Raw genomic sequence first — 131,175 nt, 5'->3', positions numbered from 1 at the left:
TTAACAGATAGCACCGGTTCCGGAAGTGACGTCTTACGACCGAGATTACAATGTGACCAACCGACTGAACCGGTCACAGACTTCCGAGGACTTTACGTACAAAGCTCCACAAACTCGCAGGTTTAACAAGCATACTGCCTGTACTGAAAATCAGTATATTTATCCTCCTAGTCGAAGGGTAAGTAAGTGTAATTTAAAGTATAACAAGGAATGAAATGTTTCTAGACGGCCAACTAAATCTTGGCACTAAATAAATGCCGGCAAATTTGAAAAATGTGGGGCTCACCGGCCGTCTTCATCAAGCATAAAAACGTCAAGAAGAAAATTTAAGTTTCGCGCCTTTCTTTGGTGTCACTATTTGGTTGATCATATATAGCTTATTTTGTGTACCTATCTGTTTATAAGTCTTCCTAAAATGTCCTGTTTGGGTATTATTGTCAAAATTGGCTGTTTACTTTCAAGCTAACAGATCAGCCCCCTATGTGCAATGCACACGGCACGACGGAAATGCGCGATATATACAAAACACCGGAACATCCACCGAGCCTGGTTACCGATAAGAATCAACACAAGCATCCTGCATGTCTGCCTGACCCAGTAAGTAAATTTATTCTAAATTAGAAGAAAAACGACCATGTTCATAAGTATATGTTTTCCGTTTATCCTAGGATTGGCTCCCTGAGCCGCTTGCAATGTGAACTTAGAAAGCATGGTCATGGTATTCTCGGTGAAAATACTTCTTTCTTGATAAGATCAGTATTATTTATTTCCAGCCAATGATAGAACCAAGTTGGCACAAAGACTTAGAACCTTTGGACACAACGTACGAAGGATACGAGAAATACCTAGACCCTTATCTCACAACGAGCCGGCTACACCATAGGCCATACACAGCAGAGCAGCTGAGTAGAAGATCCGTAACAAAAGATATTGTGACCTATCACACCTTATCCAAGGACCCCTGGGTAAGATTTAACATAATACCACAAATACCAATAAAACTCACCAATAAATCGTATGTTAAAGCTTTATAATACTAAATTTACTAGTATAGATCTGTTCGACTGCACAAAGTGCACACTAAAGAACCGTATGCTACTTTTATTAATGCAAGACAGCTAAGTAACTAATATATATTTATGCATTATTACACATTTATATACCTACCCTTCATCCACTTACTCACACACACACATAAACACACATGACACATGAATACCTCTCACACATTCAACACACTCTCACCTTTTTGCGCGTGCTAGTTGTCAGTTTTTGGTTTTAGCTTCTCTTGCTGTTTATGGTTAAATATATTGTTATATTTACTTTTCCTTCCACCTAGTATTAAGTATTCACTATATTCTTGTGGACATCTTTCATTGGCTTACTGTATTGTATTCTAATATGTTAAGCATTTGTTTGTTTGTATCGCTGTTGATGCCCCAAATATATATAAAATAAAAAATAAAAAAATATAAAAATAATACCGAAGGGCAAAGTTCACCGAATAAAATTTTATTATCGTTAACTATAATAGCGGTATAATCAGATTTTTTTCTCAATAGGGATTATTACGGCAATGTCGGCCATCAGAGTGCAGCACTGTCACTATCACACATACTAAACCGTAAAGTGATTTTTCTTTTCATGTTGAAACTTCATACACGTGGGAAGAGAAAATTTGTAACTCGTGTCGATACATTATGGTGCTACTTTATCGCACTAGTGCGACACAGGTGCGACAAGTGGTACTTCATGTGCTTATGTCGAAACATTATTCTGCCATATTATGGGCTGAAAAATGCTCTATTTGCTCTACAATTCACGTGCGAGAAAACATTCGTAACTCGTGCTTTAACTTATCGCCACTCATATCGAACTTCCTCTTTTCCGCACTTGTATCGTAATTGCAACGTCTATAGGAACTTTAAATGTTATTTTCCGATATTGGCAGCATTGTAAATAAAAATCCAGAATTGGCTATGGTTATCGTACATCCCATGTACATCCGGTTGGTTCCTTCATTTAGTTGGTTCGTTCTTTTCATTCATTCATAGTTCTCACTCGATCCCAAAGCTCGTTCCATCAGTTCTGGGCTAACGCCATGAACCCCTAGGCCACCTCGCCACGCTCGTTCCATCAAATCACAAACACTATTCAGTTCAGTTCAGCTCAGTCAGTCAGTTGTGAAACTTGTAAAGTTGTCAATAATGTGTTGTGATATTTTACCTAAATAGAATTTATTATATTCCTCGATAAGTGGTACAACGAATAATCCCGTGTGACTGGTACGTAAATTCTTACTCTGTTTATTATTTAGTAATTTTTAAAGATATAATTTATTCATAATTAAGTTTTCATAGAACACGCTAGAAAGATTTGTTCATTGTATTGTAAAGTCCATGTTTTATTGTAATACTTGATATGCCCTAGTACATGATTGCCAAAACTGTATGCCCTAGACAGTAGTAAAAATATTACTCTACACTTGTGTGAAAGGAAAAGTCTGTCTTAAAAATCTTAAAATTGACGTTATGGTCATCCTTTATCCACTAACACAACTTATGCAAAACTGTTAATTGTATAATTTGGTTTATACACAATATACTGCTTATACAAGAAACAAGATATAACGAAATTAATAATGCAAGTTTTTTTTAGATCATGGCAGATTCAACAACAGAAAACAATGCTGGTAATGCAAATGAACCCCTCAATAATCAGGAAAATGCTCCAGCGAGGGAACCTGTAATACCACAATTAATCTTTGACTGGCCTGAGCCTAATGTGGTTGTGTCGAACCTAAGATTCTGAGTCCAGATCCAGATGTGGCCCAACAGGGTAAAGCTCTGCAAAAATTTGGCTCCCGGTGGAAAACCGTCAGATATGCAGATACAAAGCGACAGTTTGAATCCACAGCACCTTTCTGTGCTTTGCTAGTAAACCATGAGCTGGAAAGCTTGACTCCAAGTTGCAAGTCATTTGACATGCTGAAGAGGTTTGATCAAACTCTTGCAGCTGTAACACACGGGCTCTTAAAACAGAAGAAAATACTACAAAATACTTTGGGCAGTTTACCTGCAGAAGTTAGAAATACTGTTCAGAATGCTTTACAGTCAGCTGATTCACCATATAAAAAGATTTCTGATGATTTACTACAATATGTTTGTGGAAGACGGTCACAAGTTATTCAGCATAGAAGAGAAATGTTTTTGCCTCGAAAAATGGGAGTCAGAGCGGCTCTGCACTCCATACCACCAACTGATCTTGTCTTGTTTGAAACTAGACAACTGACACAACTCGTAGATGCCTTGCCTGATAAAATAGATCATTTTGTCCCTAATACGGACAAATGCAAATGCTGTCAATTTCACAAGCAACGCCGGAGGCAATCATCTGAGGAACCTCAAGAAGAACCTGTGGAAAAAAAGAGATACCGCAAACAGAGCAAGCGAAGAAATTCGTCAGATGATTACAGTTCTGAGGAGGAAGCTAGGTCTCGAGGCAGAAAGAGACAACATGAGCGACGTAAGAGAAGGCACACATCAGAGGCGCGTAATTCAGAAGAAGAATCGCGTCCAAGAAGGCGACGCCGCTAGAAGATTAAGAATATGTTTTTAGTATAAGTTTCTTTTTTGCTTAATCATTATTTAAATCTAAAATTACATTAATACATAAGTTGCTTAATGATACTGAGTTATCATATGTTTATTGTTATAATAATTATAATGTTACAAGTAAACATTTAAGTTACAATATTGCATTCTGTATTTTCTTAATGATCCTTTATTATTACTCTATCAATGTGTTTTGTAAATGGTTGTAATTTAAACCCCAACTTATTTATTATACACACTACAAGGGTCAATTACATAATAAGTTTTATTTGTTCTCGATATTCTAAGAAGTAATAACTAATTGAGGCTTGTAGTGTGCGGTGCATTTTTAAATTAAAGATCAACACCTCCAAGTTAGACAGAAGTAGGTAATAGATGGCGCTATACCTGAGCCTGTGTTGTGTTGTCGATGCAATCTCAGTATATTGTACTAGGTTCGTAAAATTTTGCTCAGATGTCGCCACTTCCACATTGCGGAGGGCCTACCGCGAACCTTCGACATGTTGTCCATTTGTTGCACTTGTAAATTCGCACGTCGTACTTGGGACAGGCAAAGAGGATCGAGTATTATAGAGAGTTACTGTCAAAGTAAAATGTGTAATCACAGTCCATAGACTGCCATCTCTCGACACAGGCTTAAAACTTTTGAACCTCAGTTTTGACATTTTGGCCCATATCGTTAGCTTGATATGTGTTAAAATGTCAAATATTAATATTAGCGCCATCTAGCCGAGCGTTCCCCAAAGGTGTAACGCCATCTAGGCCACCGTACCTTTTTCTCTATGGCTCGAGGTACGTTTTTTTCTTAGACTTTATCCGTCTATACGGAGTTACATATGTCTTTGGGACAGGGAAGCAATATGTCAAACGTGGTTCAGGTAGACATCCTTAAACGAACCGCAACTGAAAAACTATATGTTAAAGTGCTGCACTCTGGCGGCAGAACAGTGCTAAAATATTCCCTATTGCTAGATTTTGATATCCAGACAGAGCTGCTGACTTCTTATACGACTCTTCACTTTCCGGACAGACTCTTCAATGTACAAAAAAACCGCCTGCCTAATATTTGCCGTAAAATTCGGAGTATGACCTCACGCAATATATCTTTATATAAAATAAGCACTATTTCTACACAGGTGCGCACTCGCAAACCGTCAGCAGATGATTGGCATTTGCCTTTAGAAGGATGCAAAAATAAGTACGAAAGGGAAAGCATCAGAAAGAATTCCACATTTTCGCTCCCTAGAGAACATCTGTTTAGGGAAATTATCACTCACAATAAGCCGAAATGGCTGCCAAGGTAATAATATTTCTTATCAAAGCCGCCATTTACTTATTAGTAGGCATACTAAACTTACCTTTTCTACTGAAAAAAAAAAACGCCTGAAACGTTTAGTTAGGCAAATGCATCTGCGTTTGAAATGAATCAAGCCTTTGTTAATTTTTATTTATGGCACTGCGAATCGTTCACGCTCCGTGCCGTATTGTATTTTTCCCCTCACTAGCTCGGAAACACGTGTTTTGTCGTTTAATACCAGCGGGTAAAAATGCATTTTATCCACTAGTGGGTACAGTAATTTGGCCTTGAATAAAGTCAAAATAACTGCTTTAAAATTGATAAAAGTAGGTGAATCTAGTAATAAAGATGATTTACCACCTGTGGAACTACTGGAAGCAGTGATAAACGCATTTTTTGCGTTGTAGTTTCCTCGCGGTAGTGAGGGGAAAAGTTTTGTGTTACACTCGGGTGCAAATGTATTTTACTTCTCGCGTGTTAAAAAACTCGCAAGTTCAGGATTCTATTCTCGAATTCAACTATAGAATCCTTTCACTTGCTCGTTTTTTAATTCCACACTCTGCGTTAAAATACAACTTTGCCCCTTGTATAACAAATAACTATATCTCTCTCTCGCAACCTTTCGGATACTATCGCGATAGAGCCAGTTCAGTTTCGTTCGCCACAGAGCGCGAGCGTGAACGATTGTCACTTTGTCTCGGCCGGCTCTTATGCATCTGCATCAAAAGAATGGATGATTTGGTGGCGATGGGTTTCACTGCAGTAAGGCCACTTAGGACAATCTTGTTATTATTATAATTATTTATCGCATTATTATTCTCATTCCAGTTCATTTCGTACCGAAGCACGAGACAACTACGTATCGCCAGCTAGCCAGGCTGGCTCTAATATTCGCAATTTTGAAGAGCAAGTGGAGACTTATTACCAGCGAAGTATCGCGAATTTGCTGACTAATGCCCACTATGAACACTCTACCGTGAAGGAGAAGTTTGCTTCAGAGACGTCACAGATTGGTACAGGAAAACCTATTTGTTCTGTGTTGGATCAGTTCAAGGAAAAGAATAAGAGACTTCAGTGCAAAAATATGAAAATTAGTTAAGTTTTGATTAGCCTCGTAGATACCTACCTAACATTGGATTGTCCATTCAAGATGTGGAGGAAGAAGCACTGATTGTTATAAACACACGTATAGTATGAATTTTCTGAGATGGTTTTTTGGCTTTTGCCGTAATCTGTTAAACAGAAGCCTTTGTTTCTATTATTCACAGCGGCAACTTGCGTTTCCACAGCACGTGCTAAAGTCTCAGTGTAGTTAAAAAGCAACTATCATGATAACAATAAGGTTCAAATGCATAAAAAGCACTTTCGGAGATAACACGTTTTGTCATCTTCAAAAAAAGTTACCTGCATACTGTAAACTGTTTCATAAATTTGAACCTTATTGTTATCATGATAGTTACTTTTTAACTACACTGAGACTTTAGCACGTGCTGTGGAAACGGGAGCTAGCCGCTGTGATTAATAGAAACAAAGGCTTTTGTTTAACAGATTACGGCAAAAGCCAAAAAACCATCTCAGAAAATTCCTACTATTAAACTTATGGCATATCGCACATTTAGACGTCGGAACTACCTACTTAATTTTAACTATTTTAAGTACTTACTATAACTAAGATTAAATGAAGAAAAGCACTCAAAAAGGAGATAACCTAACGAATATACGAGTAAGTAATACTCGTCGTCGGTTTAGATGTCCAGTGTTACAGGTACCTACCTATTTCGTACAACCATGCAGTGCAAGCATCGGACAGGCGTAGATAGAATACCCATAATTATAGGTCATAGGGGTTATTATTAATATCTACTTAAGTGTGTCAATAGAAAAGTTCACAAGGACGGCCTTGACCTTCTCTCTAACAATATGATTTTTATATTTTTCCGATGTTGACCCATGACCAACTCGATTTTAAACCGCCTTATCAAAATATGAAGCCGTCACCACAATATGTAAGCAATATTTATTTGAGTTCTTAAATCTAAAATCATTTATAAAAAAATATGGATAAAATTGAAAACAAATGGAGATTCTTTATTTTCTATTGATATTCACGGCACTCGGATATGGTGTCTACCTGCTGGCGCCTTACAGCATTGCTGTATTCATCATTGGAATACTTTACGTGTTGTACTCATACATTGTACTAATGATAATGTAAGAAAAATTATAAAGGTACTTATGCAGAGTTTAATTTCGAGCTTTCATAATACCCTTCCTACCTACTTTAACTGTGTTTCAAGCTACCACCTGCCCCATATCATAAATGTACCTTACCACAAAATATAGGGATTGAGCTATTTGATTTGAAACATTTTGGGCTACACTCCTTATCCTAAGTCCTAGTGTACCTAGGTACAATTTTTAGGTAACTTTTGTTGAGTAGCAAAAGGGTCGAAATTCAGAAACAAAATAAACAGGTACTTCCAGGACTCAGGAGGATGTTTGATAGTAAAGCCTGACCAGTAATATATGACTAAACTAAGTACGTACGCGCCATTTCGTCACTACTTTTAAAAAATCTCGTATCTCACGCTGTTCCTCAAAGTTAAAACGCAGTAAGTCTAGATGCATTCCATACATACTTACTACAATTTTCTTTTCATTGCCAGACGAAGATACAAGTTTTTTTAAAAGTAGTGACGATTTGTACTATTATATATTCTGTGGCGCCATGATGCGGAATTTCATTAGAACTATTTTCTTCATACTATACGGTATTATCACCGCATGCATCAGAATATAACAGCGCCCTTTTGACAATCCATACTAATATTATAAATGGGAAAGTGTGTGTGTCTGTTTGTTTGTCCGTCTTTCATGTCAAAATGGAGCGACGAATTGACGTGATTTTTGAAGTGGAGATACTTGAAGTGATGGAGAGTGACATAGGCTACTTTTTGTCTCTTTCTAACGCAAGCGAAGCCGCGGGCAAAAGCTAGTAATCATATATTTCTGGTCAGGCTTTATGTACTTAGATATGCGGATGTCACCACACTTTGAACCTTGAACCTGTGGTACGAATAGGTAGGCATTAGTTCCCACCGTTCCCGAAGAGTGCATGCATACCAAGACTCAACGCCATCTATCAGGTGTTGGAGATCGGCAAATCCGGTGAATATAGCACGATAATATCGTGTAGCTATCTAGTGTCGATAGCTAGTATCTCCGCTCTCCCGTATTGGCGCGTCAGAGCTAGACTGCGTTTCCTTCGGCGTCTAGCGTCAACGATTCTCATTTCGGCTCGGCCGGCTGGACAGTTTGTGAGTGATAGTTGTCCCTCGTTAAGGGTCAAAACTGGTGCAGTTAGGTACTTTGCAACATAATCAGCTACAGCATAATACTTCACCTGATGCAACAGGTTAAGCGAGGAGTGATTATTAGGACTTACGAAAATGTTGCACCTACTAAGGCTGCCTTTATACCTACATGCGATTATGACTTCTTCTAATTAAATTAAATTTATTTATTCAATTCAGACAACAAATGGTCCAAGAAATGTGTTAGTTAAATCGCTTAGTAACAAATTCCAATAACATTTAATAATTAATAATTAACAGTGACTTCGTCCTCTGACTCATTGCCTATAACAGAGGACAATCCAGCTTATTTGCTATCATGTTGTACTATTACATATTCTGTGATCATGTTTAGAATGCTGTGCTACTGCCGCGCACTCTGTCAAGCAAAGAGGCAGTTTTCTTGCGCTACAACAGCATCGATGCCCTCTGTGCGCGCCTCTGATGCAAATATGGTGGACGCGCTGCAGAAACGCGGCAGTTAAAGCCAATTTGCCGTTTGGGCGTTACGTGCTGTGTCTAGATATGTCTAAGTACCTAAAAGCTTAGCCCATCAAATAGGTATGGAAAATTCAGAAGTTTTATGTGGGTGGACCTAGGGGTGAATGATGGTAAGTATTATACAAACTATTTAACGTCGGGTACAAATAAGTAGTTATAGCACAGAATATATAATAGTTAGGTTCGCCAGCTGGTAATTGTCACCGCAGTCTAAGGACACCTGCAACTTCTTACACAGTCGAGGTAAATAGAGGCAGACTAAGTATAATACTAAATAAAATACACCGAAATTACGGCATTGCACATCAACACAACCTTAGGTGAATGAAGGCCCTCGTCTGGGATGCCACGTGCGTGGACACTCTCGCGCCGTCCCATCTTCCAGGGACCTCAGCAAGGGCTGGCGCTGCTGCCGAGGCGGCCGAGCAACTCAAGCGGCGCAAATATGCAGCTATCGACACCGGCTGCATGTTTGAGCCGTTTGGGGTAGAGACGCTTGGGCCGTGGGGTCAGGGAGCGCACGGCATTTTCACAGAGCTGGCCAAACGTCTAATAGACGCGTCGGGTGACCAGAAGGCTGGAGCATATCTTGCCCAGCGCATAGGCATTGCTGTTCAGCGCGGCAATGCCGCCAGCCTTCTGGGCACTCTACCGGCCGGCTCTGACTTAGGTTCTATTTTTTATTTATAGGGTTTTATTTTATAGGTAGATTTAGTTTAGTTATAGTTTAATTTATTAGTTCATAGTGTAGTTTTATTTGTATTAGTTTAATATGTACTTTTAACGTGAAATAAATTTATACACTCTGTAGATACAATCGAGTTCATAAATATGTGTACATTTCTTCACCTTAAGTGCGTTTTCACATTATCCGATCCGATATCGGATGTCGGACCGATATCCCATACATTACAGGCGCCATCTTGATTTTTTCTATTGAAATCCTTCCGGCATCCGATATCGGATCGGATAATGTGAAAACGGACTAACTCGTTACAATAAGGTGAAAAAATATACATGTACATATTTATGAACTCGACTGTAATATGACGAAACCTGCGCTGTGGATGCGACGTATCATGTTTTTAGGGTTCCGTACCAAAAAGGTACAAAAGGAACCCTTATGGCGCCGCTCTGTCCGTCTGTCTGTTATCTGTCTGCAATTCATCATCGTCAAGCATAAGAGATTGGCGTGGCTATTACATGTAGAGACAGTCCCCACACGGCACCCACTTACGAGATAGTTTAATCCAATTGAAGTCGGTCTTATCAAAGGATGTTTCTTATTATGTTATTATCCGCGTAAACTACAGATGTTAACACAGAAAAAAAAAACGTAATTCTTCTACACACTCATTTGTGTTTATTTATATCTGACGAGTTTTTGATAAATATCAAGATTACTGGAATAAAGTTAATTCCTTTACTTCTCTTAGTTGTTATATAAATAGGTAGTTACACTCTGTTTATTTTTATTTTTTTTCTATATGGCTACTACGCCAAACACGCAAAGGAACTTTTAATTAACAAAATGACCCTTTTGTTTATATAAATAAAGGTGTAAATGTTACTATCGTTCTCGTTTAAATCCATAAAACGAGATTGGCGACGTTATAGCAACATATCACCACCAGTAATTGTGCTATTCACACGTGTTATTTACACAAATGGAATAAACTCAATGTTACGTTAGTTTCAAGTGCTGAAATGGGAAATATGTGATGCATAAGGCTTGAAAAAAGACAGTTTGTGAAGTTTTTTTTTGTGAAAATGGAAGGTTATTGGTACATCGCGCTTGTTTTGGTTTTCGGTAATATGGCCGATGGCGTTAGAGAACCAGAAAAGGTAAGATTTATTAGCCTGTAACAACTGTCCTTAAGATATCAAGTATTAATTCGTGTATTTTTAAGCCAGCATAACTTACAAAGAAAAAAATGGGATTGACCAACTAAACTGATCCCGTAACCACAAAACCTAAGTGACTCTTTCCACGTGTAAACAAAATTTGTTCCATTTTGAACTAAATTAAGCTCCAGTTACTAGGTAACACCTAAGTAGTTAAGGTAAATTGAACACATTTTTTTTATTATTGTCAAAATGGGTCTTGCTCTGATGACTAAGGACAGCTACTAGGATCATCAATATCATCATTCAATCTCGACCAGCTATCCACTAGGTGAGCAATTCCCGTTAAGTTTGTACATTTGGATCACGTCTCCGATTTTGGTAAAAATTGATAGGCTGATTAGTCCATGATGCTGAGCAAGATCCACTAGGTTTCCCAAAATGTCCTATGTAGTTTGTATTAACCTTCCTTTTTTGTTACCAGATTTCTACAGAGTGGGGCCTGTAACAAAGGCGATGAATTGAACTCTAGGCTATTTTCCTTATACTGATCAACATTTGTTCGGTGACTTTTAAAAATAACTTGTATTTTGATTTTTATCACCATTGAAAGTTTTTTCTAAGAGGTAATGTATTGCGAATTCTGTTAAGTCTAAAGTGTGACAGACAACGTCAATGACAACAATAATGGCGTACATTGAAGCTAATATTTATTTTGTATGAAAAATTAAAAATTTAAAGACTTCATAATCTTTAAAAGTCACTGAACAAATGTTGATCAGTATAAGGAGAATAGCCTACAGTTCTATTCTTCGCCTTTGTTACAGGCCCCACTCTGTATACATTTTCGGTAACAAAAAAAGGAAAGTTTCATACAATCAACCTAGGACATTTTGGGAAACCTAGTGGACCTTTCTCAGCATCATGGACTCAGCCTACCAATTTTTATTCAAATCGGAGACGTGATCCAAATGTACAAACTTAACGGGAATTGCTGCTTAAGGTACCTACATTGATACCTAACCTACATTCCCCAATTCGCGCCACCACATTCGGTCTTCAGCTTTCCGCATCCACCCTTGCCAGACTCTTATTCAGGTCGTCGGTCCACTTGGGCATAGATACTATTAGACGCGAAACGAAAACGAAACGCCGCGCAAGAGCGATAGAGATAGATATCTACGAACGTTTAGTTTCGTCAGCGTTTCGTGAGCGTTTGTGCCATTCGGCTACGTACCCTGGTGCCGTAGTCGAACGGCATTTCTGCGACGCGAAACGAAAACGAAATGACGCGAAAGCTAGTCTGGCTCTGCCGCGCCAATACGCCAGAGTAGGGCTTCCAAATACCGGACCTTATCCAATACCGGTATTCATTCCGGTATTGGCGATTTCAATACCGGGATCCCGGGATCCCGGTATTGAAATCGGAAAAATTTTAAAACCAAGTAATTTGCTTAAAATAACAAATTTTATTCAAAATTTCGTTTGTTACTTTTCATGCGTGTTATACTACAGCGGAATCTTGCCGATCCGACTTACTGATGGGTCAAATCGATTACATTTCCAACTTCAAAAGTTTCGATTTCAACCCAAAACGGTTCGCAAACTTATGTGGCCAAGTCGGTTCAACTTTTATTGTTTTTAAGTATACCTACATTAATTCAAAGGGCTACGCCCTGTGCTCTTTATTCTTCTTTATGAGTGGGACCGAGGACGCAGTATAAAAGCAAGCGGGAAAGAGCGCCAGATCTCTACTCAGATGATTCTGTAAGTTAGATATCGCTGCCAGATCGGACATTTTTCAAGAAGACGCGGTCATGGCAAACCATGTTTTCTGCCAAATCAGCCAAATCGATCTCTTTAAGGTCGTGCGGAATAAAACCTTTTACATTTTAATAATAACAGGCCTTTGCATCTATAACAGACGATTTAAGTAGCATCCTTGCGACACTTACGTTCGTGGCTGTATAGCCCAATTCGAGAGAGGATCCCTCGTCCGCACACACGGCAGGTGTATGCTCCCCCAGATGGGCTGGGGTTAGAGGCCTGCTCGTAACGCCTCATGCGTTTATCATTCAAGGAGGAGAACCAGGCATTGGTGTGCTTGGATTGACCGTCATGGACAACACGGCGCCACGTGGGTCGGTCTTCGGCCAGTCGTTGCCACTGGTTGCATGGAATATCAAATGTGACCATGTCACGCTTCACGCAATCTTTAAAGCGCAGCATTGGCCGTCTGACCGGTCTCTTTGCATCTGCAACCTCTACCAGCGCAGCGTGGCAAACGAGTCCGCTCCATTCGATACACATGCCCGAGCCACCTCAGTCGCCTTTTCTTTAGTATGGCTATGATACTAGGAAGCTGTATCTCATTCATGCTGTGTGTGCATTTGTGCTGGGTAACACAGCATGAATTTATAGTCAGTGTTAATGGTGTAATTGTACTGTAGATTTAACTATAGTATCACTTTCTTAAATAACAAGCATTAAGAACATTTCTCGATTACACACACTCTATAGTTTCATCATTGACTTTTGAAATTAGAACATGAGATGATTTTTTTTTTGGAAACACATTGTAATCAATATCTACGGTACAATTCAGTGGTATTTTTGTTATTCGTAGCGCTAGAGGCGCTAAAGCACTAATAAAATAAATCCGCCAAATCATTGAACAATTAGCCAAGAGCGCTAAATTGTCCAACATAGATTATTAAAAATTACATTAAGAAATAATCTATGGAATCACACATTACTTTGCGGAAATGATAATCAAAATCAAAAAGGTTACTTCACGGAATAGGAACACTTAATTTACGGATAAGAAAAGTAATTTTCTTCATTTTGATAGTTGAGTACTGAGTTCCCAATTTCGTTACTATAGGGAATGTTACGGCAAAGTTTTGAGCTAGAGTTAAACACACTAACGCACACGTACAATCAACCAATTTGAATCCTAGGCCACTGTAGAACCTTTGCACAGTAAACGTCAATGTGACTTCTATGGCAAATAGAACACGGTGTAAATGAGACAGGGTTCTAGAGTGGCCTAGTATTCAAATTGGTTGACTGTACAGTAAAAATAGAGTAGCTACGGTATACGTTAGTTCGTATGCATTAACCAATTTTTTGAAAAGTATATCTATGATATAGATGCATCAAGGCGATTTGTTTACAGAGGATCAGTGGCCTGTTGCAACCACGTTTGACGTGTTGCTTCTCTGTCACACTTACGTGCGAATTCACAAGTGCAACAAATGTGTCAAAAAATGTTCGCGGCAGACCCTCCTCAATGAATGCTTTTGATACGTATTTTTAATTCTTTATCAAGGTAATTTCATCGAAAAAACTATCATTTTCATTCAAATATTGCAAAAACACCGAACAGAGAATGTGTCAAATCGAAAAACGCGAGCAAGAAGCAAGATTTACGCGTGTAGTGGCCATCGTGATGCAGAAATTTAACGTTTTTGATGAGTAATTTACGTTCATTTGGCATAATTTGTTAGTTTCTAAAAATACCGGGATCCCGGTATTGCTAAATTAAATACCGGTATTGAAATGTGCCCAAAAAAAGGCGGGATCCCGGGATCCCGAGATACCGGGATCCCGGTATTGGAAGCCCTACGCCAGAGCGATAGAGATCTGTAGCCTGCTACGCCGCGGTCCCGGGTTCGAATCCGGGTAAGGGCGTTTATTTGTGTGATGAGCACAGATATTTGTTCCTGAGTCATGGATGTTTTCTATGTATTGTATATAAGTATTTATATATTATATAAGTATATCGTTGTCTGAGTACCCACAACACAAGCCTTCTTGAGCTTACCGTGGGCCTCAGTCAATCTGTGTAAGAATGTCCTAATATTTATTTTATTTTATTTTTTATTTTATCTAATAGCGCTTCTTTTCCTGAGCGTTTCGTGAGCGTTTGTGCATTGGGCTATATATGCACGCTGACCGCGTTTCAATCGGCGGCCGGCGCCTAGCGTCAACAATTGTCCTTTCGGCTAGGCCGCCAAGTCTCGACGTTAACATGAAGTTTGCTTTAGTGTATTGTAGTAGGTATAATGTATTTATCTTCAGAGCAACATATGTGACCTTTATAAAATATTTCGAACGTATGCGTAATGTTGGTTTTATTATGTATATTTGTGTAACAACTATTGAAGCCTAATTGCCGTAGCTAACAACCGAAAATGTACGAGGTGACGAAACGTAGGTATTGTTAGAAATTCTGAATACAGACAGATGGTAATGATGGATGGATGTCTGTTTTAGGAGTCCTTATGTTGAGCTCTTCTTAAATATCTGAGTACCTACATATCGTCACTACTTTTAAAAAACTTGTATCTTCGTCTGTCAATGAAAAGAAAATTGTAGTAAGTATGTATTGAGGCATTATTGAATGCATAAATATAAACTTACTGCGTTTTAACTTTGAGAAGCAGCGTGAGATAAGAGATTTTTTAAAAGTAGTGACGATATATAGAACGTTAAATATCGTAGGTGCATATGGTACCCATAGAATAAATAGTACCTAAAATCAAATGTGAATAACTTGAATAAGTATGTGATCTTTGTCATCCGATTCCTTTCCGCCATTCTTCGGATCTAGTGCGTAAACTACCATCATAGCTGGGCACCGTTAATCAAATAGTTAACTTCGTTAATCGCTAATCCGTTACTAAAAAAGTTAACTTCGTTAATCGTTAAAGCGATACATTTCGACAAATTTAACGTAAGTTAAAGTTAATCGTTAATTCGTTAACACGTGAAAAAAAATGAACTTTTCTTTAAATATTTAGTTGCATCAGTATCCACTATAACGTATTATATTTCTGTAAAAGGCCGAAGTACAGCAGCTAGCCTATTGAACTCTAGGCTGCACGTGGAAGGCAGTGATCGCCTGAGCTACTGCCAAGAGCTGTGTCAGGAGAGATGCTGGCGGTGACGGGACTGTTTTTTTTTTTTTTATACTACGTCGGTGGCAAACACGCATACGGTCCGCCTGATGTAAAGCGGTCACCGTAACCTATGGACACCTGCAACTCAAACAGTGTCACAAGCGCGTTGCCACCCTATTAGAAACTTGTACACTCCCTTTTGCTGTGTTAAGTACACAGCAAAAAGGAATGTACAAGTTCTAAGGAGGGTTCGGGTTGCCGACGACTCAAAGGACAATAGACGGAACAAGTTAGTTCCGTAAGTCCTCCCGTCATCAGCACACCGCACCCTCATTGAGCTCTGGCAGCCTTACTCACCGGCAGGAACACAACACTATGAGTAGGGTCTAGTGCTATTTGGCTGCGGTCTTCTGTAAGGCGGAGGTACTACCCCAGTTGGGCTCTGCTCTAGATTCGAGCGAGATGATATCTGCTGTGCTGTGCCCTACCACACAAAGCGGAATATCATTCGCTATGCCCTACCTCCTTCTGTTGTGGCACTTTGGGAGGTAGAGGCTAGGGAAGCGAATGTGGTCGTAAATAGGGCTCGAATTTGCTGCCCTATCACTACAACAGTCGCCATGGTAAAGCTTAGGATTCACCGAATCAAAGTTAGTAAAAGCAAATCCACGTGAAGAATACTTAGGTAATATTTCGGACTTTTAGCAATCGAGATCGGTAAAACTTTTACGGTTTACCGGCAAATCATAGGATTTGCCGTACTTCGGGCTTTTATAGTAGCGTTCAGAACGTGTTTTTCGCAGCGCAGATGGCGCCTGTGCCCTACTAGATTAACGATTAACGGACTCGGAGAAATTTAACGGAAGTTAACGAGTCCGTTAACATTTTTTCAAGTTAACTTAAAAGTTAATCCGTTAATCAAAATGTTAACTTCGTTAATTAACGATTAACGGATTAACGAGTTAATGCCCAGCTATGACTACCATACAAATAGTTTTACGGTTATCGCGATCTTATTTTCACGGATTCGGATCAGACGTAATAGTACCAAACCGCTCTTAAGCTCACAAACCACCGAAGTGCTTTTTCCCTAGGTAAATTATACATACTTACACAGTATAATAAAGAGTACTATCGTACAGTATGGTCACACCCGCTCCCCGCTACACGAGCTTAGACTGTGTGCTTAGGAACGTCTTTCATATAGGTATATATTCGATCGCCAGTGTCCGAGGTACATACCTACATATTGACCTGTAGGCCTTCAATATGTGGAGCATGGAAAGTAGATACCTACCATGATAAACGTTCACGCATGGAACCGAAGCCTTCGTGACTTGTCAGGATAATTGCACTGATATGATAAAATCGAAACCTTAATGTCCTAAGTACTATATAACGCAACCATAGCTACCTACTTATACTATTTACTCAATAGACTATTTTACTATTCGTAGGTTTATTGTTTTTGCCATTGGACAAAACCCGAAATCTAACGTAGAGTTATCAGAAATATTAACCAAATAACAACATTACTACGTTAATTCCTGGATCCATAGTAGAGTACAACCGTTCACGCTCCTCAGCGTTGCGTGGGTATGGGTATGTACCTACATATACCCACTACCTAATAGTTATCACTCTATCACTATCACTTCGTTCAGTAGTAGTAAAAGTTTAAAAAAAGCATGTAATATCTTTGCCTTTTTTAGGGTTCCGTAGTCAACTAGGAACCCTTATAGTTTCGCCATGTCTGTCTGTCCGTCCGTCCGTCCGTCCGCGGATAATCTCAGTAACCGTTAGCACTAGAAAGCTGAAATTTAGTACCAATATGTATATCAATCACGCCAACAAAGTGCAAAAATAAAAAATGGAAAAAAATGTTTTATTAGGGTACCCCCCCTACATGTAAAGTGGGGGCTGATATTTTTTTTCATTCCAACCCCAACGTGTGATATATCGTTGGATAGGTATTTAAAAATGAATAAGGGTTTACTAAGATCGTTTTTTAATAATATTAATATTTTCGGAAATAATTGCTCCTAAAGGAAAAAAAAGTGCGTCCCCCCCCCTCTAACTTTTGAACCATAAGTTTAAAAAATATTAAAAAAATCACAAATGTAGAACTTTATAAAAACTTTCTAGGAAAATTATTTTGAACTTGATAGGATCAGTAGTTTTTGAGAAAAATACGGAAAACTACGGAACCCTTCACTGAGCGTGGCCCGACACGCTCTTGGCCGGTTTTTGTGTGTATTATGTTGTTTTCCATGTCATGTTACCTGTCGTGATTGTTTTTCACCGGATGGTTTAACCGGAAGATCAGCGCTGGAAGTCGCCAGCAATACGCTGAGGTTAAACCATTTCGTGGCACCTTCTCGTTTTTATGTGTTCCTATTTGTAATATCGTCACTACTTTGAAAAAATCTCGTATCTCACGCTGCTTCTCAAAGTTAAAACGCAGTAAGTCTATATGCATTCCATACATACCTTACTTACTACAATTTTCTTTTCATTGACAGAAGAAGATACAAGTTTTTTTAAAAGTAGTGACGATATGTTTCTCTTTTGTGTGTTTACGAATTTTTTTTTTCTATTCTATTTTATCGCTCTTCCGTATTGGCACATCTCGGACACTGGCGATCAAATATATTAAAGAGGCGCGTTCCTAGCACAGTCCTAGTTCGTGTAGATATTTCCTAAGTGACATTTACAAGAGCTTCATGTATAGTGATTTTCCGCAGGTGCTCCTGTCGGTGTACTATGAGAGCCAATGTGTGGACAGCAAGGTTTTCATACTGAAGCAGCTGCGACCCGCGCTCCAACTGCTGAATAAACACATCAAGCTACAACTTATTCCTTTTGGGAAGTCAAGGGTAAGTTAAAAGTTTGTTTATCCTTTTCATTACCTTATTTATAACCGCCGCCTCAAATCTCTCAAGGAAGGTGGTTCTCAATTTGTCTGTTTTTTTTTTTTTAAATGTTTGTTCCACGATATCTCCGTCGTTACTGGACCGATTTTGAAAAATTTTTTTTGGTTGAATGTATATGCATACAGATTGGTCTCATTTTTCTCAGAACCCAGTTCTGATGATGGGATCCTGAAGAAATCGAGGGAATTCCTCAAATCTGAAAGGCACACATATGGTGATTTTTGTGTTTTTTAAGGAACAACGTGCATTTACGTACGGAACAGTGACATTTGGTGCAGTGGAACTGCTGATGATGGTCAGAACGGAACTCCTCAAATCTGAATGGCACGCTTATAGTGACTTTGGTATTTTTATAAGAACAGCATGCACTTACGTCCAGAACAGTGACATTTGGTGCAGTGGAACTGCTGATGATGGTCAGAACCGAACTCCTCAAATCTGAACGGCACACTTATAGTGACTTTGGTATTTTTATAAGAACAGCATGCACTTACGTCAAAAACAGTGCCATTTGGTGCAATGGAACTACTGATGAAGATCAGAACGGAACTCCTTAAATATGAACGGCACACTTATAGTGACTTTGGTATTTTTATAAGAATACGATGCATTTAAGTTCAGAACAGTGTCATTTATTTAGTTATGTTTGTTAAGAATATTGAGTTTTCAAGTCAAATTTTGTCAGGCTTCGATTTCTTATAATCGGCTTCATGAGGAATTGAGAAAACTCCTCAAACCTTAACGGTATACGTATATTAATCTGTGTAGTCATCAAATAATTGTGTCACTTAACTTCAAAACTGGGTAAATCCATTCTGCTATAAGGTTGATTATCTTTCAGATCATATTATATTTTTCATATATTCAACCTTAAAGCAGAATGGATTTACCCAGGTTTGAAGTTAAGCGACACAATTAAAGTATTAAAAGCAGTTTTAAAAAATACCTACACATTTCTACATAATCCAACATTCGCAAGTAGCTTTTCACCAGAACCCCAAAGGCGGCGGTTTTTTTTTCTTAAAAATTATATCTTACTATCTTCAGTTCGTTGCTCTGGTGATTTATATTTTTAGTGGACTCTATTATAACTACAATAAAAGTCACAGATAGTAGCAACAGTTACCTATCAAAAACAGCCAGGTAGGTACCTACTGGATGTGCCCAGGGAATTTTTCTGAAGTTGCAAAGTAACTTTTTACCTCGCAACGCTCAAGATTCCACTTTTTGAATGTAAAACAAATAACTATTATAAGTAATTTTCGGAAGCTTCTCATGTACATAATATATAATTTGCGTAAGCGGCAACTTCTTGCGAAATATTTTGAGAATTATCTAGTTGTGTAAGATTTTATCGACGCGACAAATTGCTAAACATGGAACATTCTGGAATTTACATGTTTTCCACAAGTTTTACTATCTAGGTGTTTTCGACAAACTCAACAAACGCTGAATAACTTTATCTAATGACGTTACAATTTACCTTTCAGAGCATAAACTACGGGGAGGATGGATTCGAGTGCCAGCACGGCCCATCAGAATGCCTAGGCAACATAGTTCAGGATTGCGCCTTGAACCAGATGCAGCATCAGTCTAACCTGGAGCAGCTTGCTTATGTCGCCTGTGAGATGGAAACTGAGGCAGGATCCAGGGGTAGCTTCGAGGTAAGGAGTAGGTGCCTACCTGCCTAGAAGTAGTAACTTATATCGGCAATTTGATGCAGAAACTGCAGGACTGCGGGCTGTACCATATGCGGCATCCGTCTTACTTGGAGCAGATAGCTTGTGTCGCCTGTGAGATAGAGACTGAGGCAGGATCCAGGGGTAGGTTCGAGGTGAGGTGAGGATTAGTTTAACTTCCAGATCATATAGTCTTTGACAAACGTGTCGAGTGTTTAAGGAGGAGGAAGGAGGACATCATTATCAGAGTGTTTAATAATGGTAATCACGGTCTATAAAAAAGGTAATCATGATATATAAGTCTGGTCCATCAGAATGCCTCAGTAATATGAACATGGTACAAGACTGCGAACTACGAGTAGTCGCTTGTGAGCTTGAGATTGAAGTGGGATCCAGAGATAGCTTTGAGGTAAGGAGTAGGTACCTACCTACTACTTCTGTGACAGGTTCGCGGTATGGTCTATCGGAATATCTCGGCAAGATGATGCACAAACTGCAGGACTGCGCGCTGTACCAGATACGACATCAGTCTAACGTGGAGCAGCTTGCTTAATGTCGCCTGTGAGATGGATATTCAAGCGATATCCACGGGTAACTTCGAAGTAAGAATGCTTCATGACTATACTGTTCTTAGGTGTGTGGTCTTGAGTATTTGTGTAGGCCTTAATATATAGTCACAATAAATGTAAACATTTATTTGTTTCAGTGTGTCCAAAAAGCTGGATTACGGACGGAGCTAGTGGATAAATGCTTGAACACCAGACAAGGAACGGGGTTGCAGTTAGACTCCGAGTATATGACGCTGCTCATGAGACCCAAGTTCATACCAACTGTCGCCGTGAACTTGGTAAAAGTTTAACAGTTGTTTTCAAGATAGTACAGATGTAGTGCGAAAAGGTTTTCCTTCGTATTTTACCGGAAATGTTCGCATTTGTCATGCTAGTTCAGACAGTGTCAGTAGATACGTCTTGTATTGAGACTGACTGAAATAGCATGATACGTTCGTACGTTTCCGTAAAAATACCAAGGAAACTCTCTTCGCACTACATCTGTAATTATACAACTTTACAGTAGCAAATCGTTTTATGAAAGCTGGTACGAATGGAATGAACTAACTTTGATTGTATGAGTGACACCTACATCGCTATAGAGTCGTAACTGTCAAGAACTGCCATTTCATTGGTTAATCTGTTACACACAGACATTTTCATTCACTCATTTGTTCCATTCGTGGCAGCTCTTTTAAATTAACCTTGACATTCATCTTATACTCATTCCAGTATTACCTAAACGGAAATCCCAAAATAGACTTTTAGAACATCGGATCTTGTAGGACAAGCAATAGCTGAAAGTTATGTCCTGGCAGACTATAAAATGTAAATTTTCCTTCCAGTTATTCGACCAACACGTTCAAGACAACGCGCTGATCGACCTGACGGACACTCTATGCGCAGAGCCATTGCTGGAGAAGACCGCCGCCTGCGCACATTATTACAACACCCTGGCGATGAAACATCTGTTGTCGTACTCGCTCGATGATAACCCAGACAATATACCTCTGTACAAGTATCAGACGTACTTTTATATCGATTAAAGCTGTTTTGAGGATCCACGTCATTTAATTTGTTTTGTAAGTCAGCCTCACTGGATCTGCCAAATTCGGTATTATTATCTGCGATAAACAAAAATATTCTTATCGACTTTAAGGTCAGAATGTCTGGTTTTTGCTTACTTACTTACATCACGTTTAGTACAGATTCTACATAGGTACATAGGTAGTTCCTTTATTTTATTCTAATGGACCAATGTTCAACCAGAGATCACCAACTGTTATACGCACTTTTTCTCTATTTATTATCGCAAACACTACGTCTGATGTTAATATCTTTATTTTAAGATCTTCAGTATTGTTAATGTTGTACTTATTGCATAATGTGGATCAGGAAGGCGAATTGTCGACGATCCATTGGTGGTAGTGCGCGATGTTTGTGTAGACGCTGGGGACGCCCTCGCTCCCGCAGTTTTCTGACCCGAACGACACTATGCCCACCTGAAAATCGAAGAGGTAAGGTTAGAAGGGATAGCACATCCTCGGCTCAAGGGAGCTTAAGGTCCGCTTTGATAACTAATCCCAAGATTTGGCGAAGACACTAGTTTTACGAAAGCGATTACCATCTGACCTTCTAATCCGAAACGTAACTAAGCATTATTGGGATTGGTCCGGTTTCTTGACGCTTTCCTTTACAATAAAGCGATTGGTAAACTTTTATTATCAAATGACATTTCGCACATAAGTTCCGAAAAACTCATTGGTGCGAGCGGGGGTTCAAACCCGCGACCTCCGGATTGAAAGCCATAAGTATGTTCTTACCGCTAGGCTATCATAACACTGTGGCAAGATAAACAGTTGTAGGAAACATTCATACAGTTGCTTATACCCCGAGTCAAATTTATGTTATCAAGTGGTAATACTGGCTATCTCTGGAAAGTGGAAGCGGCGCCCCACCAGCCAGAGCAGGCTTCGTTGAATTCTTCCAGTTTGCTACCTCAGCTACACACTCGACGAGCGGCGTGGGAAGTAGGCAGAGGCATATTGTAGCCGTGCTACTCGTCATGCTGCTCGTCATGCTCCTCGTTATGCCCACCGCTCCCTATTTTGTCAGTTTTTTGGCGCGAGTCAAAGGGCCGGCAACAACGCGTCGGGCAGTGTGTGGCCAGAGTGGGCAGCATCACGGCAGCGCGAGAGGCAGCGCGAAGGCCACAGTGTGGCAGAGGTATGGGTGCAGTCTCAGGCAATAATTACGAGTAGATACGAAAATACTAGTGGTATTTTGTACCTGGTAATGGTCCATCTCGGTTGAGCAACAGCGGCGCCCCTCGCACACAGTTCTCCTTCTCGGATAGGGACAGAGTCTCCACTCCTCCAGAGTCCAGACTAAGATCCAGCATTAAGAACTAGTGATATTTTGTACCTACCTGGTAATATTGTCCATCTCGGTTGAGCAACAGCGGCGCCCCTCCAAAGCCAGAGCAGGCGTCCCTTCCTTCTTCGCCACCGGCACACAGCTCCCCTTCTTGTATAGGGACAGAGTCCCCAAAGACGCGCTCACACATCTCCAGTGAGACCAGTGGGACTTCAAGCTGCTGCTGCCTGGTCACCTAAATGTAAATTAACATAAAACAGTGGAGAACCTATACGCTGTCGTTAGATTTGGATGACGGCAGGCAATCATGGTCGCACGACAAATGATATAACACCCTGGGGCCCGTTTCTCGAAAGGTACAAGCCTTGTATTACAAGTGCGCAAACTGTCAAATCGTATGGGTTGTCATGGAATCATACTTGTAATACAAGGCTTGTACCTTTCGAGAAACGGGTCACAGGGGCCCATTTCTCGAAGCTACAAGTTACAATTTACAAGACAAGTGGTTGTCAATGTCTAATATGACAAGTTGAAAACAGACTTCCGCTTGTAATTTGTAACTTTCAGTTTTGAGAAATGGGCCCCAGGCCGTCAGTTTCGCACTATTTTATCGTTGGCCTGCTGTTTTATCGTTTATCGCTCCACCATGATCGTTAGCCAGGATTTAGCTACGTATCGATTTTTTTATTCTGAACCCCACGGAATAGAAAGCTTGGACATAAATTGACAATTAAGTCTGATTGTAGTGAACGCATCTTTTCTGATTGATAAAGGCAGTTTTTTTGCGATACAAAACACTATTACGGGTTGCAAAAATAAAATGGTCTACAATGCCTTATTTAATGAATGATTATTAGAGTGGCTTCAATTAATTACCGACAAGCACAATAACATGTCACTTCACTTTTTTGCGCGTCTGACACCCAAAATGACACATAAGGTCGTTGAATTTAAATCAATGTCCATCATAGATAATCGCTTAAATAACTGCCACATGTAATATACAACCGTATGTTTTAGTAGAAAGGATGACAATGGCTTACCAAGTTGTTCTGCCCAGATAATTTGCCCCATCCGACCAGCAAAGCGCGCTCATTTATTACGACTTCCGTCCTGTCGTTCAAGCAGATCGGCGCTACAGATACTGAAATAAATAGGATAGTAATTAGCGATGACATTGAATGGGCCATTGAAAATTAAGTTATACCTATAGTATTTTTAAATAACAATAACAGTAGTGACATAATAACATGACAAATTTGACCTACACAAGTACACGTACCTAAATTTTTGGATCACAAACATTAAACGGATCACGTTTTCATGCGCCATGCTACGCTACGACAACATTATGAAATGAGATATGGATGATCTTTCTTACTGCCAGGTTTAATAAAAAGTTAGCTTAAGCGTGCAAAGAGTGGACAGAGTAGGTATAGCCATCTAGCTAGTGACTAGAGAAAGACTAAGTCAGACTGTGTCTTGAAGATCTACACTGTTGGCGTAACATCTAATTGGGTTGTCTTAAAGGGCCTTTGCATTGTAGGCTTCGGCCACCTTCGGACCCTTGTACGCCTCGCTCAAGTGGTCCCGAGATGTGGAAAGGACAAGCAAAATTTGGTTTTAATTCGATGTGAGAGTTTGAAAGAAGCAACTGCCTTGGTTGACAAGGAGAGATCTAAAATGGGACAAAATTACTTTTAATATCTTCTGGTTCTGCGCACAGTCCTTCTTCGTTCTCTATTGCTCCTGTTCTGTTCTGTGTACAATGCCACGTCAACTGCTGCCTTCTTTATCATGCTCGGAACCCGTTCCGTGACTATGATTTTTACATCTTTTAAAATTATGTTTAATTTTCGTACGATCTTGTTCACTTTTGTTTCTCTCATTGTGAATAAGTATTGCAAATGTATTGATTTAATTAGAATTTTGAGTTGCTTGTTACATTGTTTAGTGTTTTTGGGTTTGACAGAATGACATTTAGTTTTCAATAGCTTGCCAATCATGAAGTATTTTTCTGTGAGTTTTAATATTTTTGTGGAACATGGCATAAAAAGAGCGAAACTGCTTGTTGCGGTAAGTGGCAAATACATTTTTTATTGTCTTTCATTATGGTGCATTAAACATTCAGTTGAGCGTTGGTTGAGCGTCAATTTATCCTAAGATAAAGTAAAGAAATATGTTGCTGTATCGTCCTACAGCATCATATTTCTTTACTTTAGCTGCTTTAGCTTAGGATAAATTGACGCTCAACTGAATGTTTAACGACTTTGGCGAGGTCATCAAGGAGTCCTCCAAAGAGAACACGCGGTCCCTCCCTATTTGTGGACATTTATTATTCCCATTTATTATCCCACAACAATCTAACCGTTTGGCTACAAAGCTTTGATCTAGGGTTGCCACTTACCAGAATATTTAATATCTTCTTGCAGCACAATGAGCGCGATGTCATGTCGGAAGATCTTTTTCTCATACCCGGGGTGAACGACGACGTTCTCAACCTTGATGGCCTGCGCGGGCGGCGCACAGAAGAAATCGTTGCAGTCGGGGCTCCGAGCTGTGTCGTACTCTCCAACGACTACTGTTGACCTAAGTGCAGTGCAGGATAAGTAAAGTCATATCGCTAACTTCTGCGATTGACAATTTTACAAAGTCATGGAAGGACTAAGGATGTCAAATCTCGAGCTGTGGAAAAATCATCATCAGCCAGAGAGCGTCCACTGCTGGACGAAGGCCTCTCTAAAGAATCGCAAAGCGATGTTCTTTGGAGGGAAATACCATAGTCGCCACGCTTGGCAGGCGGGTTGGCGACCGCAGTAGCTGTAAATACATCCTCGACGGACGCTGCTGCCTATCCGTCGGTTTTATTTAATTTATCCCTTTGTCGCCTCTTACGACATCCACGGGAGGTGATGGGGTGGGGGGTGGAAAAATAACATCGCTAAATAATAACGTTGATGTGTAGGTAAAAATGTTTTAGAGGTACAAATTGTGGCTATTAACAGGCAGATGATGTACAAAATCGTAAGAATCGTGGAGGAGCATTCTAATTGCTTGTCCACATAAGTACAACCACAGGTTCAACACTAGCTCACAGACAGAGTTGTAGAAACTTACAGCTTGTACCCCTCAGGCTTGGCCAATGCGCAATGCGCTGCTGTGAGTACCACTCGTTTTGAAATGACAGAGCCACTGCAGGCAAACCTTACGATGCCACTTTCTTTTTCTGTAAAAGAAAAAAGGATCTGTGAGGGAATCAGTTCAAATAGATTATGCACAAACTTAACATAAAGAGTGAGGATGCTTTAATTCACATAAAGGCAAATAAATACACAGGCACTTTTAGGGTGTGTGCTGCAGAACTCGCATTTTGTGATGCTGTTTTTGGACCCTGCAGTTGCATGCACAAGACGAACATCAACAAGAAATCATTTAATAAGAAATTTTGGAGAATAAAAGGTAAATCTTGGGAACTAGGTTTAAGTGCTAAAAGTTTTGTCATTTATCTTACTTGTAAAGCCAATCCATAAGGTGTCCCCAATATTAATTTTATTTATTTTTATACTTCACCCACATCTCTCAGTTCCATCCTGATAGACCTTGCCGCAGTCACAAGATGGGCAGCAGAGGCAAAGTTAAATAATGCACTGTTATGTAACTTACGTGTAAAGCCAATCCTCGCCACCCATGGATGTGCCCCTAGCCCTTTATAACCAACGCCTTGGACCATGCTTCGGCCGCATCGCTCAGTGCTATCCTGGTAGACCTTGCCGCAGTCACAAGATGGGCAGCAGAGGCAAACTTAAATAATGCACTGTTATGTAACTTACGTGTAAAGCCAATCCTCGCCACCCATGGATGTGCCCCTAGCCCTTTATAACCAACGCCTTGGACCATGCTTCGGCCGCATCGCTCAGTGCCATCCTGGTAGACCTTGCCGCAGTCACAGGACGGACAGCAGACGTAATCCTCGCCGTTTGAATGCCCGCACGTTAACTCGTTCAGGCGGTGGAAGTATCTGAGGAATTGGTCAATGTGTAAACGAATTAAATTTTGAAGAAACCCCCGACATTGTGGACCGATATCCATCAAACATGGCTAAAAACATTACCGGCTAATTCAGCTGTCAAACAAAAAAAATATAAATCCGTTCATCCGTTCGGGAGCTACGATGCCACAGACAACGTACACAGACAGACACAGTCAAACTTATAAAACCCCGTCGTTTTTGCATCGGGGGTTAAAAACGGTGGTCTGTTTTGAAGAGGGTTCATTAGAACCTACCTAGAATTATCTAAAAGAAAAACTTGCAAGGAAGTAAAAGACATTTGCCCCGGTCTTTTACTTCCTTTCAAGTTTTTCTTGCAAACATATATTCCTTTATTAATAAACGTATAAGCCGATAAAGTTCGTTTGTCCTTTTCTATCCCACCAATACGTCGGAAAGGAACAAACGAAGTTTATCGGCTTGATAACTTTAGTGAACGTTTGAATAAGGGGGATAGTGTCTCCTCTAAGAGCACAAGATTTTTTAGCCAGAACTGTAGAGGAGGCTGTGCAATTTACTATTATTATTATGCTCTGCATTCCTTAAGGATTTAAGGTACCCGTAATGTTTTAATGAAAGGGTAGAAAAATACAACGATGAAGCAAAAAACCGGCCAAGAGCGTGTCGGGCCACACTCAGTGTAGGGTTCCGTAGTTTTCCGTATTTTTCTCAAAAACTACTGAACCTATCAAGTTCAAAACAATTTTCCTAGAAAGTCTTTATAAAGTTCTACTTTTGTGATTTTTTTTAATATTTTTTAAACATATGGTTCAAAAGTTAGAGGGGGGGGGGACGCACTTTTTTTCCTTTAGGAGCGATTATTTCCGAAAATATACATATTATCAAAAAACGATCTTAGCAAAACCTTATTCATTTTTAAATACCTATCCAACAATATATCACACGTTAGAGTTGGAATGAAAAAAAAATTCAGCCCCCACTTTACATGTAGGGGGGGTACCCTAATAAAACATTTTTTTCCATTTTTTATTTTTGCACTTTGTCGGCGTGATTCATATATATATTGGTACCAAATTTCAGCTTTCTAGTGCTAACGGTTACTGAGATTATCCGCGGACGGACGGACGGACGGACGGACGGACGGACGGACGGACGGACGGACGGACGGACGGACAGACAGACATGGCGAAACTATAAGGGTTCCTAGTTGACTACGGAACCCTAAAAAACTAACTTGTCTGATGAAAAGCAGGAGTAATCCATCAGATCTCCCAGCAGTGGACACAGGCCTATAGGCACGCATGTGGTGTTTGGCGGACATGATCCCTGAAAAAAGACGAAATTAATCATTAATTTCCTAATCAAGCCTTGCCAACCTACTAACTACTTACATAAGTACATAACAGATAAGTAACTATACATAATATAAAACTGTGATTATAAATATAAGTAAATAATATTAATAAATTAAATACCTTTTAAATGCTTTAAAAATGAGATAGGAAACAAACAGACAGATGCATGGTCTGATGTGGTAAGAAATTACTGCCGCTCGTGGACGTAGACACCTGCGACAAAAAAGGCAAGTAATCATAAAATTTACTTACCTTGAAATCTGTATTGCCGTCATTATTTCTTTCATCTCCCATTCCTACACCTATGGCTATGCCTGAAAAGAGAAAAAATAAAATTATCAATACCTACTAATTCTATACATTTTGGTAGGTAGATAGGTACTTACATCAGTCAGCATCAAATACCTATAGCATTTTTTTTTCTTTCGGCCTCAGAAATACGTGGTTTAAAAATTATTCGGTTTCTTTATGTTACACTGTGTATATGTTGCCTGTACTTAAGAATATATTCTAAAAAAATTATACCTACATTTTTCTATACCTAGAAAATAATAGCACCACCACATACTGCACGCGCGGAAATGTTATAAAAATCCAGAGAACTGGCTATGTATGATGAACGATGATACGTCATACATAATGTTTATGGGCCGTCGATGTCACAGTTTTAGCAAAGCAGTATTTTGACTGCAGGGTAGCCAAATGTACAAATGTTCACGATAACTGTTTCGTGGCTATCTATCTCTATCGCTCTTGCGAATTGGCGCGACAGAGCCAGACTGCATTTCTGTCGGCGTCTGGCGTCGACGATTGCCATTCGACTACGCCGGCAGAGTTGTGAGCGAAATAAAATAAATGTAAACAATAATAATGATCCTCCAAGTTACAAAATGATCTATAATATAGTAATGAAGGTACTGGCAGCGACTTGAGAGACATCTGTAGGTACAGTGTAGTCCCCCTAGGTTAAGTTTAGTTCTAATTTGTTTCTATTATCATTAATTTATTTTTTATTTGTACTTGATAAATATAGTAATATATGTAGTTGAAAAATTGTACCTATATTAGGGCATAAGATCAAATACCTTTTAGACTTTCCTTTTCCATTGATAATATTACGCTAATATGGTTTAAATGTGAAAAAGAAAAATATAGTAGCGGTTAATTTTTAGTTTTTCCTCAGTGAGGTAGATATAAAAAAAAAATAAAAAAGCCTTTTATTTCTTGCAAAAGTAAATAAATACATCAAGTGATACTTCTTTAATGGTTCGGTTCTGTTGCAAGAACCCCAGTTTGGGTATAGGCCTCCTCCAAACGGTTCCATCTCTCTCTGTCTTGGGCCACTTGCATCCACGAAGGGCCAGCGATTTTGATGATGTCGTCTACCCACCTTGTGTGAGGTCGTGCCCTGCGACGTTTTCCTATAGGACCCCTCCAGGAAGATACTTTTCTAGTCCATCTGTTATCTTGTAGGCGTGCCACGTGTCCCGCCCACTTCCATTTCAGCTTTCGCGCATAGGGTATTACATCCATCGCTTTTGTGATTTCCCGTATTTTTGTATGACGTATTTTTTGGATTTTTCTTATGTTTAGCATGCTACGTTCTATACCCCTTTGACAAGATGTTAGTTTCCTCTTTACATTTGTGGTCATTTTCCATGTTTGGCAAGCGTATGTTAAACAAGGCAGTAGGCACGACGTGAAGACTCTTGTTTTAACATTTATTGGCAAAGTGCTCTTAAATATTTCCTTTAGGCTCCAGTATTTCTTCCAGGTGTTTTGTATTCTTCTATCTATTTCCAAGTCATTGAAGTTTCTTGCAAAGCCTATCTGTTTGCCAAGATAAATGTAGTGTTCCGTGTAGGTGAGTGATTCATTGTCCACCATGATGTCTTCTTTTTCACTGTTTGTCATAACCATTGTTTTAGTGAAGTTCATTTCCAGTCCCGTTTGTTTGCTGATTGCATTAAGCGAATTAATCATATGTTGCAGTTCCAAACTGGTTTCTGATAGAAGAACTAAATCGTCTGCGAAACGCAGATGGCTGAGGTAATTTCCATCTATATAAAGTCCTTTTCTTCCCCAATTTAATTTTTGTATTATAGACTCTAAAATTGCAATGAAGAGCTTGGGAGACAGCGGGTCGCCCTGTCTTACTCCCCGTTGGATGGAAAAAGCAGGTCCAATTTCTTCTAGCTTTATTCGGCCCATATTATTGTGATATATATTTTTTAAAATTTTTATGTATGTTCCTTCCACCTGTTGTTCTTCTAAGGATTTCCAAATGCTTGTATGGGACACAGTGTCAAAAGCCTTTTTATAGTCAATAAAGGCGATGTAAAGGTTTCTTTGTCTCTCGTTGTATTTTTCTATAATAAGTTCCAGTGTGTGAATATGGTCTACTGTTGAGAAACCTTTCCGGAAGCCCGCCTGCTCTATGGGTTGTCTGACTTCTAAGGTGTTACCGATCCTTTGGTTTAGTATGGAGGCAAACAGCTTATATATGCACGGAAGTAAACTTATTGGTCTGTAGTTTGCAATGTTATTGGGGTCTCCTTTTTTATATATCAAGATTATATCTGATTTTGACCACTGAGATGGAGTGTTACCAGTTGCCAGAATACTATTGAATAGGTTTGTTAATGGTGGGGTCAATAGGGAGTGAGCTGTTTTTAGGGCTTCATTCGTTATGTTGTCCGTTCCAGGGCTTTTATCGTTCTTTAGGCGCTTGATTTCTAGCTCGATTTCATGTTCGCTGAAAGGTGATGGTATACTATCTTGCATATTGTCCATTGTTTCGGCTATGTTGTTTGAGTTGTTAAAGGCCGGAATGTAATCCTTTGTCTGGGCTTTGTAAAGTTCTTTGTAGAAGTCAGTTGCTATTTTCACGATTTCTTTACGTTTATTATGGGTTTCTCCACTTGAGCTTTGAAGTCCATCTATCCATGTCTTGTTATTCCGTAGATCCTTAAAGGCCTTCTTTGAGCTGCCTGCTTCTCGTAGGTGTTTCTCTATTGTTTTTGATCTATAGTTAGCATAGTCTTTTTTGATGTACTTGCTAGTTAGCTTGTAAAGCGCTGATAGCTCATTCTTGTCCGATCTTGATTTATTTGGTTTGTGTTGTAGTTCCTGCCTTCGATTCAAGAGTGCTAATGTATTATCTGTTAAGATTTTGTGTGTTTTTTTGTTTTTATTTTCCTGACTGTGTTTCAGGCTGGAAGTTATAGCATTAATTATTTTGTCGTAGTAAGTTTGTGGTTCGAAGCTTTCTTGCTCGCTGATGTCTTGTATACATGGTGTTAATAGTTCAATGTATTTTTCTTTTTCTTGCATGTCTTTTAATCTGGCGTTTTGATAGCTTCTGAAAGTAATCCTACTTTTCTTTTGTATTTTCAGACTCATTGTGGCTCTGACCGGTCTATGATCAGATGGGAAGTTGACGGACAGAACTTCGATGTTTTGGCACCTGTCCGGCTGGTTTGAAAGAATATAGTCGATTTCGTTTTTATATTTACCTCCTGGTGCTCGCCAGGTCCATCTTCTATTGTCTTTTTTCTTAAAGCATGTGTTTAATATGGTGAGTTTATTTTCGAGGGCAAAGTTGATTAGTCTTTGACCTCGTTGGTTTCGTGAGCCGTAGCCATTTTTCTTCATTATTAAGCCTTCATTATCTAGGGGCTGGCCTATTTTTGCATTAAAATCCCCTGCAATAATGTAGTTCTGGTGTGCCATACCGATGGCTTTGTGTATATTGCTGTAAAAGTGTTCAATTTCCTCGTCGCTTGAAGCTTCAGTAGGGGCATATGTCACAATAACTGAGAGTAAATTTCCCTGTATGTTTAAGTTTAATAAAGCGACTCTTTCGTTAATACCCGAAAAGCTCTCGATACTCTTTTTAAGCCTTTTATTTATTAGGAAACCAACTCCATACTTCCCAGGCGTACTTCCTGTGTAACAAAGTATAAAGTTTTCATATTCTTCGATGTTATTTCCCATGCGTCTAGTTTCAGTTAATCCAATTATGTCGTATTTTACGTTTTTCAGTGCCTCATTTAGTTCAATTAGCCGCTCATAGGATGATATAGTTCTGACGTTGTAGGTGCATATATATATTTTATTTCCCGGTATTTCTGTCAAAGAGTCTTTCTTCTCTTTAGGAGAACAGGGCCAAGATTCTTTTCGCTTTGGAGGGTTGTGGTCATGATACCCCACGGTGACCAACCGGCTTGGGGTATTAAGTGTTGTTTCATTCTTTTTCAAATTCCATGCCTTGTCGTTGTTGTGGTTCCGGGTGCATTTATTTGTTATTAGTTTTTTGGAGCCTCTATTGGTGAACCTGCTTTACTCCGCTCAATATAAGTGAGTATACTGGGTTTGATTGTGCCTTTGGTGTTTTTATCCAGTGACTGAGTCTGTTCCATGTCTAAGTTGACTTTTTTATGGCTTGGGGTGTTCGGTGATTGTGAAAAATTTCTCTTTTTTCTCTCACGGTTCTTGTCTGCTGCGGGTTCTGGAGGTTTCACCACTAATTTGTTATTCTTTATATATGCAATGTTTCCTTTTTCCCTTTCTGCTCTCATTTGTGGGAGTAGCTGTTTCCTAATTTCCATAACCTCTTTTGGGTAGTCCTCGTTCACATATATTCCGTCTGGTAGTTTGCTCCTGTATTTTAAAATAGTGTGTTGTTTCCATCTAGTTGTTATCGAAACTACGACGGGGCGTTGTTTGTTATCGATCTTCTGCCCAATTCTGTAGACGTTGCTGATCTCCTGGCTGTCAATGTGTATTCCAGCGTCTATTAGCAGATCTTTGATGTAGTCTACCAGCTCGTTTTCAGATTTGCCTTTTTCTTCTACCCCGACGAATACCAAGTTATTTTTTCGTTTGTCGTTGTCTATAATGGTGAGTTTACGCTCCAATTCCGATACTTTTTCTTTGAGAACAGCATTTTCTTGTGAAAGCGTTTTAATTTTTTCGTCCAGGGCTTCGGTGACATTTTTAGTGACTATAGTTGTTATTTCTAAGGTTTGTTGTTTTAGCTTCACGTCGAGTTCTGACATGAATCGTTCGAAGTTATCTGACATCTTTGTTTTTTTCACTGACTGCGGATTCGAGCAATTTGGCCAATTGACTTGACTTGTTGTAGTGTATCGGCAAATCTGTAAAGCCCTTTGCTTATTTATGTTGGTAGTACGTATCGCACTTATCTGTGGTGTACCGATGAGTTTCACTTTTAGGTTATTAAGCCGAGGAATTTTGTTCTTTCTTGCAATTCACTACAGTTTTTCACTAAATCCTTTGTTGAATTCTTATGGCTGGTGCTTTACGCGATACTTATTTTGCAAGACACTTTTGCTCTGACACTTTTTTACACTGGTTTATGAATATTTTTCGCGGAGACGTTAACAATACGTATTTACAATATGTACGCCGGAACCGGAAAAAAAAGGTAGATATATGTACCTATTATTAAAACAAATGCAAAAAGATAGCCACTTTTCAAATGCCACTTGGAATGTACTCGAAATTCACATCACCTTGCAAATTTCAATAGACGTGACATAACATGATTGCAGTAAGTTGGTAAATAAATAGCTATCTAATATAAGTTAGATCAAGATACTGGTTTATATTTTTCCTGTGTAAATTTATTGCATGTAAATAATTTCGTCCTTGCTACAGATAATAATCATGTCACAGACTAATCGAGGCTGAGTATTGTGTCGTGCAAATTATTGGGCGCACGCGCATGATCTGTCATCAATGCTAAATGTCGTTTATTGCATTAATTTAGGGCCAAGTATAAATTAAGTACTCTAGACAGACAGGGTGTTATATTATACATTATACTAACCACTGAAAACTTAGACAACCCGATCATACCAATAATACGGGTACCCCTGAAATGTATGGGCCTTTTAGACTTAAAACTAGATGGCGCTGTTATGATGTTTCTCAGCCTGAAACTGGTCAAAACAAATTTTCCCCAAATATTTTTGCGTGTTTTTATTTTTTATAAGCACAAATGATATATTATGCTTCTTTATTTTAATATCACCAGGGGCGGCTCACTCCGCGATTCTATCGCCGCGCTACAAGTACATGCTGGCGGCCGCGAGTTCGCGGCCTAATCAGGGGTGACGCGCATTCTCACGGAACGCATGTTCGCACTTTCTATTGTTACTTTACAACGCGAGTTTCTTTTAAGGTTCATATGCGAAGTCCACGTGTGGAATGGATTATAATGCTTAGTTAAATAGACATCATGAATAAAATAGGACAATCTTACACAGATCTTATTGATTAAGTCCAACGGAAAAGTTCAATAAGGCGTGTGATGCTGAAGGCTTAAACAAAAATATATAAATACTGTATATGTCGCAGTAAGATAGATAAAGCCGTTATATAGTTATAACCCTAGGAATATAATTATACGTCGTAACATAGTTAAACGAAAGCGATTAATTGCTATCTTACTAGGAATATAACTATAATACTAAACTAGTTTAGTCATATAGTTATATGACTGGATTCAGTTTAGTGAAATGATTGTAGGCAGGAGTGCAGCGATGCGGCGGAGGTATAGTTATAACCCTAGGGATATAAGGGAGCGATTCAGAACCATCTTACTAGGAATATAATTATAATACGGTATTTAAAATTGCAAACGGGACTTAATCGCGTATTAGGTACTATGTATTAAGTCCCGTTTGCAATTTTAAATATGTGTAAAAATCGTGAAAGTTTAAATCAGTGTTTTATAATACGTATAGCGGGACGATTTGGAATAACAACACCGTCACTGACGTTAGAACAAAGTTTATTTTGTATCGATCCGAACATAGTACACAAGGTTTGGTTACCAAACAAACGAATCCAAGCTATATTAGTTAAAACGTAACAGTTAGGGCATGCTCCCGGTATTTCCCGGTTCTTGATTTCCCGGGAAATCCCGGTAATTTAATCGCGGTAAGCAAATTTAAACCCAACATTCAAAATGACAAGGTTGTAATTAGGTACGAGTTCAATTTGTTATGACTTATGATAAACATTAAGATTAAACTGACAAACAACGTCAAACTCGTAACGGAAAAAGTATCGTCCAAGTAACCAGCCAGTATTAATACCCCTAAATACTGAAAAAGGTAAGCAACCTCTAGCAATGCGATATACACAATGTCGCATTACGAATACAATAGAATGGGCACGTAAAAAATAACTAATAATACAAATTAAACAAAAAATATTATCCCCTTCAAGATATAGCTCAATCGATTCTACTCTCGATTCTGAACAAACTGATTTCAGGTTTTTAGTGTTAAGTGAAACACGGTGTATAACTATATTACTTAACTAGAGACGTATTATAATTATATCCCTAGACTAAGTTTAATCCAGTGATATAATTATATAACTAAACTAGTAACGTATTATAATTATATTCCTAGTAAGATGGTAAGGAATCGCTTTCGTTTAACTATGTTACGGCATATAATAGGGTTATAACTATACCTCCGCCGCACCGCCGCACTCCTGCCTACAATCATTTCACTAAACTGGATCCAGTCATATAACTATATGACTAAACTAGTTTAGTATTATAGTTACATTCCTAGTAAGATAGCAATTAATCGCTTTCGTTTAACTATGTTACGACGTATAATTATATTCCTAGGGTTATAACTATATAACGGCTTTATCTATCTTGCTGCGACATATATATACCTAGAAAGTAGTCAAGACTTGAAGATATAGTATAACATTTTATCTGAGAATTAATTCGTTTTAATCCATAGGCAACCCTATCATCCGACGCTGCGCACGTGCGGCTCGTTTCTTTGTTAGAATTTTGTAGGCATTTAAAAAGGCGGCATTTCGTGAACATCAAAGCAGTGGGCCTTCTGTACTTGTACTATTATATATTCTGTGATATCACGTCAAAAAATAAATATGTAGCCATCATCAGTGTAGTTATGATAGTATTTAATGGCGCTATACATATATGTATGGCGCTAAAAAATCGAGGTACGATTGTTAGTATGAAAATTGTAAATCCATACTAGTAAACCACTTTTTTGGCTGACCGTACTTTATGCTAACTATCCGGGTCGAAGGACCACCCAATATTAAATCTTTTATTTAACTAAATAGATGATGTTCTTCTAAATAGTTTTCCAATAACGACTTATTATAATTATAGGTGTTACAAATATTTATGACCAACGGAACAATATATTTAACTCAAACTCTATAGGTCCATGGGGCCCCAGCGCGAACAAGTTGTTCACAGAAATCGCGAAGCGTCTGGTTGAGGTAACTGGTGACCGAAGAGCTGGCGGCTTCCTCGCTCAACGTATCAGCATTACGATACAGCGAGGAAATGTCGTCAGTATCCTTGGTACAATGCCTCAAGGGCCTATTTTAGACATTAGCTAGCTTTTAAGTTTAGTCTTAGTTTCTTATATAATTATGTAAATATGTTCATGTAAATAAAGAGTTTAACTCAAACTGACAAATGACAGTTGCCAAGTATAACAGAAAAAAATGATAATTTTGACTGAATATAGGAATTAAAGTTAAAAAAAATTAAATAAAGACTTAACTTGTTACGTTTTATATGAAGTAGTATAATTAGCTGCACTTACTTCCAAACTGAGCTTGAACAGTCCATTTGAGCACAAAACCTCCAAACAAGAGAAACACTTCCGCGATCATACTGCATTATCTAACGTCCTTACATTTGTTTATTTAATTATTATTTATAAAAAGAGGGGTACAAAAAGGTTCTAGAAAACTGCAGTCTGTGTGCGGTTTGATTTGGTCTGTCATTAGGCCGCTTGGGCAAAGTTGTGGCGGCGCGGACCACAACAAAAATGATACGGTATACAAAGCCAATTCGTCAGGCATGATGCAGGAGTCGACAACCTTTGGGTGATATTGTACTTTTAGTTGAAATTAGATGGAAGCTAGTAAATTATGGTAAGCTTTTGTGATATGTATCCTCTATCTGATTGTTTATGGTTGTGTGGATGTTGTCAATGTCTTTCTGATAGAAAATATACTTTTTTAGAATTTTCTTAGAATCTCTAGTTTTATTCCATACCATAGATTATTTCCATACATTTCATTTTGGCAAAGAACTTGCTGTGTTTAATAATTACCTGTTACAGGGCTCTCTTCTAATGCTAACAAGTACTGTTAATACTTGGCATTAACAATAAGAGCCTCCTATTCGGCTCACAAAATCACTTCGTATCCATACAAGCAAAACAAAGCAAGCAGTAAAGCGAAATGTCTCTGACCACGAGGAATACTATGTGAACTGAAGCTTTCTTATGTACTGTTAAGTATATGAAAGATGCAGACCTTCGCAATGGTGTTCATAATTATTTTTCTTCACATTCTATCACAATAAATGTAATACTGCATACAGGCGGGCACCGGGCAGGGGTGGGAGTTATAAAAAAATATCTTCACCCCATGTTTTCAACGTTCGAACACTTTTATATATTCTGTGTTCGAAGTGGAAACCGTTCTTCTGGAGAAAAATGTAATTTGATAATGTGACCAAAACAGCGGAGAAACTTTTTGTGTAGGAATATTGACTTGAAAAACTACATTTGTAGTAAGGTTTTTATTTAAAAACCTTATAAATTATATCGCCAACTGATAGTGGATACCTCGCTATTTTTTTAAGTAATTTATTTATTTACCTTATCTTACCAACGTTTATCGAGTCACAGTATAAACTTTTAAATCGGAGGCTTCGATACAAATGGTTGCCGGCCTCTGGCGGTGTGAATCACCGCTACAAATTGTTAACTTCAGATTGGCAGGGACCCCGCGGTAATTAAATACGGTAAACGAGCACCTATCTCTTCTACTTTATGTTATTAGATACTTTGTATGTACAGTCGAGTTTAGTTACATCTACACACTTACTTGAACAGAAATAACTGATCGTGAACATACTTTTGTGGTTATAATTTTTGAGTCAAGTTTTAATATTCTTGTTCTTTTTCTTGATGATTTTGTTCCGTTGCGTAACTGTAAATGTTTACATTATATTAACTGAACTGTACAAGACTATATCTACCTCCGGAACTAAAGAGGCACCTACCTACTAAGTACAGTCGACCAAAAATGTGGTTTACCACCCTACGGTTGAGGTTCGTTTCAACGTCATAAGATAATAAGGTCGATTTCCCCTTGCAATAATATTATTTCAGTGACAATTTCTCTCTCTATATATGATACTTACGCCGTGTCTTGCGTGGGCGACGGTCGCGCGACCGTCGCCGTCGCGTCTCATCGCATCGTCTACTTCCATATCGATAAGGTTTGATTTCGTATGCGTCGCATCGCCGTCGCACGACCATCGCGCAACCGTCGCCCACGCAAGCCACGGCGTAACGTCATGCCATAATATGTCAAGTCAGCGTTAGCGATCGTTAGAGCTCGCAGAAACTTTTGTCAAACCACTTTCTTGGCCCCTACGTCGGCCAGATTTTTTTATCAGATTTTTTTACCTACTAGTTTACTGGAAATTATATTTCGATAAAAAATACTGCAATTTTCACTGACCCTAGTGTAATGAGGATAACGCCACGAAACAGTAACTACAACATTTAGGAACTATCTTAGAAAAGTGGTATAAAATGGCAGCGCGGATCCAGCTTCGAGCCCAGGGGAGGGGGGGGCGTCACGTGGTAAAGGCCCAGGCCCCGGGAAGGGCGGGGGGGGGTCACGTGGTCTATTTGTATGGCAACCTAGGCTCCAGGGGGAGGTCATGACCCCCATGCCCCCCCCCCCTGGATCCGCGCATGTAAAATGGAATGGAATGGAATATCTTTCCTATTGGCTACGTGCACGGCTGGTGCTGAAAGCTAGTTTGTAATAATTGTATGGTGTCAAGTTAGTCCAGACAATTTGAAGTTTGACCACATTTTTTCACTTAACATTTGTCGACTGTGGGATCCTTCGTCTGTCCCGCGAACCGTGGTCAGCTAATCGGCGGCCGCAATCTTTTTACCTTTGTAGTTTTTGCGAGTGTGACGTCATGAGTTCGCACCTCGGCCACTCAACCCTAATGACCCTAAAGGTGGCTAAATGATTTATTTAATTACAATATTTGTTTCATGTCGTGTTTATAATTCACTAACTTTTGCCCACGGCTTCGCTCGTGTTAAATTCGAAAATTGGGGAATGCTTCATACAAACTTCCACCCCCCATTTTAGTTAAGTAGGGGGTTAGAAAGAGACAAAAAGTAGCCTATGTCACTCTCCATCCCTTCAACTATCTCCACATAAAAAATCACGTCAATTCGTCGCTTCGTTTTGCTGTGAAAGACAGACAAACAAACAGAGACACACACTTTCCCATTTATAATATTAGTATGGATTATCTGGGCGATTTTATCATAGATGACTACATATATTAAATGGTCGGTAAAAAGTTTTACATAGAAAATTGCAAGATTTGCAAGCCAAGTGAATAAAGAAAAAAATAATTAATACAGATGCCACCCTCCTTCCCCATCCTTTCCAATACCTTTGCTCATTTTTCTAAGTAGGTACCTACTTATAAGTCCCTATATATACAACGTGTTTCCGGTATCACTCAAAACCTCAGACACCCCAACTGATTTTTATTTTTTTAAACTCATCTAGAGTATTCATCTTTTAATCTGATGGTTACTTTTTTTAAATTGAATTTTTAATTTTCTGTACAGCTCTACTTGACTTTTAGCTCTACACTCAATAAAATAATTGCTAACTACCATCATAAACCATAAGACTATTTATTTGTGTACGTTACTGCAACGACATAAGGTTTACCAATAGACAGCTAAGATGTCACTGTAAAACACTTTAAAGCTTCGTCACAGTAAACTTCAAATTGGACAGGTAATCGCAGTAAGCAAATTTAAACCCAATATTCAAAATGACAAGGTTGTAATTAGGTACGAGTTCAATTTGTTATGACTTATGATAAACATTAAGATTAAACTGACAAACAATATAAATATCAGAAATAAGATAGATAAACTTAAAAAATAATTTGAACATCCGTTCGGCTTTGATTATTTATTTATTTAAACTTTATTGCACAACTAAAGAAACATGTACAAATGGCGGACTTAATGCCAAATGGCATTCTCTACCAGTCAACCATATTATTTATTATTATTGTATGTCTTTCCCATCACGGAACAATGGTGTTCCGGACCTTTGGGAGGCGTGCGCGGGGCCGAAGCCAACGCGTAGAGGCCCTTTCGACACTTTAATGAAATGTAAGGGGTACACCGGGCGGATGTTGCCCTTGCCCGTATCATGGGACACACGCAGAGGCAGCACCCGCCAGGGTGTAAGTACTATTTGAGAGTTAATGGAATCTAAAATTAACTGGGCTATTTTGATGAAAGTGATGGACTAAATACTGGGCTATGGATAAAAAACCGAACGCCTGCCTATATAATAAAACGGTATCCAATTTTATTTCCGGCAGACGGTGACTCGTCCCCACAAGATGGGCCCCCACAAAAAGCGACATCCAAGATGGCTCAAGGGCAACACCGGTGTGAGAACTCAAGGGTGTCGAGAGGTGTACACCGCTTTCTGCCCAGTGGCTGTTAAGCCACTGTACCAACTCGCGTCTTATGCAAATTTTCACTTCCACCCCTGGGGCATGTAGCCCTAACGACTCCACTCTGGACGGCCAGTCAAGGCAAGCCAGAGGTAGAGAGTACTGTCCCACCCACCCGCCTTACGGGTAACAGAACTCCCCAGGAGCACTCGGGTACGTGGGGTCGCTGTTCCCCAACAGCTCGCCACAAGCTGCCCTGCGTTGACTGATTGCACTGGTAAAACCAGTGGGCGATGGGGTCGTCACATCCCTACGCCTTTATTATTGTGATTATTGTTGTTCTATACTTGGAACTGGATCAGGATAGTCGATAAAAATAATCCTAAATATCAAATCCCCATATCGTATCGGTATTTAAATAATACCTATTTATACGGCGTAATTTTGGTTTAGTTTGTCATTCAATACTAGACCGCCGTGTGCCTGCTATACGGCCACAATTCAAAAAACCATTTTTTCGAGAAATCGCGTCTTAAAGTTTTGAGAGTATAGTTGAGGCTGTTAAATAGGATCTTACTTCTTGAGTTTTAGGTCTATGAATTTGAAAGTTAGCTATTTTTACTCGGAATGATATAACCCTCCATAAGATCACGCCACTTTTCACAAAAAAAATCTGTTTTTTAAGATACAATGCCTGAAAGACAGGTATTTAGAGTTATGGCTGTATTGCAGAAACATTTTCTTATGATTTTGAGATGCGTCCAAAATTAAACGATATTATTCGATAAAGGTATCATACAAATATATATGAAAAAACACCAAATAGTTAAAATAATTTTATTTACGAACTTTGACAGTAACGACAGCAATAATTATGTGTAACTAGCTTATTCATCAACATTATATTACGTCATTACCAAATAATATTAATTATTTAAAATTGAAACAAATAAAACTTTGTAGCTTACGTATCTTGGTGTCACCCTGGATAGAAGCCTGAATTTCAAGGAACACCTGACCAGCCTCTCTGCGAAGCTCAAGACCCGGAACAGCATCATTCACAAACTTACTGGAACTACCTGGAGTGCCAGCGCAGCAACATTTCGGACAACCGCGCCATCCCTAGTCTACTCCTCGGCTGAATACTGCTCAGCGGTGTGACTAAACTGGCTAAACAGCACCCATACTACCGCGGTAACGCCCAGCTGAACCAAACTATGCGAGTCATCAGAGGCTGCCTAAAACCAACTCCCACACACTGGTTGCCGGTGCTGACTCATATTTTACCTCTAAACTTCCGCCGAGAAAAGTGCCTATTTCGTGAAATCGCCAAGATTCGAGCAGACACAAGTTTACCCATCCACCGAGACCTCGACGCGCTAAAGGCTCTCAGACTGAAGTCTCGACTACCCCCCCCCCCCTCCCCCCAAATTGAATTCCACTACAGTGGGTTACAAGTAAGCCCCTTAGAGGCATGGATAATGGACTGGATAGCCAGAGCTCTTCCTATAGAGCTGTACGAGTTCGATACTGGGGCCCGACCGGTGTGATTTAAGGAGCCTCGACAGGTTTGGTGTCGGCTGAACCGTATCAGGACAGGCATCGGAAACTGCTCATCTTTGTGGTGCAGATGGAGATGGTGCGAGTCTGTGGAGTAACAGTGTGGCCACCCAGATCCGACGGTGCACCATATAGCCTTCGAGTGCCCCATAACCAAGTTTAGCGGAAAAAGGGCAGATTTTAAGACACTTTCGACAAATCATCATCCTCCTTGCGTTATCCCGGCATTTGCCACGGCTCATGGGAGCCTGGGGTCCGCTTTGACAACTAAGACACTTTCGACAAATGCCGTTGAATATCTTAAGTCTAGTTTTTTAATAATTTAAGTAGAGAACAACGTGTACTGACTGGTAAAAATAATTATGACCTTAGTAATGAGACATATTGAACTGCACTTGTAAGAAAACAAAGTTGAGATTTGTTTAATCATTTTCTGTAGTAGTTTCGGCGTCGGGCTGGTAATTTTGTAATAATAAGTGTGATACTGACTGTTTGACACAATATTTAAAGGGATTTATCGCAATTATCACTCAAGTTTTTAGGACGCAACTCAAAACTTACATTTAAAATGTGTGCTATACAGCCACAACTCAAAACGGCCGTCGGTTTACATGCGAACAAACTGGCAAGTGGCCGTATTGCAGGGAATCTTCTGACAATTTATGGTCAATTCCATACGGCCACTTGTGAGAAAAAGGCTCTTAAGGACCGTTTTTGCTATGGCTCTCGAAATAAGGTCGTAAATTGAACGATTTTGAATACGAATCTGCAATAATCCAGAAAATTAAAAATTTTGAGTTGTGGCCGTATAGCAGGCACACGGCGAGACATCCACATCCGTACCCACTATCAAGTTTATTATATATGCTGTAAGAATGCTCTTAAATCCCCTGCACCCACAGTCCATTTATGCTTGAACCTCATCATTGTTAAGTTTGTTATTCCTGTATGATACCCAAAAGAGTATGGTCGTAACAATGTATGTGTTTCATAGAGACTTACGACGTTTTTATCTTAAACAATGTGACGGGGTCATAATTCGTCACACCGTGTCAGGGCTTTGTCTACGTGAAAAATTACTTCCTAATCAGATAATAGGCTAATTTCATACAATTACCTTCGCGTTTTGGAGTATTTGAATATTTGTGGCCGCGTGACCTTAACCTTTCGTATGCGTCTGTCAAAAAATTGTCATTAATATATTAGTCATAATAACTACATGTTAAAGTTGAAACAATATGGAACAGATCTGCTCCTAAGCATAGGAGAGGTTTAAATAGCTTGGCAATGAAGAGTACAGTCTGATGAAAAAGAGTAGAAACATCATCATCATCATCCTCCTTGCGTTATCCCGGCATTTGCCACGGCTCATGGGAGCCTGGGGTCCGCTTTGAAAGTAGAAAGCAGAGTAGAAACACAGAATACATAATAGTACAAGTACAGAAGGCTCACTCCTTTGATGTTCACAAAAAAAAAGCCGCCATTCCAAATTCTTACCTACATTAACAAACGGACCGCTCGCAAGCAGCCGACATTGACTTCTAGTGCGCCGCGCGAAGGTTGTCACCACTGAATGGGCCGCGAACTCGCGGCCGCCGGCATGTACTTCTAGCGTGACGTTAGAATCGCGGAGTGAGCCGCCCCTGGTAGAAACTATAAAGTGGCAACATCGTAGTGTCCTCCCGTTTTCTCACACATATTGATTTGAAAGGGATGACACTATTGACACTACAATGTTGCTACTTTTTAATTTACTACATTTGTTCATTTGTAACTAGGGACCGATTAAAAATAATTCATGGAATTCTTCAGTGATTTCCGAAAAAAATCATGCTTTCAATACTGACTTTTACAAACTATAAAGATAACAATATTATTATGCAGTACAGTCTGACCAAAAAGAGTACAAATTAAAAAGTGGCAGCATTGTAGTGTCATCCCTTTCAAATCAGACTGTAACTGTAAAGGTTGGCAAAAACAACCAAAAACCTGTGGACACTGATTTAAACTTCTTAGAAATTTTCTTTTGTCATTGGCTCATATTATTTTAGAATCAAAAGAGTAAAATTCAATTTACCTGTCATTTTGACTGCATCACAAAATCTGTTTTAAACAGGAAAACTTCAAACCCTCAACATAATATGTAATTTTTTTTAAATAGTAAATTTTAGCCTAAACTTAGGCTCTTGGAAATCGGAAAATGCCTAGCACAACAAATCCTTAATAGCAACGAGAAGAACTCTCGAAAAAACATAATTATATTGAAGGTACTTAATTTGTCACAGTTTCGTTTTCTTTCAACCCCTTATTTTGTAAAACCTTAGTTTCATGTACTACGTATGGGACACAGGCGTGGTATTGATCTCGTAGGTGTTGTTCTCCTTTTTCTTTAACCTTTATTTCATCCATTACTCGTTGATTTTTCTGGCGACGAGGGCAAATCTAAAGGAAAGGATGTATTTCTAGAGAGAACTGGCCTGCTTTCGTCTCGTGGGTGTCGTAGAAGTCGACTGTGGACTGTGGGATACGAGTTCATTTGTGGTGCTAAACATGTTTGGGTTAGCAACCTGTCTCTCCAATATCCCAATCTCATTTCTTTCAACCACTTTGCTAAGAGTGGCGCTGAAACTTGAACAGTTTCAATTTCTACCTACCCTTTTTAGGAATATAGGCATGATATTATACACAAGCACGAGGCAATGTTATAAAACGAGTTGTAAATATGAAGGTGGATCGATACAATGGTAGTGAAAGGCCTAAGAGATGGATGCAATGTGTGAACAATAATATGAGAGTGAAAGGTATTAGTATGGAAATGACGGCTGATAGAGGGGAATGGAGGACGATGATCAGCTGACCCCAAATGGGTAAAGGGCAAGAGAATGATGCTGATGATATGTACAATTCTTGCTGTGAAACACACCAGAAACAATTCTTGCTGCGAGTTAAGCAGAGGATAGTCTTTTAAGGAGTTTATTTTCAGAAATTGTAATACTTACGACAAATATATCAAAACTTAAATTTAAAGGCTGGTTCGTTTCAGATGACAACGCAATAACTCTCAAACCACTACGATGTCGACCTCGAAGCAACTGTTAGGCAGCTATTCTGTACCAAATGTGAGCTTGGTGTACGTTTGCCTCGTGGGCAATATTACCCCAGGGAATCCGGGGAAGTCTAATGTTGGCTGTGGGTCGGGACACAGTCGACCGTCGCTTCACATCATTGACAATGTTGACGAGGTAATATTTCAATAAATGATGTCTTACTTGAAATAAGCGCATAGAACGAAAACTAAAACGTAGTTAGTTAGATGTAGCAAGAAGCCTTTACTTTAAAATACAAACTGAGGTAGAAACGAACCAGGATTCTCGAAGAAGCTGTGGTGACTTCTGATATAAAGCAATAGCTACAATACCTTTTCTGGTTCACACCGAGCGAGGAAAGGTTCGCGAGGCCATGTCCTCAAGCAGCACAATGGTCAATATAGTAGAATAGGCTAGTTTCCTACTAGTCAAATCAGCTTCTTTTTAAGAACTGTCAAAACGATTTGCTAATATGGAGTTACTATGAAATACTGAGGAGTGACGTCACGGTCAATTCATTTACTTTATATCGTTCCCTTTGACTTATTAAATGGAAATTATGTTTAAACATAACTACTGTCCATATTTTTCTTCTAATTATGTGGTGCTTTATTTCGTGCACTGCATAAAATATTTTATTTTAAGTATAGGAAACTAGCCTATTGTAGACACATAGTTGCGTCAGAAATTTTGAAATATTTACATAATAATAACGCAATCCAGGGTTTGAAGATTCCATAAAGAGAAATGATGAGCCAATTTTTAGTCAGCGTCGTATATACTTACTTTTTACTTGTACTATTATACCTATATTCTGTGGTGTGGGTGTATTGTTCGGTGACTCGGTTGATCCATACTCTGGGGAGATTTCAGCTCTTAGTATTTGCCTAAATCCAGAGGCATCTTGAAAACCTTCATATTGCCTCGCGACGCTGCTCACTGTGTGTTTACCCTTTTTCCATATGCTGGTACAGTTCTAAGGCACACACTTTACGAACATTCATATTATATATTCCTTTGGTCGTTTGTTCAGGTTGGCACCAGTAAAGACAACGACACTGCAATAGAAGTCCAGAGATCCGTAGCATTCCACGAACTTGTCGAGAGCCCTGGGAAATTTGGGATCCTCGAATATTTTCCCGATAAAATCGAGGAACAAGCATCAGAAACAATACCTTTGGTAACATGTCTAACGCCATTATTAGCTTTTTAGAATTTGTCTTTATCTCATCCCGGACCATGGTTGTTGTTTTAAAATTTTCTTCCAAAGGAAGTTGAAGGACGATAAATCAAAAAGTGGAACAAAGGCTCCGATGTCGTAGATGAGGTTATAACCGGGATTAAAGCTGCTTAATATATATATAGTTTAAAATGACGTATTATATCACGGATTTTTATTGATTTTTTAGCCACACCATAAGGGAGAGGCAGATGAAGAAAATGTATATGGCAATCCGAAAATTCTGAGCTTAACTAAAACCAAGTGGCTCAGCGAGAGTCGAGATGGATCTCCTGATGCAAGGTGGGTGAATGTCATTCTTGAGTTTATCTTTCTTGAACCTTTTTATAAAAACTTTTCAAAATTTCTATGCCAAATTATCTTTGCAATATTAGTTGGGTATGGGTAGGTACTATTCGACAGTCTTCTTCTTTTTGTACCAGTTTTTTAGAATAGGTATTACGTTGGTCAGAAACTAGCCACTGTACCAACGATTGTTATAAACGCAGTCTTCGCATTAAAACTGAAAGCGAATGATTAGATGTATCCTTACAGCAATGTAAATGCATTAACGGGTGCCATGATTAGACGTAAGCGACTGTCAAGGTCTGGACATGGAGAAACGTAAGGTAATTTTGCTTTCATAAATAATTCTAATGACTTGTTATGCTTCCAACGTGCTTCCAACCTTAATAAAGGTATTCCACCTATTTGAAATAGGTTAATAACACAGAACTTAATTTAGATAGAAGAAACTAATTCATATATTTGTATAGGGGCCGAGCGTGTCAAATTTTGTACTGAAGTTGATTCTTGCCTGTAATTTTAAATATGTCTCAGGCTCTTGATTGTTCATAATTTTTGTATTGTTGCAATTGAATATCACATAACGAGGCATTTTTTATGTTTTGATTGACTTCAACTTACAAAAATTGACGCCCGAAAGCTGCAAGCTGCGAGTAAACGGACAACTCAGTGGATTTCACTGAGTTCATTTGACACGCTAAGTAGATACGTTTGCTTGATCTATGGTATATATGACATCTGTGGTTAATAACTTTCTAAGTTATTATACTATTATTATTATTTTTTGGTGTGGAATTAAAAGGCTTTTTTATTTTATTATTTTTATTATATATGACATCTGTGGTTAATAACTTTCTAAGTTATCCATAATTTGTGATACAATAACGTCAATAACTAAATAAAGTTCTACACCAGTGTTGACACAATATGCCGATCTAAGTATACCGAAAAACAACGACAACAATTTGAAATTATCTGGCTTCGAACGAAAAAGTATTCCGACTTCCGAGAAACATTTTTAAACGGGAATAGGGATGACGACTACATTAAAAAAATTGAATTCTGTTTAGTCCGTCAGTTAGATCGTCTAAAAATACTGAACACATATTTTTCGTTTTATCTAATTAATGACAAAATATAAAGATACAGGGTATCAAAGTTCCGGAGTGGGGGCTTGTGACGTCACTTTTAGGTAAAAATTGTAGGCGTGACGTCACGCGAAACTACAAGGTACTGTACCGTCGTCATTTTTCGTTTACGAGAAAAAAGAAAAAATATGTCCAAAATTTTTTGATGATCTAACTGACGGACTAAATAGTTTTTTTAGTCGTCATCCCAATTGCTCTTTACTCAGAAGCATCTCATCTCCTGCGATCTGCGTACATTACAAAATAACAAGAGTATTCATTATGATTTTTAGAGAGTGCCTGATACAATCTACAACGTCAGAGAGCTCGCTCGGAGAGGAATTGCCCGAACACACGTCCACCCATAAAGCCCTGTCCACGGTGCTAGCCTTGGACAAGGAGCACAACCTATTCGGCTTGTCCAACACATACATACAGCTGACGAGCCCCAAGTGGAGGAAGTGCCCGAAGGATAGCGACAGTAAAGCGGTCTTCCATCAGACTGCTATTGTTCAAGCTTGCTACAAGACGTGTTGCAGGCGTAGGGTGATTACATTTATTTATTTACTACACATCCAAACTTTTATGTTTGCGGTATAGTTAAGTGGTAGTAAAGGAATATTGTTTATATAGATAAAATCGAAAATGTAGGCAATTAACATTATTTCTTATATCTTCAAATGTAGCGACTCCTACATGTTATGCGATATAATATCGTTCGACTTCAAGAAGTTCGTCGATCGATCGATTATTAGTTACATCAATTTCAATATGTTTATGTTTATATTTCAATATCTACTGTTTAAAATATTAATTTCTGTTTTATTACAGAGCAAGACAGACTTACCATCGTCTTTGAAGGTGAGCTTTTTTTCTACTTATCCCTTACCTTATCTTCTTCCGTCTTTTCAAAATAGACTAGACTATTTACTTGTTTGTGTTTACTTTACCCTTATCTTCTACGTTTTAAACTATGCGACATTCAGCAGTTGTATGTGTGCATATCTCATCCTAACATTCCTAACCCTAATGTTTTAGTGCGGAGGCTGCAAGTCAAGATGCTCCTGCGCCAGATGTCGCTCGTGCATCAGTTGCACGTCGCTATTATGCAAATCCTCCTGCTCTACGTGTGTTGTCCCCTGCAATCCTTGCTTGCCGTGCGGCTCATCTTGCGTGGTGCCGTGCCCTTTGTTTTTTGTAAGTACTTGCAATATTACTGCGTTAGGCACGCCACAGACAGTCTGAAAAATTCGTAATCTTAAAAAAGATTTGTATGCAATCTGTCAGTTCAATCTGAAAATTCTGTCAGTTTGAACTGACAGGTTGCATAAAAATCTTTTTTAAGATTATGAATTTTTCAGACTGTCTGTGGCGAGCCTTATATGGCACTCCCGCACTAGGCGCTGTCTCTTGCATCACTCCTTGCGCCGTGTCATGTGGCTTATATTGCGTGGTACCGCGTTCATTGTTTTTTGTAAGTATCTGCAATATTACTACGTTATGTGGCGCTCCTGCCCTAGTCGTCTTATGCAAGTATTCTTGCTCGACGTGTGTTGTCCCCTGCAATCCTTGCTTGCCGTGCGGCTCATCTTGCGTGGTGCCGTGCCCTTTGTTTTTTGTAAGTACTTGCAATATTTCTTAGTTAGATGTCTCATGCACTAGTCACAGTGCTATAATGATCTGTTCCAAGCGTGTTGTCCCCTACAACACTACCTGCTCAGTGTCAGGCGGCTCATCTTTCGAAGTGTCATGTCCGTTGTTTTTGGAAGTATCTCCAATATCACTAGGTCATATGACATTGGTGTATTTAGTCACGTTGCTATGTCGATCTGCCGGCGTATCATGCTGCCAATTTAATCACTTATCAACGTGGATAAAGCATCCGTCACGCTTTAGCAAGTATGTCAGTGTGAGAGTGACAGATGTCTTATCCACGTGGATAAGTGATAAAATTGGCAGCATGATACGCCGGCAGGTCCATGTACCTGGGAATTACCTACACCCCCTTGCACGGCGTCATTACGCTTCCCCATATGTTGCATACATTACATATTGCATATTTTATTGTAACGCACCTACTTTTTTTTTATTACAGAACAAACCCTGTCCCCCTAAGACCTGTCCATCAAGGCCTTGTCCAAGTTACGTGAGTATTGACTGTTACATTCTTCTTATAGTCTTCTCAGTTGTAACTATGAGATTTTTACAGGATTGTTTTAAAAAATAACACAGTTTTCGAAGTAATACGTATGCTTTTACAGTTTAGTTGCTGCACGCCTTCTTGCAGCAGGGAATGCCCACGATTTGGATTGCAGGTGAATTGTGATCAGCTTTAAAAAACTTTTACTCTAGGGTTTTTGGTGAAAAATCATAAGGAAGTCCTACGTCAAGGCGGGAAATAAATAACTCAATACTAAGGAGAAGTTGAGAAGTAAATGTCATATGCGATAATTTTAAATAAAACACGCTTAATTACATTTGACATGTCTCATATCATGTCTAAATTACAAAAACTGAAATGAAAATAGGGTGCATTGGGGTAATTTCGAAAGTAGTCTGATTTCGAAAGTCACATAAAAATCACCATTATTACCATTATATCAAGATTCCCCTTTCGAAACTACCCCAATACACCCCTTAATATAGATGTGAATCATTAACCATCAATTAAATGTTTGCAGTTGTCTGTCATGAAGAAACCAAAATTTGCTCCGGTTTATGTAAGTATGACACTATAAGTTTTTTTTTTAATTACTATCAGCAAACAATACTTGTACTAACATATTTGTTAATGTGTATTTTAGTCGGAAATTGAGCCAAAAGCAAGCTGTATTCTATCAAAGGTAAGAAAGTGTGGTTTTACTACTTACTCCGTATCCTCAGCATTCTACATATTTACGAGTATATCATTTACTAACATTTGTCTGCGGCTTCGCTCGCGTTAGAAAGAGACCAAGTTTTCCACTTCGTTACCATTTTTCAAACAGTTTGTACAGCGGTTATAAAGTGGAAAGTATGCAAAATAATAGAAAATTTTGGGATCATTTTTTTGTCCTAGGTCGACCTGTCCTATCTTAGAAAAATTTGGTGATTTTTCTCGCGAAAATGCCCCACTGCATAGGTACCACTGCTTCCTTTCCCATACCACCACATTTGACAGACACATCATCGTCACGCAGCAGAAGACTATGGAACTTAACATATAATAAAAAATTAATGAACGCTTTAACAGTGACAGACGGTTTGATGCAACCGGCCCTAACCACTTAATTGCTCTAAAATTTTCAATGGACTCTATTGTCAAATAAAGGTGACAGCTGGTAACTGGTCTAACTGGAGTTACCAAAAGCAACTGAGTGGTTTTTGGTCGTGACTGCCCAATTTCTGCCCACTCACGAATCTGTTCTAAAAAGAATCTGCCGTAACCAGAATCCGTCCTTAACCGAATAAAGGTACCAATGAATGTCCAATGAATTTTCAATTGAAATTTTATCGCCACAGCCATTCCTCGCCCGCTCTTGCAACCACCACCCCCGCTGCATCCCCCCCTCCACCTGCTTCCCGTACCTCATGCCGTGCTTCTGGCCCACGCGGTCCGGTGCCCCCTGCTGCGAGCCTTCGCAGTGCTTCCACAACCCGCCGTGCCCGAGGGGCCGCTCGAAGACTGGCAGGGTGCATCCGCAGGAGCTGTGTCCGCATGTGAGTTCTTTGAAGTTTTTAGGTCAACTAAGGTACCGTAATAGGTGGTTGCCGAGGAAGGAATCGGGACATTCGGGACCCGACGAACGAGGAATCAGCGTTTGTAGGTACGGACATTTATACAATTAAAACAATTCCACAAATGCCTGTAAGCATACATATGTTGCTAAAATTAAACGATCAATTCTTGTATATTTATTTATTTATTTATATATATACCGACGATCTCGGAAACCGCTCTAACGATTTCGCTGAAATTTGTTATGTAGGGATTTTCGGGGGTGAAAAATCGATCTTAGATCCCGGAAAACGCGAATTTTCGAGTTTTCATGCGTTTTTCTTTCGCGTTTGTAAACGCCAAATATGGACGTTAATTTCGCCGACTGCGAATCGGCTGGGTGTAGGTTAGTGTGAAGTTTTTTTTTTATCTAAAGACGTGATAGAATAAAATAGAACCGAGCGAAGCTCGGTCGCCCAGATATTGTTGCTAAAACGTGTCACGGGACATTGGCTAACATTAAATGTAAGAAGTAGACGATTTGTCTTTTTATTATAAAATTTATAAGAAAGTGCCAGAGTGCCAGACAAATCGACTTCTTGTAAATGTCAGATAATTAATGAATAAATGTTATTCATTGCACCTACCGTATACTGGTTAAAGATGGCAAGACGTGTCATTGGTATGTTGCTTCAAATCCGTCAATTCACTTGTTTTTAATGCTGCATTTTTTCCCCTAGGGTCTTCCATGCGTCGGGAAGGACAAGAGCCAAAAATGTGAAAACTATTCTTGCATAGGGGTAAGGATACTACTTACACTTTTTCTTATAAGTTCTATGACTTAGAGATTTTTTCTAGTCGTTTTTTCTAACATTGCGAGTAAGTAACTTCTGGATGAGGTTGGTTCAGGGCCGAATAAGTTACATACGATACTCGAGAGGTATTTTTTTCAGATTTATTTTAGTTCTGCCGACTGATGAAGTGATGATAGCATGAAAAATAACTATAAGACGGCTTAGAAATTATATTTCTGCAACTAATCACTACCTAACACCACTAACTATCAAAATTATTGATTTCGGTTGTCCAGAAAAAAATGTTTTAAAATACAATTCTTGTTTCAGCGCAACAATGAAGCATTGGCAAAAGCATTGGCTGATTTCGTAAGTGTTGTATTTTTACATACCTAGTATTGATTATATTTTTGCATCTGTAAAGTTCCTCATATGTAAAGATAAGTATGTGTAGATAAATTAGTAGGTACCTTTCGAAAACTACTTGAATAAAATTTTCTTAAAAAGCTAAAAAAAAATCATGTTATGAAAAGCATACAAGGAATAAGAATAAAATTTTCTTAAAAAGCTAAAAAAAAAAATCATGTTATGAAAAGCATACGAGGAATAAGTTAAGTACCATCGGCATCCTTGTAAGCTGTATATTTGTCATCCTTATTACAAGGGCATAAAGTCTACCGATGGTTAGTTAAGGGTGTTGCTGTTTGTACCTAAATGTTATCGATCTTTTTTTCCCTGATCTAGCCTGGTGCTGGAATGGAATCCGTACTATTCCGTACTTACAGTAGCGATATCTGCCCTAACTTTTCACTGTGCCTTCTCAGCTTTGGTTTATTTGATGCTTTCTTTGGACACGATTTGCGCTGTGCCACCGTGATTTTATTTCCCTGCATTTTCTTGTACTTTATGCACTATATGATATTCATTGTATCCTTTCTTTTTCAGAACACCGTAAAGAAATAAATGAAGATTACTCAATATACTTTTATAAACATAAATTTCCAAATAAACTACAATTCAAAATCTCTAGATACGATATATCTTTCCTTGCACGGTTTGTGCGGCTTCACATGTTTTATCTGGTCGATGACTGAATATGGGGGTGTTCCCTGGGCTATGTGGCAATAGTCACTGCAGTACATGAAGGGGGCGATGTTGGTCTGGTAGGGGTTGGGGGGGAATGGAGGCAGGTCGAATGACTCCCCGTGGCTCCAGGAAGCGAGGGTGGAGATGGCGAAGGGTGTCCTGTATTTTCTCTTTGTTTCGCTTTCGAAGATCCTGGAATATGTAGATAGATACTATTAAGAATTAGTATTAAGAATTAGACAAGACTCAAAACTCAATCCATCCAATGCAAAAACAGGAGGCTGAAAAAGACGATCGTGCGAGTGGCGAGGTCAAATAAATTGACGAGGTTCACATTCCACAGATACAGTAGGCCAAAAATAGAGTGCACAGGTAAGAGGATACTCTGTCTGTAGTCGCATACACCCATAGCTACGGTGACAACTTACCATCAGGCAGGCTATACCTATGCTTGTTTGTCACCAAAGTGGATTAATACTTTCACAGTACAGTGCCATATCTATCTTTAACCGTCCGTGCCCCGCACATGGATCACTTTAAGGGCCGGTTGCATCAAACCATCTGTCACCGTTAAAGCGTTCGTTAAATTTATTGTATGGGAAGTTCCACAGACGAACCTCTGCTGCGTGACGATGATGCGTCTGTAAAATATGGTTGATGCGTCTGTAAAATATGGTTGATGCAACTGGCCCTTAGACGATGACGATGGATCTCTGTGGAAGTAAATGAGGACTGCGTGTGCTAAATAAATAAATGAAAGTAGGTTTGACTTACCCCTTTATATTGTTGACGGGGTTGTGGCACGCAGCCACTTCATGATATTCTTTCTTCACGTGGATTCTGTCGTATACGCCTCTGTGGACTTTGGCTGTTAGGGGCATCCAGATCTCCTTGTGCTTTGGACCAAAGCCTCGGGTCTACATATAAAAAAATGTAAAAATATGAAGCTCGGATCGGGTTTTATGAGAACGTAGGTCTAATATTATGTATATCACTTGAGTACCTACAATAAAATTATGGATTTATTTGGATTTGCAAGTTCTTAACTATTTTGTCGTACCCAGGACGCCAGCAACGCCTTGCTTTGGCGGATGCTAAGAAATTGTCCTGCTGACAGATAAGGTTGTTATTTGACGCGAGAGACATAGAGTTCAAAAGGTTAAAACTTCAGCTTTGAAATAATCCAAATCAGAGGTTACGCGTTTAACTATCCACAGTTCTTGGAGAATAAAACTTTGCTAAACATAATAAAGGGCCGGTGTTGTTTAGGGTTGTTGGTACTTACTTGAAACTTGCTGCTGCAATTGAAAGATAAATAATATATGATGCAATTTTCTGGCTTACCTTAGGAGTATTAAATTCAGTATAAAAGGTGATATGATCCTTTGCGCCGATGCCGTACTGGTCTTCGGCGGTGAAAGGCTTGTGGTAATGCCGATACGTGGACACGTAGGGATCCGTCAACCTGCGGAACCCTTTGGCTGTGTCGAATATAGGTGTTTCCTCGTTCCTGCCGCATGCTACAACCTGTTAAAAAATCCGGTCAGTCATCTATTATCTCCTTCGAAAAGAATTAATGTTCTTCATTGTATTACAGGTATACTGGCGTTTTGCCACAGCTCATGAGAGGGGTCCATTTTGGCAACAAAACTTAGGATTTAACGTAGACACTACCTATATAAGAGCCAGTTGCATCAACCACAGTTAAGACACATCAACGTCACGCAGCAGAATTATATCAAAATTCCCATACATAAAAAAATTGCGAACGTAAATTTATACGGTAACGGACGGCTTAATGCAACATATCCTAAAGTTAGAGCGACTGCCATCTAATCTTCCAACCCAGAGTACAAACTACGGCGAGTCCGGTTTCCCCACGAGGTTCCTTCACCGAAAAAGCATCTGACTAATGGCATTTCATATTTTTAAAATTTTTTTAAATAATATTTATCCAATCAGTAACAATTATCGCATAATCAGAGCCTATCGCATAGAAGGAAATTCAGAAGTGGTTTAATACTAACATCAAATATATACTCCGGGTCAGGTGGCCTGACTATGATGTCTGGAGGCGCTAACGGCGACCTGGGGATCCCGCGGAAGGTGTCTTTCATTTCCGAGATCACTGTTGGCTGTCGTATGGTTTGACCTTGTAACTGTAATGGTTAAAATACAAACATGATTGTATTGATTGTGTATTATGTATCAACTTACTCTACTTAACCCATCACCGCATCAATTGAGTTCAACATCATATTGGCCATAAACAGCTTCGTATGCAGTAAAGGGTATGCCTTTGGCTAGTCTGTGGCCAAGAGTAAGTCCATTTATAATAAAAAAACCGGCCAAGAGCGTGTCGGGCCACGCTCAGTGTAGGGTTCCGTAGTTTTTCGTATTTTTCTCAAAAAGTACTGAACCTATCAAGTTCAAAATAATTTTCCTAGAAAGTCTTTATAAAGTTCTACTTTTGTGATTTTTTTTACATTTTTTAAACATATGGTTCAAAAGTTAGGGGGGGGGGACGCACTTTTTTTTCCTTTAGGAGTGATTATTTCCGAAAATATTAATATTATCAAAAAACGATCTTAGTAAACCCTTATTCATTTTTAAATACCTATCCAACAATATATCACACGTTGGGGTTGGAATGAAAAAAAATATCAGCCCCCACTTTACATGTAAGGGGGGTACCCTAATAAAACATTTTTTTCTACTTTTTATTTTTGCACTTTGTTGGCGTGATTGATATACATATTGGTACCAAATTTCAGCTTTCTAGTGCTTACGGTTACTGAGATTATCCGCGGACGGACGGACGGACGGACGGACGGACGGACGGACGGACAGACAGACATGGCGAAACTATAAGGGTTCCTTAGTTGACTACGGAACCCTAAAAAGGGTCAAAAATTGGGACTGTGCTCTTAGGTAAATTTATTAATCTGAATATTATTAGCCACCAATGATGGTATCGTTCGCTGATGTAATATTTGAACGTTGGTAAGACTAAGCATATGGCGAATGATATCAGGCAACTTTTTTAATTGACCAGGAAAAAGGAGAGTCGACGAAAACAGCTATACCTACCGAAGTTTTCCCGACCAATTAGTTCAAGCAAAGGGTCTCCTCTGAATGGCAGAATAAAATCGTGTTTATAAGCAACTAAATAGTACGTTTTTGGGTAAAAAAAGTACCTTTTTCTCGACTCCAGTCATGAATATGACCCTGCGGCAGTTGATGGAGCAGTCAGAACGCTCCATGGCCTTGTTGGGGTTGGGCTTCACGCAATACTCGCCCGTCGTTGTTCTGTAGATCTCTTTTTCCACCACCATGTCGCGCCCGCATAGCCTTTCTGGTAGCGGTTCATTGATTTTCTGGAAATGTATCCAACCTTATACAAAATATGACACAATTCTTACAGTTAGGTAGGTATTTAAAAACATTTTCGTCAGCAGTCACGATTTTCCTTTTTTTTTCTTGCATGTTTTCCTTGATCTCGTAAGTCTACTTGCTCTATAGTTTCTTTAAGCTTTTGCAGTCACATACCTTTGTAGCTACTTTCTCAGTTTTAAACATTCTACAGCCCCTGACATAAATATTTTAGGATAAGAATTACACTTTAAATTTAGGTATCAAACATAAGATTTCCCAGTAACTGACCAAATTCGTACCTAACCCTGAAAAACATGCTACCCCTGAGGGGTTTGTGTACCCCACTTTAAAGAATCTAGCTCTACGTCAGTACACCTAGGTAATTTTCGAAGCTGTCGAAAGCATCATCTTATAGGTTTTGTAATTTTTATCAATTCTGGGGGGTTACCATGACGTACTAAAGACGTTCAGTTTAGGTTGAGAGAAAGGGACACAGCTATAGCAGTTACATAGCTCCGTCCCTCTCTATCAACCTAAACTGAACGGCTTTAACACGTCATGGTAACCCCCCTGATACCAATCTGATCGCTTCTGCCTATTTCTGACTTCTTTCCTTTTCTGGTCTACTCAACTGGAAAACCATTTATTAAGAAATCTGTCTTAAGACACTTACGCAGTCGAAGGCATAAGGTACATCAGGTATATGGCGATGTCCGATGCTAGTGGAACTTCTGGTCTCAGTCTGGGATAACCTAAGTGGTATGTTATACTGAACGTTACCCCACGTGTTGACATTTTTTATTAGAAGATTGTCTAATTCTAAGGGTTTGCTAGCACACCCAGTTGGTGCATCCCCTGTCATATTGAAATAAAAATTGGTTTAAAAAAAATGCTATTAAAGTTTTAGTCATTTGACGTGAATTGACAAATGTTTGTCGAAGACGTTGACGTGCACTGTCAGCCTGAGCATAGTGAAATTTACATTTTTTCCACTTATAAAAAGTTTAAACCAAAAAAGTTTATATACATTATTTAACACGTTTGTAACACGAAGTAGTCGAAGTAAGGAGCGACCACACCGCTGCGCTGCTTAAATTTTACCAGTTTTATAAATTTCATACTTACCAAGCAGACGAAAATACAAAAAAAAAATATGATAAGAGCTGGGTCTCTTTTTCTGATGAAACTTATTTTTGCGCAAGAATTTCATGCAAAACCACACCCGTCTCGAATAGTACGTTTTCGGAGTTTTCCAAAACAACTTCTAAGAGAAATAAAAATACAATTTTATTTTCATCAATTTATTTCCAGACATTTATTCCTGACAGAATCGTGATGTAACTTTCTTTTCCACGAAGGCAGGATGTAGTCCACTATCATGCTGGAAGTCAGGTAACTGCCAGGGCTGATAGTACATGGGTAGCAGTAGGTCATTCTGTGATACCCATTCGAGAACGTACGCCGCGATGGCTTCCACGTGGGGAGACTTCTCGAATTTTGAACGGATGGCTGCCTGGAATAGATTTTTTATCATTTTAATCTTGAAAGTAAATGAAGTAAAAATAGATACTTTGTAGGTCTGGTCTTTGGACCCAGTAAAGTTACGTGCTCTTGTGTTGGAAGCCAAGATTCGTTTTGGATCATCGCGCCTACTACGTAAGAGAGTAACTATTCTTGATTTGGGTAGCTAAAACATAACCAGATAAAACACAGGAGGCAAACAGACGGATCGCCTAATGATAAGAGATCTGATTACCGACATTCATGGACTCTACGAGAGGTGTTTGAAGTGTTTTACCGGCCTTTAAGTAACTAGGAGAGTGGGTGTGACATGGGATGCTTCAGAAAATTATAGTAACACTCACTGTCCTTTTGTATTTGTCGTTAGCCTCCGTTAATGCTTCGCTAAGGGTTTCGCCATTGGGTTTATCCTGTAAAAAATGACAGGTTATCCTCAAATTTACTGAAGCTTAAGACAGGCAAAAGCAGATTTAAACAATTACATCAATTGCAGAGTATTTTAATTACCAGAGGTAAAATTTCCTTGACAACAGCAAACAGTTCGTCAATATGATCGTGATACAAAAACATGATGCCCGGTGAAATGAAGAATTCGTATAAGTTTTTCACTTTCTTAGTCTGCAAGAGAAATATTAAAATATGATGTCCTTGAATTTAATACATTATCTAGTCGGTGTCGCACCAATGGTTGGTATGTTTGCAATTTTAAGATAGCAGTCAAGCTATCATGTCTTCATCGCACAACATGTCTTTAATCTTCCATACATCTCTATCGGCCGTTATCCTATAATTCATTTATTTTTGTTTCATAAAATCTCTCACACAGTTCATCCATCTTTTCCTCGGTCTTCCTTCCCCATTTCTTCCTTCCACATTCACACTTCCATGTGTGGTTGGCCTGACCTAATGAAAAAAGTTAACTTACAGTGTATTTTATGTGAACATTGTTCAATATTGTAGCAGGTTTTCCAAAAAGCGCCTTGAAGTGCGCGATGGAGTATTTCGCAGGGGTCAAACACGTGATGCCATCCACGATAAAGTTTGGGGTCATGTGCAACTTGAAATAGCCTGTTTTAAATGTTTCCATCACGAAGCCCTGAAAAATCAACTATAGAGCAACAAAACTAGTACTTCTACGACTCAAGGTAGACGTATGAGGTCTAAGGTAGGCGGGTAATCGTACTTTCAGGGCGCATACCTCTATAGCGCATTGGGTGCATTTTTATACTGTATCTTGAACGATATCCTGAGAATATAAGCATCTATGCTTGTAATGCTTATAATGTATATGTATGGTTACTTCTAATTGTCAACATGTCTTTGTTTTTATAGTTTTAGTAATTTGGAGGATCTCATGAGTGAAGCAAATTACACTGTATTCTTTTCTACTTACATTATGGTCCAAGGACTGTACATAAGGATGTGGAATCTTCATCCCCGGAGTCCGAACCTCCAGATATTGTAGTCCCCCTGGCATGATACAGTATTTAGAGTGGGGGTTCTTGTACACTGGCAGGCCGTCAAGGTCATTGTCTGGTTGGTGCTTTGAATCTCGCTTTATGGTCCTACAAGGTATACCGTTGACGTTAAAAAGTAAGGTAAGAAGACGAAAAAGGGTCACAAAAGTGGCATAAGTTTAAAGTATACAATGAATATAGGGTTCTACTAGTGAAACTAGGATCTTAAGGCTACCGACTGCGCCAGTTAACAGAAAACGCTCCTAATTTGTTATAAAGTTAGAACTAATTTTACCATTTAGTTTTATGATTTGGGCATCGTGATCGCTTCTCGCACTGTTAGTGCTTGAAATTCAAGACCTAGGCTAATAATAATACATATACACCGTGTCCAATAAGTTTGAATACAGCACAAATAGCCAATAAAACAAAATGAACAAATAGTTACTACATTATTATTATATTTTATGAATGGCACTCTTATTCACTACATTCACAACAAATGTTTTGGAATAACTCCAGCATTAACTTGTTTACCAGCCTCAAACGCTTCTCAAACGGATCACACGCGGCACGCACCGTTTTCTTCACATTTCATCCCAAATACTCTCGATAACCTTTTTGAAATTATCTAGGTTTATGATTTTATAAAAATTTAGTCTTCAAAGCATGTATGACCATACAAAATAGTCTAATACGCCTAAACCTGGAGGCCTGGGTGGCCACTCATGTTTCAGATAAAAAACTGCCAAATTAGTCTGAAACTACGCTAGAATACCATTTGCCTAATGTGCTGGAGGTGCGTCTTGTTGGGACACATGATACTCATTCCCAAGCATCCTTTTTAACTTTAAGGCATTTTTTTCTCCAAAACCTTGGTTTTAAAGAAAAAAACGTTGATTTTAACGCTTTTATCTGTAAGTACTGAAGGTAGTTTACCTCGCTTACATACTGCATCCCACACCTGGGCCGATGGTGAGCTCTGGAACCTAGGCACATTTTTCTAGTTGCCCGGAACGTTATCTATCCTCGGTACCCATAATAGTTTATTTTGGACACGTGGCGTCTGTTTTATCACATACAGATTCTCCTTATAAAAAATAATTCGTCACCTGCGTGCCGAGCAAGTATTTTTTGGCACTTTACCTCTTTGTTTTTCTTAGACACTTCGGAAATTTCATGTACTTTGTGCTTGTATTTTATTAATAGGAATATACTCTTTAGTTTAAATAAGAATTTGATGGCCTGTGATCCCTATATCTTTAGAACTGAGGTAAAATGTGAGTATTCGGACTTATTGGACACGGTGTATATGTGTTAACCGCAATACATATAATTAGTATTAATAAATATAATATCAGTCTCGCTCGCACACCCGGCCGGCTAGCAGCGTTTGCGCGCTCGCGCTCGTTAAACGACCAAAGTGCATAAAAATGTCGCACACAAACAATGTCGCGATTTCAAAAGCTGTTAAAGCTGCAATTACCCCGCTTGAAAACAAAATTGAAGTATTAAGTCACATTATAAGTGCTTTGAAAAGTGAAATACGTGAAATGAAAACCGGTAACTTGATTCAAACCGACACGACGACGAACGTGTCAAGTGCCGCGATACCCGCGATGCAACCGCTACAAACGAGGGTGGATCTCAACGATGACTACGCCACTGTCGTCTCCCGTGGCGTTACTTCGTCCAAGAACAGCAACTTGAAGGAATCTAAAGAATCTCAAAGACCGGTTCGAGCAGCTGCCAAAGACACTAAACACAAATTGGCCTTATTGCAACAGAAACGCAAGCCAAGTCGACCAACAACACCGAAACCACCAGCCGACCAATCACCAAGCTCCCATAGCACGCCTGCCTCAATCATAAGTGATACACCAACTCAGCATTCTTCACATCACTCCCCTATTAACCACGAACATGAACCCTGTGATCTGGATAACTCGGCTAGCGCTGTACAAAGTAAAAAAAGCGAGACTACAATCAGCGACCAAAACAGAACTAAAAATACCTATCGCCGTTCAAAAACAACAAAAACAATAAAAGGGACGGCCAAAGATACGAACCTAGAGGGCATTGAACAGATTAAATATCTACATGCATGTTATTTCAAAACAACGACACAGCCTGACAACGTAATCTGTTACCTAAAATCAATCGACGACGAGCACAACTACACAGTCGAGCTCATTCAATCAAAGCATGAAAACTACAACTCCTTTAAAATTGGAATCCCGTCTTCAGTGTATGACGTGTTCCTGAAAACTGAGACATGGCCGGTCAACATATGCGTTTCGCCATGGAGGCCCTTTTTGTTCGAAAATAAACGCAAGCAACATAACTTATAGCTTGCACGCAACCGGCCCGCAAACGACGGGGCATTCTATTCAAACTCATACATTTACTGTGATCCATCAAAACATCAACAGGCTAAAAAACAAAACTTACAAGTTGGAATGTGAACTGCAACTGAACAATAACATCGACGTACTTTGTCTATCCGAACATTGGCTCTCCAAACAGCAGCTGGAGGCAGTGACCATAATGAACTTCAAACTCAGCTCCAGCCTCTGCAGATCCTCGCGGAACGGCGGCGGAGTGTGTATATACTCCAAGTCGTCCCTGCTCACCCTGGAACGCCTGGAGGTCGCTCAACTCAGTGAAGAGATGAACATGGAGGCGTGTGCAACGGAATATGTTGGTCTAGGCTTGATAATCGTATGTATTTACAAACCTCCCCCACAATCGGGCCATGAAAATAATTTTCCTGTATTTATTTCGAAATTGCACCATCTTTTAAACCTTCCCACAGTTAATCAATATAAAATACTAATTTTAGGTGATTTTAACATCGATCTTTTTACCAAAACCAATGAAAAAAAAGTATTATCAGATTTAATAAAATCAGCTGGTATGAGATCACTAGTCAATTTCCCTACGAGAATCTGTAGCACTACACAGACATGTATAGATCATGCCTACACCAACATTCCCGTAACTGACGTCTTATGTGTTAAACCATATGAAATGTATGTATCAGACCACAAATGTATATTCGTGTCGTTAGAAATTAAGAAGTTACCTACTGCAGTCTAACAGTGTTATACTAAAACGAGTTTTTTCGAGTATGAATGTTGACGAGTTTAATCGTAGTTTATTTCTTTACGATTGGGATGCGCTGTTACTTAAGCACAACTGTCCAAATAAATCATTTAACTCGGTATTAGACGTTATCATTCATTATTTCAACATACACTTCCCCGTAAAAAAATACCCTGTTAAAAAAATATCTAAATGTTGGCTCAACGAAAGCGTGGTAGCAGCGCGAAATCATATGCGTGAAACTAAAGCTAGGATTTCACTAAACCAGTCAACTAATGATAACTGTGAATATAACGAACTTATCTCATCTGAGAATATCTATCTGAATGAATTAGGTAAGGCACGCCGGTGCTTTGTAAATAATTCCATTACAAACAGTAACAACATATGCCGAACGGCGTGGCAAATAATTGCCTCCGAGACAGGTAAGTGCGATGGCAAACGTGATGCACTGGATATTTTAATAAACAAATCAGCTGGCCGGTCAGATAAGCAGCGCGCGGCCACGGCGGCTACTGAACTAAACCGGTTTTATGTCGATGCGAATAAGAGTGTCAACACGAATACGAACATCTCAGATGCGCTTGCCTATCTAAATGGGTACATCGCTAAACATGCATATATTATTTGTATGGAACCTTGCTCGCGACAACTGATAATAAAAATTGCACAAAAAATTAAACGTAAAGATTCGCAAGACTAATCTCCGAAGCGTACTACGCTTTGCACGATTACTTGGGCAAGTAAAAAAGTAAATAATAGCTGAACCTACTAACCTATTACAACGAATAGACAGAACATTCATACTCGAAATTTAACTAAAAAAAAAAACATGCATGTAAAATACCTACAGACTTTGTGATATGAACAGCAAATTATAAAATTATGGTTAGTACTATTTAATACTAGATTAAGTACCTACTATTATTATTTTTACCAATATGAACTATAATAGAAATGCAAATTGTAATATGATGATGTGACGTGTAAATTATTATTTATGAATAAATGATTGAATTGAATTGAATAGAAGTGAAAACATTTGTATAATACATGTGCTGAAAGTTATACTTAACGATTTATAACTGTAGAACGACTCCCCAGTCTCAGCGAATGTTCTGGCAGTAGTGGGGTAAATGGTAGAATCGAAGCTAACGCTCTTCACAGAGGTCTGCATCGATTTTCTAGAATTTGGCGTGTTTTGTGAGAATAGCGGGTCCAGCTGGTTTCTGATTTGTATTCCGAGCTAGAACAGATATTATTTTACTACATAAAGTATCTAGCTTAAATCAATATAACACACTCTACAGTATTTAACAGGGTTGTGCATATATTGAACAAAGAAATGGTTTTAAAAAGAGAGGAAGACCGAAGAATGAATGTGAAAGTCGTCTTGTAAAAAAACCTTAATAAAACATAAAGTTAAGACAGATATGGAGACTTCTCTATAGCTAGATTAGCTAGGCAATCTTATGAGGAATGAAGCTTTCGGAAAACTTATAAGAAAGAAAAACACATCTACTGTAACTCCCCAGTAACACTAGACCACTTCGAGTACACTAGATAAATTTTTGTGGATGCTAATTTAATGTATCACTTTATTAGGGAAACTGTACCTTTACTCCAACTTCAAAAGAGTCGTAATACTGATGGTTCCTCATCTCAGCGAAATAGCGCGAGCTGTATCGTGTGGCAGGTCCCGCGGCGTATATCGAGTGGTCGTTCGTCCGACACTCGTGGTCGATTAGAATACCCTCCGAGTATACTATGCCACTTTTATGGATTGCTGGTTGAATAAGATAAGAATGATTATCGAGCACTCGGCGTTCCTTTCCTTAAAATATTCTATAAACATCTTCCTACGTCAAGATTGGGAGTAAGTAAGAAATCTTGGGGACAGAGCTGGTTAGTTGGAGGCCAGTTAATATTTTCGACTTAGACCACAAAGTTAGACCAAACATTGATAGGTGTAGAAGACTTGGGAGTCGTTCGACACCCAAGTCTTCGACCGTAACACTCAACGGTCTGCAATTTAGGTTACAATGTAGATGTACAATTTGTTTTGCCAGAATGCTTGAGACTTGCGGTCTACTTACGTCACTGTGTCATGCATGAACCATGATGATTATGATGCTATAATTAAAATCCTTTAAATACGCAATCAATTTTTTATTTGTACCTTGGAAGGCATCAGCGTCGAGCCCTTGTGTGCCATAATAAAACAGCGCAGCACACTCCAGCTCAACCATATGGAAGTGCGATAAGAAGCTGACGTGGGTGACCACGTTTCGGTCATCGGTCTTCCAATACTGGAAGTAGTATGAGCGTAGCACTTTTATACCAAGCTCATCGAGGACTTCGGAGATCGTTTGGTCAACCTATAAGGTGAGAAATTAGTAAGGAATAAATGATGCTCAGTGGTGAAAGATACGAAGCTGACTCTGTCGCATCAATGCGATGCGTCAACGATCGTAGGTCTTGGCTACAGGTCCTGGCCCTCTTCGTGCAAACATTGGCTGTAGGAGGTTCTTCTACAGCTTAGGTACTGTATGTGCATGTAGGTACATTAGCTGAACTCTGACTTACATAGACGTTATTGAAAATGGGAACTCGGGTCTGCCGCAGGTCTTCCGACGGAAACGGTTCCACAAATACGATTCTTTTGCTCGAAATATTCATTTCTTTCAGCGCAGCTAAACAGCAGTAGACTTCCAATGACGATCCGTATACTATTATTTTTTCTAAAAACAGATATTACATACTTATTAGTAAAAGAATCTTAGGTACTTGTATTGTTCATGCTTGTTAATATACTAATTCTTGGAATCGAAATTTTTTTCAACATGAAAGCGACAGTAGTAACTAATGGGAAAAATTATTATATGTTTCCACTTTGGCCGTTGCTAACTACAATATCTTCCAGCAGTTCTATCTGAGAAATAGTCTTAACTACTTAATAGAAATTCCATAAGACTTTCAAAAGTTTGTTTTTTACTGGAGCTAAGTATAACGAGACGCCAAGACGATAGCTTAAGACAGGGAGGCGTGGAAGGATGTCCCAAGTCTTGAGTACCCTAAGAAGAACAACAACCAAAATCGATGATAAATAACATACTAAATTAGCTCTTTACCATTGTAATGTACAGTTAAGTTGCGGACCTGTCGCACCACCTTGTTTGCATCTGCGATTGTGTTGATGATGAACACGTTTGGTGGCGTGTCGTAGTTGGTCTCAATCTGGGGCTCTCGGAGAGATGGGACGTCCAAGCGAGTGTATGATGGAGTCATTCCGTGTCTATGTGAAATTACTGTTAATAGGTATCTAATGATTCCTTCCTAGCGATGCTTATTTACTTCAATAACATCTCATGACTAATAATGTTAGGATATTGAGAATCACAAGGTATGAATAAATCTAATAATATAGCATGGAGGAAACATCAAATTGGGAGACGTGGAAATCAAGGAGAGAGGCCTTTTCCTAGCAGTGAGACACTCGAATAGATTAGAAGAAAAAAAATGCATGGCGACCCCGCTTATGCCAAAATACTAGTCAGTTACCTCTATGATTAGTTGACCTATTATGACTCACATGTAGAGATGGGCGGCGGGAAAATACCCGGGGTAGATATCGGGTATTTACCGGGTATTTACCCAATCTACCCGATATTTACCTTTTCTACCCTAATGGGTGGGTATAAATAAATATTGTAATAAAATGGGTCATAAATTGAATTTAATCGTGAAAAAATGTTTTCTTGGTATTGTATAATATATTTATATTTTATTAATATAGTTCTATAAACATATATCGAAGTATTTGTATTGAATAAGGAATTTGTTAAATATCATTGACATGCTTGTGTGTTTGTTACCTCCTCCTCCTAAACGGCTGAACCGATGGGGATGAAATTTTGTGTGCTTATTATAGTTCCTCTCAAGTAACAATTTCTGGTCCTATAGTGGTCGAGGACACCAAATTAAATCACACTAAATGGTCCTATAAATAGTCTATATTGGTACTGTAGAGCCGATTTGGCGCAATTATGCAGCCATTTAGTGATATAATAGGCCTATAGCAGTATCATCCGTGACGTTTAAGGTCTATAATGGTGATGTAATGATGACTATTGTGCTAATTTGTTGACATAGAGGACACAGTAACGCTATTATAGTATCAATGTATGCTATAGTAGCATTTGAGATTCCGTTATACAGGTTATTTTGTTCTATAATAGCAGTTGCCGTCCCTTTTAATGCGAAATTTCTAAAATAATTTAATGTGTGTAATATTTAACAAAAACTGTTCTAAACGAGGAACTAATCCCTAATGCGTATTTAAAGGGTGCAATAAGTCACTTGACCGGTCAGTTACTTTTTTTATTTTTATTTATGGGATACTTATACTTTAGTTTGTACTTAGTTAAACAAGCGCCACGTCCATGTGTGATTTTAATTAACACTTGCTTTGAATTCGGACTGTAATAATGCCTTCTATGTGACTTCGGCTAGATACTGGACTTCGGCTAGATAGTAGGCTTTACCAAACAAACAGCAAGTAACATTTTAGTGCTCTAATTTTGGTTTTCGACGCTAAAAGCTACTATAGATGTCGTATAAAGGTTTTCGCGTGACCGCCTGTCGTATAAAAGCCTCCAGTAACACCTTTTAGCTATATAAGCTTGTACTCGTACCGCTAAAAGGTGTTATTAGGAAGTGATGTAAACGTTTATATCACCATTTTATAGAGCCGCTATAGGCCTGGTCTATAACAGGATAAAATATGACTACTATAGGTCTATATTATTGTATAATAGTGTTAGGAATCACTGCTATGCAATCAATTTGCGCTACTAAGGTTCCCGACAAGCAGCTATAGTTGTTGCGTTATACAGCTAAAAGGTGTTATTAGGAAGTGATGTAAACGTTTATATCACCATTTTATAGAGCCGCTATAGGCCTGGTCTATAACAGGATCAAATATTGATTTAAACTTTCACGATTATTACACATCATTATTTTTAAAATCGGGACTTAATCGCGTATAACTACATATTAAACTGACCTCCAACGTTTCAAGGACGGCGTAGTCCCCGTGGTCTCGGAGAAGACTGGCTTGAAATGACATCAACACCTTCTGACAGCCGCGCTAGTTATACGCGATTAAGTCCCGATTTTAAAAATAATGAGGATCAAATATGACTATTATAGAACAATATTACTGTATAATGGTGTTAGAAATCACTGTTATGCAATCAATTTGCGCTATTAAGGTTACCAACAAGCCGCTTATAGTATTTTTAGTAGTTGTGTTTTAACAGATTTAAAACCTAACTATACCACTATTTTGGGATATAGTGGCTTTGGAAAACACTGCTATAGTATTTAACACTGTATAGTAGTGATATGAATACCATTATAGAGCTATTTTTATAATGAAGTTTTCAGGATACGTTTATACAGCTTTGAAAAGGTTATAGTCGTTTTCTAATGCCTTTTAAAAGGTTATAGTCGTTTTCTAATGCCTTTAAAAAAAAGTGACATATTTGTTTACCGCAAATTGTAACCATAACATATTTGTAATGATTGTGGTACATTTTTTTGTATACAATTTAACAATTTTGTAGAATTGTACACTTGTAAAGTTTTGTGGTATAGGGCACTGGCGTTTTGCAAAGCTGTGACCTCATTGGCTAATGAATTTGAATTTGTCTGTCCACCGTGTTTAAGTTAAGTAAGTTATTTGAATACTTAGTGGGCCTAAAACATCTGGGGAATACAACTTTTTAATTGAATGTGGTAAATTACACATGCTATATGGAATATTTGGAATCTCTGTTAACATTTTAATATTAGTTAGTCAAATATATATATTTATTTTAGTAGAAAAATATATTTCAGTCATGTAAATTAAGAATAATCTTTAATTTCATAGATTATTTTTTATACCCGCTCATTTGGGTAGATACGGGTAAATACCGGGTAGATTGGGTAGATATGGGTATTTACCCGTCAGCGCCCATCTCTACTCACATGAGGAATAAAATTTGAAGCAGCACAAATTCGCTAGCAGATTTTTCAATAAAATTTGAATGAAATACTCACCGAATATCCCTTTCTCTATCTAAAACGGCTTTCAGATAATCCGGGTGTTGAAACTGCTGGCCCAACATCAGGAAGAGTTTGTCGTAGTAATACCGCTGTCCACTTGCTATTATTATATATTTGTCCTCCCTGTGTTGATATTAGATGAGATGAACATGATTACTGAAATTAAATTATGCGCAAAAGGACACTTCATCAAAACAAGAATAAGCTAATGACCTCTCTAGACAGAGCAGACAATGGCCGCTGCAGTCATCACTAAATTCAGGCAGTTCATGTGTGCAACATGTTATCTGATTCAGATAGCAAAAACAGCATAGTCGTACTCCACAATATTTTCTATTCTCCAAAGTCTCTCTCATCTTAACGTTTCTCCCGATTACATCTTTAAATCAATACCTACCTACCTACCTAGGTATTGACTGATTCGAATACATGCAGGAAAGGATTCAGTTCACGCATCGTCCTTCTACATATCCAGGTAGCATTTGTCAGTATTTTCTACCAAACTTTTAACTCATACCACACTCGAACTAATCTGTTTCCACAAATGTTAGTAAATTATGGTCTTACTTATTAATTTCCACCAAAGTTCCTTGCACCACGTTGGCATAATACGTATAGGGCGTGCTCTGAAGGTAGTTCTGCGTTGTAGTGCGGTGGTGGGGGAACATCATCTCTGCACAGGGGTCGGGGTGGCGAACGTACGGCAAGCCGTCGGTTGACACGAGGGTTACACTCGTGAACGTCAGGTACGATGACGCGTCACTGGAATACAACGGAAAAGAATCCCGATGGCAGGCTGCCACTAAAAACGCCAAGCAAGGAATTTGATTGAAAACTCAGACCTCTGTTTGACTACTAAGCGATGTCGCTAATTAAGCGATGTTCTGCCACCCACTTTAGAGCATTTCTTTTTTTTACTTTGATTTTTTTAGGGAATTTTAGGTCGATTGTACTCAGAATCACGAGTACTTTCAATCTCACTGAGAGACAAAAAGTGTCCCAGAATTTCCATACATTTTTGTTACTTTCCTCTTTTGTTACCCCACCCAACATATACGGAAAATGGTAAAAAAATAAGAAAAAATCGTATGGGACAATTTTTTTAACTACTAGGATTGAAAAAGCTAGTGATTCTGAGTAGAAATAGCATTTTTTTTTTCAAATATATCACATTTCATAAAACTGGCGAAAAAAAAGAAATGCTCTTTAGGTATGTACATATAAGTAAGTGTAATCAATCAGATTAATTAATCTAAGGCATTTAATCTTCGTGATGTTTTGACTTCCAAAAGCCAGGTGTTACCAAGGCAGATTACGAGAGTAATTTTCATATTTTATGTCTCAGTGAGTGTGGAAGCACGTAATCACCAAGAAGCCAAGCGAAGCGCAAAGGCAATTTTCAAGAAAGGTTTTTTTTTCAGAGTGATTCGTAGTGTTTTAAACCCTCTCACTTGGGTGTGGATTACCAGATAAAAGAATATGCTTGTCCCCGTCCCAAGTGACTGCCGCCATGCCATTCATGAAGCAGGGGTAATAGATGGGAATGTTTCCTATGAATGCTCCTATTTCCATATCAAGCGGGTACAAAAAAATTGGCTGTGATCACGGACAGGCAGACACACGAGTGATCCTATAAGGGTTCCGTTTTTCCTTTTTGAGGTACGGAACCCTAAAAAAAAGAAATATTATTACTAATAATACATATTATGTGAAAATAATTATCAAAAGATACCTGAACAAAAGTTTGCTTAGAAATCCCACAGCAGTTCTCGATGCTCCGACAACGATGATCCTTGTGTCGACATTGAGCCGGGTCACACTGGTTAATTTCTTGCTCAAAAACCACGAACTAAATGCCATGCTGAAGGAACGAAGAAGAAGTAGCATAAAGTGTCTGATCTAAGTATGTAATTAAGCCCCCTTTATTTTAGATCAACGATCATCAGCAAAGTCTCTAGCGTTTTAAGCTGCTGCTTCTGACACTATAGTTTTCCATTGAAAATTACTGATCACCCGTCATCGAAAACGAGCTGTCAAGACTCCTAGAGCCTCACCCCATTTTCTAGCTACAATATCACAGACATCATAGATATTCATAGAATAGAGAAAGCAAAAGTAAAGCGTGTGAGGAAACCAGGATGAAAAAGTCCAACACTTACACTTTCTTAGCCATTTTTCCTATTTTCTTCAGCTCTGGAACTAAACTAAAGACAGGATCCCATTGCCTTGGTTTAAGTGGCACCATTGATAAAGCCATAGAGTTAGCTTTGTGGATTACCTAAAACATAAATTATTGCCTTACCTATGCCCTTATGTTTCAGGAAATTTAAACCTACCAATACCTCCGAAAACTCTTTCACACATGTAGGATCGTCCATGTCTTAAAGGTTGTATGGGCCATTATATTCAAAGTTGTCCACCATATTTTTTTTGTAACATGGGTATTTTTACGCTATTCATACAGAATCGCGAGGTCTTTTGATCCTGACAAGAATAAAAAAACCGGCCAAGTGCGAGTCGGACTCGCCCACCGAGGGTCCCGTACAAACTTTCTTTCAAACTACCTAGTTAAAATAATCTCATGTTTTCATTATAACTCTAATGACTTGACTAGAAGACAAAAGTATAGGTACTAATGAGCATTATTGTGTATAGCGCCATCTCTTCGTGAATTCGCTAACTAATTTGCGCGACCTGTATACTGTTGGTTTTTCAGGGATAATTCTTTATAATGTTAACCGATTTAAACAGTTTTTACTTTATTGGAAAGAAGACGGTTTACGTAACATCTCGTATTAATTTGAAGTACGATATACATTCGCAAGGGTGGGTAACTTGAAAGTAAAAATATGAAAAGTTTTTTGTGAATTAAAAAAAAAAGTTTCCAAGATACAAACACGATTATATTTTTCCTGTAATATTTAGCATAAAACCAATGTTTCCTAAAATTTTCATAATTTTTAGTTGGTAAACTTCGGAGATAAGGGGGGGGGGGGAACGGTATTTTTTTTTACATTTTCCTTCAAAATTCTTTTTTTTTCCACAACAAAAAAATATAAAAAATAGTTTATTTACGTTCAATTTACGCTCTTTCTAACGATATCCCACTTGATCTAGTAACTTGAAATTTACAGTTTGCCCCCCATTCATTTTGGCCATTTTCTACAGTTAAAATTCATAAATTTAAAAAAAAATATACTTTCTATTTGTAGAGGTTTACAATGTTCATAACTATTCCAAATTTCAAGTTGATAGCATTAGTAGTTCTCGAGATATTTAGTAATGTGACAGACGGACAGACAGACGGACAGAGTCGCACCATAAGGGTTCCTGTTTGTACCTTTTTGGTACGGAACCCTAAAAATGCCCGTATAGGTATAGAATATATTTTACTCAGAAGGTCGAAAAGCATGTGACTACTTGACTAGATGAAACTTGGTGTAAAAAGTAAGCTTAAATTAAGTACTTAATTCTTCAGTGTCATCATAAAGTAAGGAAAATATAATTTTTCTTGCCTTGCAGACATCTATCTAAATTCACCTTAGTACAAAAACCAATGTAACAAGGCCTAGGCGTAACTTGTGGCAAAAAGTTAAAATGGATTACCCATTTGTTCCTATACCCAGTAAACCAAATCAGGGTATCAGCACCTGACAGCCTCATGATCTCTCTAAAGAAGAACCGAAAATGTACTTCGAAAACCGGGTACACTAGGGCCGTCTTAATGTTGACGAACCCCACATGTGGTCCTTGGCCAGAGTGATGGTATTTTGGGATGCGAAATGCATCCATGTCGTAGCGAGCTTGTAAGAAATCTATTTGTTCCGGAGGTCTGCAAATGTCGTAAAGTTTAAAATGGTGTGCCCAGTTAGAAACTTCGATCGTGCTTTTCATTAGACGATCAACCTAATATAGGTACATACAGATGTAATGCGAAAAGGGTTTCCTTCGTATTTTTCCGGAAACGTTCGTATTTGACATGCTAGTTCAGTCAATGTCAGACCATCTTGTACTGTTACGTTTCCGTAACAATACGAAGGCAAATCTTTTTACACTACATCTGTACTTATATTTTATGATACCTATGATTTCAGCTGTAGTAAACAATACTACTTACACTTAATGAAAAGGACATACATCTTATTCAATATTATAGTATTTTATGCAACAGGCGTTTAAAGGAGGTCAAAAAAGACGAGTGGCGTGGGTAACAATTTGAGGCGAAGCCGAAAATTGTTATTAAGACGCCACGAGTATTTTTTGACTCAGTTAAACACCGTTGCATACAATACTTTTTCTACGACCATGCACTTAGTTTTTAATAGTTTTCTTGAATAACTTTCGTGAAATTCACACTGCTTCCTGTATTTTGACGCAAAGGTTTGCACTGTCAGCTCAGCTGCCCAAAGTCTTTCCGCGCACTCGCGCAGTGTCGTTATAAGGCGTTGCCATGGTTACAGAGCCAAACAATGCGTTTTCAGTTTTTTCGATACTGCGCGCATGCGCGGAAAGCCGGCGGACACTGGCTTTGGGGAATAGACCTTTATGTAGGGTTTTAAAGATCTATGCACGACCCTGTAAATGACGTATAACAGTTCGGAAGTAGAAAAAATTATAAATAGGCTACTAGACTCATATCGAATTTGGCACAAAAAATGGTTGTTTATAATAATGACTACGTATTTTCGATTGAAAATGTGTGTAATATTTTTTTTAACTTTGGCCACCGAAAACGCTGTCAGCGATGTAGTGACGTCATAGAACCTAACTTAACTTTATGTCGAGTCAATCACTGACATGATGAACTTTATGCCTCATACATAAATATCAGAAAATTTTGCGTTCAATTCGATTGACGTTATGCACAGACAATCTATAGATTAACAAGGCTAATGTTGTTTTTGCTTGATTAAGTGAAAGTATACTTTAAAAATGTTTTTTTCGGTTTTCAAGTCGTAATAAAATAAGGTAATATTTTTTTTTCGGTTCATTGGACAGTAATATAATATAGTCTTTAAAAAAGGGTCAAGTACCCTATTAAATAGATTTATAAAAAAACAGGTTATAGCGGGTGTTGTAAATTGTAATATACACCTACCAACAACTTCAGCACCAACACAAGGTCCGTCTGGCTTATTTGATCCTCAGGAGTGACTGAAGACTCAGAGTTAATTATTCATTATGTAGTAAATTACTCACTCTAATACCGCAAAGCCGATAATATCAAGTCCACACACAAACACAAAGGCTTCATGCCGCTGCTTGCCCATGATACTGTTCTCAACCAACCACATAGCTTCCTTGCCGTCCAAATGGTTCATCAGCCTAGATATCTGTGGAACATCCACCATCTCCGCTTTACGGACGGTCAATTTTCTGCAAAATAATAAGTAGGTGTTATTTAATACGGGACTCCCTAAAGTGTGCTAAAGTCATACTGGATGTCGGAAGGATTTCAATAGAAAAAATCCAAGATGGCGCCTGTAATGTATGGGATATCGGTCCGACATCCGATATCGGATCGGATAATGTGAAAACTCAGTAACAGTCCTTATCAACAGTGGATCGAACATACTTATTCTTTTCTATGGCACTTAATTACTACCTAGACGACGATGCAGATTTATTTACGGGATTTTATTTAATACCGTTAAGGACTACGAAGATACTAACCCCAAAACTGAGCTCCTGTGAGCGATGTACAGCGCATAATCACTGCAAAGTTTATCTTTACAGGGCACAAACTGAAAGTTAAGATACGCTTTGTTATATCTAAATATAATAATCTATGGTATGTTTTATAGGCAGTATTTTGTTCGTGTTGGTGTGGTGAAAATTTTTGTGTTTCACTCGGTGGCAGTTTGTTCAACCTTCGTGCCTTGAAACCCTCGCAACGCTCAAGATTCCACTTTTAAAAACAATTACTTTGCTCCCTTGTAAAACAAATCTATTTAAGGTATTATAAACTAATCGCATTTCTCAATCTATGAGTCGTAAGCGAATATAGCATTAGAATGTTGAGTTTGAGCGATAGTTTATGCCCTTGTTAGTTAGTAGGTACCTATATGGCTAAGAGGCTGGACACAAATTTGAATGTTTCTGATAAATGGATCGGAATCATCGGAACCTAGTCATCTTTGAGAACCTGCAGTCATTTAGCAGACTACCGCCACCATTGAAAACCGCTGTCATTTCTGCAGTGAAAAACCTAAACCACCACAGAATTATAGTTAAGCCAGAATGAGTAGTCAGGTCAAAAAGTGTGTCCACATGAGAGGGCATTGTTACGTAGTAACTAATTATTAATCTGTAACCTAAACCAACCAACTTACACAAAAATGTCTCAGCAAGAACATAGAAGAGCTGGTACAAGGCATTCGAAGCAAGCAATATTCGTAGTCTTTCATCAATTCAAAAGCAGCCTGCAGCAAGTCATAGCCTTTTCTGGAATTTACAACAAGTATAACTTTTCGCATTATTTTTAAGTTTTGACTTTAACTTGTAAAACTCAGCATCAGGTAAGAAATTTTTGTTAAACAAAAAAGATTTGCTTTTAGGTATGTACACTCCATTTGAAACACGAAGGCCCGATAACACTAGAAACAGTCATTACACGTTAACAAATAGGATTAGTGAAAACAAAAGATACCTATCAGACCCTTTTTCACGGGACGCACCCCCGACGCAAAAAGGACGGGGTGTTATAAGTTTGCCGTGTCTGTCTGTGTCTGTCTGTGGCATCGTAGCTCCTGAACGGTTGAACCGATTTAGTTTTTTTTTTGAAAGCTGAGTTATTCGGGAGTGTTCTTAGCCATGTTTCATGAAAATCGGTCCACTATGTCGGGGTTTTTTTTTTGTGGTTATACACGCTTTGTTTTCGCTTTAGTTGTACCTATGCAGTTTGCACCGACGCGTATCGGGCCTTCGTATTTGAAATGGAGTAGGTACCTACCCATACCTACACCTAGAACAAAACTAATTTCGATTCGCATTCTACGGATGAGATCTTCATGGCCGAGGCCGTGAGTTCAAGTTAAGCAATTCTATTGCATCTACTAAGACTATCAATATGGTTTTAGCACAATAATGCAAACCTTTCGTCAATATCATCTCGCAAGGCATACAGCTCAATGCTGAACGCGTTGGGCTCTCCGCGATACTCTGATTCTACTGTTTCGCTAGTATTGGCCTGCATAGCCGTTAGTAATAGTTTCCTTTGTTCTGGAAAATTAAAATTAACGGTATTTAAATATGTAATTTATTGCTAGATTTTTCTCTGATTGCGAATACCTGCTTTAAATATTTACCCACTTTTTAGCCTTTTTGAGCTTATTACTGTCGATCGTTTTCTAGTTTTAAACCGTTTAATTTTTTCATGTGAGTTCTGTCTGAAAGTGAATAGTTTATACATTATTTTTAAATTATACCTCTATGGACAAAATCATCCATTTTTAACCGAGTTCAAAAAAAGGAGGAGGTTCTCAATTCGACTGAATGTTTTTTTTTAGTCACTCTATCGCGTTATTTTGTTCATGTACCTAATACCTATTGTTACTGCTTGAAAGTGGATGGGGTGCGTGACTAGAAATCAGTTACCAATCAGTACCTACTTAAAGCAGTTTCCTCACGACTGTTCGAATTCGACTACACAAAAATATAAAGGAAATAAACCTACAGAATACTACATATAACGGATGCTTAGTACTAACTCTTCCAGCCACAGAACCACAGCAAACAGGCTGGGCTGGAGTCAATGTTGACCATGTCATAGTCGAATGGATCCTCTTTTAGAACCACACTGGGGCTGAGAGATACGCTCATGCCCTTGGTCCCCTTGGAAGATGCTCGAGAAGGATTGTATACACCATTTCAAATACGAAGGCCCGATAGCACTTGAGACAGTCATTAAGCGTTAACAATAGGATAAGTAAAAACAGTTGCATGAGTTAACAATAGGATAAGTGAAAACAGTTCAATTAGTTGCATGCAGTTTGCGCCGACGCATGCCAATTCGAAGTTCTCCTAATTACATATCAAAAGGAAAACATTATCTTCTTGTTAAGTTTCAAGTACTATCAGGCCTGCGTATTTCAAATGTAGTATACATACATTTGAGATTAGACATGATAATACTAACTCTTTCAGCCACAGAGAAGACGAGATCTTTCGCAGCGGGATCGGAACATCTGGTACAGCGAGCAGGCTGGAGTCAATGTTAACTATATCGTAGTCGAATGGATCCTCATCCAAAACCACGCTGGGGCGAAGAGATGCGTTAGTGAAAAGAGAAGGCGACCGGGACGGAATGTACACCTATTAGACATACAAGCAAATATTCATTATAATATAAGTAATATTAATATGTCATAAATATGTAAAATCTAACATAAAACAGATACCCCGCTAAAGATAAAATGATCTGTAAGAGGCTACATTGAAGACGTCAGATTTTTGGCGCGGACGTAAATGTGAAGTTTGATCTTCTGGTTTCCACAAGATGGCAGAATCTTCTATGCACAAGTGAACGTACGAGAACGGTAGACGGCAGCACTGTCTTTGGCGTGGAGAACATTAAATAGGATTGTAGGTACTTTGTTACGTTTTTGATTCAGGCCACAAAATATTAGTAAGACCTTCAAACACAACCAGCTCTGGGCCACACGGTGAGTTTTGTCTGTGTGTAGGTATTACAAATAGGAAAAATATGACTTACTACAGATTTACCTTATCGCTGAAATCATCAGAATGTTTGTTGAAGAACAACTGATCCATGCTGCGCCTCATGGCTGCGTTCTTCTTGAAGAAAACGTGGCTTGAGGTTTTCCGTGGCGTGTGCGTCGATGTTTTACGAGGAATCTACAAAATAAAATTGTTATACAAACAAAGGTATATGAGGTAGGTACCTAAGCATTTTTTACGTTAGACTTATATTGACCGGGATATAGACATACCATCCTAGAAAACATCTGTTTTCCGTGATCATGATGCATAATAACTGCGTCGAAATATCGGGAGCTCGACAAAAATCAAAAAGCTAATCACGGTCTTCCCGTCAATATAAATCTAATGAAAATAACCGTCAATCATTCAAAACTCTAATTTTTTTACGTTTTCCTTCAAAGGTAAGTAATAATCTTACCTCGTTTATGTCAATTAAGTCAGCAACACTATCGAAAGGATTACGTTTTCCAAGCAAAATTGGTTCTCTGCGGATAAAATAATAAATTAGTTGAGATACAATTAAAGTTGAACAGTTAAGGTTAGCCTGGATTCCTTACCAATTACCAGTATTACCCTGGTAATACTAGTAATTGGTCTGTATGGCGTCAGAGGATAAAAGGTTAGTTATGGATATCATGGTATCCATGATGCTAATTGTAGTGTACTTAGAGATAATTTCGCCTTTGTACCTCTATTATTGTAAATAGTACCTGTGCCGTACCTGTACTGTGTATTATAAAGTACCTACCTACAATTTTATGCCTGCGGTTGCTTCAAAAATTATGATGGTAGGTAATAAAATTGCAGCATTATATTTTTCGTAGACAACCATCTATAAGTAGCTTTCAATCTATTTACCTACGCTGTATTCTAAATCAAGGTAATGTACTTTTATAAAGGACCTACGCTGCATGAAAGTCAAGGGAAAATAATTACACTTACCTATAGGTAATCTTTAAAGATAAGTAGGCAATTAGGCATAAAATATTTCTAACCCGAAAGCGAAAAACGATGAATTTGCCTTCCACAACTCTTCTTTCTCTTGCCCTGTCACCTTCCTCAGGCCGAAGTATGGAGTAAGATCATACGTCTTTGATAAAGTTTGGTAGTCGATTTGTGCGTTGAGACACATCAACCCGACAGCCTCGTCGTCTTGCTAAAAATACAGGAATACTTTGAACGATTTTTATAGAAGAATTTCTGTAAATCTTCACTTTTTATTAATGAACGACTTCAAACTGTGATTAAAAGCGACTACGCTTAGTTGTAGGTACTTGCACAGCGTGAATTTATCTCTTGTTTGACCTCTAGGTTAAATCACAAATATAAGGTCTTTCGACCCGGTACTTCAGCGACCGTTGGATATAGTTGCCTTTATTTAAAATTTAATGCACAAATAACAACTAAATGCACAAAAGGCGAATTTAATGCCATGAGGCATTCTCTCCCAGTCAACTTTCGGGCAAAATCAGAGAAAATTTTAGGCGGTGTATTTAGTTTGATCGGTTCGATTAGAAGTTCAACTCTATATTCTTTTCCTACTTATTTCCTTGTATAGGGGCCGCTAGATAGTATATACTCCATTTAAAATACGAAGGCCCGATAGCATTTGAGATGGTCATCAAGCGTTAATAATAGGATTAGTGGAAACCAAAAATACCGACGCCACTTTGAAGTGTTCCTAATTGATGTCTATCAATAGGCAAAAGCATATGAATTATGAGCCCTTTTGTACGTCGGTGGCAAACAGGCACACGGTCCGCCTGATGGATCTGCGGTCACCGTAACCTATGGACGCCTGGACATCAAGGGGTGTCGCATGTGCGTTTTCGACCCATTAGAATCTTTCCGCTTACGGCTGTTTCAAGTAGGTACTATCGGGCCTTCGTATTTGCAATGGAGTACCTGTGCTACGACGATTTTCCTCGGGCTCTCCGGGTGTCGCCCGATGATCTCGCTGACATAGAAGTCTCCGTACAACTTCTTCATGCTCGGATGCAGTTTGTCCAGGATCTCCACTACGTCGTCATTGTCTTCTTCACTAAACATAATTATTTTAAGATGTTTGTAGTCAAAACAATTATTAGGTGCCTACTACTACTTTTACGGGTTAAGATATCAAATTCAACTCATGGCTATCAACTGAAGTTCCGATGATTTGGGTCACCCTGACTTTGACTGAGGTGTAAGTTACAAAGTTACCTACAGAGGAGCCATACTGCATTATAGCACATTGTATCTGTCTGATTCGTACTTCGTATAAATTGTTTACTGCGAGTGCTAGGCTCGTGTGACATAACCTATCGCGTCAGGATTTAGCGCTTATAGAGGGTGCGAAAAGGACGCAATAAGCTATACCTACCACACTAGCGCGCTAAACCAGCTAGTTCCCCAGGCGTTTCCCCCTACAAGTTTTGTAATGTGAGCTTAGAAAATAAACTTACTTATTCCTATTTCTTTATTTCTAAGAGCCTTCAACTTACACAGCGACACGAACAGAGAGGTCTGGATAGAATTCATCCCGATGCGCTAAGTACATGTAGAATCCCGCGTCGTCATCTTCTCGCTTAGACGGTATCCTCTTTATTATGTGCTTGCGAAACGGTCTGTACCTCGATAGTATGTCTGAAAATTTACATTTTACTAATGTTATATTTATATCCAACACTGTATGTTAGTGTTGGAGTGGAGCACCATAAAGCGATCTCTTAGTGTAATCAGTGCTAAAATAATACATACCTACACTTATAGGTATATATGCTACATTATAAGCTGATAACGTAACACTTTGGAGTTGGACATATCCTTACGAAACTTCTTCAATTCGAATATACATGGAGTTCGTACTAGAATTTTCAATTAAATTTTATATATCACATACCAAACGTGCAAGTCGGCGGTGGTATGAGCACAATATGCCGCAGATATTCATCATTGCTGAATACAGACGCGAAAGCTTCGTCCAGGAAAAAGTCGTTGGCGAATTCAGCACAACACATCATGTGAAGAAATAAGGTGTTGTGGGGCAGCAAGTTACGCCTGCAAGGAATTCATGGCAATGCTGTTTAGAATAGTTTACTACATACGTATAACAAACTGCTTGTATGTACCTAATATAGCTTGGTCAACGAACGATCCTAGATGGAATGGCCGAAAGCAGAAAGTTTCACTACGGGATGTTGTTAGGGGTAGTCAGGAGACATACACACTAAAAGTCCTCGGACTTTGGACGTGAGCTCGAAGAGGGGGGGATGAAAAAAGGTCCCATTTTTTGGTTTTTTGCTCATATTTCAAAAACTTTGCGTCATACGAAATTTTGGTTTACTACACTTTGAAAGTTTATAAAATTCTCTATAACTTTGATCTAGAAATTTTTTTTCTATTCTCAACTATTATCTAGGTATGAGCTCTTAAAAACTGTTATTTTTTAAAAATCGTTTTCCCCCCCACTTTTTGCTTCATACATTGCTCCATATCTTGAAAAATATTTATCTTAGACAAAAGTTTTCTTGAAAAATCTTGTAGATCATTCAAATACCTTTCATAATATGTGTACATATGCTTCTGGGTCATGTACCGTTGATAATTATACGACTTTAAAACGAAATAAAACAACAAATGTATGTGACAAACGTGTAAAATATGTATTTCATGAACATGATTGTATTACGATGCTGTATAAATGCATTCACACAACAGGTAACAATACAATTAGCTGTACATAAAGGCCTTCTCACACCCACATCTACCACTACACAGTCTGTATGCACCGGCAAAATATTAAGTTCAGTATTTCCCCCGGAGCAGCTGGTATTTTGGCCATGCACAGGAATCAGTAACGTTCCGTGCCCATCCCCATCATCATCCTCCTTGCGTTATCCACGTGATTTGCCACGGCACGAAGCTGGATCCGCGCTTGCTACAACTACTCCAATCTGGCGTAGGCACCGGTTTTAAATAGCGACTGCCATCTATTTCTTCCCCGAAGGGTAACTAGAACTTATTGGAATTAGTCCGGTTTCCTCACGATGTTTTCCTTCACCGAAAAGCGACTGGCAAATATCAAATGACATTTCGCACATAAGTTCAGAAAATAGGTCATTGGTACGAGCCGGGTTCGAACCCGCAACCTCCGGATCGAAAGTCAACGACACCCCCAGGATAGAGGAAGACACTGATGATAACGGCGGGGAGGATATTGTCTAAGATACAGTTGTCACATCTGATCCAGATGACATGGAAGAAACAGTTTCAATTTGTTTGATTTATTTGGGACAACAAACACAGTGACACACAAGGTTATAATAGAGAATTGCAGTGTTGACAGTAGTAAGGTGTGAGATCGACAGCATTTCAAACAAACAAAGAAGACCGATTAGTATCATCCCGCCCAAAGAGGCAGCGAGTAAATTAAAACACGTGTAAGTTATATCCATACCTCCTAAGGATACTGAGGCAAGTGTAAACTCATGATTTTACAGAGGAGAGCCGTTCAAAGGTACAAAGTAACATAACTAACATATTTGTTCACGTAATAACATAAAAATTCGGATTTGTTTTAACGAAATCAATGAGGTTATTTCTGCATTCATGAGAATTTCAAATTTATAACAGTTTGTGATCTAAGAGTACTTGATTTCTAGATCTAAGAGTACGAGTATTTTAGCGCACTTGGTCCAGTATTCGTCAAGTAAAAACCTTTTTTTTACGTTAAAATTTGACTTAAAGTAGAATTGTAGTAGAAAACTTTTAAGAGTTAGGACATAATTGTAACTTAAGCTGTTATTTGCAGTTTTACCTCTGAAACTAAGTTAGTTAGTTGTATTAGTATTCCACACTTTTTTTACCTCCCTCGCTAATATACCAAGGACCATTTTCTGAACTTATGTGCGAAACGTCATTTGATATTTGCCAGTCGCTTTTCGGTGAAGGAAAACATCGTGAGGAAACCGGACTAATTCCAATAAGTCCTAGTTACCCTTCGGGTTGGAAAGTAAAAGGCAGTCGCTTTCGTAAAACTAGTGCCTACGCCAAATCTTGAGATTAGTTGTCAAAGTGGACCCCAGGCTCCCATGAGCCGTGGCAAATGCCGGGATAACGCAAGGAGGATGATGAATGGGGATGGCACGGAACGAAACAACTTACTGATTCCTGTGCAAACCAAAGTACCAGCTGCTCCGGAAGAAATACTGAAGTCAATATTTTGCCGGTGCACCACAGATTGTAGTAGTGGTAGATGTGGGTGTGAGAAGGCCTTTATATACAGCTAATTGTATTGTTACCTGTTGTGTGAATGCATTTATACAGCATCGTAATACAATCATGTTCATGAAATACATATTTTACACGTTTATCACATACATTTGTTGTTTCATTTCGTTTTAAAGTCGTATAATTATTCAACGGTACATGACCCAGAAGCATATGTACACATATTATGAAAGGTATTTGAATGATCTACAAGATTTAAAAAAAAAACTTTTGTCTAAGATAAATATTTTGCAATTGCAAGATATGGAGCAATGTATGAAGCAAAAAGTGGCGGGGAAACGATTTTTAAAAAATTTACAGTTTTTAGGTGCTCATACCTAGATAATGGTTGAGAATAGAAAAAAAGTTTCTAGATCAAAGTTATAGAGAATTTTATAAGCTTTCAAGGTGTGGTAAACCAAAATTTCGTATGACGCATAGTTTTTGAAATATGAACAAAAAACCAAAAAATGGGACCTTTTTTCATCCCCCCCTCTTCGAGCTCACGTTCAAAGTCCGAGGACTTTTATTATGTATGTCTCATGACTACCCCTAACAACATCCCGTAGTGAAACTTTCTGCTTTCGGCCATTCCACCTAGACCCCCCTTTTGAGCATTCATTGACTGATCTAATAGTGCAAATAGAATGCTTATACACACTTACACAGGCGCTATCTAGCGCAGCATATTGTAATTGTAACTAAAGAACTGCCGTGGCGTTTGAAATCGAAATAAAATCGCGTAATATAATATATGGATCTTTACTACAGAAGTGCTATCTAATGTAGAAAGTTGTAGCTATGAAAAAAAATTGCATGGGGCCTGGGGTCCTTAACCAAAGCAAAATCTTAATAGGCGATTCAGGAATTTCATTACAAAGAATAACGCCATCTAGCGTGAAATGTTGTAATTAAGCGAAAACTGTATGGCATCTGCGGTCATTTAGCTAAGAAAAATCTTGATAGCGCGATTCAGGATTTTCAAATCACGGACAAGCGACATCTAGTAGAGATAAAGCTACCTAGTATTACGTTTTTATGTGATATCAGTACGAAAATGACATGTGTCGTGCTTACTGAAACATGTTCTTCAGCCAGTACTCCCAGTCGGCAGCCGGCACTCCCGGGACATTAGGATGGTCATTCAGTGCCATGAACCCGATCAGTTTCATCTGGTCATTTATTAGGCATATCGAAAGGGTTGCCAGCTCACTGTAAATAAAGCTTGTTCCAGATTTTACATCTTTTGAATTCAGTATGATTTTATTGCTAGACTAGAACTACTAGTTCACCTTTTCCTATCTTACTTATTACAATTAGAACAGCCAACAATTAAATTTTGGTATGATACTTACATGAGTGCACCTATGTCCACATCTCCAAATATAGCTTTAGTATGCTCTTTATCCATGAACAGATTGATCTCATGTTTATCCAAATCTATGGCTCTTCTAAACTTTTTACCACCAGGTTCAACGTGGAAATCGAAGAAAATCGACATTATCACTACTGCCTTTGACAACTGAACTAGCAGGCTATGGACATCAAATGAAACACTTGTTTGTTTAAACTAACACAATATATTACAAATTTAAAGCTACTTAAGGCCCGGATAGTCTGCCGGTAATTTTCGACACAGCTAAGCATGGCTTTCGGCAGATATATTGCATCGGCCTTAACAACAACCTTTAATAATGTCCTATACACATTGAATACTGAATAATATTAAGTACGCTACAACCATAACGTATAAGAAGCAACACCCTTAACTAAAAGCTGCTCTTACTGTAACGAGACTTCAAACTAACGACAAATTCCAGTTGATCGTTACTGATCATAATGGCATAAACATATTGAAATAATTGAACATGATATCCAATAATAATTATATAATCCGAAATACAAAGTCAAAAGTAAAATGACACAAAATTAAACATTATAACTAACTTAATTGGACTCATAAACAAATTAAACTTCTCATAATTAAACGCGCAAAATTACATTAATATTAAATTATATTTAAAAACGTGAACGCGGTTTCACGGGAGTTTTATAGTTAAAATTAAATTATATTATTTTAAAATTAATAAGAGATTCAAATATTTACATCAAACAGTAGTCAGAGGGTATAAGGTATAAAATTATCACCAGTCTACAACATTTTATCGCTATAATAATATATAAGGCATTAACATAACTATGATGTGCACACGCCATTTCCATAGTTAAATTCAGTACAAAATTAGGTTAAGTGTAGTCTCACTGCCATCTTTTTCAATAAATACACTGCTACTTCGTAAGTGTTTTATCTAAAGGATGGTACTATATTAAACAAAAGGCTTAGCGGTTGTAACAAGACCTGTTTGTGTTTTGGATCGTACCACACTATTTGGAGTATTTTTGAAAGCGAGGTTGTTGTTCGAGTTGGTTCTGTGCATGTTTTGCTTGGCGGCGCTGAGCGGTGCGCGAGGGGTGGCGAATCCATCATTATTCAGTTTTAAAGCCGATCTAGTGAGTCTGGTGGGCGTGTACATGAGATTAGTCTTAGGTGTTAGATGTACGGCGTGCTGTCTATTTTCCTTGCCGGTTTTCGGGGTCATGGCCGCCGATTTGGTTGGGCTTTTTTTTTGATAGGGGAGTTGTGCTCCTCGATGGCGTCGCACACGACCATGGGGATGCTGTCCGGGGGCTTCGGGACCATGGAGCTACGGCTTATTTTCTTCTCGTCGATGCCTTCCTAAAAAAAGAAATAAAATTTAAAATATTCCGGTTCAATAGATTATAATATACGCCACACTAATGATATGATTTCATAGAAACCGGTGTTCATGAAAGTTGGACCGAATGGAACGAAGGAATTAATGGAAATACATAATAAACCTAATTTTGTTATTTATTTTATACGTCAGATTCACTCATTCCATTAGTGCCAGATTTCTTGAAGTGACCTATAATAAAGGTCATTTCCATGATTATTTACATATTGGCTGGTAGAACGAAGATTATATTTCATATGATAATTAAAATAATATCCCATGAAGCCTGCCCGCAAAATTTAGAGCTCCCGAATTGAACACCTTCGAATGAGAAGTAACCACTTAAGAAATTGACCCATTAGCAAAATGAATGTTTGGCCATTTTGTCACGATTCTTATTTGATATGTTACCTTGAAATCAGTGTATGTAGTGAGCTGTGTGGTCTCCATGAGCGGGTTCTTGGTGGCCTCTGAAGACGCCGCGGTGCGGCCGGTGGAGCGGCGGCCGGCGCTGCGCCGCTTGCCGACGGACTGGGCAGACAACCCCGTTAGATATTATACTTCACAACCCGACACCGGGGGGGATGAGTTCAGGAGGTGCGAAAGACCATGCGTGATGCGAAATAGTGATAGAAATGGGTTATCTGGGAGCCCGTACCTAATTGTATAGAGACCGTACACGTTGTGGCCTGAATCGAGATCAACTTATCACACCATAGCAAGTGCTGCCCTTTACTATACATATATGCTTTCTTGTGTGTTAGGATAGAAATGTACAGGTTCTGACGTCTTCAAAGAAAAATGCATCATCTAAAATCGAAAAGTTAGACATGTCTTTAGTAAGTAAGCTATTGTTATGATACCTTTCAAAATAAAAACGGGGGCATTAATAGTAACTACATACTACTGACTAAGGACTGTTCAATTTACTAAGCGGACACACTAAAACATCTTTAAAATTTGTAATTTAAAAACAATTGATAAACAGTTGACGGTGACGACATTAGAAAAGCTATGAACGTCGATCGCTACATAGTTATATTTCCATAGTTAATTATATTTCACGATGCAGCGTATTACTTTAAACGATCGCAAAGCAATCTTGCACAAATGGAATACTGGAAAGTGTTCTCTGCAAAAAACCGCAAATATGTACAATTTTTCAAAATCAGCGGTGTTCCAAATCGTTACAAAATTTGAAGAGCATCATAAGCTTGAGGATTTACCGAAATCTAGGCATAGAAGCGGTCCGGCAAATCCTCAAGTCGAGGATAAAGTTAGACAGTTGTTAAAATCGTAAAATTATCTATCGGTTCACCAAATTCTAAAAAAAGTAGCCATTCGCGTAGGTACTGTTCAAAATATAAAAAAATAATAATATAAAGACTTATACGAAGCAGAAAATGCAGAAGAGAAGTGCAGGTAACAAAATTCGATCCAGAAAATGGTGCGGAAAATTTTATAAAATGTTGCTAAAGAATAAATCTCGTTGCATTTTAATGAACGACAAAACGTACGTCAAATTTGACTGTAGTACATTACCGGGACCCCAGTCCCACAATGACGTCGTAGGAGAGTATGTGCTAGATGAGGAGAAAGCCATAAAAATGGATAAATTCGGGAAAATAGTACTTGTTTAGCAGGCAATCTGTTCCTGTTGCTTTAAGAGTGTATCTTATTTTGCTACTGGTACTATTGGTGGCGAAATTAACAGAAAAGAATGCATTCAAATACGTTTTTTTGTCATCTATCCGATACATTATATCTCTCCTTTGTTTGGGCCTGATTTAGCAAGTGCTCACTATGCTGGTCAAGTGGTCAGACAGTTGAGCTACTAAAACCAAACAACATGGAATTTGTTCAAAAAGAAGCCTATCACCAAATTGTCCAGATCTCTGACCTATCGAGCGGTACTGGACCATTGTTGAGACATACTTACGAAAGAATGTCTGAGAAGATATATTTTAATTCAAACGAATGTGGTCTGCAACTTGCCGAAAAGTAGCAAGAAGTGATGTGCAGGCACTCATGCGTCGTATCCGTATAAAAGTCCGAAATTTTTAGTACTAGTTCACCTTTTCCTATCTTACTTATTACAATTAGAACAGCCAACAATTAAATTTTGGTATGATACTTACATGAGTGCACCTATGTCCACATCTCCAAATATAGCTTTAGTATGCTCTTTATCCATGAACAGATTGATCTCATGTTTATCCAAATCTATGGCTCTTCTAAACTTTTTACCACCACTTTGATCAGAAGTCGATACTTTGTTAGGTTCAACGTGGAAATCGAAGAAAATCGACATTATCACTACTGCCTTTGACAACTGAACTAGCAGGCTATGGACATCAAATGAAACACTTGTTTGTTTAAACTAACACAATATATTACAAATTTAAAGCTACTTAAGGCCCGGATAGTCTGCCGGTAATTTTCGACACAGCTAAGCATGGCTTTCGGCAGATATATTGCATCGGCCTTAACAACAACCTTTAATAATGTCCTATACACATTGAATACTGAATAATATTAAGTACGCTACAACCATAACGTATAAGAAGCAACACCCTTAACTAAAAGCTGCTCTTACTGTAACGAGACTTCAAACTAACGACAAATTCCAGTTGATCGTTACTGATCATAATGGCATAAACATATTGAAATAATTGAACATGATATCCAATAATAATTATATAATCCGAAATACAAAGTCAAAAGTAAAATGACACAAAATTAAACATTATAACTAACTTAATTGGACTCATAAACAAATTAAACTCCTCATAATTAAACGCGCAAAATTACATTAATATTAAATTGTATTTAAAAACGTGAACGCGGTTTCACGGGAGTTTTATAGTTAAAATTAAATTATATTATTTTAAAATTAATAAGAGATTCAAATATTTACATCAAACAGTAGTCAGAGGGTATAAGGTATAAAATTATCACCAGTCTACAACATTTTATCGCTATAATAATATATAAGGCATTAACATAACTATGATGTGCACACGCCATTTCCATAGTTAAATTCAGTACAAAATTAGGTTAAGTGTAGTCTCACTGCCATCTTTTTCAATAAATACACTGCTACTTCGTAAGTGTTTTATCTAAAGGATGGTACTATATTAAACAAAAGGCTTAGCGGTTGTAACAAGACCTGTTTGTGTTTTGGATCGTACCACACTATTTGGAGTATTTTTGAAAGCGAGGTTGTTGTTCGAGTTGGTTCTGTGCATGTTTTGCTTGGCGGCGCTGAGCGGTGCGCGAGGGGTGGCGAATCCATCATTATTCAGTTTTAAAGCCGATCTAGTGAGTCTGGTGGGCGTGTACATGAGATTAGTCTTAGGTGTTAGATGTACGGCGTGCTGTCTATTTTCCTTGCCGGTTTTCGGGGTCATGGCCGCCGATTTGGTTGGGCTTTTTTTTTGATAGGGGGAGTTGTGCTCCTCGATGGCGTCGCACACGACCATGGGGATGCTGTCCGGGGGCTTCGGGACCATGGAGCTACGGCTTATTTTCTTCTCGTCGATGCCTTCCTAAAAAAAGAAATAAAATTTAAAATATTCCGGTTCAATAGATTATAATATACGCCACACTAATGATATGATTTCATAGAAACCGGTGTTCATGAAAGTTGGACCGAATGGAACGAAGGAATTAATGGAAATACATAATAAACCTAATTTTGTTATTTATTTTATACGTCAGATTCACTCATTCCATTAGTGCCAGATTTCTTGAAGTGACCTATAATAAAGGTCATTTCCATGATTATTTACATATTGGCTGGTAGAACGAAGATTATATTTCATATGATAATTAAAATAATATCCCATGAAGCCTGCCCGCAAAATTTAGAGCTCCCGAATTGAACACCTTTGAATGAGAAGTAACCACTTAAGAAATTGACCCATTAGCAAAATGAATGTTTGGCCATTTTGTCACGATTCTTATTTGATATGTTACCTTGAAATCAGTGTATGTAGTGAGCTGTGTGGTCTCCATGAGCGGGTTCTTGGTGGCCTCTGAAGACGCCGCGGTGCGGCCGGTGGAGCGGCGGCCGGCGCTGCGCCGCTTGCCGACGGACTGGGCAGACAACCCCGTTAGATATTATACTTCACAACCCGACACCGGGGGGGATGAGTTCAGGAGGTGCGAAAGACCATGCGTGATGCGAAATAGTGATAGAAATGGGTTATCTGGGAGCCCGTACCTAATTGTATAGAGACCGTACACGTTGTGGCCTGAATCGAGATCAACTTATCACACCATAGCAAGTGCTGCCCTTTACTATACATATTTGCTTTCTTGTGTGTTAGGATAGAAATGTACAGGTTCTGACGTCTTCAAAGAAAAATGCATCATCTAAAATCGAAAAGTTAGACATGTCTTTAGTAAGTAAGCTATTGTTATGATACCTTTCAAAATAAAAACGGGGGCATTAATAGTAACTACATACTACTGACTAAGGACTGTTCAATTTACTAAGCGGACACACTAAAACATCTTTAAAATTTGTAATTTAAAAACAATTGATAAACAGTTGACGGTGACGACATTAGAAAAGCTATGAACGTCGATCGCTACATAGTTATATTTCCATAGTTAATTATATTTCACGATGCAGCGTATTACTTTAAACGATCGCAAAGCAATCTTGCACAAATGGAGTACTGGAAAGTGTTCTCTGCAAAAAACCGCAAATATGTACAATTTTTCAAAATCAGCGGTGTTCCAAATCGTTACAAAATTTGAAGAGCATCATAAGCTTGAGGATTTACCGAAATCTAGGCATAGAAGCGGTCCGGCAAATCCTCAAGTCGAGGATAAAGTTAGACAGTTGTTAAAATCGTAAAATTATCTATCGGTTCACCAAATTCTAAAAAAAGTAGCCATTCGCGTAGGTACTGTTCAAAATATAAAAAAATAATAATATAAAGACTTATACGAAGCAGAAAATGCAGAAGAGAAGTGCAGGTAACAAAATTCGATCCAGAAAATGGTGCGGAAAATTTTATAAAATGTTGCTAAAGAATAAATCTCGTTGCATTTTAATGAACGACAAAACGTACGTCAAATTTGACTGTAGTACATTACCGGGACCCCAGTCCCACAATGACGTCGTAGGAGAGTATGTGCTAGATGAGGAGAAAGCCATAAAAATGGATAAATTCGGGAAAATAGTACTTGTTTAGCAGGCAATCTGTTCCTGTTGCTTTAAGAGTGTATCTTATTTTGCTACTGGTACTATTGGTGGCGAAATTAACAGAAAAGAATGCATTCAAATACGTTTTTTTGTCATCTATCCGATACATTCACAGAGAACCTCCTATAGAGTGGCAGTCTTGTATATTTGGTTCGCGATACGAGTCACCAGTGTTTGGGGTGCGAGGAGCGGGCGGGGAATGTGTTAAGCGCGCTGTGATTGGCCGTTTCAAGGACGGCGGGCAGTCGCGCCAGATGAAAAGGGACAGAAGTATGACTGTCCCTCTACTGACGCGTAAGTGGCCAATGTAAGTTGACCTATGCCGGCTCTGAATAAATTATAAATATGACTTATTTGTGGAATGTAATGCCGTCTGTTTTTAAATTTGAGCTTCTTGTTACCTTTCCACACCATTTCACACTACAGGTGGACATCTTTAAGGCATCAAAATACCCTTTTCCAATTTTTTTGTGCGAAAAACACGCGCTGCTTTCGGGTCTGTTACTTGGTCGAACACTGATCGGGCACGGCGAGCGCCCGCGCTTATATCATGGCAAATACTAGGAAGGCTGGCCACCGCGAGTCGTCTTGTAATAGATGTCTATAGGGGTTGGTCTGTGGATACATTATATCTCTCCTTTGTTTGGGCCTGATTTAGCAAGTGCTCACTATGCTGGTCAAGTGGTCAGACAGTTGAGCTACTAAAACCAAACAACATGGAATTTGTTCAAAAAGAAGCCTATCACCAAATTGTCCAGATCTCTGACCTATCGAGCGGTACTGGACCATTGTTGAGACATACTTACGAAAGAATGTCTGAGAAGATATATTTTAATTCAAACGAATGTGGTCTGCAACTTGCCGAAAAGTAGCAAGAAGTGATGTGCAGGCACTCATGCGTCGTATCCGTATAAAAGTCCGAAATGTTTAGTACTAGTTCACCTTTTCCTATCTTACTTATTACAATTAGAACAGCCAACAATTAAATTTTGGTATGATACTTACATGAGTGCACCTATGTCCACATCTCCAAATATAGCTTTAGTATGCTCTTTATCCATGAACAGATTGATCTCATGTTTATCCAAATCTATGGCTCTTCTAAACTTTTTACCACCAGGTTCAACGTGGAAATCGAAGAAAATCGACATTATCACTACTGCCTTTGACAACTGAACTAGCAGGCTATGGACATCAAATGAAACACTTGTTTGTTTAAACTAACACAATATATTACAAATTTAAAGCTACTTAAGGCCCGGATAGTCTGCCGGTTATTTTCGACACAGCTAAGCATGGCTTTCGGCAGATATATTGCATCGGCCTTAACAACAACCTTTAATAATGTCCTATACACATTGAATACTGAATAATATTAAGTACGCTACAACCATAACGTATAAGAAGCAACACCCTTAACTAAAAGCTGCTCTTACTGTAACGAGACTTCAAACTAACGACAAATTCCAGTTGATCGTTACTGATCATAATGGCATAAACATATTGAAATAATTGAACATGATATCCAATAATAATTATATAATCCGAAATACAAAGTCAAAAGTAAAATGACACAAAATTAAACATTATAACTAACTTAATTGGACTCATAAACAAATTAAACTTCTCATAATTAAACGCGCAAAATTACATTAATATTAAATTATATTTAAAAACGTGAACGCGGTTTCACGGGAGTTTTATAGTTAAAATTAAATTATATTATTTTAAAATTAATAAGAGATTCAAATATTTACATCAAACAGTAGTCAGAGGGTATAAGGTATAAAATTATCACCAGTCTACAACATTTTATCGCTATAATAATATATAAGGCATTAACATAACTATGATGTGCACACGCCATTTCCATAGTTAAATTCAGTACAAAATTAGGTTAAGTGTAGTCTCACTGCCATCTTTTTCAATAAATACACTGCTACTTCGTAAGTGTTTTATCTAAAGGATGGTACTATATTAAACAAAAGGCTTAGCGGTTGTAACAAGACCTGTTTGTGTTTTGGATCGTACCACACTATTTGGAGTATTTTTGAAAGCGAGGTTGTTGTTCGAGTTGGTTCTGTGCATGTTTTGCTTGGCGGCGCTGAGCGGTGCGCGAGGGGTGGCGAATCCATCATTATTCAGTTTTAAAGCCGATCTAGTGAGTCTGGTGGGCGTGTACATGAGATTAGTCTTAGGTGTTAGATGTACGGCGTGCTGTCTATTTTCCTTGCCGGTTTTCGGGGTCATGGCCGCCGATTTGGTTGGACTTTTTTTTTGATAGGGGGAGTTGTGCTCCTCGATGGCGTCGCACACGACCATGGGGATGCTGTCCGGGGGCTTCGGGACCATGGAGCTACGGCTTATTTTCTTCTCGTCGATGCCTTCCTAAAAAAAGAAATAAAATTTAAAATATTCCGGTTCAATAGATTATAATATACGCCACACTAATGATATGATTTCATAGAAACCGGTGTTCATGAAAGTTGGACCGAATGGAACGAAGGAATTAATGGAAATACATAATAAACCTAATTTTGTTATTTATTTTATACGTCAGATTCACTCATTCCATTAGTGCCAGATTTCTTGAAGTGACCTATAATAAAGGTCATTTCCATGATTATTTACATATTGGCTGGTAGAACGAAAATTATATTTCATATGATAATTAAAATAATATCCCATGAAGCCTGCCCGCAAAATTTAGAGCTCCCGAATTGAACACCTTTGAATGAGAAGTAACCACTTGATGAAATTGACCCATTAGCAAAATGAATGTTTGGCCATTTTTTCATGATTCTTATTTGATATGTTACCTTGAAATCAGTGTATGTAGTGAGCTGTGTGGTCTCCATGAGCGGGTTCTTGGTGGCCTCTGAAGACGCCGCGGTGCGGCCGGTGGAGCGGCGGCCGGCGCTGCGCCGCTTGCCGACGGACTGGGCAGACAACCCCGTTAGATATTATACTTCACAACCCGACACCGGGGGGATGAGTTCAGGAGGTGCGAAAGACCATGCGTGATGCGAAATAGTGATTGAAATGGGTTATCTGGGAGCCCGTATCTAATTGTATAGAGGCCGTACACGTTGTGGCCTGAATCGAGATCTTATCACACCATAGCACAGCAAGTGCTGCCCTTTTCTTTATGTGATTTGTGTGAAGGATAGAAATCTACAGGTTCTGACGTTTTCTAAGAAAAATGTGTCATCTAAAATCGAAAAGTTAGACATGTCTTTAGTAGGTAAAAGCTATTGTTCCGATACCTTTCAAAAAAACCGGCCAAGAGCGTGTCGGGCCACGCTCAGTGTAGGGTTCCGTAGTTTTCCGTATTTTTCTCAAAAACTACTGAACGTATCAAGTTCAAAACAATTTTCCTAGAAAGTCCTTATAAAGTTCTACTTTTATGATTTTTTTCATATTTTTTAAACATATAAAAACGATCTTAGTAAACCCTATTCATTTTTAAATACCTATCCAACAATATATCACACGTTGGGGTTGGAATGAAAAAAAATATCAGCCCCCACTTTACATGTAGGGGGGGTACCCTAATAAAACATTTTTTTCCATTTTTTATTTTTGCACTTTGTTGGCGTGATTGATATACATATTGGTACCAAATTTCAGCTTTCTAGTGCTAACGGTTACTGAGATTATCCGCGGACGGACGGACGGACAGACAGACATGGCGAAACTATAAGGGTTCCTAGTTGACTACGGAACCCTAATAAAAACGGGGGCAGTAATAGTAACTACATACTACTGACTACAATCCTTACTTTTATAGTCGACGTCAAATATCCATACTAATATTATAAATAGGAAAGTGTGTGTGTCTGTTTGTTTGTCCGTCTTTCACGGCAAAATTGAGTAACGTCATAAATAATGCATAATGTGCAAACACTCAAAAAAGGCATGCACTTGACGCATCGCAAAACACATCAATTATATTTTCAGTAAATAACACAATTAGTGGTTAATTTGTAAAACGTCAAGGCCACACCAACACACACCAGGAATTTTTGTTTAGTTATTGTAATAATCTGTTAGATACAGGTTGGAAAACGTAAAAGGCGTTATTAAAACATGCGCAAGTTAACGGGCGAAGCATAAATTTTGCAGGCAGGTTACACACGTAACTTATGCGGAATGAAATCTGGACAAAATTCAATGTCTTATAAAATTAATATAACATAGTTTATTTTTGATATCTTTCGTGATTTGTGAGGCTTCTAACAGAACTTGTGATACTTTATGTCCATCGGTGTCGACAAAACCAATGTTAGCATTTTTTAAGGTCCAAATTTATCTTCCATGTGATAACTTTTTAAAGAAGCTTCGTATGCTCGACATTTTTCACATTCTTGTCCGTAGGAGTAGGATCATTAGTGTTCTCAAAATAATAGTTTTCTTGTCGTGAAATTCCATTTACTCGACATATTATTAGTCATTCATAAACCCAGAAATGCAAAAACAGCTGTTTTTTACATTTTTTGACTTAACGGCGTAGCAGCATTTTCAAAGTTGTTTATTTTATTTTTGAAGACTATAGGCCTAACTTTTTTTAATGTGTATCGATACTCATGTCTTCAAGATAATTTTTATCACTTTCGCTGCCCCATTCGAATGCTGTCTCGAGCTCTCTGTGAGATTTATTACGTTAATGTCAACAGTAGATCTACATTGACGGTATGATTGACAAAATACTTAAATTATTATTGTATTTTTAAACAAATGAATCGTGACTGGTTTTTGCATCATAAAACATGAACAGTGTCAATAGTAGGTAGTCAATGTAGGCCATCATGTTAAACCAACACCATTATTAAAACACAAACTGTAGAAGTGTAATCGTAGTTTTTTTCTAAATGCGATGTCTTCTGACAAAAGGTGCCAGATTGCAGTCAGACCAAGATAAATAAAACTGATAGGACAGAATTGCAGTAATTGTCATAGTTTGATAGAAGCTTGACGTTTTTACAATATCTCTCATGCAATATCTGTATCAAAATCTTTGTCAAATTGGTCTGACTCTAACGAGACTCTATTGCTTTTGTTAGAATACGTCACAAATAAAATGTTCAATCTTAAAGCAGTATTTTCACATACCGATCGCTTATGCTTGAGGATGCTGCCGTTCGCTTTGGGCGTCTTCGGGGCGTCCGCTCCGTAGTCCAGCTTCCTCTTTACGGTGGCGCCGTGGTTCTCCGCCTTCGCAACGATGGCTTTCGTGGCTAGTCGGCCGCTGACTCGCCTGTAATAATACAACCAAGGGTAAAAGTAGCCATACGATGAAAAAAAAAGCAAAAAAATACAGACGAATAAAGAACCCCTTCCTTTGAGATTTGGGCGGCGGCATGAGATTTGGGCGGCGGTTAAAAAGATGGCGCCACAACTGATAACTTGTTGGTTCTCTAACCTCGCGAAACAAATAATCGACAACTGTCACGTGCGGCTACATTTTAATGCTGGGATGGTATATATTTAATTTATGGCGGCGGTTAAAAAATACAAACGTGCATTGCGACAACCTAATATTAACAAACGTGCTCAACGCGAGGCTGCGACGCGAAACACATGATACTCGTAGCCACGACATTTAAAGAAGATCAGCGTATGTTGAAGGGTAGATTGGTAGTCAAAATCTTAGACAACCAAGGGCGCAGAGAAGTCTTAATTGTCATAAGCTATTAAATACAATTAGGCTGTCTCATTCATTTTAGTTGGTCAGATGTGATGTCTCTAAAGCACTCGGTGTTAGTCTAATTAATATGATATAAACATTTCGATAGCAGTTCATCGGAAATCATTATGGCGTATTTCATACGCACATTCTACTGAAGCTAATAAAACGGATTCATTAGCAATCTAATAGACAGTTACTATTTTGATGCCAATAAAAATGAAATAGGTTTTTAGCAACTACTAACAGTATTACTCATTCCTTTTACGGTATTACAAAAGCAATGAAACTACTGACGTAACTACTAGATTAGTGTAAGACCGTTTTCATATTATCCGATCCAATATTGGATGTAGGACCGATATCTTATAAATTAAAGACGCCATCTTTGTTTCTTGCCTTTAACATCCTTCTTACATCCGATATCGGATCGGATCAGTAAAAACGCTCTAAGACTTGCCTCGCGTAGCTTCGTGAGTGCGTTTATTGGCCGTTAGCGAACTGAAATTGGCAACAAGGAATGAGAAATACTACAAAACAATATACAAAATTATTCACTTTACTATGGAGGCATTTGGGCGTTTGGAGCATAATAATGAATATATATGTGCCCGCGGTCGTCAAATCGTCCCACTTCATCGTTTGGTCTAAAATTCAAAATTTCGTTCTTATGGTAAGCTTTGCCGATCTCGGCCACAAATAAAAGCAGCGCGATTACCCTACTTCTTCTTGTACAGATAAGCTCTACATAATTAAGTGTTACATACAACCATGTGATATTGTTAATGTTATAACTGTCTATGTGACTTCTGTAAGCAACCTCTCTGATAAGCAAAGTAGCTAACAAATGTTTGCCAGAGTGTATGTACGATACCTATTTATTCCACTAATAAAATTCACATTGACCGGAAATATAAGACAAATAAAACTTGTACGTTACCTTTTAACAGTAGAAATGGCGGACCTCTTCAACGCAGACAGGTTGTGTGTGAGCGCCGACACAGCTTTGGTGGCGCTGCCCGTGATGAGTTGGCGCTTCGACGGCGGCCTACGGGGTGAGAGAACTGTTTGTAGTCAGATGGTCTATTCGGTTCTATTATACGATGTTTAGGTCTAATGAGGATTTGACAAATAATTATATTATTTTTCGTAAAACAGTAACAGATTACTTGAGCATAAAATATGAATTAATATGTTTAGACTATTTATGGGCAGTCTAGATATTTATTTGCGCTCTCAATATGAGGATTAGTTAAATTATTGGATTAGAGACAACGTTAGTATTGAAACTTTCAAGTTCAAATGACGCATTCGTTATATCAAATTGGAGCGCGCCACTACCGCAGTCTGGAGGTAATGGGACCTAGACAAGTAGACAGTGTGGGTAGAAACGGGTCACCCGAATTCTTCTTTCCACCAGCACTGTATATGTCCCTCATCGCCCGTGGTATGAGGGAGTTCAGCGCTTAAATATGTCGAGCCTTAGGGCCCAGTCACGACATTGGTCTAAGCGCGACAGCGGTGAGCGGCAGCCATACGTGCGAATGAAAAGTCCTATCGCTGTGTCTCGCTCCAATGTATGGCCGCCGCTCACCGCTGTCGCGCTTAGACCAATGTCGTGGCTGAGCCGTTTGTTTTCTCAGAGAAACTTAGTAATATTTGAATGGTGTTCCAGTTACCTGTTCTTCTCAGCGGTAAGGGCGAGCTGCGCAGCGGTGCGGTTGCGTTTGCCGCGCGGGGACGTCGCGAGCGAGCGGAACAGCGCGTTGCTGTTGGTGGGCGTTAGTGCCTGCTTGCGTGCTGACAGTTTGTTGTGGCGCTCCTGTAGATTATAACAAATTTTCTTATTAGGAATCCATTATTACAAAGTTATGTTCACGAGTTTTTGTTAACGCATCCCATATTCTACTTTGACAACTTTCCTAATGTATAGGTCCTAGATCCGACATCGGAACGGATAATGTGAAAACGCACTAAGGCAACGTTTTGTTCATCTGAGCTGCCTGCCACAACTGATAATGAATAAAGAACCTCCTAAAGATCCATGTTCGAATTATATCTTTTGTTTTATTAAAAATTAAAATCTTCGATTAAACTTCTCTTGCAAGTACGCAAAAACTTACAAGGTAAGTACCATTCAAGGTAAATATGATTGATATTATTCAAATATTTATATTACTTACAGCTTTTCTCGACTCCTTTTCGTCCTCGATGAGCTGCAGAAGAGGTACACCGTCTACGGTGAAAGTGCTGCCAGTCCTTGCCTCGTACTCTGTTACTGTTTCACGAATTTGGGCCTCAATTTTCGGGAGCTGAAATGAAAAATATACGTCATCGACATTTAATTTTAAAGACTTGTGAGCTGTGCACCTATGAAGACTCGCTCTTTCTAATGTTGGATAACCATTTGCCAAAAAAAGTGGGAATGGAACAGAAACTGCATGATTGGCTTGAAGAAAGACCAGGTCAGGAAACTCAGAAGCACCTTAAACTGGCGAGTATATATGAGAAATCTTATGAAAGTAAAAGAAACGAAAGTGGAATGTCAGGCCCCATGGCATTTCTGAGACGCGAAACGCCGCAGAAATGTAGTCTGGCTCTGTCGCGCCAATACGCAAGAGCGATAGAGATAGATAGCTACGAAAGATATATTATCGTGAGCGTTTGTGCATTCTGCTACGCACATTGGATTGTAGCAAGTGGAAATCCGTGGTATCTGCCGAACCCTTCGGGAAACTGGCGTGACTGTGGGATAGGCGATTACTTACTAAGGAAAATTATTGAGAATGACTAGACTTTAAAAATAAATATTATAGGACATTCTTACACAAATTGACTAAGCCCACTAGCTGACGCGGATTATCCAGCGCGTGTGACGGATTTCACATATTGGCGGAACCCGTGAGGGTGATGACAGATAGATAGAACCTTTATTTGAATGTAGGTGCATACGCGGCGGTCGTCCGCGCCAGCTAGCGGAGGCCCTAAGCTCTATAGAGTATAAGGATGTACGGCCCAGCCACGTCATTGGTCTAAGCGCGACAGCGGTGAGCTGCAACCATATGTGCAATGAAAAGTCCCATCGCTGTGTCTCGCTTCAATGTATGGCTTTGTCGCTCCCTCTGAGCAGTATTGTTACCTGTTCAATAGCTTTTCTCGGTTTCCTCCCTCAGTTCCCCCTCGGTTGTGGTAGCGGCCGGGCTCGGAGGCGCGCGCGTCCAGCTCGGCTTGCTTCAACCAGAGGTTCTTGCGAGTCACCACCAGCTCGAAAATGTGCCTATTCCCAAAATAGATTATGAATGGTTTGAACTAGAAAACCAAAGGCATTTTACAGAAATTATATCCACCTGCCATAATCTGCATAGACTTTATGATCATACTGAACTACTTCTATCATGGACATCTGCCGAAGTTGTGCTTACAATTTGTTTCATTCATACTGACTGGTGAGTGGTTCTATAGATTTTTATGAGGTAGCCTGTTTGTAACTGCAATGCTAGGGACGAAAATTTAATTACGGAAGTATGGTGAGTTGAATCATGGATACATTAAAATTATATATACCTTGATACTCTTTGAGTGAACTTTTCTTTCTGTCGGCTCATGTACAGTGAGCAAAACTATTTACTTTGCGTTTCTACATACAACATGATGTTCTCCCAAATTAAATTCTCCGTCTTAACACAGTAATAGTAATACTTACTTGTGTTCATTGTAGTATTTAGTAATTTTATCCAGATACATCTCATGCAGTGTGAGGGTGTCTTCAGTGAAGATGTCCTGGAAGTAGTGGACGAACTCTTTTCGCTGCCGACTCGAGTACATGATGTTGTCCCACATTAGCTTGATCTTTGTACGCATGTTTGCTACAAACACCTGTGTAAGAATTTGTATGAATAAATTGCCTGAGAGTTATGTTTTCTCTTGATTACACTCAACATTTTAGAATATCGCAGCTTTCTGTATCTAGAAAAAATATAGTTTTAGTTTTTTAATAGTGCTCTTTAGCGATAAGACCGCCTCTTGTTTTACCTCTTAAGTTGTTGTTTATACTTGCTATGTTGTTTCGTGTATTGAGGTGTGCAATAAAGAGTATTTGTATTGTATTGTATTGTAATAGTGGGTGAGTGAGGGCAGCATACAGATTCCGTGCTGTTAGCTGCCCTCTTCTTGTCTGTTCATCAGTATCACTGCAACCATTCCTGATCTATTGTGATCAACTGACACGCTTCCAAAATACACCACGCTTATTTTCGAGCCACATAAGATTTTAAGGTCAACTTTTATTTACCTATATTTATATTTTCTTTTTTTCGAAGTTGTTTATAGATTCATAAAATGGTGAAATCTACAAAATAAAACTCGACCCATATGACATCATTGGACATACCTGAATCTTCTGCCTCTTGATCTGCTCGCATCGTTTGATCTCCTCCTTGATGGCAGCTTCGGTGGCAGGATGGCAGCCAGGGTGCGCTTGCAGGAAGTTGTCTCTGTATATCTGGTCCTCGTCCAGGCACTCCCATAGTTTGGACAGACGCTCGCGTAGCTCTAATACCTACAGGATTGTAAGAAAATAAATAAGTCCTCCACAAATAGCCTTCCTTGAAATCTATAATAAACAAAACTTTCTGAGAGTATAATTGCTAGCTCAACTTTTTAACCCCCGACGCAGAAACGACGGGGTGTTATAAGTTTGACGTGTCTGCCTGTGTGTATGTCTGTTTGTCTGTCTGTGTGTGTGTGTCTGTCTGTGGCATCGTAGCTCTCGAACGGATGAACCGATTTTGATTTAGTTTTTTTTTTGTCTGAAAGCTGAGTTAGTCGGGAGTGTTCTTAGCCATGTTTCATGAAAATCGGTCCACAATGTCACGGTTGGGGGTTTTCTCAAAATTTTAATTTTGTGGTTATTATGTAATAAATAATTAAAAATCTAGTGACCGAGTCTGAGGGGATATCTCATAATGTTTTTTGTGTGTTATGCAAAACTAAATAAGGTAAGGTGCGCGAAGATTGAAGGGGTTTTATTTAGGGGTAAGAGAGAAAGCCGTGCTTTGTTATTTGAATGATTTTCAACCTTATACCTCATTAAAAAACCCTTCAATCTTCCCCACCTTACTTTACTGCTACTACAGATATACACTGCATAGAATTAGTTGCAAGGGAGTCAAATATCTCTGCAGCTGGAGCCATCAGCAAGTTTCTTAAAAACTCCAAATAAGTACTTACCCGGTTGTTGGTCTGGTCGTACTTTTCCTGCAAGTCCTGCCGCAGTTTGGCCAGGCGGTCCATGTTCAGATCTGTCACCTTGAAGTCCACAGACAGGGAGCTGACCACCACATGCTCGAACTTGCTCTGTGGTCTGATTTGGAGTTTCTCTGTAAATATGTATAAATAAAATGTAAAATTAAGATGTCTCAAAAATCCGGCTATTCATCCATGATATTTAGTAATCAAAGTTTTATTCACTCACATTGGATTAACTAAAACTAACTAAATAATATTCAGAAGGAAGTATTGTTTAAAAACTGTCTTACAATGTCTGGTCTTGGTCAGATAATATACATCCCTGGCTGCCCAAGACCAGAGGAAATCTAGAAAAAAGATTCAAGGCCTACCCCTCAGGAGAGGGTAACAGGATTTAAAGATTTTGGTTTAACAAATGTCAGTCAAAAGTAATACCTCTGCCACACTGTGCTCCTCGCGCTGCTCCTCGTGCTGCCGCGATGTTGCCCTCTCCAGCCACACACTGCCCTATTCGCGCGATTATCACACTAGGTGGTTGCCGGCCCTTTGAATCGCGCCAAAAAACCGACAAAATAGGGAGCGGTGGGCATGACGAGGAGCATGACAAGCGGCATGATGAGTAGCGCGGCCACACTATGCCTCTGCCTACTTCCCACGCCGCTCGAGTGTGTGGCAGAGGTATAAAGCTCAAACATTGACATCAAAAGCCTGTCAAAGCAAGGTAACGCCGTGTCTTGCGTGGGCGACGGTCGCGCGACCGTCGCCGTCGCGTCTCATACTTCCATATCGATAAGGTTTAATTTCGTATGCGTCGCATCGCCGTCGCGCGACCATCGCGCGACCGTCGCCCACGTAAGCCACGGCGTAAGTAGGTAATTATATTTGGACTACAATACTCATTAAATGTAATAAAAAATTATACCCATGATATCCTTAATTTCAATCTGCGTGTGCAGGAATATCTCAGCTCGCTTGTCTCTCTCTGACTGCAGCACTTCAAGATGGTTCCTCAACTTGTCCAACTCGTCTTGGGGCGGAAGCGGGATGTCTTGCAGCTCATGGAAGGTGACTCCGAGTTTCTCGGTGAGATCATGCTGCCATTCCAGCAGCCGGTTGATTTCTGTGCGCCTCTGCTCCATTTGTTCTCTGTATCTGTGATAACATTTTAGTTAGTATGGTCTGTCAAGTAGCCATCTATGAGTATTGTCATTTCAAGTTACTCCAAAAAGTGCAAGTTTTAAATTAGTTCCAAATCAGTACAACATTGGATAAAAAAAAAAATGTTTTTCTCTACCTTTGTATTTAATTTATATGGCTATTTTAAACATAGTTCCAACTCAAAAAACAAACTTTGAGAACAGAGGACATAATGATACACTTTCAGGCCTTAACGTCTATTGCAAATGATTTATGGCCAGTGTGTGAGACCAACGTAGTCTAACGCAGGACTGACAAAAAAATTTGCGGACTTTCATGTTTACTTACCCTGTAATCTGGTCTTCCAACTCTTTCTTATACTCAAACAGCATCATGTCCTCTTTGTACTCTAAAATACTGATGTCTACAGACAGGTACTGGCTCAACTTCTTGGTCTCTTCTTTTAATTCTATGAAACATAAATAATTAACATTATACATTTTGTTTAGTCTCATCAAACTTGAAACTCAATGATAGCTTCAGGAAAACTTTTAGGTGCCTACAGCTATCACCAGACAATACCTATGCATCTAACTGAAAGACTGATATTAATAAATAAATATTATAGGACATTCTTACACAGATTGACCGATGCATGTAGTCAGACAACAATATACATAATATGCAAATACTTATATATAATACATAGAAAACATCCATGACTTCTTCACTCAAATCAAAAAAAAATCAAAATCAAAAATCAAAAATATTTATTTTCTTTCACAATGTTCATCTTAAAGCTAGTGATTGGAACCTCCTTTTAAGCTTTATTATAGCTTGTGCCAGGAGGTACCGCTCTTCCATTTCTAAAGATTGTTATCAAATATTGTGCTACTAAAGTATTTAAATGTAATAACCTCTTAAACAATGTTTCTAAACTATGAAATTTAAAACTAGGTACTTAGAATTACTGAGCCAGAAATATACAAGAGCATTCAAAATCCATACTTCAAAGCAGGTCAATATAAAATCAGGCAAAATCCCTTGTGTGTGTGTGTGTGTGTGTGTGTGTGTGTGTGTGTGTGTGTGTGTGTGTGTGTGTGTGTGTGTGTGTGTGTGTGTGTGTTTGTTTGTGTGTAGTATTTTAAACTGGATATGTTAGTAGGGTAAGTAATTCTTCAGTTTCCTCATATGTTTGTGTCATAAGCCAAGCCGGTATAATATTTTTACACTCATAGTAGTGTTTACTATATATATTTAGGTTTTTGTTTAATACATTATATAAGTTAGAAGAGAGTGCTTCATAGTGCCGTTTTGCAAATTTACTTTTATATTGAGGTACAGTAGCAACTTTATACATTAGTCTTCTATGTGTACATGAGTCATTATATGGTAAGTGCTTATGTTTTTTTAGGACTTTCACTGTTTTATAATCTTCCAAATTAAGGAATTGGTGCACACAGAAGATGCTTAAGTTACTAGCTGCTCATTCAAATTTAATCGTAAAACCATGAAGGTTTAAAACTACAATGATATGTACCTTCAACTTGCTGTTGCATGGTCTCAAGTTTCTGTTTAGTTTCATCCAACACATCACTGTGAAAGTCCTTCTCAATCTGCACCAGCTTGTATATGTTGTTGACCTTCATGTCGTACTCCACACCGACGTGGGACCAGTTTAGCCATAGCTGCTGCATCAGGTGACGGACGCTCCGGGATACTTCCTCTGTGACGCCATCGCTGGATAAAAGTTTTAGATGACAAACTGTGTTTGGGCGGGGTTAGGGAAAATAACAAAGTAGCTAATAGGTGCACTGTGACAAGTTATATTAATAAGTTATGTTGTTTTAATAGCGTAACGTGTTGCTTTATGTAATTTGCAGAAAAATACTTACAATAATCTGTATACGTCGTCCGTTAATGCAATCATTCTGAAGATTTATATCAATAATAAAAGTATCATCCGTCGTCACATACAACACCACAACACAAATTTTATGGATTACAGCAAATAAAATTGTATATATTTATTTTACTACAATTATTGTCTGATGTCTTTTTAAATTAACACGCACAAAATAATACACAGATTTACCAAAGCGCGAATGAAATGACGAACGTTGCTTGGCTTGTGGTTACAAAATGAAACCGTTTGATCGGTGCTGTGATTGGTTGGCGTTCAAGCGATTCGTTCGGAAACGCATCAAACCATAGACTATATATGTGACGTAACGCCAATAAACTCTGGCACATCCAATTTTTGTCAGTAGAATACCTTCTATACAATCGGACAGGTTTCAGGGTCACGGCTGATACGTCCATCTGTTATTATGATTTACGTAAAACTAAAATTATAGCAAAAATACTTCTGCCGAATGTCATTTGAATGTTGACTAAAAAAATCAAAATGGAGATTTTATTTTCCAAATTATTTTCAATGTAACGGCGCGAAGTCGTGATTCTGATATTAGAATCCTTAGTTGTTTCGGTGTTTTTTAATTTACTTTTGTCTTTTCGGATTTCGGACGTTCTTTCTGTATACGTCGTGTAATAATCTGTATACGTCGTCCGTTAATGCAATCATTCTGAAGATTTATATCAATAATAAAAGTATCATCCGTCGTCACATACAACACCACAACACAAATTTTATGGATTACAGCAAATAAAATTGTATATATTTATTTTACTACAATTATTGTCTGATGTCTTTTTAAATTAACACGCACAAAATAATACACAGATTTACCAAAGCGCGAATGAAATGACGAACGTTGCTTGGCTTGTGGTTACAAAATGAAACCGTTTGATCGGTGCTGTGATTGGTTGGCGTTCAAGCGATTCGTTCGGAAACGCATCAAACCATAGACTATATATGTGACGTAACGCCAATAAACTCTGGCACATCCAATTTTTGTCAGTAGAATACCTTCTATACAATCGGACAGGTTTCAGGGTCACGGCTGATACGTCCATCTGTTATTATGATTTACGTAAAACTAAAATTATAGCAAAAAAACTTCTGCCGAATGTCATTTGAATGTTGACTAAAAAAATCAAAATGGAGATTTTATTTTCAATGTAACGGCGTGATTCTGATATTAGAATCCTTAGTTGTTTCGGTGTTTTTTTGGTTATTATTTATGTGTTTTGTTGTTGCTTGATTAAATATGAATTAGGTTCGGATTAATAACAACTTATAATTTACTTTTGTCTTTTCGGATTTCGGACGTTCTTTGTGCGAATTCGTGTTAGTGAATTTATTTACTAGGTACGCGAGATCCTGGTAAATTCGTGTACTTCAAATATTCGTGTGTCCCGGCAACATTTTAAGCTAGGAACATACTACGCGGACGTCCGTCGTAAAACGACCGCGACCGCGACCTATCAGTGTGCACGGAACAAAACATCCAGAGAGCCAGATTTCGATCGGACGTCCGTGCGCTCAAGGCCACGTCCGCGTCCGTCGACCGATAGTTTGCACGGTCATATGTATTTCCATTGTCCAGATTCCCGTCCGCGGTCGATTCACGACGGACGTCCGCGTAGTGTGTTCCTAGCTTTACACAACTTCAATTAAAATAGTAAATATAAGGGTGCGCGCCCACGGGCGACACAGTTGCCCGGCGACTTTTGTATTTGTATGTAAAGTTGCGTCGCCTCGTGTGCGCACTTTCATACTAGGCCATGGTCGCGATAAAAAAGTTGCTTCGTCGAAAAGTTGCCCGTGTTCGCACCCTCTAATACGTTGTGAAATTTTGTGATACTTGTGATTGTGAATCTACTGCCATACAAATTAAAAACCTTTCAGGCCTTACGAACACACTGTTCTAGGTAAGTAGACAATTACACAATAATCATGTAAGTATAAAATATCTTCCTTCATTTTTAATGAAAATGTACCTCTTTGAAAACAAGACGTTCATTCCGTACCTATACGAAATGTGTCCGATATAGTCTCCGTGACGGAATTGGCAACAATGACAGTCTTTTAAAGCGCCCTTGTTTTATGCTGAGCAAAAACTGTTTTATACTTCATTTCTGTCGTTTATAACTTTAAGGAGCTTATTATTATTTATATAACATTTATAACAGGTCAGTGTGGGAGCACTATAAAGCTGTTCTCTACCACTGTATCACATAATAAAGTATATATATACTCTGGTAAGACACGAGCAAGAGCAGCATCCGCTTAGGGACCGTCCCCACTCAGGCGTCGCGTGTCTCGCGGCGCGGAACGGACGTCTCCGCCACACCGCCTGAATGTAGTTCAAAAAACGTCTCCTCAGTACATTTTGTATAGGAAGGACGTAAGACGCCCCAGGCGGCGTGGCGCGCCGCAAGACATGCGTCTTACGAGTGTGGATGGTCCCTTAGATCTACGTATTGGCTTCGAATCCGCGTACACCTCCCAAAGGTCACAGAAATACTCTAGTGTCTGAGATGGGGAAGACTTCTAACGCCTTAAAATTAGGATGTGTGTGATAATGTTATGTAAACGATAACTTTTTTGTTTTTCCTCCAAGAATATTGTACAGTGTCCGTCAGGATGGCGTGAGAGATGTCTGAATAGTCACAAAATTTGCACCAAATAACTGTACCTAAACTGTACCTATAGCGAAGAAAACTGTACCTCGGGAACTTCCGTATGGGAACTATGTTCTGGAACATATATCAATAAACTGTACCTCACTAAACTGCCAATAATTACATTTAAATCACACGTGATATTCGGTCAAATCAATAACAACTTTTTCCCCTCACTAGCTCGGAAACACGTGTTTTGTCCTTTAATACCAGCGGGTAAAAACGCATTTTATCCACTAGTGGGTAAAGTAATTTGACCTTGAATAAAGTCAAATTAACTGCTTTAAAAATTGATAAAAGTAGGTGAATCTACTAATAAAGATGATTTACCACCTGTGAAACTACTGGAAGCAGTGATAAACGCATTTTTTGCGTTGTAGTTTCCTCGCTATAGTGAGGGGAAAAGTTTTGTGTTACACTCGGGTGCAAATGTATTTTACTTCTCGTGTGTTAAAAAACTCGCAAGTTCAGGATTCTATTCTCGAACCACTCGCTTCGCTCGTGGTTCAACTATAGAATCCTTTCACTTGCTCGTTTTTCAATTCCACACTCGGCGTTAAAATACAACTTTGCCCCCTTGTATAACAAATAACTATTTTTACTGCTCTCATATAATTAAATGAATGACATGCATGTTTGCCGATCAATTTTGTAACAGGCCGGCAGGCCTAGGCAGGACGCCGTTTTGCCCCTCTGTCGCACTTGTAAATTCGTACCTAAGTATGACATGGAGGTAACACGTTTGGACGTGGTTCACGGCAGGCGCTCTGGACTACGTGCCCGAGCCATCGGAATTTAGCGGCTTTTGTTTATCCAATGATATAATTCAACTTGGACATCAGAAAACAATGTTAAATCAATTATTTCGACGTTCCCAAGGAGTTTCTAGCTTCCAAGAGTCCCATCCTTTGAATATGTAGAATGCGCGTCCCAGCAGTAGGCCTAGCACATGATGGCCGCGGGAGTATGTCGCCGCGAGATAGATGACACGTCTTTGTCTAATTGTATTAATGACATAAGGACAGGTAGTCTATCTCGCGGCGACATACTCCCGCGGCCATCATGTGCTAGGCCTGCTGGGGCTATTAGAAATGTCTAATATTTTGCTGTACATCATTCGCTCAGTTACATCAGCGCGTGATTTTCCTTTTATGTATCTATTAGGATTTGTATCTGTCGAAATTAGGATTGGAATTCGTTTGCATTGCTTCAAATTTTATTGAGAGCTACTTTATGAGCTATAATTTTAGCGGCATGTTAATATCCTACGGTCTCAAGGATGTTACTCAAACGCGCGACGGCAATTAACAATTAACCAAACTTCCCTAGGAGATGGAAATTGCAAATATTCGCTTCCACTGATGACATCTTCAGGACGTAACTACAAACGGCGGAAAATATAATTTTAAGAGTTTAGTTTCACTAGACTTACTATGATCATGTCGCAATATCGGGAGCTCAACAAATAACATCAAAGTAATCATGGTCAATATAATATGGGCGAAAAGTTTGCTTTTTTAAAGATTCACCTTGTGTTCGATCCATACTTGATATTATTAATGGGAAAGTGTGTGTGTCTGTTTGTTTGTCCGTCTTTCACGGCAAAATAGAACGACGAATTGACGTGATTTTTTAAGTGGAGATAGTTGAAGGGATGGAGGGTGACATCTATAGGCTACTTTTTGTCTCTTACTAATCCCCCACTTCCCTAAAATGGGGGGTGGAAGTTTGTATGAAGCATTCCGCAATTTTCGAATTTAACGCGAGCGAAGCAGCGGGCAAAAGCTAGTAATTACATATGTAAATGTGCGTACTGACCAAATTAAATAAGTAACAGTAGGCCGAATGGTTAATTCCATCCATTAGGAAAATCATTACTCGAAGAAAATTTAATTAGGTATTGCAGTACCTAAGCAATAATTTGCATCAATTGAAACTAATCAATTGTTATTTAAATTAATACGAAATGTAATAAAATAACGCTGAAATTTCAGGAAACGGCATCCTCTTTGTATAGCTTAAGTTTTTAGCCAAGTTTTTGATCAAATATCATCATCATCAAACTGTAAATCGAAAGTGAAATCTGCGACTTTTCGTTTTCAACTGTGCGTCCACACCTGACTATGTTGATAATTATCAATTGGGCGATGAAGATGATTGCGTCGGGACTGGCCTTAGTTCCAAAAATCGGTCTGAGCATACCGTACCTCGCTTTAATCCAATCTCCCGTCACGATTTAAACATTTCACTGCTCTTGCTATGAAAGCCACGTATTGGTATGTTGCAAGAAGTTGCATTTTGCTCTACTTCAATATCTGTTTAGCGTCCGTGTATTGATGCTAAAGATCGCTGTGTACTACAGTCACCCGCAATAATATAATGCACGTATGTTATGTTGGTGTTCAATAGCCCCAAAAATATATGACATGTATCTATAAAAAAAAATATTTTAACTTCCAGCTACAGAAGTGCTTTCAATAAAATAATAAAATAATGAATATACTTTATTTCATATATTGGGTTGGCACAAAAGTAATGATACACTCTACAAAACTCTATACATTTCCTTTCTTAAGTTAATTGTTTTCGATAATATTCTAGTATGTTGTAGAACATTCTAGGTACTTCTAATGTGAGGGTATATAAAGCCGCCCTCGTGATTGGTTTAGTTAGATTGAAATAAAATGGACGAGCGACAAGTTCGAACACTTTACTTATAAGAGTACTTGTTAGGCCACAGTGCGCGGGCTGCGGCTGACAATATCAACACTGCATTGGGCGCTGGAAGTACAAGCCATGCCACGGTGTCCAGATGGTTTGACCGTTTTAAATCAGGAGACAAGAGCCTTGAAAGTCAGTCACGCTCAGGGCGACCACCTGCATTCAATGATGACGATTTACGCCGCGAACTACAGTCGAATCCTGATGCTACTACTCGTGAATTAGCGGAAGCACTTAACTGCAGTCATCACGCTGTGGAATACCATCTGCATGAGCTTGGGTATCGAAAAGTTTTGGCTCGATGGGAACCGCACATCCTTACCGACGCCAGTCGTGCAGTCCGTGTCGCCATCTGTCAATCACTTTTGCTGCGACTCCGACGTAAAGAGTTTTTGACTGATCTGGTTACGGGAGATGAATCATGGATTTATTATGAGAACGATACACGTCGTGCTTTTTGGCTGCCTCGAGAAGAAACGCCACCAACTCAACCGAAGCTGAGTCAAAAGAACCGCTTAAAAGTTTTGCTTTGTTGTTTCTGGGACTCGCAAGGCATGCTGTTTCATGAACTATTACACAATGAAACTATAAACGCTAACAAATATTCAACACAGCTCACCGAACTATCTCCTGCTATCAAGAAAAATTGACGAAGAGCCACTGTAATTTTACTACATGAGTTACGCTCGACCTCATGTCGCATCTACCGTTCGCCAACAGCTGCAGAACTTGGGCTGGGAGACGATACCCCACCCACCTTATTCTCAAGACCTCGCACCATCAGACTTTCATTTGTTTAGAACCCTGAAACGACATTTGCGGGGTAAACAATTCAATGATTTCCATGATGTACAGGTGGAGTTGAACAACTTTTTCGAGGCACAGCCATCAGAGTTCTGGGCGAAAGGCATCCAAACTTTGCCGGATCGTTGGCAAGAAGGCATAGATGCTAATGGTGATTACATCATCGACTAAGCTTTTTGTATTGTAATAATAATAAAAAATATAAAACGTAAACCAAGTGTCTCATTACTTTTGTGCCAACCCAATAAAATAAAAAATAAGTACAAAATAAATCCACAGCACGGGCTTCATCAAATATAACTCGTCATAATACCTAATAACTAAATCTAAAATAACCCTCCCTGGATCGTACCTGGCTCAAAAGTCCCGAGGATCGAAACCCCTCTCCCGCAAACAACGCCCTAATTCCCTGAAAAAGGAGCGAGCCTCTGAACCCCAAGGCCCCGCTGTCTCAATTGCCACAGGCACAAAGTCATAAGCGGATTCCAACGCGGAGTACTTTGTGTACTTAGACTTGGCCGCGGACTCCGCCGCTGAGCCAGCACAACTTGCAGTCTGCCTCAAATGGGATGCAGCGTCTCGATCTATAAATAAGACCACGTCAGATATTTTCGCGGCCTACATTGTGTAACATATTATTGCAGGTGTAAACTGTAAGTACTTACTGTACATTGAGTATGGTTAGAACTCTAGTACAATAGTCACTCTAAGGAGTCTCAGGACTCCACATAAGGGCCTATTTAGACGGCACGCGAGCTAGCATGGACTGCTGAAGTAACATAAAATTCAGCACTATCCAATAAAATACCGCATGTAAGTAAAACTTGCTGCGAGTTCTCGCACAGTGTAAATGGGCGATGCCAAATTTTTCTTAGATCCGTTAAAAATAAGAATAATTAATTTATATTCTATTTTATAGGTCAAGCTTGAGACGGAAATAACAAGCCTCGAATACTTGAAAAAAGTGGCCATGTCACGAGTGTCATGACATCTCACTCTATTGCGTCGAATGGTCCCCTCACCGTTGTTGCGATGAAAGTCACGTGACGTGTATGTCGCAATCAGATACAGGCCATTTCGCTTCACTTCAATACCTACATACTTTCATTAGTAGCCGTATACAATGGTTGATTGCGATATTTGCGATGCTGTAGAAAGAAACATGGTCTGGAAAGACAAAGTTAAATTGACCGTAGCAAAAATAATTTTGATGTCATCTCCGGCTATAAGAAGGAGGAAAATGGAAAAGTCTACATTGTATCTCTTCCTTTGGTGTAAGTATAGGTTAGTTAAGGCATTTTTAGTCATATATTTTGAAATCGTATCAATTAAGGGGTGTATGTCGCCTTGCAGTTGCATCAAATGAGAGATGAAATAGTGATGTAAAATCCAAGTTTTCCACCTCGAAAGCCCATGGGGTCATAATTAAATTCATGAAAATCCATAAAATGTTAGGACCTTTTCTGACTTTTGTTAAATTTTACCACTAAGAACCTTTTTAACGGCAAATTATCGTTATTATGAATATAATTTTGTCTTGATAAGCCATATATTTACTGAGATACGGTCATTGAAAGTTTTGCACAATTTCGAAAAAAAGGGAAAAGTAGTTGTAGCTGTTCGGAGGTGTATAATCTTTTTTAATCCATACTGAATATGATTTATTACGGAGTCCACAAGGCTTCATTTCTCAACCGATGTTGGAACCACCAACTCCTCAGGTTCTGCTTAAAATGAACAATTTTCTGTACTTAAAAAGAAGGTTGTACCAGCAGTTGTGGTTGCGAGAAAGTAGGTGTCAACAGCTTGGCTGTTTGTTTGTACCTACTGCAGTGGACAATTCTGCGGTAAAGTACCAGGTCTGGTGTGTGCCAATGTTGATAAACCACTGGTTGATGATCCACCATCAGATGACGATTTTGACCTTCCTGATCAGTTGACGGAGACATACTACCTCGGTAAGCTTTCTCCTAAAGGAGTGCTGTAGATTCGAAGGTCCAGTCTAGTTCATTTATCGTTAACTATGTTTATTTCACTAACTAACCCTACTTCATATTGCAAACCTTTGAGAAGCCGAATCTTCGAAACTATTTGACGTACCAGGAGCAAATTAGTCTCATTGAATTACAAATTTTGTCTACTTTAAATTGTGTATAGTTACTTTTGTTGTACCATGGGTCCTTTGTTGAAAAAAAATCGCAAATTCTGAAATTTTTTATGGTTTTTCGTGTATTTAACAATGACCCTATTGGCTTTCGAGGTGGAAAACTGAGTTGCCGCATCACTATTGCATATACAACAATATAAAACACCAATTAGAACTACCTCATTTGATGCCAGGCTGAATGTACGATTTCAATGGATCATTTGTGCTACTGGCAGTCTGAACCACGGAATGACAAACCAAAGATTTATTGGATCGGTAAAGCTTTACACTCGTATAAGACTACAAATGGTGGAAATAATTAATAAGTTTCTAATGGGTCGGCAAAGCGCATGTGACACCCCTTTGAGTTGCAGGCGTCCATAGGTTACGGTGACCGCTTTCCATCAGGCGGGCCGTATACCTGTTTGCCACCGACGTGGTATAAAAAAATTCACGTTCCGTTTATTGATTCCATAAGAACCTAAAATACTCTTTTGCTTAACCGATAATTTGGCACATATTTTTCACGAAAGCAATTTCCTGTATTCTAAGCGGTAACGGTAAGGTGCAGAGTGAAGTAATGAAACGAAGGGTAACATATTAGCTATTTGTTTTGGTCTAATGGTCATCTGATAGATACCTGTACCTTCTAATTATAAGTAATGAATAGTTATATATTGGATCGTAAAGCAGGGTACGTAGCCGAATGGCACAAACGCTCACGAAACGCTCGAAGATATCTATCTTTATCGTTCTTGCGTATTGGCGCGATAGCCTACCTTTCGCGGCGTTTCATTTTTGTTTCGCGTCGCAGAAATGCCATTCGGCTACGGCACCAGACCAACTGACAATACATGTTAGTCCAACATAGGCCTAGACACTTTTAAACTTGTTTCCCAATCATTACTCCGCACGCACTTAAACACTTCATTGGTCACAGTCGACATGTGACCACCAATTACTAACATTAAGTACCTATTACCCGAACATCACCCAACCGAGTGAAACTGTATTACATTTGTAGTACGAAAGGACGTAAGTCTCAACAGATTGTTTAAGACTTAAGGCGTTTCTGGTGTTAAAAAGTAACATAGTAACATTCTTCGCGGGCTAACCAGTGCCTGAACTTATTAGTGAGTCCGACTCCAGAATCACGTAACGGATTACGTTTTAATCTGATATATTGAGGGTACTGTGATTGGTAGAAAGAATAATAAGTTGTAGAGGCGTAATGTACGAAATAACTGATTGTGCACCAACGAAAGTAAGTTAAGGATGAGATGACGGGCGATAGAAACGTATATATGGATGAAGAAGACGTGCTGCGCCGACCGCCGAACCCAAGTGACAGGGATAAGAGCAAGTGAATGATGAAGCGAACGGTGAATCATAATTTCAGATTTTGTTTAAGCGGCGTAAAGTCGCCGACAATAGAATTTGTGAACAATGTAAACAAACCTTGTAGTCTAAATGTCTTTAATTTCCATTCTAACTCGTCAGATACTTGTCATCAGGTACTTGTAGTAGATGTGTTATTTAATCAATTCATATCACATTATGATCCACAACCTTTAAAATAATAAAATTGTGCTAGAATATTGATATTTTATAGAATTGTTTACATTGTTGATAATTTCTATTGACGGCGATTTTAAGGGTGTCATTGATATTTAGAATTAGAAGGAGTAATTTTAATAAATACTCTAGATATAAGTACTAATTCTAGGCCTTTGCATACATATTTTAACTTAAGTTGTGAGAGAGTCCAGATTTCCTGATTATGTGACACACATCTACATACTGACATTACTGACGCTGTGCAAGTTCTTGAATATGTTCGTTCTTATTCCCATACGATTAAAATTGAACCCAAAGCCATAACTATAAAACTGTATGAGGAAACTGTGTAAACGCCATAAAAAATTTAACGACACCAATGCTGCGTCGCTTCTATACTTCTCATTTATTGGGAGCAATAAACGTTCAGACCATTGTATGTATTGCCATCGCTTTAGAGAATGATGTTCCTATATTTCTACCAATATGGCGTGACCTGTGTGCGTAGCCGAATGACATTTCTCTGACGCAAAACGAAAACGAAACGCCGCGGAAGGTAGTATGGCTCTTTGCGCCAATACGCACGAGCGTTAGAGATAGATATCTACGAGCGTTTCGTTTCGTGAGCGTTTGTGCCATTCGGCTACGCACCCTGCAGAGAATACAAAATAGCGTGTTTTGAGTGTCTACGCAAAGTCAGTTCTTTGGAAAATATGGCAATTGCGCAGTTGTGACAACGTTGTGCCTAGCAGAAACCATGAGTAGACTACGATAGTTTAGACACCGAAGTTTCGATCCATAGCACGGAAAATATTTAGGGACGCTATTCACTGAAAAAAAAATTTCACTGTGACGTTTACGCCGTCGAGTAAGCATGAGTTTTCAAGACGTATGTATAACAGCAACATAAGTTATACTGGACAGCGCTCTTATAATGGACTCAAATAAATACTAACCCAAGATGGGCTATTGGAATAGCTCTCCAGTATTATGTTATGTCATCTGCTTATCGTCGAGTAAAATGAACCAGATTGGTTAATCATTCAAGCCGCACGTTGACGGAGAAAGGTGGAAGGACTAGTACATGATATGATTAGAATATCGCTGATTAGCGGTAGTCTAGCAAAAAAAGAGTAAGAATGAAAAAGTAGTGTTGTCCCTTTCAAATCAATTTGTGCGAGAAAATGGGACAAGAGTACGATGTTGCCACTTTAATTTCTACTCTTTTTTAGCCAGGCTGTAGTCAGGCTTTAGTTAAGTTTATCACTGGACTGACAAGATAATTGACCTGTTTGTTACAATAGCGCTTGTCGCTTTGAATGAAATGCTGTAGATAAGATTAGAAAAATGTATCTTTCTAGAACGATTAACATAACTGATAAACATTTTTTTATTTTATTTATTTATTTATTTAAACTTTATTGCACAAAATATACAAAAATGTACAAATGGCGGACTTAATGCCAAAAGGCATTCTCTACCAGTCAACCATAGGGCCAAACAGAGATTCAATACAAATGGTGCAGTGAGAAAACAAAAAGGTGATTTACTAGGAAGAAAAGCAAACTATATATATATACATATACAGCATATACTACACATACTTTTACATAAATAGATATTTACAATAAATATTTTAAATATTACATATAATACATACAATGAAATACATATAATATTGATGGATTTTATTCGAATTCTTGTTTTAGCAAGTGCTTGCGTAACAAACGCTTAAATGAAAACTTACTTGGAGCTTGTCTGATATACAAAGGGAGTGAATTCCAAAGGCGACTAGCCTGAACGGCGAAAGAATTTGTCATAAAGCCAGTGCGATGCGGAGGTATGGTTAGTTTGAGAGTGCGGGATGTACGCAACTCGCATCCCAGGCGAGGAGCATCAAATGAGAATTTACTGTTTAGGTATCCAGGAGCAGAAGGCTCGAACAGGATGGAATATAGAATACAGAGGATTCGGAAAGATCTTCGGCGACGTATAGAAAGCCAATGGAGCTTCTTACGGTAAAAAGAGACATGATCGTATTTACGAAGTCCGAATATAAATCTGATGCAATTATTTAGGAGACGGTCTAATTTGTTGAGTGATTCTTGAGTGATATTGGTAGTTTTATCGTTGTTACTTGTAAATAATCATGTTAATTAATAGTAAGCCGTCAAAAACAGGGTTTAGGTAGGTTACTTTCCGTTCTGGTCGTCTTGGATATGGGGAAAATTGTTATCAGATGTATGAGTATTGTCAGCATCTCTGGTACAAATATACGAGATGACAAGCGAGAAAATGATGGGCGAGAAATTCGTCAGTTACTAAACAGTAAATAAAATAGTAACTTTTTACCAAGTCTGGTGCAAACATGAAAATCCTTCTTATTTCTTAACAACTAGCTGATAACAACATGCAAAAGAACATTATTTAAACCGTTAAAACTTATCAGCACCCACATCGCGAGTGCGCCTTGCAAAAGACATCAACGGGCACCAACCGCAATCGTGAATTGCCAACTTAACGCGCAAAACCAACATGAAACTAATGAATCAAATCTCAAAAGCAAGGTCCGTCGTGCAACCAGTTCCAATTCAAGATCATCACATCAATCATGTGCATTTCTCACAAAAATAAACTCATTTACAAACAGTTGGAACTTTACCACAGCAAAACGAATGACTCACGATATTACGATAGACTGAGTTACATAGTTTCTTTACTATGACAAGATTCTACGGCGGTTTGTGATACAAAGTGCTTTATTAGATGTTGATATTATGTTCATGCGTTAGCTTACGTAACTGTTACTTGCAATGGTCGTTCAACGTTTTGCCTTACTTTTTGGTTTTGGTTTTTGAAATGATTAATTTTGCGCTGTAGTTTATAATTATGGAACAGTAATAAGTACATACACTGCAACATCTTTTTGTATACTTTGCAATTATTTCCGGAACAGATAGAGAGTATTGCCATCGCGTCTCAATAATTTCTATTCAGATGAATTGATGATGAATATGAAAAAAATCACAAAAGTAGATCTATATAAAGACTTTCTAGGAAAATTGTTTTGAACTTGATAAGTTCAGTAGTTTTTGAGAAAAATACGGAAAACTACGGAACCCTACACTGAGCGTGGCCCGACACGCTCTTGGCCGGTTTTTTAAACTACTGATACCGGTAATGAACATGGACCTTTTTAATGAAAATATTACAAAATTATCAGATTTCATTGCATTACTGTAAGCTCCAAGCTCACGCGCCGATAGCGCTTAACGTCAATAATCGTTTAAACGCCATTACCGAGTTTCGAAATAAACGTTACCTATCGAAAGTGTTCTAAATTGTAACGCAATTTCAAAAAAAGTCAAATCGTAGTTGAGACAGCAAATTTCAAAACAGCCAAAGTCATATTGACTTGATTGTTATTTGATTAAAATATTCAATTGTTTGATTGATTTGTACGATGACTCAGCAAACTACTTAATTTAGTGATCGACCGCTTAGGGCGACTTGCACCAACGAAAATGGAGGGTTAACCCGACGGTTAACCCATTTTATATGGAATTTGACAGATGACAGCCCACTAACCTTGAGTTAAGTGGTTGGTACAAGTGGGCCTTACTGAGTTATGAAGTTCTTGTGTACGATGATAATATTAGTAGGCCAATGAATGTAATAAATCCATACTAATATTATAATGGGAAAGTGTGTGTGTCTGTTTTTGTCCGTCTTTCACGGCAAAACGGAGCGACGAAATGACGTGATTTTTTAAGTGGATATATTTGAAGGGATGGAGAGTGCCATGGGCTCCTTTTTGTCTCTTTCTAACCCCCTACTTCTCTAAAATGGGGGGTGGAAGTTTGTATGGAGTATTCCGCAATTTTCGAATTTAACGCAAAAAATATAGACGGCCTTTTTTATTACGTTTGCTCGTAAAACTACTTTTTTTTTTAAGAAAGAAACAAACGGTCTTTTACAAAAATATTAGTACATAGTATTTCTAAAATCTAAACCTGGAGTTTCATTTATGTTTTAAATATAATGTACTACTTACGCGCTTTTGATTCTTTTGACTGCGTAACTTAATAGACTCTTCTGCGTAATTTTGGAAACTACACTATGTACAAGTACAGTACACCAACAATAAAATGTTTACATACATACATACATACAATCACGCCTGTATCCCATAAAGGGGTAGGCAGAACACATGAAACTACTGAAGCTTCAGTGCCACTCTTGGCAAATAAGGGGTTAAAAGAAAACGAAACTGTGACATTGCAGTGACAGGTTGCCAGCCTCTCGCCTACGCCACAATTAAACCCATATCCCATAGTCGCCTTCTACGACACCCACGGGAAGAAAGGGGATGGTGAAATTCTTTACCCGTCACCACACAGGCGATAATAAAATGTTTAATAACATTAAAATTAAAATATCGATATCTGTTACGATATCTTTCACTATTTTATAGTTGCTGTTTAAATTATTGTAAGGTACAGCGTGGAAAATCTCGACTGGGGGGCAATTGTAACTGATCCATTTTTTAACCCCCGACGCAAAAACGACGGGGTGTTATAAGTTTGACGTGTCTGTCTGTCTGTCTGTGTGTCTGTCTGTGGCATCGTAGCTTCCGAACGGATGAACCGATTTAGATTTAGTTTTTTTGTCTGAAAGCTGAGTTAGCCGGGAGTGCTCTTAGGCCATGTTTTATGAAAATCGGTCTACTATGTCGCGGTCGGGGGGTTTTCAAAATTTTAATTTTGTGGTTAGGTTATTTCCATTATAACACTATGATGTTGAGTTCTACATGTATCCACTGAACACTCCTACCATATACATATAACTGGTGGACACTATATTTAATAATGCAAACATTGTAAAACATGGAAAAAATGGACCAGTTACATTTGCCCCTTAGTCGAGATTTGCCCCGCTGTACTTTACCAAATCAATAATCATATTGATTAAGCAATTGGCAAACAATAAACGAAGGACAGATCTACAGAAAAAATATCTTAATTTCGTTACAAATCTTTTTTTGATGGAGTGGGCCTACAGACCGGCCGGTCAAGCCGAGGTGACAATCGTTGACACCACAGCTGCGATCGAAACAAAGTCTGGTTCTGTCCCATAGTCTGGTTCTGTCATACTCGTATGTTTCACAGAAGAGCAATAGTGAGAGCTAGCTACGATTGAGCTTATGAAGCGCAATTACATTTTCGATCCATACCTAGTAGATTAAAAGTAGATAATGATTTTCGCGGTAGACGCTATCTCAGTGCACAGGAATATTTTTTTTTAATTTATAGGTTATAAATCACTTTGATTTTCATGATTTTTTGCTAAACTAGCCTCTTTTTGTCGATAGGTACATCAGTAGGCCTAGCACATGATGGCCGCGGGAGTATGTCGCCGCGAGATAGATGACACGTCTTTGTCTAACTGTATTAATGACATAAGGACAGGTAGTCTATCTCGCGGCGACATACTCTCGCGGCCATCATGTGCTAGGCCTGCTGCTGCTGTATACTAATGGTTTCGGTCGAATAGTAGACAGGAAAGTCCAGTATGTGAGGCGATGAAAGATTCCATTAATGGCCGTTTTGCATACTACTTATTGTGTCTACCAAACGTTAAAAATATGCGTGCAGTTATGAACCACGATATGTAAATGAAGCGTTTTACTTTAGCCAGTTTTCATACACGGACTCATTAACATGATACATTTGAGTTAGTCATACTCGTATTACGTTTCACACTTTACACAGAAACTTAGAAAAGTCGTTTTCGGCCCTCCGGTATAAAAATCGTCAAATTTTTAGGTTTCGTCGAACTGATCATAATTATAGTATACAGATGTAGTGAGCTATTAGAATGGAGAAAAACAAAAATAGGTTCAAAAGGGCTTTGTTCCAAATACTACATAGACAAACTTTAGACGCCTTACTTGTTAACTACTTTTACTTATTACCTTAGCAATAACATGCAAATCCGTACATAAGTATTAACGTTATAACTAATTATTTTATCTATTGTATAGACTCGTGGATCCCACAGTCAAACTGTGTAAACAGTTTTGGGGGACGTTGTATTTTATTTTTATGTTCATGTAAGATGCTTATTCAATAAACAATTCAATTCAATTCAATTCAATTCAATTCTTTTGTATTTTCCCGGAAGTGTTCGTATTTGTCATGCTAGTTCAGTCAATGTCAGTACATCTTGTACTGAGACTAACTGAAATAGCGTACGATTCCGTAACAGTAAAAACGCAAATCAGCTGACAATGAGTTTGATAGCGCATACTGTGAAAGTGTCAAAAAGCTCCTTTTAGGGTTGGTTGCATCAAACCGTCTCTGACCGAATTGAGCATTTGCTATTTTTTCCATATACTGAACTTCCATATTTGAGGAGTGTCTTATCAAAAAGACTTATTTTTATTTCGGCACTGGTTTGACAGTTTTTATTTTATACCACGTCGGTGGCAAACAGGTATACGGCCCGCCTGATGGAAGCGGTTTGACAGTGTGTCTTATGAGATACACCTAGGGTCTATATCAGAAGTAGAGTCGCGATGTAAATAAACCATTTTGAAAAGACACTCCTCATTTGTACTTCTGCTGCGTAACATTGACGTGTCTGTAAATTGTGCTGAGTCAATTCATGATCAATTCAAGGCGTATTATCAATTTTATTTTGGTGGTTATTTATTTTTATTTTTTTATTTCTATCCCCGTAAGTATTATTTACTCTGATTGTGAGTGTTGTGACACTCAGTGATAGCCTATTTCTAACTCTTCAATTAAAGTTTGACATAAGTCTCGTAGAAGCTTGTTCGTAACAGCTCAGACTTACGACAGGTTACATAGTATGTAATTATTATGCAAAAACAATACAGACACGCTGTAATTTGAGTCAGTATCTGCCGATCTGAATAGTGCAATGGATCCGACTGCGTTGCCAAATGCATAGGGGATCGATGGCGATTTTATCTTTCTTTTAAACGATATTTCGACACATTCATACTCTAGTGACAAATGGTTGTTATAATTTTACTCATATCAGATGTGGCGCGCTAGGTGCTCAAATATGTATGTAAATGCAATGTAGGTAGGTACTCTTTTGTCAAGGAAGTAAATCTACGATTACGGGTACATTTAGATAGATACACAATTTTGACTGCGGATAAATTCTATGTTTTACATTGTTAACTAGAGTGCGCTATAGGTAATTTATGTTTAGATAGCGTAAAAGTTGGTGTCTTATTTGCCCTACCTTATGTCGGTACATCCATGATTTCTCAATAGATTCCCTTTTAACTTAAAATTGTTCATTATTATTCTGGTACAGTATTATCTGAAAAACAACTATATTATCTGTAAAGTAAATGTAGATTACCTACAACATATTAAATGATTCACTAATTCTATTACAAAAATGTTTTTATTTTTTTTTATGCAAGAGGTCCCGCCGTGATTTCTTTGTGATTTAATGATACGGTTGCAAATGTTGCAATAATCGTACAATATTAAATTGAATTACTTCTTAACTCCGCTATAAATCTCGCGGATACGCCGTCCTCTCTCTTCACCCGTGAATTGGATCGTATCGATCTGCTATTGCTTTGCTGCCATACAAAAATATATTATATTCCAATCATAATTTGACTTTGGACTTTATATTGTATACATAATTGATGTTTTCGTTCCTTTATATAGGTCGGCTCATATTTTTTTTTTTTTTATTACATACATGGAAAACCAACAGCTGAAGTTATCAATACAATCCAAAATAAAATTAAAAAGCCAATTACAGGTTCTCACTTATAAAAAACAGATTAAAACCAAAATCTTTCCTATCTTACAAACGTGCAAGTACCTACAACATAGAGTGGTATAAATAGTGAAATAATCACAAAAAAAAAACTATTCAAGATACATATTAAAAATTCTGATTGAGTTGTGTGTGTTCAAGATCCAAATTCAAGATACCTACGCTAAAATTTATGTGAACCTAAGCTGGGTAGAAAATAATAGAAATTAAGATTTTAAACTTAACACGGGAAAATTATTACACAGAGGTACTACTAGGAAATTAAGAAAGTGTTGCGGTAGTTTCGTCATTTTATTGTCTCCATGAGTATGAATACCTAGTTGTCTTTCTAAAATAAGTATTAGGTACAATATTTTTATACTTTAATCATCAGAATAGCCTTTAGTAAAAAGTTGTAACTAAATCTCCGCTCACCTTTACTTATCTACTTACTTACTTGACTAACCATTAGTATAACTATCCCCCCTTTAAATATACCCCGTAAATTTGGCCTTGTGATCGTCTAGCGTGAATAAGTAGAACCCTTCGATGTGAACCGCGATAACCTAGATCCTTTAATGAGTATCAGCTGTATTTTTGACTAATTTTTAAAATTTTATTTATTTATATTTTAAAGAAGAATAAAGGTTATTGTAGCATAATAATATAGTGTTATAGAAGAGTAATTTATCAGATTTAGGCCTAGAAAGTTATATGTGAGAAAATTAATGACGTGATGAAGAAATTTTAGAATAAAAGTTAGTGAGTGAAACATACATGAAATAAATATTAAAAAATATTTTAGAAAACATCGGCTACGCTCTATTTTCGATTCCGGTTTGGGGTGAGAACTTGCGATACCGTCTGGAATCCTTAGGCCCAATCAAACCACATTATCGGGCATCCTAAGCAAGTAAGCCTGAAGGGCTATCTATCTACAAACTAACCCCTTTTTATTTTGTTTCTTTTTCCCTAGCTAAACCCCCCTTTTCCCCAATACTGCTAATAGACCATAACTTCTCGATCTTTCTAATGTTTTATCGAAACACCGAGCAGTTGCTAACTTTTATAAGAAATAAGTAAGTCAAACTTTTCTAAGCTTTAGACTTTCCATCAGTGGACGGCGCTCGCATGCCACTGGGCCCTATAACAAACCTATGCTTTTTATTCCAAAGAATAGTTTGTTTCTCTAACCAACTTGATAGAATTTACCTTGAAAAACCAGTTAGCAACACTAAGTGTCCCGCAGCCACACCGAAAAATCAGAAATTGCTACCACAATTATTAATTTCACTCAAATAAATTAAGTAATAAGAGATTTTATAAATTACCAGTTTTACCACATATTTTAAGATAGTAAACACCACATTTAAAGTCCATTTAAACCATTTAAATTATTTCTCCACAATACACGTTGACCAATTATATTCCAAGACCAATCATAAAAGAACTCTACTTTCATAGAAATAGTGTGTGACTCTACCCTATTCCTATCATTTTCCCTATTCTAGCATATCTGAAACACAGACCGTCACTTACCATAGATCTTGTGTTCAAAATATGCACAAGTGTATCCCTACCATAAGCTGTACAGTTCAGCCAGCGAAGCTGAGATAGGCAACCTATAGGCTTGAGTTCTTATCCCCCCCTCTGCTCTTGCCCGCGGGCTAGGGTAGCAGAGAGTAGATCGCCCTATCCGTGTATATATCCAGTATTCTAGGACACACCAGTACCAGCCACATGAGAGACCCAGCTGCGATCAACTTTACTTAGATGTGGATCGATCACAACCGAAATCCCCAGCGACCAACGCCAGCATGGACTAGAGCACCGAGTAAATAAATATATATATATATAGGACCCCAGCCTCAAATACTGCCGACTTCAGTGAGCAAGGATTACTCCTAATGTCTTTCGTCAATCGTGAAAGTCCTCACTTCCATCTAACAGTTGGACTCTTTGAGACCGGTGAGAAAATACGCTTTTGTAAGTAAATAAAAGCGCCCAAGCCCTCCACTTGGAACAAAAAGACCCCTAAACGCCTTATGTTTAACAGCCGCAAGGTATAAAGCGCTTAGCCGGACAACAGTCTGTCACAAACAATGATCTGGCTTATAACTTTCACAAAATAACCCCATGGAAAATTACTAAATTCAATTTTACTGACCAACTAAACAAACGAATGAAGTTTCCTTTACGTGCTATAATCTAAGCTTAGTTTTGCAAGAATTACTCCCTACAAAACCAAACACAGACTTATCTCCAAGCACCAGCCATACATCGACCCAGTCTTTGTATTGCTTGACGGCACTCATGAAACAAAGCACAGAAAACTTCACTATACACATCAATTTAAATGTAACACTACACTATAAATAGAACACTAAATTAACCCCACAACTGACAGTAAAGCAATTCCACCACAGGTCTAAGTTCAACTGTACGACGATATTGTCCCCGCACAATCAAACAGAGACACAATTTCAAAGTTTACAATCACTTAGAATAATTTCCAAGTAAAAACAAACAGAGAAATAATAGCAGAACAACTTCACTCACCAGTATAACACACGAAAGCCAGAGACACTGTTAGTCTTGTAGATATTTTAAGAATGACGCGCGTCGGCTCGCTCCGACCCTTTTATAGATTCTATCTCCGACTTCCGACTTCCGACTTCTGATCCGACTTCCGACTTCTGACATTCGACTTCCGACTTCCGACTTCTGACATCCGACTTCCGACTTCTGACATTCGACTTCCGACTTCTGACATCGGACTTCCGACTTCTGACATCGGACTTCCGACAAGATGGCTACTCAATCGTGTGCTTTGTTTACTAAGTCTTATGCCCTATGCATTAGAGTTCACGATTAACACACGGATGTTTGCTTATCAACACGTGCCGAGTACACGTGTTTTAGAGAGAGACAGAGCTATTGATATTGATACCTATGTAGTCCAATAGTGGAGCGATTCGCAAATATTTTTACGTAAATATTATTTTGTGGAACATTCTTATTTATTTTGTAAGTAATTTCGCAATGAAATATTTTATCTGTTACTAAATGTTACATTGAATGATATACTCAGGAAGCATAATAACCAATATTAGTCATTATTATTTCTTTGACTTGTAAATGAAATCCAGACATAATATCGGAACGTTACGCAGCTGACAACTGTCAGTGTCAGTATTCCGTCCATGTGAATGTAGTTTGTTGATAAATACGTTTTTCCAACCTGTTTTGCACCAAATAATAGTGAATTTTATGAGTGAAGACGTGACTAAACATGTGATAAACCATCAAAGATATTATTTGTTAAAATATCCAATGAAATCCCAAAGAAAATATGCACCAAATAGTTGGTCAAGGAAAAGTTGATTCGCCGTAAGTTTTATATGTAATAACGAGTCCATTTCCTCGTCATAGACGCTTGTTCTGTTACAACTCGCCCCCGATTGGATTTCTTTTATAAAATACAAAGTGGTTTGTAAAAAATCCAATCTCACTTAGCAAAAGAAGCAATAAAATTGAATAAAAGAATAAAAGAAAAATATCTCTAGATCAGTCGGAAATATCCCCCATTTCTAATCGTGTGGTGTGTATTCCAATACTATGCAACTGCTAGCGACTCAGTTTTGAAATTAGCTCATCAGAATTTCGACAATGAACCATGATAACCCCTTTCTCAGAGTCCACGCATCGCCAGGGATACCAGGTTGTGAATCTGATAGGTCCTATTAACCCGTTCTTGCTAGCTCGTTCCCCGGTCGCGGCGAATATTCATTCCATCCACACTGTTGGACCGGAATAATTATCGTAATAATTTCAACGAGTTCACAATAACTTCCCACGCAATTACGAAGAAACCTTTAGAGCTCTCATTATAAGTCCAGAGCCTTCAATCTCCATTGTCGGAACTCAAACCAATTTTTCTACCTAATCACTCCAGCCACATGTTTTGGCGCATGTCTCATACTTGAATAAAATATACTGACTTAAGATTTGTTTGGATGTGTTTTTTTTTTTTTTATAAAACAAACCTTAAATGACATAGGCATGTACCTCAACTCGGTACCACATCCTTGATCAAATAAAGAAATGATTTGATGATACTAAACTTCACATCTTTGAACACATAGCAAGGAAACAAATATTGAAAAGAGCCTCGTTCTCACTAGACGATTTTGGCCCTTTTATTTATGTCGATTGTCAAATACATCCCATTCAAGATGAGGTGTGTGGATTCAGTGTGGGTCTTATTACCTTGTAGAGTGAGTAGCCACAAAAAACTACCCTTGAAATGGGTCGAATCCAAATGGATTTTAACCTAACCGATAAGCTTTTTATGGCTAATGTGTTTCCCTCAGCCCCCCCGCTGTTTATTCCCGCAAATTCCGACCAAACTAGTTTTGACCACTTTCCAGCGCTGTCTGTCTATATCAATCCACTCATTCTATAAAAAATACATTCAAGACACACATCATTCAGTCATTCATCCCATTCAAAACATTCTTACATCTATAAACATTCATCATCTCTAAATTATTCACACACACACACACAATGTAACCATTCTTACTTCCTCATTCGCTCTTTCACTCGATCTCAACAGAAAGCCAACGCTTTTAAAAGTAATCAAAATAACGAATAAAAATGGAAATAAAATTACACAATAACTTCAAAAGTTTACGTATCCCATTTTACTCCACTCTACCCTGACTCGAAGGCAAAGAAAATTTCAATTTATTTATGATAGGTTTCATTTTATACATCTATATTTCATTTTTACAAAGTATTTATTAACCGCAAGAAATTTGACAATGTGTGGAAATAGTTTGATGCACATACTAAAAATAAAATGTTCGTACGAAACAAAATATTATATTTTATGGTCACATTTTAACTAGAGTCAATTACTGTAAGAACACTAGCCTACTTTCAATTTCCCTGTCTTTGTTGTTTTTTTTTTTTTTACAGTTCATAATGCAAAATTGATAGCATAAAATGCAAAAAATTTATAAAAGTAAGTACAGTCACTTAAACAAAATAGTGGCCCTCCCTACTCCGATCTTTGTAGAACAAAATACTGACCGAGTTATGCTTAGAAACGAGGATCTGCACTGGTGATTACCGATATTGTACAGTATACCACCCTATATAATGTAAAAAAATGATAACGCATAAATAATAAATATTAAATATCACTGCTAACTGTAATAACTAAAATGAAAAATAGTTTATCCACCGCTCTGAATTTTCTAATGTCTACCCCAGGTAGACTAGATACTATGATGTCCAGTTATTGTTATATTAAAATAATCTAACCATACAATGTATATCCAATACATTCTACTTACAAAATAAAGATTTTTTAAAAAAAATTGTTGTCCATATAATGAACCGACTTCTTTATCTAGATAATAAAAAAAATCCGTATTATAAATTTACATCCACCATACACCATTTTATAATCCTAGGAACGAAACTACTAAATGACAGAGAAACTATACGATGTGCTAGCCAATAAAGCCCTTTATCACACAGATCACTATAGAAATAAAATTAATTTCAGACAAAATTTTGACTTCTACCACCCCTATAATAATAACACTGCATCTCAATAAAATTTACAAGAATTCATAACGTATTTCAAATAATGATGATGATGATGATAAGAAAGAAAATATAATAATGTTCCACATAAGTATGCCGCAATTAAAGAAAACTCTTTACTAAAAGGTCATTGACTTGTAACCAATGTACTCATAAAATTTACATTACACATCATGTAATGTTCATAATAAACGCTTAATACAATTTTGCAAAAAAAAGTAATTGCAGTTTTGAAGTGGTTTTCATATTTTCAATTTTTTCCCGCAAAATATGATGTATCATCAATTTTGATTTGGTTTTGATATTTTTTGTAAAATATAATGTAACATCAAATTTGATGTGGTTTTGATAAAATATATTCCTTTTTTTTTTTCAAACTATCTGCAAAATTTTATTTTGGTTTTAATTGCCTTATGATAAAATACAAAATGATGGCATAAGTAGGTTCAAAATACTTTTATTTGATTGAATAATAATATAACAAAATAATGATTTTTTTTCTTGAAACGAGCTTAAAACTTGTATTGTCCTATTCTATGTCTTCAATATTGTATAACATGCCCCGAAAGTTTTGTAACCTCAGACAATCCATTCCTTCTTCATGGCATTCGCAGCTGCAGCAAACTTAGCAAATTGTTAACAAACACGACAATGGGTTGAGGAACTTGGTCAAAGGTGTCTCTCTTCCTTTTTTCTCCTTCATACTTGGCTAGTTCTATGATGGGTTCTTGAGTAGCTAATGATGATGATTAGATCCTGCTGGCCTCCTGGTAATATTTCAAAATTTTCCAAACTATTCTCTTCTCAGTCGGTGTCATAACCCAGGACACCATGAAACCTCTTCCGAAGACACGTTGCACACTTGATCACAATCAGCATAACCGCAAAAGATCCAGTTACTTATTTTTGAACACAGCAAGTAACTTGAAACCAATGAATATTTCTTCAACTCTAAAGTTGGCTAGTCCTTATTTGTCCAATCATTGGTCAAAAAATAAAATATTGCATAAATCGAATATCATAAACACTTGTTATTTCACTAGCGTTACTAAGCATGCACTTAAACACACACTGATGGTATTCACTGGTCCTCCATCCTCGCTGATTCACTATGTTCAATGACAGAAACACTGCTGTGGTAAGAACCTATCTTAGGTTAAAATTAAAACTATGTTAAAGACGTTCCAATAAACAGAGAGAAAGATAAAATAAAATTACAAGTGTCTAAATATTTTTCAATTATAAGAAATATGCCAACTAAGGTTGCAGGACCATCTAGATACTTTAACCATATGAGACGTACGTCTCATTTACGTTCACCTATATTACTAAATACCATTCTACAAAAGTAATTTTATTAACCTATAATTATTTTATTTCCTCAAGTATGATGTCTGATCGCTAAGTGACTTTAATTTTTCTAACTCAAAAATTACTGCAGACTATAAAACTCCGTCTTGTTTGCTCAATAAAACTAGAATAGGGTAAATTAACTGGGGTTTTGAACACTTACATATATGTATTTTTCTTGATCGGCATTTTCTGTTCCATTCTTCTGTTTAGTGTGGCATAATATGGCACCACTAACAACATAATCATATTGAAAATCTTCAGTAACACGTTGGTCCTATGAGCAGGTGTGAGACCAGGCTCAAAAACTCTTGCCTCTCCGTTCATTTACATCAAACAAGTCGGATACGTCAACTCTAACGTCGCACGAAATATTTCAATGTTCACTTCATGTTTGTCGCGTCCAATTTGTTGTTAACTCTATTTCCATGTACTCAAGTCATGCACTGTTGCACTAACACCTTTTTTAACTGACTAATTATAGCCTAAAACTAATTGAAATTACTATGTTTTCACTAACAGAGCTCTTTGTTTCAAACCGTAGTTCACATTTCTCTACGTGTGATAATAAGACGTCACTAAAAATCACACATGCTCCTACACTATCAATTACACTAATTATTTGAAGCTACATAACACTATAATTTCAGTGAAATCGGTTTTCTTAAATAAAATTTAATAACTTCGCGCTCAGATTTTTTTTTCGTAAGGAACTGTCACTGTCAATATTGTCATCCTTAACCGTTTTTTTTTTTTACAATTGTCCTCATGGGCGTATTTTCATTGTAAACACACTAATGTGTTTTTAGTAGTCACAAACATTAAATCAACAAAACAATTATTTGATATCATAAATTTAGCCTATCATAATGTTCAAATATTTGACTAGTTATTAGAAATATATAATTGATTTTTTTTTTTTCATAATTTAATGAAATCGAACGAAAACTATCGTGTAAATTTGTCAATGCGTAGGAAATCGCGTGTGCGCATCGGTTTACAAAAGTGTGACCACATTAAAAATATATTGTGAGATTCTTTAAGGATCTAACAGACGGTCGGACCGCACTTGTAAGGGGACATGTGTTAGGCCCTATTTACAAAATACCGTTCAAAA

General features: G+C 38.3%; 7 protein-coding genes across 9 annotated transcripts; 2 read left to right on the top strand and 5 right to left on the bottom strand.

Annotated features, from left to right (window-relative positions):
* Positions 1 to 10,383: 10,383 nt before the first annotated feature.
* LOC125235347 (GILT-like protein 1) lies at positions 10,384 to 21,734 on the top strand. Its single transcript, XM_048141888.1, has 5 exons — positions 10,384 to 10,610; positions 18,259 to 18,390; positions 19,938 to 20,111; positions 20,833 to 20,973; positions 21,520 to 21,734. The coding sequence occupies exons 1-5, from the start codon at positions 10,536 to 10,538 to the stop codon at positions 21,718 to 21,720; spliced, it is 723 nt and encodes a 240-aa protein (XP_047997845.1). The 5' UTR covers positions 10,384 to 10,535; the 3' UTR covers positions 21,721 to 21,734.
* Positions 21,735 to 21,999: 265 nt separating this feature from the next.
* Positions 22,000 to 37,266, bottom strand: LOC125235461 (CLIP domain-containing serine protease 14D-like). The gene is made up of 9 exons (XM_048142031.1): positions 37,060 to 37,266; positions 28,667 to 28,728; positions 28,294 to 28,385; positions 26,881 to 27,068; positions 26,168 to 26,276; positions 25,458 to 25,639; positions 24,094 to 24,194; positions 23,103 to 23,285; positions 22,000 to 22,176 (listed from the first exon to the last, which is right to left on the bottom strand). Exons 1-9 carry the CDS (start codon positions 37,127 to 37,129, stop codon positions 22,066 to 22,068), a joined length of 1,098 nt encoding a protein of 365 aa, XP_047997988.1. The 5' UTR covers positions 37,130 to 37,266; the 3' UTR covers positions 22,000 to 22,065.
* Positions 37,267 to 44,689: 7,423 nt separating this feature from the next.
* LOC125235486 lies at positions 44,690 to 53,811 on the top strand. Of its 2 annotated transcripts, XM_048142058.1 has the most exons (15): positions 44,690 to 44,827; positions 45,604 to 45,802; positions 46,680 to 46,826; positions 47,056 to 47,168; positions 48,592 to 48,844; positions 49,130 to 49,159; positions 49,337 to 49,495; positions 50,394 to 50,444; positions 50,560 to 50,613; positions 50,980 to 51,018; positions 51,103 to 51,141; positions 51,800 to 51,997; positions 52,736 to 52,795; positions 53,120 to 53,158; positions 53,735 to 53,811. In XM_048142058.1, exons 2-15 carry the CDS (start codon positions 45,635 to 45,637, stop codon positions 53,750 to 53,752), a joined length of 1,368 nt encoding a protein of 455 aa, XP_047998015.1. In that variant the 5' UTR covers positions 44,690 to 44,827; positions 45,604 to 45,634; the 3' UTR covers positions 53,753 to 53,811. The 2 variants fall into 2 exon arrangements, with proteins under 2 accessions (XP_047998015.1, XP_047998016.1); XM_048142059.1 differs by lacking the exon at positions 50,560 to 50,613.
* LOC125235487 lies at positions 53,760 to 58,144 on the bottom strand. The gene is made up of 6 exons (XM_048142060.1): positions 57,924 to 58,144; positions 57,073 to 57,252; positions 55,903 to 56,034; positions 55,220 to 55,402; positions 54,650 to 54,792; positions 53,760 to 54,067 (listed from the first exon to the last, which is right to left on the bottom strand). The coding sequence occupies exons 1-6, from the start codon at positions 58,110 to 58,112 to the stop codon at positions 53,800 to 53,802; spliced, it is 1,095 nt and encodes a 364-aa protein (XP_047998017.1). The 5' UTR covers positions 58,113 to 58,144; the 3' UTR covers positions 53,760 to 53,799.
* A 398-nt stretch (positions 58,145 to 58,542) lies between these two features.
* LOC125235608 (cilia- and flagella-associated protein 61-like) lies at positions 58,543 to 84,931 on the bottom strand. The gene is made up of 29 exons (XM_048142206.1): positions 84,771 to 84,931; positions 84,493 to 84,627; positions 81,047 to 81,204; positions 80,649 to 80,790; positions 80,071 to 80,206; positions 79,161 to 79,321; positions 78,584 to 78,650; positions 78,169 to 78,300; positions 77,582 to 77,757; positions 76,756 to 76,832; positions 76,539 to 76,665; positions 75,777 to 75,888; positions 75,118 to 75,188; positions 74,644 to 74,820; positions 73,051 to 73,276; positions 71,604 to 71,722; positions 71,177 to 71,305; positions 70,012 to 70,206; positions 69,439 to 69,567; positions 66,465 to 66,628; positions 65,920 to 66,074; positions 65,513 to 65,711; positions 64,950 to 65,119; positions 64,410 to 64,579; positions 60,165 to 60,336; positions 59,697 to 59,867; positions 59,279 to 59,389; positions 59,116 to 59,181; positions 58,543 to 58,763 (listed from the first exon to the last, which is right to left on the bottom strand). Exons 1-29 carry the CDS (start codon positions 84,914 to 84,916, stop codon positions 58,566 to 58,568), a joined length of 4,191 nt encoding a protein of 1,396 aa, XP_047998163.1. The 5' UTR covers positions 84,917 to 84,931; the 3' UTR covers positions 58,543 to 58,565.
* Positions 84,932 to 88,541: 3,610 nt separating this feature from the next.
* Positions 88,542 to 92,508, bottom strand: LOC125235226. 2 transcript variants are annotated; one of them, XM_048141712.1, is made up of 3 exons: positions 92,395 to 92,508; positions 90,150 to 90,269; positions 88,542 to 89,719 (listed from the first exon to the last, which is right to left on the bottom strand). In XM_048141712.1, exons 2-3 carry the CDS (start codon positions 90,186 to 90,188, stop codon positions 89,309 to 89,311), a joined length of 450 nt encoding a protein of 149 aa, XP_047997669.1. In that variant the 5' UTR covers positions 90,189 to 90,269; positions 92,395 to 92,508; the 3' UTR covers positions 88,542 to 89,308. The 2 variants fall into 2 exon arrangements, with proteins under 2 accessions (XP_047997669.1, XP_047997668.1); XM_048141711.1 differs by lacking the exon at positions 92,395 to 92,508 and having other exon boundaries at positions 90,150 to 90,454.
* A 141-nt stretch (positions 92,509 to 92,649) lies between these two features.
* Positions 92,650 to 105,579, bottom strand: LOC125235227 (protein regulator of cytokinesis 1-like). The gene is given in 16 exon segments (XM_048141714.1): positions 92,650 to 93,777; positions 94,209 to 94,328; positions 96,502 to 96,646; positions 98,016 to 98,123; positions 98,755 to 98,897; positions 99,259 to 99,387; positions 99,895 to 99,897; positions 100,215 to 100,248; positions 100,251 to 100,352; positions 100,779 to 100,951; positions 101,466 to 101,633; positions 102,305 to 102,453; positions 103,245 to 103,474; positions 103,808 to 103,928; positions 105,000 to 105,199; positions 105,355 to 105,579. Coding segments are annotated over 16 exon segments (2,271 nt in total). The 5' UTR covers positions 105,390 to 105,579; the 3' UTR covers positions 92,650 to 93,366.
* Positions 105,580 to 131,175: the final 25,596 nt, after the last annotated feature.

Source organism: Leguminivora glycinivorella, chromosome 17, assembly GCF_023078275.1.
Source record: "Leguminivora glycinivorella isolate SPB_JAAS2020 chromosome 17, LegGlyc_1.1, whole genome shotgun sequence".
Taxonomy (NCBI): Eukaryota; Metazoa; Arthropoda; class Insecta; order Lepidoptera; family Tortricidae; genus Leguminivora; species Leguminivora glycinivorella.
The sequence above is the reverse complement of the archived record's forward strand: the minus strand, read 5'-3'. Positions and strand labels throughout refer to the sequence as shown.

What these genes read in the sequence shown, in the direction of transcription:
- LOC125235347 (XM_048141888.1), top strand. Translation starts at nt 10,536, where the DNA reads ATGGAAGGTTATTGGTACATCGCGCTTGTTTTGGTTTTCGGTAATATG. An exon ending in GCGTTAGAGAACCAGAAAAG is followed by an intron (nt 10,611 to 18,258) that starts GTAAGATTTATT and finishes GATTTTCCGCAG; the next exon opens with GTGCTCCTGTCGGTGTACTA. An exon ending in TTCCTTTTGGGAAGTCAAGG is followed by an intron (nt 18,391 to 19,937) that starts GTAAGTTAAAAG and finishes TTTACCTTTCAG; the next exon opens with AGCATAAACTACGGGGAGGA.
- LOC125235461 (XM_048142031.1), bottom strand. Translation starts at nt 37,129, where the DNA reads ATGATCGCGGAAGTGTTTCTCTTGTTTGGAGGTTTTGTGCTCAAATGG. An exon ending in ACGGCAATACAGATTTCAAG is followed by an intron (nt 28,386 to 28,666) that starts GTAAGTAAATTT and finishes GTCTTTTTTCAG; the next exon opens with GGATCATGTCCGCCAAACAC. An exon ending in AAGCCTGAGGGGTACAAGCT is followed by an intron (nt 25,640 to 26,167) that starts GTAAGTTTCTAC and finishes CACTGCACTTAG; the next exon opens with GTCAACAGTAGTCGTTGGAG.
- LOC125235486 (XM_048142058.1), top strand. Translation starts at nt 45,635, where the DNA reads ATGTCGACCTCGAAGCAACTGTTAGGCAGCTATTCTGTACCAAATGTG. An exon ending in ACTTACCATCGTCTTTGAAG is followed by an intron (nt 49,160 to 49,336) that starts GTGAGCTTTTTT and finishes CTAATGTTTTAG; the next exon opens with TGCGGAGGCTGCAAGTCAAG. An exon ending in CAAGCTGTATTCTATCAAAG is followed by an intron (nt 51,142 to 51,799) that starts GTAAGAAAGTGT and finishes TTATCGCCACAG; the next exon opens with CCATTCCTCGCCCGCTCTTG.
- LOC125235487 (XM_048142060.1), bottom strand. Translation starts at nt 58,112, where the DNA reads ATGACAGGGGATGCACCAACTGGGTGTGCTAGCAAACCCTTAGAATTA. An exon ending in TACCTTATGCCTTCGACTGC is followed by an intron (nt 57,253 to 57,923) that starts GTAAGTGTCTTA and finishes ATACATTTCCAG; the next exon opens with AAAATCAATGAACCGCTACC. An exon ending in CTGAATTTAATACTCCTAAG is followed by an intron (nt 54,793 to 55,219) that starts GTAAGCCAGAAA and finishes TTTTATATGTAG; the next exon opens with ACCCGAGGCTTTGGTCCAAA.
- LOC125235608 (XM_048142206.1), bottom strand. Translation starts at nt 84,916, where the DNA reads ATGTCGATTTTCTTCGATTTCCACGTTGAACCTGGTGGTAAAAAGTTT. An exon ending in CTAAGCAAACTTTTGTTCAG is followed by an intron (nt 70,207 to 71,176) that starts GTATCTTTTGAT and finishes GTTGTATTCCAG; the next exon opens with TGACGCGTCATCGTACCTGA. An exon ending in ACTTTGGTGGAAATTAATAA is followed by an intron (nt 69,568 to 70,011) that starts GTAAGACCATAA and finishes ATATCAACACAG; the next exon opens with GGAGGACAAATATATAATAA.
- LOC125235226 (XM_048141712.1), bottom strand. Translation starts at nt 90,188, where the DNA reads ATGGAGACCACACAGCTCACTACATACACTGATTTCAAG. An exon ending in CTACATACACTGATTTCAAG is followed by an intron (nt 89,720 to 90,149) that starts GTAACATATCAA and finishes TTCTTTTTTTAG; the next exon opens with GAAGGCATCGACGAGAAGAA.